The sequence below is a fragment of the Xiphophorus couchianus genome, chromosome 12 (assembly GCF_001444195.1).
Source record: "Xiphophorus couchianus chromosome 12, X_couchianus-1.0, whole genome shotgun sequence".
Classification (NCBI taxonomy): Eukaryota; Metazoa; Chordata; class Actinopteri; order Cyprinodontiformes; family Poeciliidae; genus Xiphophorus; species Xiphophorus couchianus.
Genome location: NC_040239.1, coordinates 6,066,385 through 6,210,563, shown reverse-complemented (window position 1 = coordinate 6,210,563; position 144,179 = coordinate 6,066,385). Strand labels below are relative to the sequence as shown.

The following is a 144,179-nucleotide window of genomic DNA, read 5'->3' as shown; positions in this document are numbered from 1 at the left end:
GTTAAATTAACCATGGTGGCCCTCTTTTAGCATGCAGGCACTTCAAAATAAAGATTTATTTGTACTACCACGACAAGTTAGCTCTATAACAAAGCTATAATTGTCTGTTTTGCATAACTTAGTGAAGCAATGGCAATTGTGTGTCATGACCTTTAAGGTAACTGGTTTTGGATGTGCTGACTGGAGCACAGCAGATTGAGATATATTATACTTTCTAGCCAATTGCCCTGAGGCTTCAGACAGGTAAATACACACAGACGAAAGTCAGCAAATACCTGAAAGCATATTTGTGTCGATTTCCTCCATGTATTTGAGCTCACTAATAAAACCCAAGAGTAATACATGGGAAGTCAATGCAAGATACATATTTTTCACGTCTCACATCGTAGGAAAACAACTACACCACCGAATGCCCTGCTGGCTCTAGTAGACAGCATCCGGTGATTTGGAGAAACAGGAAGTGTGTGTCTCTTTATAACAAGCTCTCAAAAGTAAGCAGGAACTGAGCGAGGTGTTTCGGCGTTTGATCTTTTTTCCAGCTGCAAGTGTTGCAATTTACCCAAAAGTGCTGCTGGAAAAAGTTGCTCAGTCTAAACTTTGTAAACGTTTTCATCATCTGCGTTTCAGCCCCATAACTGCCTGGTTATAAATGGCTACAGTTTCCCTTTGTCAGCACATTAATAACAACAAACCCTTCCTGGCAGGCACCATGTGATGTAAGCTAAAACATGCTGATTGTGAACACATATGGGACACAGCCACATGTATAGACCTGGCCTCAGCAAAATCACCCCACCCCCACAGTTCATTGTATGTTCTCCCCTCTCATGTGCTGAGCTGCTCTTTTTTTTACATCAACTATTTAAGTTCTCCAAGGTTAAGATCCATTGTGAGAAAAGATTCAGACACAATAATGCAGATGTAAAACAGGAACAGTACAAGCCTACAGAGTTATGACAAATGCCAAAGGGAGGAAACCTTGTTAGAAAGGGGGACAGTTTTATTGCCTTTGGACATGTAATTCCTAAGAGTTGAATGCAGGGTGCAGAACTCTAAACTGCACAGTTCTCCGTCTGGAAAAGATGGAGATAACAAGATGGTTTTGCTTCAGGATTCCAGGCACGAATGTTTATTTTTGTTGGAAACATAACTGTCTGTGGCTAGAAATTGGAAGAACATTTTTACCCGCCAGACTGCCAGTAAGCTCACAGACAGCTGTTACCACCCTCTTGTGGTGACCTAATGAATTCGATTTCTCGCAACATGAAGTGACTGAATAAACTTGGTGAGGAGAAGCTTTTTTTCCCCCATTCAGGGTGTACATACACTGCAAATACGCAGCACTGTCACAAGGCCTGACTTCATGCAGAGAGCACAATGGAGTCAAATATTGGTTATCATGCAACTTCAGCAGTGTGGCAATGACAGTAAAGAAGAAAAAGTCAGGAGAAAGGTGCAACAGAACCAGTGTTTGGATGAGCAAAATATAGAGACATAAGATAACACTGACAGTGTATTGATATGAACCCTACATGTTACACAAAGGGGTATATTAGCCACTCTCAGTACTAAAGCTACTGTTGTGAATCAGATTATTTCCTTTAAGAACAATAGTATCTCTCTATCAATAAATATATATATACACAAAACTTCCTCCTCACACTATTCACCTGTGTGGTTCCATTTCAGGCCTAGGTTCTGTATCAGTGGCTTGGTAGATTTGAGTTTGTTTTTGTGTGTGTGTGTGTGTGTGTGTGTCTCAAAACTTAGCTGTTCAAAGGACTGCACTCTTTTCAATTGAGGCCTTAAAAGTCAATGCTGAAATATTTTTATTTCAGGCTTCCTTGTGCACCTACAACCACTGGCACCACCAAGGCCTTGACTCTCCTCAACTTTTCTATTTGTGGAGAGTCAAGCAACATAAGTGCTTGCTTGCTTCTAATGTTTCTTTTTCTTGCTATTCCATGGCATTCCAACATATAGCAATATGTCTCACTGCTTTGTCTACACCCTCAGGTCCACTTGGATAACCATCACCTGTGCCTGGATCTAAAAGTCCCTCAGGATCTTGTACTTATAGTTCTCAGCCGATCTTGGCTATGTCTTACAGTTTTTATGTGCTACATCAGGTCTATCCTCAGCACAGACAGTCTATACATTGCTCCAGCTACTTAATTATAGAGTCACATGTACCCTTTGCCTGCCAGAACCTTTTGGCCATCTATTTTGTGTTGAGTCCTGTTTCTTATGGCAGACCCCAGTGTCTTTTGCTGAAAGCCTGTTTCTCTGCAGCCATGATTTGTGGTGCTGTTCTGTCTTTGAATCCAGCCCTTTCTGTAGGCAAGCGAAGAAAGTTAATCCAGCACGAATGATTCCCGGCTGAACTCACCTTCCCAAGCTACATGCCATTCTAAAACAGACCTAACTAATATAGTACCAAAGAGTGGATACAAACTCCGGCAGCTGAACTATGACAACGCTCCCATTCTAAACTTAGAAAGGTTTTAAATAGATATTGTGAGTCACTCCTACTGCATTCAGTAGACCTAAAGAGACGACTCTTCAAAAACACTGGCACCATTTTACGTTTTTTGACCACTTAAGACCTAGCTATATATTAAACTTCTGGTACTTACCTCTGTCCACAGATTAACTAAAGTAAGATTTAACCATCTTGAGCTGCATGACTGAGAGGTAGTTTGAAAGAAAGTGAAGCAAGTCTGTTTTTTCTCTGCAATTGGCCAAGAACAATTGGATGCATTTCAATAACCCTAACATTTTGAACAAAATGTGAAAATTCAAAGATAAGTAACAGCTACAAACAAGCTCTAAGTTGCTATAAAAATTCCTACTTTCAGTTTAGAATTGATAAATCTAATAAACTTCCACTTTAATTTTAATCATTTTAAGAGGCCCCTTCAAAGAAAAACACATGGTGAGTGTTTCATCACAAGTAGACCCTGTGAAGGCCTCCAGGGTCTAAGTTAGTAAATATGCAAACAGTGTGGGATAAAATGTTGGCAAAAAATCTCTGTGAAATTGTGAATTTCCATGAGAAATAATCTAACTTGTCAATTTAAATATTTACTAAATTTTCTTCAGTTATTTGAATGCAAGTAAAGCCAAACATATGGATAACTTTTTAAGGAAAAAATATGCAAAATGTAAAGCTCACAAAGTTTAAATTAGATTTTGATGTTTCAAATCAAACATATGTTTTACTTTTAAATGAACAAATTGCATTATTTTTCTGTTGGAATCGGATCAATTACCAAATTTGAACTTTAGCTGTCAGTGAACATGAGCATCTGGCTGGCTCCCAGGGGCCACATCTTCTGGAGCATGTACTGTATGGGAAAAAGTGATAACAGTAAAGATGTTCTGTGGATTTTCTGGAATTCTGCTGATGTGGAGGAGGCTATTCCTTAGAACTAGGGAAACTACATAAATCAAAACAGACTGAAAACCAAGACTTTGGCAGTATGACTACATCTATGTGAACCAGGTGGCTACATTTGTTATTGTGTTCTCTGTTTATGTGTAAATTTATATCAGTAAAACTGGAAGAACAGCAATAGTTCAACTCAGGTGAGCTGAACTACCCCATATGAGTTTCTGATGGACTCATCCATCCTGAAAACCTGGCCAGCAGAATTCAAAAGTTACACGTTGCTGGTTATAACCTTAGCAGAAGGATTTAGAGACACACGCTGATCTTTTAGCATGTGGGCCTTGTTGGTGCTCACTTTTGGACTTGCTGCTGGAGCATTAGAAAGCAGCAACAAGACGGCAGCTGAAGAACGGCTTGCTATAGCCAGAGCTAAACTGATGGTGAGTGGGACTAAAAAAATTGAACGTACACAGATAACTTTGAAAAATCACCTAGATTTATTTTTCAACAAAAAGTTTCAACAAAAGATTTAGCAAAATTTCTTGCTGAGAATGTGTTAAATTAAAACAATGATCTCTGCAATTACAAATAACATTAGGAATGTAAACAAAACAAAAAAAGAAGGATAAGTACAACAAAGAATGAGCTGCAGGTTCATTGAGTTGTTTTCTGTTTAGATTTAAGAGCAATGTTCACACAATGAAATACACACATGCGCACACGCACACACCAGTTTGAACAACTGTCTGTTGTCAATTTTGCAGGCACCCAGTGTGGTTGGATGAGCCATAAAGAAAATGCCTGAGCTCCATCACTTCCTCATGGAGCGATCGGCTTTATAGTATCCTTCTGCTTCTGTCACATTCCTACATTTTCTTGCTGAGACATGGCTCCAAGCTGTTGACTAAATCCTGTCTCAGATATGTGAGCTTTCCAAAAGTATTGCGCTCCCAGTCTTATCAGCTTGAGTCAACTGAAACAGATAGATGTGTTGCCTACCTGTTGTTTTCCCTGATCTATTTTTTGCCATACAGCCATAACTTAGAGTATGACTCATCAGAGGAGAAGAAGCCCCGTCTGATATTTTACAATGAAAAGGATGAAGTTGTGAAGGTAAGATTTGCGTTTCAGAGGCACATCTCAGAGGTCCCTGACTAAATCCTGGGTTTTTTCTGCCTGGAGTTTGCATATTCTACCTGTGCATGTGTGGGTTCTGTCTGGGTACTCCAGTTTCCTTTTGAAGGTGATGGACTGGCGATCTGTGCAGGCTGCACCCTGGCTCTCACCTAATGACTGCTAGTAAAGATCCTCCATTTTGATTTATGAACATACAAACCTTTTACTTTTTTTTACCTACTAATTTCTGTCAAAACATGAATGTGTTTCAATATGATTTCCAGTATTTAACCAATAAGAGTTCCAACTAAACCCTTAGCTGTGTGATGTTGATGTGTCCTTGCTTTTGTTTCTTCTCTCTGTTTCCTGAAACATCAGACTGTCCCTGTGAAGAACATGAAGGCAGATGAGATCAGCAGCCTGTTAGAGTCTCTGGGTTTCTATAAGAGGTCCCAGAAAGGGGAAAAAGTGCCAGAGGAGTTCCAGAACTTCCCACTGCACGCACCAAGGGACGAGCTGTGATGACCCCATGTGGCCAAACTTTGCATCTGCAACCCAGCCGCATTAATGATGAGTGGGGCTAAAAGGCAAGACTGTTACAGCCAGGCCCCATTCTGAGGACTCGCTGGTTGGATGCAGTGTGGAGAGTGTTAGGCATACTAAAGGCTTACTGTTTATTTGCACACTTAAATAAAAATTACAAAAACTAGATTCCATTTTTATCTGTTTCATTGTACCAAATTGCTAGGAACAAAACAGTGTAAATTGCCAGTGTTATCGCTGCTGTCCCTATGTGAACTCAGTGGAACTCAAATACCAATTTATTCCCAAAGCATATAAACAGATTTACTCATGAAAAATACCCACTAACAGACAATGCATAATGTCAATGTTTCAGACTAATCCTCAGCCCGCCTCCCTCTTGATAATCTCATTAGCAGTAGCATTGGACTGTCTGTCTCTGTGTAGCCATTACAATCTCTACTGTGCATTTATAGTATAGAGGACAACAGGAATTAGCTGCAGACCCAGACACAGACGCCACAATTAGAGTGTTTGGACTGTTAGTTCTGCCATGACCAAAGGTTTGAGCCACCATGCCTGTGTTTTACTCGCCTGTACCGGACAACCTGCAGATGGGCCTTGCCTACATGGGAGGCTCCGTGTTCACAAACAACAGGACAGCGGACAGTGACTTCAGCAGGGAGCAGGAGGATGCATGTGGTTCGTTCAACACGCTGCACCTGTGCTTTTAACGTCAGCCTAGCAAATAAATACTGTTTATAACTCCTGTTTATAACATTACAAACACCACTCTACAACTACCAAGTTTAGGAGTTCCTATTTGATAAATTGCAGGATGACTAGAGCAGTTCATATCTTGAATGTGCACAAAAACATCGTGGAACAGCTTGATGCTATACGATATAGGACTAAGCTAAACAAGTTCAGGTATTTCTATCCAATATTTAAACTGTAGAAGAACCAAACGTTCTTTAAAATAATTTATGGTCTGACAAAATATGTTACTGAAGAGATTTATTATATCCGGGATATCATTATATCTAGCTAAAGAATGACTTTAAAAGTAAACAAATATACTGTTTCTTTATTTGAATCACCATATGCATATGAGCATGCAGCAGTCACTTGTGTTGTTTCGTCTCATGAATTTGAGGTTACACTTTATGCATTCATGAATAGCATAGCCAATAAAAGTTACCAGCATCTTTCTTGGTAAAACATAAACTATATGGATGTACAGTTTAATGTTTTTGTGAGAGATTAAAGTATATTTAATAAAACTCATTGTGACAAATGCCATGTGTAGCAACAACATATTCTTGTATTTTCTTGTATTTTCATATTCGCTCAAAATAAAAAACATATAAAAATTCACCTTCTTTATATGTTTTAAAATTTCTTGTAGTTACATGAGATTTCAATATTTTTATGTTGCAAAACTTACATATTACTCCTCTTTGAGTTAGGATTGCAAACAGATTATTCCACATGCTTTTCCCTACAAATCTCATTTATGTAAAAACATCTCAAATTCTCTGAAATTTTTTTTTTTTTTTCCAGTGGTCAACGAGTTGGTTTCTCACCTTCCCCTTCAAATGCTTTTGTACTTCAACTTGTTTTACTTTCCTTGTTGGTGGTTTTCTGCTGTATTCATGTTGGAAGTGAAAGTAAGTATTTGGAAAATCACTATAAATCTTAAATATTTCTCAAAACAACTGCATTAAATGGTAACAAGTTTTGAAATTATTTTTACCAACCATACTTGTATGTAATGTTTCACTCTGTAAAAATAGAATTGCACTCTAAGACCTATTAGACCTATTAGGTGACATCATCAAAAACCCTAGAAACTGTGAACCTCCAGTCACATAGTCAATCAAACATATCTTACAAACAAGTGACACAACGTGCTTTGCACAGGTTACAAATGGATAGAAAAGATATAGTAGCATTTGTCAAACTAAGTAAATAATAGACAAACAAAATTTAAAAATGTAAAATCATAAACTTCCAAATATGAAAAATGTCATATTATTCTGATTTCAAATAAAAGGCTTTAATTGTGGCACCACCTAGTGGTTTCCCCTAAAAAAGTATTTTCATATGGTGACTCTAGTCCTCTCTTTAACTCAATAAAATTGTCCTTAAACCGCAATAATCTTTTAAATTTTAATCACGTTTTCTAGAGTCTTCATAATACTGTTTGTTTATTTGGTAGTTAAATAGCCTTTATACAAACCATTGTTGTAAAGATTTATTTAAAAAGTAATGTTAAAAAAGAATGTACTGTAAATAAGAGGAATGATTAGGGAAGCAGTGTGCAGAAATTGATGGAAAACACACTGAAGAAAAGCTATTATATTAAATCACGAAATGCAAAGTTATTAAGAGAGAGGATGAGGGAATGAAAGAGCCACATTTATTGTACCAGAGCAATAGGTTACAAACCACTCTACCAAAAAAATATTAAAGTATGTAGTTAAAACAATAAAAAATCGGCTTAATTGCTATTTGTAAATTCTTTGCTCTTAAGTTTTGTACATAATATAATAAGAAGCCAAAGTTTAAGACTTTGGTCCAGTGAAAATAATACTTATTTTGCATGCTTATTAAACAAAACAAAGGGACCAATCAGACGATACAGAGACAGGTTTGAATGTATTGGGTTCTTGTAATCTAAAATATTCTCATAACATTTCTTCTCTGTTTACAGTATTACTATCTTCCTGGATACTACCAGGCTCTGCTCATAACTGGGTTGGTCCTTGTCACAGTGATTGAAGTGATCCGACTCTACCTGGGCTACATTGGAAACCTTAAAGAAAAGGTAACTCAGAAACACATCCATACTGAACCACAAGAAAAATTCTTATGCGACAGTATGTCTCAACATTTATTGTTCCCTGCAAAACTGTTCATTCCCTTTTAAAAAGTAAAATAATCCAAATCTTAATCTCTAAATTTGAGTTGAAGACTTTCTACATGTTTTTCTGTTCTCTACATGGCTTGTAAGAAATTGCAAACTGGACTTCTTAAGATATTGATTCATCAATGACTTTTCTCAGGGATGTAATGGAGGCACTTCATATTTCACTGCTCAGTCTTTCCCTCTTATGCACCAGACTCTGTTTCTTTCCTCCGTGTCATCAGGTGCCAGCCCTGGCAGCCTTCTGGCTCCTGTCTTTCACGTTCCAGCTGCCCGTGCTGCTGTTCTTCATCACAGATGAAGGCGTTATCATTCTGCCTCTGGAGAGAGCCGTCCACTTCATCTATCTTATTTTCCTGCTCGCCCAAATCCTGGCTTCCTTCTTGGCGCTGAGGACAATGACCCGAAAGCTCACCCTTCTCTTCCACCTGCGGCAATTTGGCAAGGTGGAGAGCTTGCGGCATGCAGAGATGAGTCCCATCTACGGGCTTCCCTATAACCGCAGCGTGCTTCCAGTTTCACCCACTCATTAAAGACAGACAACAGTCTTTCTTACATGACTGTGGTTTTAGTAAAACATCCACTGGGTTTTTTTGTTTTTATTACAATGGTAGCGTACTTGCCCACAAAATTAGTTTGATAACTAATGACAATTTCAGAGTTAGTAGTATGTATGTAGTTAAAACAATAAAAATAGGCTTAGTTGCTATTTGTAAAAGCTTTGCTCTTAAGTTTTGTATGCAATGTAATCATTCAACTTAGAAATTGAATGATTGACTTGTTTTTAGTGTATCCCACAGATTGTTAGGATTATTATGAATGGATTGTTCTGCAGTATTTTAAGCCACTGTAATATACAATATGATCCATAAGATGTAAAATAACAGGTGTGCTTAAATAGATGGAAAACATAGTTTCAGCACCAGTGAAAATGACAAAGCCTGATACAATGTCAAACTGTCAAAACCTGACTTGGCTTTTAAGGTGAAATGGAAAACACGATCAAACAAAAAGGTTTTCATCAGACAAAGGTTATTTTCTTTAATCTTGATGAATGACACAGGATGAAAATTTGCCAGAAACTGATCTTTTTGCCAAGGCAGATCTAATTTTTGTCTTGCTCCTTAGACAAGAGTTCAAAGCAACCTGCCCTGGCTTTTCTAAACAAAAGTGCTTTCTTTACAGTTGTGCCATATTTATTGGCAGATCTTTCATTTGAGTAACAGGAGCATTTTTTTTATTTTATACTTTAACTTTTGAAGTTTGAACTGAAGTTGATCAAAGCATCTTGAAAATTGTATTCATTAATTGAGGACATTCTGTTTCCTCCTGAGTTCTTGTGATTTTTTTCTCATTTGAAATCTACTGAAATTAAAGGTAAATTTTTCAAAACATGACAAATGAACCTAACCTTGTTTTGTAACTGAATAAATGTAGTCCCGTTCAAACTTAATAATTAAACTTTTTTTTTTCTTCTTTTTCTAAATTAAAACATTTTGACACTTTTCACACATATTCAGCAGGAGTGCAATAAATGTGACCTTAACTGTTTTAGAAATTAATCTTTTGTCCTACAGTGGGGAAATTTCTGTTACACCTACATCTTAACCTTAAATTTTGATACATGAGATGTAGGCATCAAATTTATTGTAGCTAGTGTGGGAAACGACGGAAGCGGTGTTAAATATTTACGACCACAGAGTGGCAGTCAGAGATCAAAAGAGGTGACATCTCTGACGGTGCTGCAAAGTCCAGTGAGGACAGATTATCATGCAGCACATGTTCGGATCAGGAAAGCCTCTGGCAGAGCAAGAAAGGTTAGCCCTGTCTACAGCTGAACATAATGTATTATTAGATGATTAATAACTCCAGGTTGAGCATACATGGAAATCAATTGAATATCTTGTCATCATGGCCAATTTTATCTTCTCATTTGAAGACAGAAGGTTTTATGTGTTTCACTGGTTGCTGACCAGCAGCAACTGGTGCCTCAGTATTTTAATTCAGGGCAGAAATAAAGTAGAGAGTGGTGCACTAATATTCAACATGTCGGTTATTTGAGATGCACAGTTTTTGTGAAAACACATGCTTTTTTTCTGTGCTACTTCACATTCAGGGAACAACAAGCGGCAGTGGTTGTTGGACCGTTCACAGGTTGAAATTGAGAGGAAAAACAGTGAACGCAAAGCTGAAACCGAATACTTTATTCATAAGTGCTTTACTCAAAAGGTTTAATCACATAAAGAAGTGAGCTGGAAAATCTTGCTTTCTTTATGTTCCAATTTCATAAGCCGTGGAATCTGAAAAGGTTCAAACGTGTTTATTTCCCGTTTAACAAGAAACCAATTCAAATACCCAAAAACTATATCCTGATGTCAGTATCTAATCTGAATTTCATTTGTGTGACCTTTACAAAGTAAGAAACCAATTCTGGTAATGGACCATTTGGCTGTATTTTGTGCAGGGAGATAAAGAAACCAAGCAACTATGTGAATAATGGAAACATAATATAACTGATTGTTTCTTTTTGTGGTTGTTGATTTTGTGATACACAGGATAATGTTGTGCTTGAGGACAATACAGTGATGGCAATTCTGGTTACTTGCAAAAATACAGAAATATTTTATGTTAGTATTAACTTCTGTAGATTCATAGACATGCAAATGTTAGTTTAAAATGTCCATAAATGTTGTTCAAACAGGGAAGTTTTAAAACATTTTTAGGAACAACAGATCTCCAAGAAAGGTCTTAGGATAGAATAGAATAGAATAGAATAGAATACCCTTTATTGATCCCCAAGGTGAAATTGCTTATTTCGTTCTCATTTTCATTCTTATTTTCTTCATTCTCCTCTTATCAGTATATTTTTCCAGAAAATGTAGAATTATTTTGTTTTATAAATAATTTTTGGATGTCTGGAAATGTTTTCATATTTTTGGCCATATGTAGTTGTCATTAAAACAGTGTGTGAAAATCAGATTTTCTGTGTGCCCCAAAAATAGAATGTTTGCTTGTACAGTAGATTCAACTTCATGAAGTTTTAAACCATGGATGTCGTATTTGTCCTTGCAAAGTTGTAGGCAGCCTAGTGCCTATGTCTAGTGATCATTGGTGGAGAGGACAGGGTGACAAATAACTATGTACACAAATACACATTCACACACAGATTAATTTTAGAGTTACCAATTGACCAAACAGCCATGTTTTCAAAGCTAGAATACCAAGAGAGCGCCCACATATGTATAGTGAGAACATAAGACATCAGGGAGGGATTTAATCCCAGTACCCTTTTGCTGCAAGGCAACAAATACCAACTGCATTTTCTCTGGTTCTTTTTTATTGTTTTGTTTTACTCATACACCTACAGGGAAATGTGTACATCCTTCAGTACTTTTGTCAATTTTGCTGCTGTCTGTTCTGAGCACACAGATGCATCCACAGTTGGCATCATTCTATAATAAAGTGCATTTAAAATGAGATGTTAAGATGTTTATTTATATGTGGTGGTTTTGGTGTGTTTCAGTTGAAAATAAAAAGGCACATTTAAATGTGCTGCAACTTAAAGTTCTGCCCTGAATTTTAATTCAGGCAGAAATAAAGTAGAGTGGTGTAGTAATATTCAACAAGTCTTTATTCCTATCCTAGCAGGCTAGGAATAAAGAAGCTTCCTATGCTAATTACAAGCACCTTATTTGGATACATAAGGAAACCTCTGATCCCTTCAGCAATTACATTTGAGTGGAATGAGTTTGTTGGAAGCTGAATTTGATTTTATTTTCCAAAATATTTTTCTTTCCAGCTTCTTTGGCGCAGGTGTGGAGCTGCAGCTTTCTTACAAACTTGAAGTTAATTTAGAAATAAACCAGTGACAGGTTTAACCCGAAGCAGTTTGAAATGCTTTCTTGAGAAGGCAGGAGACATTAGTGATTTAATAATCAACCCCACAGCAAGAGGAAAGAGTCTGATTAAATGATAGAAAAGGTAGGAGGGGAAGTGAAACTGGCAGCAGCTCAGAGAAATTTCGTTAGAAATATGTCAGCAAGCCAGGGGGAAGGATACAGCTGGGAAACAGCTGCAGATCTGGTAATGAGATGAGGTCAAACAGGACTCAGAAAGTATTTCAGGTGAGATTTTTTTTTATGCAATCAGAAAAGCAAAGTTGATTGGAAATAATTTTGAATTTTTTATTTTTTATTTTTGAATAGAGCCAGCTATCAATAAAAAAAGAAACTATTTTATAGTCTAATGTTGGATTTGTAATTGTGTGATGGGTAACTATAAGGGATTTGATTTAACAAAATTATTAGCTCTCCCAGTGCACAAGCACCTAAAACTATGCCCACTGGTAAGAGACAGAAGGATGGAAGGACCTAACAGATTTTAAGAAGCAAAGGTTGCTGATCTGGCAAGATTTCACAACTGACATTGCAAAAATGTAACCAGGAGTCAAAACTGGAAAGACAGATTCAAAGAGTACTGATATAAATACACATTAACTAGCAGGTATAACAGGGAAATGAGGGAGGAGCACAAAAGGCAAACCAACTGAAACAAATTGACAGATTACGGAGTTTCATTACAAAACAATGTGGAAATTCAGTAATGAAAACAAAACAAAAAGTAATATCAGTATATCACATAGACCAAACAACTTGACAAAACTGACAAAGTCTACACTTTATTTTAAATGTAGCATACGATTTATATTGATTTATCAATTCAATGCAAGGCATCTACACTTAGCACTGAGAGATGGTACGCTATGTGAAGCGCTAAAGTCTTTCACAACCCAATGAAGTGTTTAACCTAAATTGTGTACTGACGAGGTGAAAGAGGCTGAGCTTTGCAGGAAACATGTATTAACTTCTTTAGCCTGGAAGTGGAGAGAAGCTTAGAGAAAAATTCACTTCCATTATCCACAGGGATTTAAAGAGTTGGGGTGGAAATGAGAAAAAAGAAATCTGAGGAAACATGGTGGAGATATGACAGTGGTTGGTCCAGGGAATGGATGGAAACCCCTCTGGTGGGAAAAAAAATGAGACTACAGCATCTGGAGTAGCCAGATTTTTATGGTAAAAATACTTTGAAAACAGAGAGACAAGGGAGAAATCAGGATGTAACTGGGAAAAATGAAACTTGTTTACCTCATAATTTACTTATTTTAAAAAATTCAGCATTTCAATCTAGTTCTCAGTTGAAGCCAATATTATATGAGGACAAAATAAGCGATGATGGAAAGAAACTGTACATTCCTATTGTGATTTTTATTCAGAAAGCGATGTGCTCTGTGTTCTCTTTCATCCAGCTTTCATCCTACACCCCAGAGAGGACTTTGTGTTCACCCATTCAGCTTTCTCTACATCCAATATCATTTCTTTTTGAAGCAGGAGAAGAGGATTATCTTCTGATGGAAGAGGAAAATGAATAGAAACCAGAGACACTCCAGTCAGATCTTTAGCATCAGCTCACTTCATCTGCCTTAATCAAATTGTTTCTCTTTGAAGAATTATGAATCTCCTTCATGAATAGAAACAACTTACTTCAAACTTTTTAAAAAATATTCATTGTTGGTGCTTTTTGAGCATCTGCAAGTTTTTGCTGAAGCCTTGTTAACACTTTATGTCTGTTTCTCAATATATGAGCAGAGCTCAAAATCAGCTGGGCTTTACTGAGCCTCTCATCAGGTTAATTATGTCTGGATACAGCTCAGAGGTAATCACAAAATGTGACCGTAAAGGCTGCGCTAAGCACCGGTGAGGAGCAATATCCGAGACATCACAGGGACATCTTCATGGCTTGTTTCAGTAATCCTTCATGGTGGCTCGCCACAGCTGCCAAGACGGCTGGAAATGCTCCTGTCTTCTTAATCCCAGATGGTTACACAAGAAGGGCTAACCCTATTGTCGCTTGCATCCATTCATAAAGTGTGACAGCAAGTTACAAACACACACCGTAATTGTTAAAGGATTAAAACACGGAAATTAAGTCATGGTTTTCATAATTACAATGAAATAAATCCAGCTTCATATAAAAGTATTGGAAGGATCCCTTCAAGAAGACTTAACCCTGATAGTCTGACTCATTCATTCATGAACATTAAGACAAATTCATATTTAACATTCAGCTTTTATGTTTAATAAAAATATAGAAAAGATTTAAGCTGTATCCCATATCCTCTAAAGAGCACTTTTGAGGGGAGAAAAAAGTATAAAGTGAACACAAATCAACACCTTAGAAATTTGCCCTTACCCATGCAGTAAGAGGAAAAACAAAACTGAGAAACCAAACTAACATATGCATATATTACAATAACATCTACACATTACTAGACCAATCTCTGCATTCTTAGCAAAACTGTACTCCCTGTTTCCATAAGCAGCGGACGTAAAATAACCTCCAGGATATTATTATTATTCAATCGTTCTTACTTCTTCTCATTGTTATAGTTTCTTTTATTACTTGATGCCATTTCTACTGGCTGCTCATACCATTCAACTCAGTGTAACCAAAAATACCTTTGAAAGACAGAATATTTACCGAGTTACAAATTCAGGTTAATATTGGGGCATGACATTCAAATCTCATTCTTGAGCCACTTGTGCTGTCTCTACCTTCACAGAAAGTAGAGAATGTAAGATCACACTGGGAATCAGGGAATATTGAAGCTCAGAACTGATATCGGCAGCAGGATGTTTTCAATTTGCATCTGATTATGTTAGTGAAGAAGGAATGGAAGGGCAATTCACTTCTGCTGGTAGTTTAAATGTGCATTAACGCTACAGTGCAGATGAATATTTCACCACTGCTAAATATGCTATACTTAATAGAACAGAGGAATCTTCTGCCTAGAGGGGAAAAAATCCAAATTATTTCATATTATAGAGTCCATTGATTTATCTGCTGTGGTTTTGTAGGGTTAGAGTTACAGAATTTTTATAGGAAATGAAATGATTATGATCCTTTGGTGTTTTGGTTTTCATTTGTGCTTATTTATCTTAGAAATATCAGACTATATCTTGTTCATTATAGTAGAAAGGTGTTGTCATAGTATTTCTTTCCAGGTTGAGTTCTTACTTATTTCTTGTATTCTGTTCTCTCTGTATCTTGATTTATCCTCTTAAATTGGTGTCAGTGAATCCCACTCTTAGTTGTTAGTTTCATTTGCCTAGTTTAGTTTTCCCTTTATGCTCTTTTGCTCAGTCTCCCCGTTTTACTTACATTCCCAGCTGTTCCACATTCTACTAATTAGCTCACCTGTTCGCAATGTCATTTTCCTCCCTTTCCTCTGTATTTAAGCTCACTGGCTGTCTTAGTTCATTGCTGCTTCCTCTTATTATTCCTCCATGATCCATGTCCAGCTTTTCCTTTGAGATTCCCTGTAAGTCTCCTTGTTATTTATTATTAAACTCTGCTCCTGTCACATTCTGACTCTGCACTTGGGTCCTTTACTAGCTCCCAAATACACCAAAAGCTCCTTTTTATGTATGAAGAAGGTTTTGTTTCTTTGCGGGTTTTTTCCCAGATTGAACTAAAAATACATGTACAATGCCATGAAAAAAGTATTTCTCCAGACAGATGCTTTCTCTTTATTTTTTGGTTGAGTTTCAGATGATAAAACATGTTTTTAATGAGAAGAAGATGATCTCACTAAAACTATCCCAACAAACCTGAATCTGTCTTTTTAAATAAAAACTCTGTGAGTCAGGGAAGGGTTTCATGTGTAACCACAGTGAGACCCGTTATCCAAAAACTGCATTTGCTGTTTGAGCATCGGCTCATGTTGGTGAGCATTGTGTGTTGTTTAGCTCCCCTCCCCTTCTACCCAGTTAAAGTCTAAAGAACAAAGCTCTATAGTTGCAATAATGTTTGATATTAAATATTGGAAAATCTTTTAACTTCAAGTTTATTAAATGTTATGTCTTTGTATTGTATTTTTTAATTTTACTGGTTTAATAATTTTGTTGAGCTCCTATTGAAGTGTTGAATGTTATGCTATTGATTTTTAAGAGACAAGAATATTTCTTAATGAAGCATCCTGGATTTCTTAAAAATATGCCTTCTAATAAATGTGTCATATCTACATTACAATAATCTTAAATATCACAATACAATTTTCTTTCTAAAGTTAAACTTTATGTTTTATGGAACACAGTGTTACAACAAAGAACATTTAGTTTTATGTATTGTATTCTTCTTTCCTTTTTAATTTTCTTAAATTATCTTTCTATGGACCCATTTGTGTCTTTAATAAAGCTGGTGATGATTGTAGTTCATGTTATTAAAAGTTCTGCCTTTGGGTAAGAAGGTTTGAAGTTTCTTATTTTCACTGACACTCCTGTTTGATTCAGAAGAAATAGCACCCTGTTTGCAGGTGCCATTTCTGAAAAGCACCTGCAAACACCTGCTCCACCACATTTTTAAAATCTACCATCTTCTAATGTTGTATTTCAGAAAGGTTTTCACTACAAATTTTGCAACTTGTAGCAAAAGATATTGCCCTCAAAGTTGTAAACAATGTGCTTTGCACATATGTTTTGAAGGGCAAATAATTATTTTATGTCCTTTAGCCAAATTTGTTGCAAACACCATGTTTTGTGCTACAGCATCTTTTAGTGGGAAGATTAAAACTTTGAAAGACATGGAAAAAATCTAACTACCCTAGGTGAAATTCTCAGACACAGAAACTTGTATTATACAGAAATTGTGTTCAAGACACGTTAGCACTGAATTCTTTGAAAGGTCAAATATATGCCTATCAATCCAGGTAGTTTTTTGCGATATGTCAAATGTATTCAGGTTTTACATTTGTTATGTTAAACAAATGTAAACATAACATTTAAATACAAATATATGTAAATGTATTTGTATTACATTTAATTACAAATAAATGTATGTATTTATATGTAGCACATAAAAACACTAAAAAAAGTGTATTTTAAATGTTTTCTAAGTGATTTTTTTTCAATCACTATGAAACATATTTTCTTGATCTGTTTTCATTCCATATTGGGTGAAAGTCTTGAGTAAAAGATTCTGGTTCTTTGTGGTGTTACTTGACTTACTCTTTCTTTGCTACCAAGAGATATTTTGATAATGTGACTATGAACATGAATATAAAGACCTTTCTTTTTCAACAGTGTAACAGAGATCCACTTATGAGCTGGGATGAAGCTGTTGCTGTGCAGCCAGTATTTGATTGAGGCGTGACTCACATTCCTTTGAGGTGTGCTCTGACAAAAAAAAAATTAGTCTTTGGTCTCTGAAACTTCAGAAGGATAAGAAGTTAAGCTAATTGGCTGATGGAATATAAGTCTGCTTTGGACGTGGCGGGGTGTATATATATTTATATATGTATAAATATATTTTTAATATTCTGAACATGTCAGAACCTCAAAGGGACCAACGAGTACCATCCGATAATATTCTAAACTTAAACAACAAAAATTGTTTTATTATATGATTTAAAGTTTAGCACAGGGAAGTATTGTAATCTTAATTAATAGACAAGTTTCCAAGGCAGCCTTAAAAAGTTTCAAATTAATCAGTTTCTAGGTGTGGGTAAATATTGAAAAAGCTTGTTTTTCCTGTTTTTTCCTTCTGCCATTTTCTAAAAAAAAAATAAAAAAACAGGTGTGTACCTTTCCAAATCAAGTCCAGTCAACTGAATTCATCACAAGTGGACTCCATTTAAGTTATGAAAACATGATCTGTGGAAACAGCTCAGTTTTAGGCTTCACTGGTATAGACTTATGTGAATGTGATTTCTTGGTTCTCTATTTTTAATATATTTGCAAAACACTGACAAAGAAATTCCACTTTGCTACAGTATAATGCACTATTTGTGTGCAGAGGTTTGAGGAAAGGAATTAATTTTCACAACTGGGAATACAGATGTGTCACAATGTCACAAAATGTTGAAAAAGTGATGCACTGTTACTACATTTTAAATTTGAATAATTTTACATTGGCAGCTATCTGTGCTACAAAGAACAGGCAAAAAGATGAATTTATCATCAACATTTATTTCCATGATGCAGTGACCTCATGTCAGTACAGGGCTTTTGAAGGTTAGGCTTTGGTTTCCTGCAGACTTTCCTTAAACTACTTATCCATGTTAACCCAATGACGAGACATTAAAAAACACAACCAGAGTGTGATAATATTAAATGTGTTTAATATTATCACACTGTGTGTGCTTTATTTTCTCTCACTGACAGTTCAGCTCTACTCCTTGTAACCTTGTCAGTTTCATTCTACAAACAGAAATCCATCAGCAGAGAAACATCTCTGTCTCTGAGAAGCAACAGCAAAGACAAAGGCAGCAATTTTCAAACCTTCTTTTTGTCTGATCCTTCCTTTGTCAGCTACCATTGTAGATGCTTATTTTCAATTAAAAGTTCTAATATGTTACGTGTAACAAAAAGCACCGATTTGGAGAGTTGAAAAGAAAGGACTATAGACCTATTTAAATCCTATAAAATAAAGTACTAATTATTATCCTGTGTATTTAAGCCAAAGTCATTGGATGTATGTAGTTAAGACATCTAGTTTTTACGAATATCTTTTCCTGGGTGAGAAAGGTAATTCCTCTGCAACATGAAGTAAAAAGAAATTCTGATGAAACTGAGAATCAGCAAAGTAGAGTCGTAAATATTTTGGATAATGTCAAACAAATTTGCTTTGCATCATGGACAACAGCTCAAGGTCTTGGAGGCAAACAGCAAATGGAAAGAAATCCTGTTGCAATATCCTGTTTTTAATTTGTGCTTCTTGTTATGCAACTTGATCTGTACAGTGTTTGAATGCTTTGAAAGGTGAACTTGTAAATTAGTTGTTGTCAGTACCCTCCTCCTTACAAATTAAAGTTTTTATATCAAAACACTTTGTAAATAGTTGAATAAAAAGGATCATACCTACAAAACATAACATGATTTGGCATCAGAGGCGGTCCCAGTCTGTTTGCAGGCAGATCTATTTACAGATTATCTGTCTCATATTATACTGCCATGACATGTTGACAGTTTAAACAAATATATAAAAACATATTTTTGAAAAGCTACATACTGCAGCTTTACTGTCTCCTATTACTAGACTCTTAGTGTGGTGCTCATAGTTTTATATCTGATCACAATTCTTCCTATAATTTAGGTTACATTTTCCGTTTAGTAAATCTACCATCCAAAACTAGAAAATCTAATGAAATTTTATAGATTTTTTTTCATGTTTTGTGCGTAGAAAGCAGCCATATTAAATAAAGAACATCACTTTACATATTTCTAGCTTTGAATTGGTAATATTCACCAATACATTAATTTCATCCATGTGATCAGCCAGGCTCCGTTCTGCTGCTTTAATCTCGTTGGAAATGCGTATGCATGCCTGTGCATGTGGAAAATTAATTAATTTTTGACTACTAATAATTTATTCATAAAACATGATTCATTATCCCAGCAGCCCTAAAAGCACTTGTTTGTGAACTCTGTGTTCTGCAGTTTGTGGCCGTACGCTTTCAGTCGCGGGGCAGCAACAGCTGAGGCGGGAGACTGCTGAGCTTCTGAGAACTCTCCACATGAGCTTTGGGGAAAACACGCTTTAACTGTGATACTTAGCCAGATGATCATGCTGCCTCCAAGCTGACAAACAGTTATGAGAAACAACAGCAAAGAGTGATGAATAAACTAATAACTCCTCTCCAACATGAGAGTTTTTCCAAGGGAAACGAAGCAAATCAAAGAGATGAAAACGTTTGAGAGAACACAGATATGAAAATGTATGAGCCGAATAGGGTATAGCTGATATCTCATATGACCCCATTTTTCATCCCCCAGTTCATAAACTTTTTAAGCAGGCACATCATGTAGTGAGAAATGTTTATTTATTTATTTATTCATTTATTTTTGCAGTCTGAATTCAAACCACATGCATTCTGATCACAGTGTCAAAGAAGAAAAGTTACAGTTTGATATTCACAAGCTATTAACCTCCTTAATACCTCTAGTTAATGTGCCCTTACCCATCTCATGCATATTCTTAATGCCCTGCTTAGTATTTTCTACACCACGGGCCACTGGTAGACTCCTGGGGAGACAGAGGATTCAATTCAATTAAAACTCCAAGTTCTGTGGCTTCTGATCCAATGAAGGTCTTGGCTCGAGTCCATAACCATGACAAGAATGATAATGCCACAGAAAACAACTGCAGACACAGGCAAAAACATGACACCATGAACTCTGTCAGGTGAAAAGGCAAGGGGAATTTGCAACAATGAGAAATAAAATTATTATATTAAATTTATAACATAATGTTGGATTTAAAATTTCAGCAAGAAAAAAAAAGGCTTCAAACTACAAAGTGGGGTTCTTGGCAATTAAGTCTTAGTTGTCACTTTACAAGTTTAGTGATATGCTTTAGCTCATTTTTCATTTGTAAGACCAATTTGTGCCCAAACTGACTTCTTTCCTTACTTCCATGTCTTAAGATGTTGCTTTACTATTTTCACTTTATGTTCTTCTTTCATGATAGCACTTATTTTGTAAAGTGCACTAGTCCCTGCTGAAGCTTTTTGTTATAGCTCTTGCTATTCGAACTGCTTTAATGGATATGATTCGCCTGCCACAATGTGTCAAACAACATTCCCCACAATTAGTTTTATTAAAATGTTTTTTAATTAAAGGTACATGCTTGGATTGTATACGTTTGTTTTCACCTTTAGTAAAAGTCAACACAACAGTCTTTAATGCTTTGATGGCATAATTTCCACCCTGCTGCTCTGCTCCGTCATGGGTGATGTCAAAATAAGCCAATAAATGTAGATCTAATGTTTACAACTTGAATGACGGAGAAAGAGAGAGAGAAAATGCCATGAGACAAGATACCAAAATTGCTGAAGATGAATATTAAAATATTCATTTTAAGTAATTGGAGAAAAGTAACAAGTAGAAATGATAAAAAGACACATTGTCTTTAAAAGTATACAGTTGTATTTTACTGATCTAAATTCTGAAATTTTAAAAACTTTACACACAAGCTTCATTTAGAAGTGATGTTGGTGATTTGAGTGTTGACAGTGATGAAATAGAGATTAGTGTCAGTAGTTTAATACCCAACCAGATGGGAAATATGATCACAGTCTTCACTTCTGTTTCTGAGTTATGGCATCAAGTAATGACCAGATAAATTTGGTCCATGAAACATTCTGTCATGGTGAAGAAAACTTGGCCATTAGCCTTCTGTCTCAGCTAGGAGGGTTTAAAATTTGCTCTTAAATAACCTTCTATGTTTTTAGTTTAGATTAAGAGGGCAATGGGTCAGTTATTGATGTTTAGATTCAAAATTGCAGATTTTAGAAGAAGCAGAGCTGGATACAAACGTTTCTATGCCTTTTTATCCAGCCTGGATAGCTGAACAGCTTTCAAAAAGACCCAAACAGTTTGCATATATAATATATTATACACACAGCTTACGTATCATATTGCCTTAAAGTGTTTGCCATCGAACGCTGTTGAAAAAACAGACACAAGGAGGAAATTTATTCACTGTACTTACATTTTTAGAGACCTAACGGGATTACATGGTACATTTCCTGCTGCTTCTCTGCAGTGCAAATCTTCTGAACTTTTGGCACAGCTTGGTTATTATCCATTTGTTAGTCCCTGCAGGGCCATCTGACCAAAGCTGAGGGCCACAGGCCACAGAGGGCCATGTCCTTACATTTAACATTATGGTTTTCAACGCTTTGAGGCATTAAACTCTGCCATGAAAAAGACTTGTAGTGGTCTTTTACTTGCTGTGACCTTAAACTCTCAGTCAACAGCTTTGTAAAAGTGAAATGATCAAATGTATTCTAATCAGCAGAAAATAACTTTCCAGCCTTTCCTTAGAACAGAAGCTCAGAGTCCTTAGGTTTGTCAGATATCAAAATGAATCTCAAGAAATATTTGCAGTTTGAAGTGTCTTTCTACAAAGGCAAGAAAACATTTTGGTTGGTGGTAGAAAAATTGGGATTTCAAGTAATATTGGTAACATGATGCTTTAAAAATATATGGTTGAGGATCACATCAAAATGCTAAATATTAGCTTTTTTTAGTAATTATAACTGTTCTTACAACAGTTCTAGTACTGTAGATTGTAAAACAGCCCCCGCCCAATAGGGCTCCAACTTTCCCTTTTGGCTTAGTGTTTTAGTTGTAGTGTGTAAAGCCATTCTACCTCCAAACCTGGTGAGTGAAATGCCATCAAAGATTTCAGCGTTGTCTTCATCGAACCAGAATATATTAGTTCAGCACCACTCTCACTTCTCCAGCAAACTTTAACAAGCTTCAACATGCTTTTTCTTCAGCAATATGCAACAATTATTCACAGAGACCATTGAGTTTGAGAGTATTGCTTAATGCATAAAAGCTGAGCCTGGTACTTCTAGGTATTCCTTAAGATGTGGGTGCTCTCAGGCTTATAAAAACCTCTTTTACCTTTATTTTGACTTCTCTATCTAGAAATGTTGAGCACAAGTGGTTTATATTGAAGTGATGTTTTTCCACTTCCAGATTTTGACTCAGAAGTTTAGAAGTGAAGCTAGGACCAATTTCCATTAATATGTTTCGCAATAGGAAGACATTTTTGTGAAAGTTTATTTGCTTCTACCACTAATAATACTGTGTGCAGTACTTCAGCAATAAAACCCTTTTAATAGATTAGTTAATATAAAACCGAGGGATATTTATTTGGAGTTCCAGTACAAATACTTTTTAAATTCTGGGAGATTTTAAATGGTTTCTCATCTATATGCTTTTTCGGAGATCTTTTTTATGCTTTTTATGCGTTCTAACACACAGCTCAATTCTCTTTGTTCATTTTTTAATGTATGAATTGCTTGAGTTATTTTTAACATCTGACAAGAATATCTATATATTTCTCATTAGAAATCTTCACATTAACTGTGCCCTCCATATGAATGTCAGCATTTACACTAAAAAGACAATAAACAGAAGTAAATTGGCATTATTTTAAATAAATGAGAAGTGATGCTCATTTGTTTCTAAGGTGAGCACGAACTAATTAATAACAGATTTATTTAATCAGATTATGAAGCCATTTGTGACCAATATTTACTCATCTTAAAACAGTCTTATCAACTTTGTCCTTTTAAACTTCTCAACAACAGGTTTCTATTGATTACACAAAGGCTTGACAAATTGATCCAAGTCACTAAACCTTGAGAGGAATAAAGAAAAACATTTAACATTTAAAAGCTCTGATTCCTGCTTTCATCAACAGAGGCTATACCAGCAGTAATAAATGAGAAGTGCTTAATTTTTCTCCACTGCTGCTTCTTTGAGAGGCACCTTTTTTAATCACTTGCTCATCGTGGGAAAATACCGCAGCTTGATTTGAATGCTAATGTGCCTGCTGAAAAAAAGTGATCAGATGCAGCAAAACGTGCAGATATAAATTACCGTGCTGCATTTTGGAGAGAGCTTGCTATTTGTATCACAAAATCATAATCTGTATGCAGCTTGTGCAGTCCAAATTTATGATGATTGGCAAACACTGGAGATGGTCTCCTGACGGTTTACTTTGTTGGGCTGTGCAAATGGGCATAGTTTTATTTTCGGGATAGATAATGATCTGATGTTCTCAGGAACTGTAATGGTAAATTTAAAACTTGTTGAATTAAACTTAAGTCTGATGCCTTTATTTCTTAATTTGGGCCTAAGATTTAGTGGAAAGAATTGAGATAAATTGCAAATGCTATTGCATAGACATACAAAATCAAGTTAGGCCTCATAGTTAAACAGGTATTTTTGTTAAATTAACCTTTTCCTAAGAACTGAAGCAAAATGTTCCCTGTAAAGCATGCACTTTATAAATAGCTTCCAGATAAATTAAAGAATTAATTACTTAAATTACTGACTAATTAATGTAATTATTGATCCTGCACAACGTTAGATTAATTGTCCATTTTTGATTGAAATAAAATGTAATTTCAAAGATCTGAAATAGGACTGTGGCTAACAGGTTTGGAGAGACAATGGAGTAACAGCAGAGGGTTAAATTCAACCCTCTTACCACATTTTGCTTTAACAAAGCACATAGCAATGATGATCAAAAGCCTCCTTAAAGTGTTTTAATATTAAAGCAGCAATGAAAGAGAAAATTCATCAAGATATTTTGTGTTAAAATCTGCTAATTTGGCATGCAAAGGTGGGTTTGTGTGACTTTATATTTTGCAATAAGATAAATAGTTGATGTAAAACAGCTGAAAATGTGCATTGCTGCATTGCTTTATGAATTCTGCCTGTGTAGCTTTTTTTTCCATGCAATGTTTGTGTCACATGAAACGTTACTTGTGGCCCTCTGGTGTCAATGTGCAGTCAACCACACCAGGTGACTGTAAATCAGAAGCTGCTGAGAATTCTGTTACCTCTGACTTCCCACTGAGCTCAACCAGAGGCATTCAACTACTGAGACAAAAATAAAGATTATAGTGTCTCTGGAACATAGTCGTTTGAATTAGGTTTTTTCTTTTTGGTTACAATGATTTTTTTATTTTTTATTGTGTACGTGTATTCATGTTTTCAGCATTGTATTTATGCAAAGGCATGAGATGTTATTGTTTAAGAGCAATGTTCTGAATCAATAGTTTGAGATGAAATTTTAAAATATCAATGTGGTTCAAAAGAGATACTAAGGTGACAGACACATTGTGAAATTTAATTTTCATTAGCTGTGAAATGAACAGAAAACCTGTTAAAACAGGTCATTATTTTATCTGATGAGAAATAAACCACTGATTTTCAACAACAGAACATGTTTTATTTTAACACTTGACACATAGTTCACATTTTATAATCATTTCCCATTATGCTGTACATAGATCTCCAGAAATTTGAGTTTTTCTGGATTACTCAAATCCAGAAATACTCAATACTTCTAGCAGACGTATTGAGTACTTATGCACCGCCATATTGGGATATGGTAGCTTGGTAGCTTGAATCTTTTAATAAAACTCTTTTCACATAAAGATCCATGTTTATATGTTTGTGCTACAATTCTTTAAGTGAAAAATAGGTATTACCAAATTTAATTCTTAATTCTTTTGTTGTTCATTTTACCTAAAAATAAGTTAAATTTACATTCAAATTTCAAATTTCTTTAAATACTGTTGCACTTTTCTTGTACTGTATTTTAAGCCTTTAAAGCACAGTGAGCTGACTGTTCGCAGTGAAAAAAAGAGATGTAAGAGGCAATTTATTTGGGATAAATATAACAGATGAGACCAATAGCCCTCCTAAGATTTCTCAAAAAAAAAGGGAAAAAAGCAATCCATAAATTCAGTGAACCCTAAAAAATCCATTACTTTTTATAGATTTCAATTTGATATGTCAGGGGTGTCAGTCAATACAGTAAAACTGATCCAGGGTGTCTCATAGAATCATCTTAAGGTCTGCAACTGAGCATTTGGCAAATTGAAATTTATTTCACACATGCCTCACATAGACACAGATGTTGTATGGGCTTATTCATACAAAATACCACCCAACAGACAAAACATCTGAGTCAATGAACAGATATTATGCGCTCAATAAACATTTTTGCAATAGTCAAGGACACGTATCAAAAGTACAGTACAGTGGAGAGAAAGTGTAGCAGGCTAGCAACAAGTTTGGATAGTTTTTTTATTGTTACTCTTTGTTAATGTAAAATAAATAGTTTTCTATAATTAGCTCTGCTGATAAGTAATACATAGAACAGATTTCTATGTGTATGTACAATGCCAGTGTTAACAAAAATAAGGCAACAGATCAAATGTTTAAAACTCCAAGAAAATTACCCCTTCCTAAAAAAGGTGACTTATTATTTGCCCTCAGTTAATACCTGTTTTATCACATTCTTATCAAAAATAAATACATCCATGATAACGTTTGTTAATGATAACACTCTTCCAAGAAATGGATGAACAATCATGACTGTGAGTTGTGTGTTGAAACACACTTTAAAGTGCTGAATGAGAACAAAGGTACATGTTGTAAGTGATCTAGATTTTTTTTTCTGAGCATGTTCCTTATAAAGTTGCTTTTTCTTGTTTTGTTTGCATCACCAGTATGTCATACAGCTCTGTAGAGACCCGTCAATGAAGCATTCATTGGATTCAGGCGTGTTGGAGGAGGGATTTATCTAAAGTCACAGGATGGCAGCTGTGGAGGACTGGACTGGCCACTCCTGCTCCAACTGCGTCAGTACAGGCAAGGAAATAGTCTAATTTTGTCACTGTCCATGGAGTGGCCACTCAGCAATCCTAATTATCATCCAGTGATTATTAATTATAATCACTGGGTGCAAATAATTCAGAATTTTGCATTGTGGAGTCAAAAATGGAGGAGAGAGTGGAAATATTTCATTTCATTTTCTGTCTCTTTTAAGCCTTTTTGTGATTTGTTATCTAAATTATGGTAAAACAAAATCTTTCCTTTCTAAAGAAAAAATGCAGAACATCTTGATTTAAACATTGAATCTATATGCTATGTGGCCTCCGAGCAATTTAAAATGCAATAAGTCCATCCTTAGCTTGTGCAATTGATAATACGGACTAACAGACATCATTAAATGCATGCACATTAATCCAAATCTACACTTCTAATGCATGTGGTGCTATTTTTTAAATGTTATTGCATTATTTTACATCTTGTTTTGCTTATTTCAAACCCATTCTCATTAAAATGTAGAGATTAATAATTTATTCTTTTGCCAAACCTCAGTTTTTCAACAGTTTTCTACTATAGGTAGATCCAGTAACAGCTGAAGAACTGCTTGTTCACAGCCGTACACAACATTTATTTTACGTAGTTATTGCTGCATACAGACAGAAAAAAAATAAGTACATTTGTTCATATTTGAATCCTAACCACACGCCAGATTGGCTTAAATGCATAACAGCTGATATATCTTTAAGACAATTGTTGCTTTGTGGTGGAGAAAGATGACTGAGAGCCAGGCAAGGCAAAAAAACATTAGTAGCTAAGCTATTCCAAAATATTTGTTTGCCTTTCGAAAAAGCAACCACTTGTTGTCTAGAAGTTGAATTTACTTTAATTTTATCTACCTAGATCTTTTACCACACATCTTGCTCACAGTTTTTACCTTAATAAAAACAACACAGTGATGATGATTCATACATTAATAAGAACTTTTACAAATGTATCAAGACAACTGTTTAAATCCATGCATTTCATGCATAGATGATAGTACTCCTTTGAGGTCTCCAAATCAGAGCGTGTGAAGAGTTTTCTGCGTGTCCCATCCCTCTTTGACCAGTCACTTTTCTGTCACATTCTGTCTTGTTGAGATCTTCACCTGCTGATATCAGCTCTGATGAGCTTAAATTGAACCCCAGCAGACTGTAAATGAATGAAACCATACACACAATCAACTAAAAGCAAACCCTTTGTGATCTTTGACTCTTGCCAAATGTTTCTCAATCCCTACTGTTTTTTAACAGTGCCGTACCTACCAGCAACTTGCACTTCCGACCTTGCACATCTTAATCTTGCTGAACCTCTGTAACACAATTCTGCAAACATTCCAATGGTTTCTCTTAGATAATGTTTTTTTTCCCCTTCATGCCAAGCGACATGGTACACTAGACAAATACAAAACAGGACAGGCCAAGACAGTTGTCTCAAAGGTGCACACAACTCTGAATGTAACTCTGCTCAATGCAAGCAGCTGATGAGTAGTCAAGGTTTTGTGAAGATTGATATGTATTGTCAATAGTACACACTGGTCTTTTTGAATATGTTATTCTTGTGTCTTTGAAAGGATATGTTCGTCTGTAACTAAGACAAATCCAAACATTGAGTGTCCTTATTTAATTTGTAATCATGTTAACATGTTTTGCAGTTCTGGGATGTCCATTTCATAGTCTTTAAACTGTCTCTTCAGTTGCTGTTTTTTTTTTTTCTTTTTTTATAGTAGCCATTAGGTGGAGATCAAGGCCACTAAAGTTCCACATGCTTTACTTCATGCCACTTCGCAGCACTTGATTGGCTGCAATGAGCATGACGCTGATAATGAAAGCAATGGCAAAGGCGCATATGAGGCTCTTGCGCACACAGGTTTGCTTGACTTGCTGTGTTGGGCTGGAGCCTATAAAAAGACAGAAGGAAAGATAGAAGGAAGACAAATAAAGATTTTGGAAGCCCAGTGAGTCCAGCGTCATTTAATGCCTGAAAGCTATCTGATTGTTATTTCCGTAAGAACAATCTCATTGAAAACGCAATGTTAGGGGATCAACACTGCCACAATGATTTGTTTTTACACCTGTATGCCGCATAATTTCACCTAGATTGAAATGCAAATCAGAGATTTGGGATAACAAACAAATGGAATAGGAGGCATTTGCTGAGTTGAGAGACTCTTGAAGAGAATTACAGTCATCTGTAAGGATCTGTAAGTGTAACATCAATCCTTTCTCCATGCTTTATCGACCAAAAAAATGCTTTTTTTCAGTAAAGAGTTGTGCAAAGACAGACGAAGTAGGAATTTCTGCAATAACTTCCCAAAGAAGTAAAAAACAGCTTCTCTGATGTTTTATATCCTCATTTATTATACTTAATTTGTGATGACAGGATGTCATTCATCTTGTTTTGTTAGATTTTTCTCCAACCTTTTCTCTTCCACCTGCCTCTGATTCTGCTCCTGGCAGGTTATGTCCGATGTTTCCACCGAACCCACCAGATGGGATTCACCCTGCAGATTGTATTTACTTGCTTATTTATTTGGAGATGTCATTTACTTGGCAGTTATTAAAGAGGACTTAAATAAAACTGTGACAAAAATTCTCAAACTGATATTACAAAACATATTGAACATTGACTGACTGAAGCTCTTTAGGACATCCTGAAGATGAAGAATGTGGAGTAATTTGTGAAAATGGAAGAATCAACAAAGTGAGCAGCACAATTACGCTCTAACACACAAAGCTGAAATCTCAGAGTAAAGTTAGAATTTTAGCTCTCTTTTATAATACCATCTATTACTTGCTATTAGAAATCCAATAGCATCAAAGTTATTATCATCAATCATTTGATAATGAAATGTTATAGATCTAAAAAGCAATTTATCCATGCCTGTATTCAAATCAGGCTCCTTTTGTAAAATATTTCCATGTCTTCTCAGCCAAGTCACTGTTTTTGCTGCATTTTAAAACAGCAACTTCACATTGAAAAGTATTTGTAAAACTTATACATCCAGTAATATTTATGAACAAAAAGATTATGCATTTAGAGAAGTAAAAGCACTAAAGAGACAGGATTTGCTAAGAGGTTTGCTACTTACTGTCTATGTCGACCTGGCAGTCCTCTGGGTTCTCTATGTGGTTCTCTTCAGTCATAATGATGTTCTCAATGTCTTTCATGGAAAGGTGATCACAGAAGGTGTCATACAAAAGCCTCTTCAGCTCCTCAACTGTCAACTTCTGCATGTCACACTGGAGATACACACACATACAAAATTACTATCACACACAGCAAACAAAAGGCCCACACTAACAAATGTATGCATTAGGCAAACAAACACAGACGGTCTTAATTATGCAGCTTTGTCTTTAATACAAAATAACAAACACACAGAGGTGATATTAGTTTTTAACACATTATTTTGTGAGTAAGCTTAATTCTTTTCATTTCCAATGTCATTTTCTGTTTATTTCAATTAAACGTTTTCTGCCAATTACAAAATATGGATAAGTAGAAAAGATGTACTGCTCATAAGCACCACAGACAGAGAGCGGAAGTTCTTCTCTCTCTGCTCTATACTGAGATTCACTCACCATGACAAATGAAATGTGTGAAAAGGTTGCAATAGGAGTGCAACCTATTTTATGATTAACACTGATGGTAATTTTTTATTACATGACACCTTTAAGTGTGTTGTATCTTTATACGTTGATCCTTCAAGCCCAGATGGTCAGGTGAGCATTACAAATGAACACCAAGATAACGGTTACCTGTTTTGCCTATTCTGCAGCACAATGATCATTTTACATTCTTCACCCAATAGACACATACTATACTAAATGGGGGAACATCGTAGGTGACACACTTCATTTACTGACATGAAGAGTTGATGTTTCGCAAATTGTGCTTCGATTGCATCTTATTTAAACCAAGATAAAGCACAGATGCAGTGGTAACATACGTAGATAGCAATAGGTAAGGACCAAATAGAGACACAGAGACAAACAACCATTGACACACAAACTCATTAGTGAGTGCACTTTTCAGTCCCCAATTAACCTGAAATCCACATAGGCTACATGCATGGGGAAAAATGTAAACTCCAGACAGAAAACCCCCAGCTGAAATGAGAGATAATGATCCTAATGAGTTTGCCACACGTAGCCAAATATATTCATGTCTCAAGAAAACAAGTATTCTTATCTGAAGATAAAATATTCAAATCCGAACTGTTAAAAAACAAGCTGTGTACTAGATATTAAAATAAGCACTTTTTTATCCTCGGTTATCATAAAAATAGTTTTTATGCTTAGCCTTAACTGACCGCCACATGAATGGTTTATTATTGAAATTCTCTTTTTCAAAATTCTAAAATAGGTTGTAATACAATTAAATAAAAACATATTGACACCACAGCTAAACTGTGAAATTTGCTGCAGTTTAGTGCTTTGTACATGCATCTGTGAATAAAAGCTTTCAACAACCACTGAAAGAAAATGAAAACAAATCCTGTTTCACCAATGATGATAAGCTCTTGCAGAGGAATCGTGAGTTTGAAACGTATCTATTTGCAGCTTACAATATCTAGGAAGAGCTCCCCTGCCTTCAAGTTAATTTGGTGTCACGCTGTTAGAAAATTGAAGCAACATTATTTTTTTAATTGAAAGAAAACTGTTTCCAACATACAAGTGCCTCTCAATGTAATGGAATCAGTCAGTAAATGAAACACATTATATGGATTAATTACACACAAACTGATGTTTTCATGCCTTTCTTTCTTGCTTACAGCTGATGGAAATATGGTATTTGAGTTCTTATAAGATTAGAATACATCATTTCAATGACAGAAATGTGGGCTTAATAAGAAATACCTGCTGAAAGGTTATTTCTCAAAAGAACTTGTAATCTGACAAACATGGCTCTTCTCAAGCCAGACTGATATGTACCTGTATGTAAGTACTAAAATACTCATCGTGGTTGGCAGGATTTGCAATGGGTCTGTGAGAACAGAAAGCTCAGCTAAAACTGTAGCTTTAATAAACAAATGTTACGATACTGCCAGTCCTACGTTCACCTCAAATGTGACGAACAGAAATTATTATTCCAAAATAAAATAATTCCCACTGAATAATACATAAATATGTTATTTTTTTAACTTAACAAATAATGATCTGTTATTAAAACTAAAGTCAACATTTCTCCAATCAGGCATCTGCAGCTGTTTGGACAGGGTTTGTATTTTACTTATTTTCAGCTCAGCCTGAGCCAAGCTCGGCGGTGTGACTGGAGGCTATGTGAACAATCTAGCAGCATATGATGGAAACTACCACATGGCTTACGTAATGTTCTGTTAGGCTATATGGCCCTTTCTGTTCTTCCTTCTCTTCTCTCCAAGCAAAGTTTTATTATCATGCAGTGGATGTACCAAATGTTCAGAGACCTCCATTATTCGCTCTGTTTCAAACTCTTCGCTGCTCTTATCACACAAGTACAACAGGAGCAGTTATCACCATGCTAATTTCCATTCCACTGTCAACCTGAGAAGGTGATTACCTAATATGATGTCTTTAAATAATTTCATAATTACTTTGCTATGATGATCAAAGCAATAACACTGTTATGACAATGAAGTCATCCTATTAATGCCCCAGAGAACATGACAATTAGAGCCACTTTTTGTCTGACATTAAATGGCTGGGAAATGTGCAACACCTGAGACTCTTCTGTCAACCCCTCTGTCTCTTGAGGAGAAAATAATGTCTGAATAATAAGCACCTTCCAAAAAACGGAGTCAAAGTCAGTGCCGTTGAACTTGTCTGGCATCCCGGCCGCTGTCAGCTTTGGACCCAAAAGAGTAACAAACTCCTCAAAGTCCACCTGGCCGTCGCCTGGAAAGAAAAAAAAGACACAGGAAGCAGTGAATTATTCTACAGTTAGGCAATTTGTGGGGGAAAATAGGATTTTGAATAAGTTTTCTTGAAATGTATTTGAGTTTCTGAACCAGTAACTATCAAAATCTATAGAAAAGTCAATCAAAAAGATCAGGTCTTTTCCTGTCCATTAGGTTATCCTTAATACAAAAGAAAAGAAGCAACGAGATTGTAGGTATGATTGTGTATTTCTTGGGACTAAGTTTTTTTTTTTTTTAAATGAATACTAAAATAAATTCTCTAATTATGGATTGTAAGACCAAACAACAGGAACAGGAAATGCTAATCAATGGACAAAATACTAAAATGCTGGTTTTAATCTATTCAATGAATATATGAAAACGCAATTAAATGATTGAAGATTCTAACACTAAATGTATGCTTCAAACTACAATAAAAAGGGAGACGTTTGATGACTAAGACGCCAAAATAATTAAACTAAAATAAGAGTGAAGATTTATTTGTATCTTGTAAGTCTAGACAAATGACTTTTATGTATTGCTAAGTTCTAATAATATTTTGAGAGGGAAATTAAAAGGAAGCTGTCCAAATGCTGGTTCCAAGGCATTTGGAGCACTTATTTTGAGCAAAGTCTCTGCTATGGTCATAAATGTTGATTACAAAGGAAATTTTAGCTGGGCTCAATGGATCCAGCAGGGACAGTTTGAATGGACCTTGAGAGAAGCAATTTAAGTTGCTAAAAAAATTCAAATTGGAGGTTTTTGTTTGAAACAGAAAAAAGGAAGCAAGAATCTTACCATCCATGTCAAGTCTCTGGATGATGACTTCCAGCTCCACCTCATTTGGCATGTAGCCCAGAGAACGCATGGCCATTCCCAGCTCTTGCTTCGAGATAAACCCATTTCCATCACGATCAAAAACCTTGAAGGCCTCGCGGATTTCTGCAGAGAAGACAAGCACACATCCAAGCTGAGGTTTTGGTACAAATCAGGATATGAAAGGGGAAAAGCCTCCACAGACCCATTTGTTATGCTGCATCAATGCCTGAGTCATAGTCATTTGAGGGGATTGGCAGCTTAAGAGAACAGATTCTATTAGTTAACTGAAAAGAGCAAAAATAAAACGAATACCCCTGAACAAACTGAAATCAGAGCAACATTTTGGGTGCAGAGCTCTCTGCCTTGGGTCGTGGATTTTACAGGGATGAATCAAACCTCTCGCGTATGTTCTTGGTTGCCAAAATCCGAAGTGCAAGAACCAAAAATAGCTTAGAAGGAATAGGTTTTGCTTCTATAAATGAAAGGAAAAGTGCAGCCTCCCAGTAGATATATTTCCTAGTCTACAAGCAATGCATTTGTAAATATAGACTCAAAATGTTTTACAAATCAACTACTGATCGAACAAGTTGTGCGTATTTGCAAACTGTTCCATATCTTTGTGGTTTTGTGCATATACCAAACACAAATTTGACTCTATATTTTATTAGTACTGAACTGGTCATGTGACAAATTTCCCCACATGTCCAAAGATTTCATGGCAACTTTGTTCATGTGACAATGAATTTGTGTGTGCTGCAGCACTAAATAAATAGGGAAGTGATATCAGAGCATCTTTTATTTTCTTGCGGCATTGTGTTAGATTGAACTTTTTTACAACAAATCCTACAGGTGATTTTGGTATTAAAAAACATGTTGATATATGGAAAAGTCTGCCATACCAACTGTAGATTATAGCTGACAACCCATTGTGTATGAACCTGGTTTCTCTTCCTTGCAATCTTGTTAAAGAGGATGGCATTGCAAACTCTAAAAAAGCAAAGAGATGTGAAATAAAGATGTGGCTGCCTCTACCGGAAAACAAGCAGTGGTTGTAGGTATGTTAACGAGCCACATACCTAGAACCACTTAAATAGAAACAGCAGTGGTTTAGCAGCAAATGTTTTCCATGACCATCTCAGGTCACAGACAGAAAACCTGTGAGAGGAGCGAAAAACAAGAGATGATTTTAGAAGACCCCTGACTCTGGAGGATGTAGAGAGACTATGTAAACAGGACTGACCAAAGATTCGTCTCTGCAAGCTCCGTCCTTGTAAAATGTCACAGAAGAAGACTGCTGTATCGGCCAAAGGGGATGGAGAGGAACCATTAAAGGAAGGTACACCAAAGAAAATGCAATGCCAGTGGTTTTGTAAAAAAAAAAAAAAAAAAAAAAAAACTTAAAACTTTAAATTCTTCACTTACCAAATGAAAGTACTCTTCTAAAATGATCAGTGGCAAGATTTTAACATATGGACTGAAGATCATTTTTGGAAGAATTTTGAAATATCTTTGACATGAGTGTCGATACAAATTGAGGGTATTGTGTTATGCAATGAAAATTGTATTCTATATAGTCACTGTTGTAACATCCATATAGTTCAACATACATCTAGATTCAAGGCTTTTATAAGGTAACATTGGTGCAAAAAAAATTTTCCTGATGAAAACATGGTTGAGTGAGTTTTGAGAAAATAAGAAAGCCAAACATCAAATGGTTGCTAAATAATGTATAGCCTGTTGAAGGTATGCAGCTGATAAGAGCGGTCGTCTAGGTAAACTGAATTAAAATTCCACTTGAAATTATCTCTGCCTCTGAGTTTGCTAAGAAAACACTATTAAGTAAGTGAAAGGTAACTCTAAAGAAACTTTATCAATTCAATGCAAAGTTGTAAATGAAAACTGCAGCACTGGTGAATTTATCCGGTGTCAGAACTGCAACAAATGGATAAGCCTCAAGCCAAAAAAAAAAAAAAAAAAACACAACATGACAGTTTGACAAATATTTCAGCTGAAAGATGAAACATGGCATATCAATGATGGCAGGAAACAGTGTCTCATTCAATGCATGATGTTGCAGCAGAACTCCAGGAAATGGTTTTTTGTAATCAAGTACATGTCCATGGAGCAGACATTATGCCATTGGGACAAGCATCCCTGGCAATCATGTATTACAATGGATTACATCTGGGCATGCAATTTATAAAACAAATCGAAGTGACAGTCGGAGCAGCTGTTTTTCCCATTGCTTTTTGCTACAAGATGTCTTCCTGCAGGTACAGTTTAAATCATTGAATGCCTCCAGCAGTGTTTTTTTTTTTATCCAATTTTCTGGGTGGATCTTATTGTTTACAGAATAACAACACTGTAGTATCCACCTGAGGTCCTTCTGTTTACTTTAGAATGATGGGTTTTCTTGTAGTTGAGTAGGAGGCTACCAGACTCTTACTATCAAAAAGGTTCGTCCTTCTTTTCAAGCAAGCAGCATATTCTTAATAGTGAGTGTTACTCAGTAAATTGCATGTATAAAAAAAAGAAAAACAAATATGTTTAAGGTCTTAAGGAACAAGCTCAAATTGCTTAGGGAGGTGCTTCCTAGTGTAGCAATCGTTACAGAATAGAAATTCCCCTTCTGCATAGGCCAGAAATACAATAAACCTCCTATCAACTCCAGAAACATGAGCAAAACAAATAAATTACCTAAATCTCTTGCGTCTACTTAAAACTACATCACACACATTCCTGCTGAAAGAAAGTAAATATTCTCTGAGGTGAAGCAGACCATGTGAGAAGTCTCTGCAAAAGTAATTTGCCAATAAAAAAGAAATACAAATTCTTTCCACATCCTGCCAAATAAATTGTAAATATCCTCATGTTACCCCGCTCATAATTAATTATGAGCCCTAATTGAACTGGAATCATATGCAATCCCTAACAGTGACTCAATCTTAATTAAAAAACTGCTTCTGCCGGAACATTTATACTAGTGAATAGCTTCATTTGCACTTGAATTGTTCCATTTTAAAGACAATTAATTCTTACAGTTTTCTTTAAACCCTAGTTAAGACTCAAGTGTTCAGTGACTGACATAAGAATTTTGTTATCTAATGCAAACATTCTGCCATTAGACTGCCTATCACTCTAAGTTTCTGAAGGTCATAAATTCAAATACTGTATTGTTTGTCCCTAGGCCTGATAAAACACAAAAATGTAACAATTATCTTTTATTTCAACATTGATCAACAATCATATTTTAATGATTTAAGATTTTAATAAAATCTGCCAAAAACTGCTATGAGCTTATTTAAAATACTTAAAAAATGTATAATATTTACCCCGTTAATTTAAAAATATGCACTGAGGTTCATAGAAAAATAACGATAAAAAGATTAACACTCCTTAACATAGAATTTATGATGGAAGCAGACAACCAGCTTTTTATTTTGGCTTTTAAATGACATATTTAACATTTGCTTATCTGTTTGTTCTCTTCTATATACAACACAATATACCTAAGGTTTGGGAGGTTTTCTTCTCTTCACTCTCAGTTTGATGATTTGAAAGACTGTTCATGTTCTACATTGAAAAACAATGTGTTACATTTGTTTATTAGCTTTGCTCAATATATTACTCTGAATTATTATTTCAGAATAATTCTGAAATTGAAATTATAGCTTGAACAAAACTAATAAAAGTAGCTGTAACAAATTAGAGTATTTTTAAAGTTGGTTCAAAGAACATTTTTTAACGTTTAACGGTTCTTGTCAAGCCTAAATAGCAAACATATCCGAAGGTTCTTTTGGATTACAACATGATAAGCGAGCTTCAGTGTAGTGAGTAATGTTGTCTTCCCTTTATCCTGGAACAGTCCCGAATGAAGAACAAGCTTCTTTTAACCAAAATATCACCAGACACAGACACACACTTACAGTTTTTGTTAAAATTCCTTAAATTTTATATTGAAAGAAGCAAATTTGGGAAAAATATTTATTTTGCCTTATTTTGTTATGTTGCAATTGTGTTATTTATATGAATTAATTTCATTTTGATCTTTAAAATACTAATTGACTAATGTTGTGATCAATTATTCAGTGCTTGTGAAGTCTTTATACCAAATACGTTTTTCAAATCTTACTGGAGTAATTTCTTGAACGGCTAGTTTTTACATCTTGAGTGAAAATAAATTGAAGTAGTGCTACTCATACTTAAGTACAATTTTTAGGTACTTTACCGACCTCTGCTCCAAGGATTCCCTCAGTAATTCATTGAGGGTAAAGATCTTTTATCACTGCTTCATGGCCAAGATGAAAGCCACATCGCACCTCTTGAATGAGAAGTTCAACAACCAATCGAAGCCTCTGAGAGTAAGAAATGAGAGGCTGAGAAGTGGAGCACACTCTCTGGGACCACCTTCACTCCAACCTGGTTGTGCCAATCCTCAAAGTGACATTAAAGAGGTGTGTCAACCATGAGAGCCTCACAATGTCCACAGCTTTCAGCATCTCAGGCTAAATCTTATCTTATTGAGCTGGACAGGATAGTGCATAATACGTAAAGCACACAGCTTTCAATAAGTTTAAAAACCTTTTTTTTTATGATTTCAACTTAAACCTTTCTATCATTTGATATATGCTTTGCATTGTTGTGTATCCCTTTGAATTAGTCGCATTTCCATTACAAAATGTTGTCAATAATCCACGGATGTTGTAAAAATACAATTTTGCAATAATGTTTCCATAAAATAAGAAAACAATTTAAATTACATGTGAATAAGTTTGTTCTCGCTAAAAGTCATTAAAAATCATGCAATTCCAATTGTCTTCTTCTTTGTGGTTTCCACCGCTGGCTACATCTGCCACCGGTTGTTGATCATGTGACTTGTGTGATGCAAAAAAAAAAAAAATTTCAGTTGAGGTTTTGGCAAATAAACCACCTCATCCTAGCACCAAAACAAGAGTTTTTACAAAAATGCTAATTTATTTTAGAAATGTCTACCGTAATTGCACAATTTTATGGTCAATGGAAACACAGCTAATAGTATGTAGGACATATAAGACTGCTTCCACTAGTTGTCCTATACAGAGTCATTCACTCTGTGTAAGGCAGAGAGCAAAGACAGAAAATATATGTGTTGTGGTGTAAATCTTGCATGAGTGTAGCTAAACATTTGTGTCAAGCCACCAAAGCTAATACAGAATTTATCAAATCTGTTCCTTGTTGAAGGAATATATCAGCGGGGGGAATTTTGGCTATTTTTCAAATGAAAGCAAGAATAAAAATGTATTTTAATATCTCTTAACATGCTATTTTTTTTTACTTTTACTGAAAGAGTAATCTCATTCTCACCATCATTTGCTTCATTTTATGGTATAGTTAAAATTTCCGCATGTTTTTTTTTTGTTGTTGTTGTTTTTGATGACTGCTGCTGTTGCATCTTCTGAGACCGCAGCACCTCCTGGAAGGTGTGAATATGGCTGAACATGTGTGGTATTTGCTTTGATCTTTTGAAGAGCTTTTTGGCCTTCGGAGATGCTAAGCCGCCTGGTCCCCTGTGGTGTGATTCAATGAGGGATGATAAACCCAAGTTGAGATTGAGTTCTGAGAGCCAAGCATCTAAAGCTGAACTCCCACAGAGAATAGTGCAGTACACACCACATATGTGGCATATATATTACTGAGAAGCATGAGACATATCATCATTTTCCATACCATACACAGAAAAAGCAGCTAAAACTGAGGTGCAAACATAAAGGATCTTTACATAAAGGTGCTTCTCAATAATAAAATAGATTTTTCCAAGCTGTGGTCTATCTTCCTTTTGGACACTTTCAGCTTCTGTCTGCTGGGAAACTGTCGAGATAACACCAGTCACCCAACAACAGTGTCGATTATAAAAATCACTTTTTCTGTATTAAATGTCCTTTTATTGTTGTTTTCAGCCAATATTTTAATTCTCTGGGAATTATACCTTTGGTGTTCACTAGCTGTAATCCATAATCATTAGAAATAACAAACATAAATAACTGAAATCAATTACTCTGTGTAAGAAATACATATACAATTTATTTTTTAATTTGAATTACTGAATTCAATACATTTTTTGATGAAGCACGGAGATGCACAAATGAAAAACATTCTTGCACATAAGACATATTTACCTTTTTGAATTATCAATTGAGCAGAGCATCAATACGTTTTACCTTTAATGCTTTGCTGCTGCTAAAAATAACAGTAAAGAGAAAAAAAGCCAATTATATGTTGTGCACTGTGAGCATAACAACCTAATGCCAAGGTTTTTGTGAAAGTGAAGTATCCATGAACATAATCCAGAGCTTCTTTTTTTCCAGAGCCATAGATCCTCTTTGCTTCAGTCAGACCTACATCTGCTCAGGGCTGCTTTGGATCAGTAATTGCAGCACACCCACTCTTTATGTAAGACCTTATCAGGATGAGAAAAACACTGCGGTGCTGTTTGTGTGAACCTAGGGCGACTATTTTTAAACACCCATAGGAACCTCAGTTCATTTTTTTAGCGAGATACGGGCCTGCTCAAACATCCGGAAGACTTTCTATTACCATAATAGGCCTCTAACAAGTCCCTGGAGAATACAAAAGGAGTGTACGGCAAATTTTTAAGTTGACTGAATGTTGAGGGAAAATCCCATTTGAGTGTTTGGGTGGCATGAAGTTTTAGGGATATTAACTTTGCTACTGCAGCGCTGATATAAGCAAAGAAAGAAATAGGAAGGGTGGGGGTAGAGGTGGATGAGATGTTTTATCATAAAAAAAATGTATGAATTCTCTGAGTTAACTTTTTAAACCCCACTTGACCTTGGATGATGGAAAAAGGTAAACGGCTGTGAAATTTTCGCTGATTTTTGTTCTTTCTCTTTATTTCCCAGAAGGGAACAAGTATCATTGATCTGTCTCCAATTTATTTATTTTTTTATTCTTTTTAAAGTTGTAAGTTTTCATCATCACAGCACAGAACCAAGCTGAGCCAGGCCAATACCCACAAGGCAAAAAAGACAAAAAAAAAACAGTGAGAAGCACCTCAAGCCAAGGTTGGATGTGAGCTATCAAAAGCATTTGCTATGCTTTGCGAATTATTCATCAATGTCTTAGCAGGTTCGTCAACTTAATGGTGTCATCTCATTTATAGATGAGTTTTTTACGCTCCTGATATTGTCTAGTCTACTGCGGACTGGGCTATATTGTTTATCAAAGGAAGGAAATATTAGCTGCGGGGGAAAAAAAGCCCTTCACATTCCAGAACTCATCATAGTTGATTTCACAGGTAATAAAGTCTGCTGGAGTCACTCCTTCATGGCAATCGATCAAAATGGGAATAAATTACTTTGATTCAACCTACCCGACAGTTGCAATCATCACATTTCACAATATTCTACGCTAATCTGCACCTTGTGTTTTCTATCAAGACCTATTTTGTCGAGGTTAGATGTCAATGAAGTCAGAGAAAAAGATTAACTAAGAATTTGTGAGAAGACTGTGTTTGCTGATGTGATTGAAATGTCAACTGATTTACCTGTAAGAATTTAACAATGCCATATTTGCATTCTAATTTTGATAAAACATATATTATTAAGACACAATTCTTCCGCTTGTTGTATATAGTAAAGGGACACAGCTTACTTAGATTAAGTAAGAATGGATGTGCAAATCCAGTCAAACTGGTTTAAACTGTAGCAATTTTCTCAACTATGCTTTTCTCAAAAATGAAACTAAACAGGTTAATAGTCCACTTGTAACCTGCAGGACTAAAACATTGCAAAAAATATAAGGACATTTGTGTTTGATCAATCAGTTCTTTGTTGTAGCACAACTTCCAGGAGATAAAATTCATTATGTTGAAAGCTTGTTTATTTCTATGTAAATGTTGCCACATTTATTAAGCAGAGTTAAGTAATTTGGGTAAAAACGTGTCTATTCCTCTACTAGGAATTCCTACCTGCTTATTTTGCCAATGACTCTTATTTGATGTCAGTTGTTGAATAAGATACTTGAAGTTTGAAGAAACAAGACATATTGGAAATTTAGCTAATTATTTATCTGAACAGTGGCACCATTTAAAGAGACATAAACTGGTTTCTAATGATATAAGTTTCTTCTCCAGGGGGCCTTGTTAGAAGGAAATAACCAGCCAAATACAAATCCCCTTACTTTTTTTTGAACGCCTATAACAAACTTAGAAATTTAACTACTTGGGAAGTCAGTGCTTCCTCACCAATACCTGCTTCAAAATTCAGTATGACTTTGGTCCCACTAAAGGTAGTTGATCTGGGTGATGTGAATGACTAAAACAATCTGTAAAGGATGATAGACTGATGTAAAATTAACAACTGGATGCCATCAACCATCCAATGTTGCCACAGACTTGCTCAGGAGGAGGTACTGGTGCAAACAATGAGTGGAACAATTGGCTTCTGCATAATGTATGTCCAGGAAGCAGTAGTACGTATATAAACATGATTTTAATCATACATAAAAAATACATGGAATATACTGGATACATTTCATGTATGTATTATGCACTGGGAAGCCTTGTGCACCAAAACTGAGCTGCTGTTAAAATCACAATGAGAAGAAAGTCATAAAGTCTGGAGGAGACTCATGCAAAGCAGCAAAACAAAATGACTCCAATGTTTCTCTATGAAGTTTGGGGAAAGAGCAGCAGAGAGTGTGGAGAAAAGACTAGCTCGTTTTTAGAGTTAATGGGTGAAAACTATAATTTCCATGTTTTGTAACGTAAAACCAACGTGGAGCATAGAGGCCGATACAAATGAAAAAAAGAGGAGAATACAAGATGGAAAAATCTAATTTTCTTCACAAATTGTACTGAAATGCAAAAAATGTTCACATTATCCTTTAAACAGATTATACTGTACATACATAATACATTAAACAGTTTGAAAGACAGACTCTATCATTGATTGTTAAGATGGTTGAAAAGAGGTTCCCCTGAAGCAAATTATAAATCGAGCCAAATGATCACTCATCTAAAACAGTTTTATGCTTCACTGAAATTTTCAATATTGTGCAGCTAGTATTGATATTTGTGCTATTTGACAATGTTGTGTGTTAACAGGCATTTACTTAGACATAACAAATAGAAGATCTACTTTGGCTATGAATGCTTATACGCTTCCATGCAAAGCTCCAGAAAAAACATTTCAGAAATCTACAAAACAGAATCTTCAACAACAACTTGGATATAAGATTACATATTTGACTTAGAAGCTAAAGTCCCTTCAACGCTTACTTTGTAATTATCCATAGCATTTCAGATACCCTAAAGAGGGTTTTTTTCTGTAAATTTCTGTAAACTTTGGGGAAGTCAAGTCTATTACCATGGCACTTCCAGATGGGCACGAGAAATTATGTGATTCGCAAACCAATTTTTGAAGCTCCGATTCAGGAGGAGCAGCATGGTTTTCACTCTGAAGCAGTGGATCATATATTTATGCCTTGTAAAATTGCAGAAGGAAGCTGATAAAAGATCTCAAAAAGCATTAGAAACATAGGAGAAGCAAAACCACTGACATGTATCAATCTAAAACGGATTGCAAAGCCATTCTGGAGGCTTTGGGTTTCTGGCAAAAAGTAGATTGGTGTATTTTCTATTACACCTGACATAAAATTAAGACATTTCAGAGAAAGAAATATAATACCACTATGTTAGTGATACTTAGTAGTAGTAAGATGATCCCGGTCAAAAACAACCAATCAGAGTCAGGGGGAAGCTCTTAGAGGTGTCAATCAGGCTAGTGTACATGCTGTTCAATGTGTTAATGACAGAGGAACAACTTATTGTTATAGAAAAAGCATTTATCTGCCATCAGTGTAAAAAAACATAAATAAATGTTACATTGTGTAGCTTTAAAGATTTTTGTAGAAGCACCTGATATAAATAGAAATAAAGCATGAATGAAAACCTGTTTAAAAGTGTTCATGCCAGAATATTGATCAATGTTTAAGTTGTAAATTTCTACCTTATTCTTTGGCAGTTCAAATATGTTTAACAATTGCTTTGCACATGTTAGCTTTCTTAAATGATATAAAACTATTTCTATGCTTTTCACAAGAGGTTTTCACAACCTGTGACTCACCAGCTGAGGTGCTGGGTCACATCAACCTCTGAGAGACGGCTCATTTCTACTCACATCTTTATCACCATCTATGTCAAGTGGAACTTTTTCATATACCAAATCCAGGCAGGTGACACATTCAAGAAATCCATTTTGAAATTCATCCCCCCCCTGCCTGCGTGTTTGTTCGTCTGTCTGGCAGGTTGTGTGAGGCAGCCATGCATCATGGAGAATGGGAATAGTGTTGGACGGAGCCATATGAAGGAGGAGATGAGCAAAGTAAGATTTATTTTCCTTGTAACCATCAGTGCAACAAATTTGCAATGTCACAAATGTACTTTTTGTCACTATTTAGTTAAATTTATAAGGTTGACTTTGTTCACTTTTTATTTTTTTTAGCAATATTCAGGGACATAATATTCTGTAACCCACAAATAACTAAAAACCCCGGACAATTTGTAAGTGACTTAGTGTAGAGGAGCCCTAATCTTTTGTTTCTTTATAGATGTATGCATTATACATAATCTTAATTAGCTAACAACAAAAGCTGGTTAAATTGCAGAATATACAGGGCCTTGTAATCTATTCAAATCCCTGAAGTTTCTCAGATTTTCTCATGTTACAACCACCACCTTCAAACAGGTGGAATCTCTACCAGACATTGTCCATATGTCTGTGTGAACATGCATTTATCTGAGCCCTTCCACTGTAGCTGCCATATTTTGTTTATTCTCGATGGAATTTCCTCCAAGTCTCATTTTTCTTCACCATCTAATATATTCTCTTTTAAGATTTTCTGGAATTTAACTCCATTCTTTTTTCATCTTTTCTTCAAATCTAGATAAATGCCTTGTTGTATGAATTCCATTTACGATAATGCTGTGATGATCCTGTGTCAGTACTGGATATGGGGTGTTAAGTTTGATGCAAAGCATTAATTTTCTGTCAGAAGTAACCTTTATGAATGCCAGAGAAATTCAAATTTATTCTTAATTGAGGCAAGGCTGCAGGTTCTGCTACAGGTTTGATTTTTTCCTCTGCGTAATTTGTGGCAAACTGTAAATATGACTTCCATGACTTTCTTCAGCAAAGGATTTTCTTATGCTACTTTTCCACAAATACGGGTTTTGCATTACACAAAACTGATTCTTCTGCGACTTCTGAGGTTTCTGCGACTCTTGCAAAGGATTTCACTTTGCAAGGTGGTATTAGAGCCACTAACTTATAAAATATATGGATGTTTGTGTCAGTGATTGTGAAATATGAACAAGTTCGACAGGTGTGAATGCTTTAAGTGGGTGCTATATTTAAAGCATCAAAAATAGAAGACATAATTAATTTGAAAGTTAAAGTCTCATGTTGCTGGTAATTTAAAAGACATTCATTTCTAATCGTGTTCTTTTTTTGAAGGTTCAGTTTTCCTCTGAAATATTTGGAACCTCTTGTTGGAATGAGAGCTAGACTGAACACTAATAGAAGTCAATAGCTGAGCTGAACACTCAAGAAAAATAGGTGTTTGACTTTAGTAAACACATCTGCTTCATTTCCATGTGAAAACGAAAACAAGCCAGGATATTGTCTTCCATCCTGATTGGTCATTTTATCATGTGTGTTTGTGTGTCTCACTCTTTAGACACCATAGGCTTGAAATAGTCTCAACTGACCCCTCAGATGTGCACCCACACACACCACCCACTGATTCTACATACTATACGTTGTGTCCATAATTCCTGTCTCTCCTAGCAAACGCAGACATCTTTAAATATCTTCATTTGTATTCGTGTAAGTATTTCATGAGGAATGGAAGTCAACCCTGCAGCTCGGGGCAAAGAAATGAGTCAATGTTGTTGCTGCAGATACTGTAGGAGTCTAGCAGTAACATCAACAATGCCTCAGAGGCAGTTTATGCCATTAGAAACTCTGTGTTTTTTTTTCTAAAAGCTGTCAGTCAATGCTATTAGCATTTGTAAAACTGATGGCAAGGGAGCAACTAAAGCTCTGTTTAATGCTTCAGATGTTTACTACTGAAAACAAAACTGTTTCCTGGAATAAAAGTGACTTTGGACCTCTGAGCAGCTTGAGAAAACATTTTTGTAGGAGGTTTTATGAGTCAAAAAGACAAATAACCACAATCCAAAAGAGCTAATTTTGTTTTTTGTCTTTATAAATTTGCATGAGGTGATAAATGCTCTAATTATATAGTCAGTGCAATTACTCATAGTGCTCATCATTTAGTGCTATTTCTGGTATTTCATAGTGTTCTGAAATACATAAGCCTTGCAAAACCATTCCTATTCCTTCATCTATATTTTATCACAATACAGACATCATTGATTTTTACAATATTTTATCTGGATTTTGTTTGATATACTAAAATGAAGTAGTGCAGAGGGAAAATAAATGTTACCTTTTCCCCTTTATTTTTTAATTTTTTAAGAACAGCTTTCCAATAGAATTTCAGTATCTAAATAAATATGCATTGATCATAATTTTTTTAATGCAGTGTTTGGAATTCTTGTCCAGCTGTTCAACGTCCTGTAAGCTCAGACCAACTTCCATATTCCTGCTGTCTGGATGATGCTTTCAGGATGATGTGAGAAATTTGTTTTCTACCATTGAATTTGTTTTCTATGCATTGTAGTTTGCATGAAGGCCTTGTAAACTTTTTATGTCTTTCTTTCATCAATTGCTTTGTTCATGCCACCCTAACTCTAACTCTTGTCATTAGTGAATGATCAATAGGAAATGAATTTGCCTAGCTACACTGTGAGCACATTCTCCTATCTGAGATATGGAACTCTGGAGCTTCTCCAAAATTACCATGAACCTCTCATTATCTCTCTAATCAATGATATCCTTGCCCGGTCAGTCAGTTAGGTTCACAGCCAACTGAAAGTAGGTTTGTGGGAATACCTTCCTTTTCTTCCTTGCACTTTATTTCGAGGTAATTATTTTAGGCCATGCTATTTTGTTCCCTAGGTAAATAAATATAAAATTTTGACTTAGTATTTGCCAAAATTACCTAAATATTATCAATCAGAGCAGTGATTACAAAACTAAAAGCAGTTATGACTGTGACAAACAATGTTTTTCAAAGGCTTAAGTTGATCTTGGCATAAGGAACATTAAGCAGGGGTTGTAAAGAAGGCAAGACAAATCTCTGTTGGAAATAATCAATAATCCTCCCTAACAACTATTAGGTTTAGGAGGGATACCAAAGAGAAGAAATGTTGATCTACCATCGCATCATCACACAAGTGGAGTTTGCTAAGCACTTCTCAAACTTTAATTAGGACTGTGTGTTTTGGACAGAAGAAACAAAGTTTGAGCTTTTCAGAAACAAACACTCCAGATAGGTTAGGATGGAAATCAGGATATGTTGAAAAAACACCTCAAGACAGACAATTGTTAAATATGATAGAGATTCTGTGATGTTTAATAAAACATCACAATATGATGGCTACTGCCAATGAACTGTGAATGAGTCAAACTTGTCTTTTTCAGTAAGACGGCATTCTCAAACATATTGCCAAATCAAAAGAGAAAGGGTTACTTTCTCTTTTGAAAATTTACCTTTTTTCATAAGGTAGAATGACATAGAAAATCCATCGGATGAAATAAAGAGAAGAGAGCGCCAAGAGGACCCAGAATTCTGGATGAAAGAAATAAAGAGGAAACCCTCTTCTTGTAAGTTCCTGTGTTATTACATGTTATATAAAAAAGACTAAAACTGCCCTCTTCTTCTATTGTACAAAGATAAATGTTATCAAATTAAAGGGTGGATTTTTATATATTTTTCTGTGATAAATTATGCTTCTGCAAAGAAAAAATAATTTTGGCTTTTTACTCATCTTTTTTTCAGAAGTACTATTAATATTTAGAGGCCAGTGTTCTGGGGGATTTTATGCACTGACATATAAATCTAACTCTACATAGCTGGATTGCTTTTTTAAGCAGTTCACCTATGTATGTCAACTGAATTAAATTCCTCCAATGTAACAATTTATAATTTGCGCATTAATAAATTGATTTTTTTCACTCTCACCCCAAACTAGTGAAGGTGTTTTGAGGTTTTTGGGACATTTCCCTAGAGAGTCTGTCAGCGACAGAGGAAATCTGGCTATAATTAAGAAAATCATGGTATAAAAATAATGTAAAAAACAGAACTAAATGTTCCCCCATTAGCTTTGAGGAAAATGTTTTTAGATGAATTAGAGAACATTGACAAAAGACTGAAGTACATAAAAGTCATCAAGCAAGCCAAACAAACAAAAAAAGGATTTAGCCTAAATCAATGGCGTAATATAACAATGGATACTCCTGGGGCTGAGCCTAAAGCCAGCAGTTTTCTATTCACCTAAATATCAGATATTGACCATCTTTGTATCCTTAACTTTGTTGCAGGGATACAAAGATGGTCAATATCTCATATTTAGGTGAATAGAAAACTGCTGGCAACTGCTTACATGATTCCCATTTTGGGAAATAATGCAAAAGCTTTAGGCTCAGCCCCAGGAGTATTTTGAAGCTTCTTCCAATAGGGCTGTTGTTAGGCAGTGTGGAAATGGGCTACCCACTTAATTCCACCTGCAGTGATATTGACACCGAGCTTGTGTGTGTGTGAGAGTCCGTGTGTGTGGCTAGTGGAGGAGGTCTAAACTATATTGAGCTGCAGTAATATGATCAACTGTTTTTTTCCATCTTGTGTGGGAGGGGAAATTGAGAATATGGAGTCCAATTCAATTTATGCTCACAACATTGTACATTAAGATACTTGCCACCTCCCTCCACATTCTGCCCACCCATCCTCCAAAGACATTCACACACACGCAAACACGCCTGCATGTATGTACAGTGTTAAAAAGCCATGCAGAGATTCTAAAAAGCTTTGTGTAAATCAAAGCTTTTATAGTCTTCACAACCTCAAAGTACAGTGCCAGTGGTCTGTTCCCAAGGTGTCCATTGCAATAATTGAAAATCAAATCCTCGGTTTGAGCTTTTGGTCCCCGTGCATGCACTTGCACACACACACATATTCACTAATGCGCAATTTCTTTCTGTGACAAAGCCCCGAGTCCCTGACGTCCAAGCTGATGTATGTGACACCTCTGTCTCCCGGCCAATTCTCGTCCATCTCTCCGGAGACGAGAGCGATGACGAGACCCTATCGCTCAAGCAACACGTTTTCTCATCAATAAGTAATTTGTGAACCAAAACCACTGTCAAAATTCAATCAAAAGTTACTAAATGTTGCTCAGTGCACTTAAGAGTTCAAGACTTATCAATGTTTAAAGAGTGGGCAGTCAGGAAGCCTTGACCTAATTGATTTTGCCGGCTCTTTTAGCCTTTCTTCATTGGCTCCCAGTTAAATCTAACATAAATTGCAAAATTATTTATCTGACATAAAAAGTACTGAATGATAAAGCTCCTTTTTTATTTTATAGAAAATAGTCTTCCATTATGTTTCCAACAGATTGCTGGTTTAGGGGATGTTCCTTGGATTTCTAAAAGCAAATGCTTACATGATTCAAATATTCATGTAAGAAGCTCAAAAATGCTACTACCTTAAAAAGTTTCCAATAAAAAGCAATGACTACTCCATTTAAATGGACTGAACACTGATGGTGTGAAAGTACCCTTAGTCTGGATCGTTATGGCAGCTGTGAAAGTTCACATAAACTCGGGTCTAGACAAGCAGGCAAATTCTAGCCTGCCATAAGACATTGTTTAAAAGTGAAACAAATCAAAAGGTGTGAATTTTTTTCACATTCTCCCCAAATTGATGCGAGTACTACTTTTTTTTATGTGAAAGCATCCTAAATTCAGTTTTAATACGAAGTGTTGTGTTGCTAAATGTGTTTGTATCTTAAAAAAGCCATGCAGCATAAAAGACTCAATGAGACTTGTAAAAATCTCATTTAATGTCTCATCTGTAACTCTTTCATCCGTCTTTGAAGAGTTACAAAGATAATGGTGCTAAAAGCAGCATTTTGTCTTGATAAGCTAAATGCTAAATAGTTTTACAATGCAACTCTTTATCTATAAGCAGGAATCATCTGCTAAGCCAAATAACAAATCTGATGTTTTTACTCTACTTCTCCTATCCTACTCCACAAACCCTCAGTCACACTGTCCAGTTAAGTCAGTGACCATGTGGGGAAAGCCTTCCTCTTCCACAGCCTCTGAGACCTCTCTCCCATTGAATCACTAATGAACTCCAACAACTGAAACAGCCGCTTTTCACAGCAACAACCTCTGCTCCCATGTGCTGCCTGCAAAGCATCCCGGTGCTTCCCCTGTCACACCACCAATATGACTTGAGCTGCAAAGCCCAAATGGCTCTGTTTGTCTTGTGACAGCATGTGTGCAGCAGGCATAAGTAGATTTGATTAATTAGCGTTTAAATGAAGTGTTGCCTGTTTATTGCACTCCGAGCTTGATTGTAAATTAAATTGGAATGGTGGGAGGGAAAACAGAGATCCACTTTCGCAACAACCTTGGCTTCTCCTGGAGCAAATATCAATGACAACAACAGAGGATAGCCATGCTCATGGTCTGTACTGAGTCATTTATGATGCTGTTTAAATCAAGACTTTGTGAACAACTTACTGTAACTACAATGCCAATTTTAATTTTTACTTGTTATAGTATTTTGCTAAAAAAAAAAACAAAGAAAAAAACAATGACAAATGAAAATTGCTGATGTTCCACCTCTTTCATTTTGTTTTTCATTAATTTAACTTTTCCCTGTGAGGAGAAAATGTATGTTTGTTAGTATTATGTAGCTATGTTCATGTGGAAGAGCAACATTGCAATTTCATGGACTTCCTTGAAAAATCTGCACTACCATCCAATGAAAAGGTGTGCTTATTTCTGTCAATGCTTCAATGGAAATAAATCAGTTATCAAGTAGAAGCACACAGTGATGTCTCAATCTGCCAATTAAGGCATTCCGAAATGTCAAAATAGCTTCTGTGCTCTGCACTGCAGTTTCCAATAGGCACACAAAGTGATTTCTGAAAATGTAAACCAATGCATTCAAATCTCTAAATAATGCCTTTTGAGCATTTTGTCCACATGGAACAAAGTATGTGGATAAAAGTATGTGGTAAAAATAAGGATTGAATCATAAGCTGTTCTTTAATTAGGGATTAAAGTACTTCAGCATAACCAGTTATAACCAGTTTGTGTTTTATCTTTAATGATTTCATTTTGCTTGTCTTATTGTGAAAATCACTGCTATTTTTTTCTGCATTTAGCATCTCTACATGTGACAGCCATTTCAGTTAAGTTTATGCTGAGTTCTGACACATCATTGTTCCTAATGAGCTACTGACTGGATGATCATCAAACACAGCAACAATGTGAAAGATGGGAGTAGAGTAGGCCATCATGTATGAAAGCTGAGAATGAAAGTCAGGGTTATTCCACCATAAAAATATTGATTTCTTGTTAGTTTTAGACTTAAAAATAATAAATTATATCAGTAATTCATAGAACAGAACCAGTGTTTAGTGTACTTAAATAAATCCTATAAACAGTGAATCACAAGAAGTAAAAATTAATCCTTTTTTTCCCACACTGTATTTGTGTCACTGCACCTCCTGTTTTAAACTGATACTTTAAAAACAGATAAATGAGAGATGGTGATACTGATGTTCTAGCTTTAGTGCAAAAGCTTCACATCAAAAGATGAAGCTGCAAAAAAATAAATATATACAGAAAATCATGACCTTTAACAAATGCGTGCTTCCAGGTTTAATGAGCCAGGCGATTGCAGCTTCCATAAATCCATCTTCCAGCTATAAGCCCTCAATTTATTTATTTAGCAAATTATTCACTGGTCTCATCAGGAGCAGCTTGTTATTGCAAATTTATTTGAATGTGACTCAGAATGGGTTGCAAACTTAAGTGAGAAGCTTGAATTTGACATAAGTGGCATAGTTGGCAAAGTTTGATTATTTGGTTAATTTTCTTTCATTCAACCTAATTATATGACAACAAAAAACAAGATTAACAGTAAGTACAACTAGGAATGCCCAAATCGGTCTGAGAGCTGTCCAAGGTCCTGACCGTGCGCCTCCGTCATACAACTACCTGATGGAAGCTCACCAGCTCAAATGTGCATGACCCTGTCATGAATTCACACTCTCAATATTGACTCACAAACAGCCCTGTGATGGCCGCCCGGTCCGTGTGAGCAGGTGCATTCTCACCTTCAACCTCGTCTTCGGGCAGGTTCACCGGGGCGCTGTAGGAGAGGATGTCGGGGATGGTGCAGATGCCCCGGTACATCAACGTGGAGGTGACTGGGTGCATCGGCATGACTGCAATCTGTGTCTCCCACCTCCAACCTCGTCATAAAGAAATGTCTACAGATTTGATTCCAACTTCCCCCTGCGGTCACTGAGGGAACGGAGCGGCGTGCTCATGGATGGAGAGCATGGGTGGTGAACTGGGAGATGCGGTGAAATCCGCAGCGGGTTCGCTTCACGCTTCCTTTCGGTCCATGAATGAAGAGCAGAAGAAAAGCAGAGGGAGTCTCACCTCATTGCAGTTCAGTTGCACGCGTTCAAAACAACACAGCAGCCTTTTGAAAAGTGCACATTGCGCGCAAATCGCTTTTCACTACGATTGGTTAGGACGAGCTCCACGTTAAGTAGCGGAGGGTGTTGCTTCCTGATTTAAAACGTTTCACAACTGCAGGTCACATATCACCTGATTGCCTGGTTTTAAATCTGCTTCCAGCAAATCCACGCGTCCACTTGTTGGATTGCTGCTGCAGGCGCGCTCACTTAACGCGCTCCGAGCTCCAGAACCCTCCCTTCGTCAGAAAATACGCGATGAAAGCCCTTTAGACTGATAAATAAAATGGATTATTAACTTAACTGTCTCTCCAGCACACTAGGAATGCTGACGGCTTGGCACATGTTCAGATCTTCACAAGCATTAATTAATTTATTGTTCTCTAATTGGTCGCTGGCACAAAGGCACGTTGCGATCCAGATGTTCAGGGCTGAAAGAGGTCGATTAAGGCTCCGAGCAGGAATCAGAAATGCTGTCATTCTCCTTCATCTTTTCTGGTCTTTACACCGTCATCAGGCTTCTTCATGTGTACACACCCCTACACGCGCACGCACCCCAACGCATAGATCCACATACACAGACTTTATGGGAGTAGGTATTCCCCCTGGTGCAGCTCGCTCCCCCTCTCCTTTTGTATTCTACTGTGTCTGTGTCTATTATATACCCATGGCATATTTCAGATAAAACAACTAACCAAATGTTTAGTAATTCTTATACTTCACTGTAATAAAACAACGTCATGCTTTGTTAAAGAGATGTTGGTCAAAAACTTACTAAGACGCAGAACTGTTGCCATGGGGTGACTGTGGGAAAGGACGGAGAAAACGCCTGTTACTTTAAAACCGATCATCTTCAGTTGAATGTTTCCCTGAATTTCAATGCAAAGCAACATTTTCAAAATAAACGTCTTCGTTTTGCAACCCCCCACAAAATGTTACTTTTAAATTAGAGCAACTTGAATTTTTAATGGCTTTATCCAGTGCATGATATGCATTCCCTGAACAGCGTTTTGGCTTCTGGCGGAATGGATGACAGGTAAATGCCTTCGGTACAGAGACAATTATTTGGAGCTGAAATCTTCTCCTACACAGCAAAGTTCTAAATGGAGTTCTATGCAAACGTTTTAAGAAGTCTCTTATTTCACCATACTCTGATTTGATGAATCCAGTCTTAATTTGTAGCTCTATTCTGGTTCAAATTTTAAAAAATATATACTTCCAAAGTTATCCTTTGGACAGGGGTTGCAAATTATTGCTGTATTTTCCTAATGATAATTTCTCTGGAGTGTTTCAACATGTCAGAGATAACTAGACTACCTAAAACTGCTGCTATCCTATTTCTTAACTTACCAGGCCTGCTGTAAGTATATAATTTACACAAGTTTAATGTAAAGAAATTAATTTCTGTTTGGAAATGAGAGGCCTCTCTGGAAAAGAAGTATCAATTGTGATGCAACAGTTTTTATTTTCATTTGATCAAAACTGCAAACGTATTTTTACCCTTCAGTGGAGACAAAGCTTTCAAAAGCTCTGAATTATTATAATTATCTTTTAGTTGCTATCCACAATTTTACATGTTCTTCCAGGGTGATGATTTATACACATATTGTTTGTACAAATCAGTTAATGAATGAAAAGCTCACAATAATTGTTGAAATAACTTGAAACTGACAAAGGTAAAATGGTAATAAACCAAAATTTTCCGAGAAATTACTTTTGTTTTTGAATTGTAGCTCAACAGAATCATTTCACAAAATGTACCTAATGAAACGGGCCTGGAAAAAAACAATGGCATCTGTAACTTAATATAATATTTCACAACATAGAACAGCAACCAGACAATTTCTGTCATTTTCAATGAGACGTCTGCACCTGTCCACAGGTTTTTGGCCCACTTATGGGCAAACTGCTACAGATGACCCTGGTTTGAAGAGGGTCTTCTCTAGATGGATGTTTCTGTCCCATCCAAAGATGTTCGATAGGATTTAGATCAGGGCTCATAGAAGGTTAGGAATGATTTTTTTTTTCTAAAATTTTGATGACAGACATGATACAAATCCAAATAGTAAAAAGCTTACAGCAAAACAAACTCATTTTTATTTATACTTTAACCCTCCACATTAATGCTAAACAATTTTAATGTTGTGCCATGTGGATGCCAATAAATCTGAAACTGATCCAAGTGATTTATTTTATTTTAATTTCTTTCTTTTTGGTTTACACAGAAAAAAATAGACCTCAAAGTTATGTTGAACAAATAACAGTAACAGTGCTAGGTAAATGATTAATAAGAATCAATGGCATTTTGTAGTTATAGACCACATTTGTATAACTGCTTTATATATTATACTCAAGCATAATTCTTTAGAGTGACAAGTCAATTAGCATGAAGTTCCACAATCTATGTTTTATTGTAATCAAAGTTCATTTTAATTTGCCACTTGGCTTCATCATCATCTGTTTCCAGGTCAGTCTTTGGCTAAAACAAGTAACTGTTATTTTAAATTAACTACTGATGTACTAAATAGTCAGAATACTCAAAAAATAATAAAAATAAATAAATAAATAGAAAATAGATATTCATTATTATTAACAACAGCAGGCAAAGAGGGAGATAAATCAAACAAATAATGTCATTTTTAAAAACTTACATCAATTAACCATTCAAAAACTTTTCACCATCAGGTGGTTTTAAAACATATTTGAAAATACAAAATGCACTTCACATTGACAGAGCTGTATAGTGAGTTCCAACAAACCTTGTATCGGCACGTCTCTTTTCTCCTATCAACAGAAGAAAACTCTGAAGGTCAGACCAATTTCAAATTCAATAACCGCAGTTTTTAGACTCCCAGGCGTCATGGGAGGCTTTTGTCACTGGAAATGTGTAACGATTACCTCGAAAAGGCCGGTGTTTTTCAAATTCCAGAAATGGACTTTGGGCGTATATGACCTTCTGTAGAATGATACTTTGAGCAGAAGTACTGACACTCTTTTTAGGTTTTATACCTACTGCAGATGGGCGAAAATATAAACCAAATAGGGGGATTAGGGATACATTTAGTTGGCTCTGGATTCAACTAAGTAATGAAAACCATCAGTGAGCCATCTGATCTGTTCCAAATTTATTCTGTTTTTGTGACAATTACCCAAAACACAAAGCAGAATCACAAAAAATGATCTTGAGTTACAAGAACAAGCAGTCCAACAGATGGTGTGATTCCCCCTGAGCCTTGATCTCATAATAACGTCTGTCTGGGATTACATAAAGCAACAATGGAAATTCACAGAAGAATTACAACAAGTTTTCTGAGCTGCTAGGAACAATCTTCCTGCCAAGTCCATAAAGCAAAGCCAGCGGATCTGTCTTGAAGCTAAGATTGGTCATAGCTTTCCTTCAGTTCATGACCCAAGTTACCTTTCAGGGCGTTTCATATATAAAGTATTAGAGCTTCCTTATTTAGGTCTCAGAATTATATTTATGTTCCTCCAATGATGCCATTGAAGGAAATTAAATAATATCCAGTAAGGACTGATAGCTCAAATGTGGCATAAAGTGCAAATCTGAGTCAGTCAATATGGATATAAATATTAGGAAAGTGCATGAAATGACTGAGAAATGAACTGCACGGATCCATCCTTCCCATCCGAATGTGATGAATCCAAAATAATTAACTCTGTGCTCAAACGTCCAATATTTCCCTCATTAAGTCAGCAATGTAAAGTTTTTTTAACAAGCTCTCAACAATTTATTGGTAATTGAAGCACAAAATAAGTGAAAGTTTGGGGAAATATGCAAGTTTGCAGCCATCAATAATCATCCAGTAAAATGTCTTTTTTTTTCTCTTGATTTTAGGACAAACGCTTTGAGTTCTAATGGCCATAAAATAAAACCTCAATGTGGCTGAAAAAAGATGTGGGATGTCACCTAAATAAAACAATGTAACTAGAGACAAAAGGTCCAATATTGGTGAACAAAAACAAATAAAGAAAGAAATACAGCCTTGTATGTTTCTAGTAGAAATTATTAAGAAATGGTGGAAAAAATATAATAACACTCAAAATTGCCTGACTTTAGTCAAAGTCTGTTTGTAGCATGTAGCTAACAATAATATGTGCTAACTACTACAGCTCTAGCGTGATCTAAAGTCAATAAACCATCCCACAACTATATGCATTTACAAGTATTTACATTATTATACAGCATCATTTCACCATTTCAACATTATTTATTTTCTCAATTTGTAGTTCAAAATGGCAAACTGTAAAGAATAATTAGGCCCATTTTCACTTTATTTTTTGGATAAAAATACCCAATATACTTTAAAGGTGTACACCTAACCACAAGCTGGTTATTGAATAAACAAAAGAATAAAAAAGAGATAACGGGTATTTCACGAGGAAAGTTATTTGCATGCTTTATCACATAAAAAAAAAACTGCACACACTTATAAAACATAATTGTATAGATTTTTTTTTTATTCTTGATTTCTATTTCTTTAAATTTAAAGTAAGGTAATGTTTAAAGTAAAGGTTTGTTATGACGCTGCCCCCCTGTACTGAAATCAATCTGCGTTCTGACTGCATCCTTGGCTTTTGACCAACATAAAAAAATACTAGAGTGAATAATGGCCCATACTACAAGTCCATTGAGCTGTTCCAGGATTATAAAAATGGAGCCAGAGAGCTGGAAACCAGACTGGATAAATGAAGGTAAAAGCTATTCCTCTGTTTGGAGGAAACAGAGGAGACTGATGTAGTCATTCCAGATTTCTCCCCTTAGAGGATAATGTTATTAGGTGATGTGTTTTCAAATTCTGAAACTGCTGGAAGAGATTTAACATGGAGGACCTTCTCATTGCATATCCACACATCCCATTCATAAAACTTAAATCGCTGCTTATTTCTGATTGGGCCTCTACCAAATATGATGACTGGTGCCACTTGTAAATCATTCCGTAAAGACAGGACTTTTGCTTCTTGGAATTAGGCACATGTCAGTGGATGTCTGCTGTGAATCTTCTTCTGCATGATGCTGCAGGATCAACATAAGCTGCACTCAAGGCCCAAACATGTATTCCCCAGGTGTTTTGGCTTGCATTTATCTACATGATACGTCCTATTTTCCTTACTTTGGCGTATCTCGCCATAAGCAGGATCATATCAGTGGTTTTCAAACACTCTTGTGTCTGTTTGAAGAGCTGTTTTTTTCTTTCTATTTTAGGGGATTTCTGCCATGAGGAAGTGTAGGAGGAAAATATTGGCTTTGAAGGACAACCTCTTTATTTGTGGAAGACACAAAACAGCAACCCCTTGTGGCAATAGGAGCAGGCTGTGTCCTTTCTGTAGTAACTTGCTCTTGATCTACTGAATAAAAATCATCCAAGCCTTTTAAAGAGTGAGACTTTGAAGATATCCAAGTTGCTGTTTCAAAAGAAAGAAAGAGAGCACCATGACTCAGTGGGAGAAAAAAATTGGCAAATCATCTCTGCCTGACAAAGAGAACTTATATTAGAGTTTGGGTCAAATATTTAGATGCACTGTACAGAAAGACAGAAACATTTCTCTCCACTATCTGATATTAAATAAGACAATACCTTCCCTGATTTAGGTCAAGTATGATTACCAAAATTATTTGTTTGCCAAATACCAGAATTACGAGCAAGAGACTTTTTATAGAATTTTTAAAAACCTTTGTCAAAGTCAGCAGTTGCATCAGGATGCAGTTGTTTCAGTGAATCAAATCAAGTGAATTTCTAAAGATTTGTAAAGGCTTGAGTAATTAATTTGACCTCATAACTTATATTCAGGAGTCAATTTGAGCAGTCAGTTTATTGAACAGTTAGTTAAAATCAATCAGCTACTTATCTCAATTTTGTATTTATTTATTATTAATTATTTATCTCAAAATAATCAGTTTTAGATTTAAAGCTTGGTTGATGATGGGACACAAGTTTCCTAAAAGGTCTTTGGTCTTTGAATCCCATAGAAATGATAACTCATCCTTCATTTGATTTACCAAGAATAAAATCTTTGCATAAAGAGTTCTCTATAATGACAACAACTCGTACTGATGTTATGAAGAGCAAGATCCACATTGATACAGCTTAACAATCTCAACTTCATAAGGTTCAGATACCATATCAGGCTTTTGCATGTTGCCAAAATTCAAAACAAAATACCAAATTTTCCTCGTAATAATGCCACGCAAGCACATTTACATGCAAAGAAAGTGTTATGCTTTCTTTTAATCAGCCAGGCCTCCTCTCTTTAAAACAAGAATCCCTGTGATGCGAGTGAATGCAGAGCTCCTCCCCTGCCACTTTATGAAGCTTAATGTACCATTACAAACCAGTGTCAGTCACATTTTAAATCATGTGGAAGCTTGTTAAACCTTTCCAGCACTCCACTGAGACCACTCCTTGTGTAATAACGGTGAACAGTCACAGGAAACCTTGGTTTTTAAATGCTTTAATGTTAGGCTGACCATGCAAAAAAAAAAAAAAAAAACTAGAGAGATCGTAGCAGCAAGGGCAGAATGGGAGAAGTGCTTAGGTCTCAAAATTCTGTGTAGACTTCTCCACTTCCCGCTCCAAGGTTATGGAATATCTGAAAAACACATCACGAAGCTGATTCTCCCTCTAGAATGTTAATGTCATCTCCCAAACATCAAAGTTGAGAAAACTGGGGTACGAAAAGCCTCGTCATGTTTACCTCCTGCGTGAGCTTGCTGAGTGTTTACACACCTTTTTCTGCAGGAACTGTCTCCACACATCAAACATGCCCAAGTCTGTTTTCCCTCTCATGACCGAGAAATGAAAGACAGCACTGAAGGCAGCAGGAAAGCAAAACCACAGGGGAATTTAGCCTTTTGAAAAAAGTTAAGCAAACTCCAACTTCAGTTAGAGTATAATGAGATCTGATTAGATAACTATGACACCGGTGAAACTGCCTTCTTCCTTCTTAAATCTCTTTTTTTTTGCGTAAGTTTTTCCATGAGGCTAAAATGTCCCAAACAAAATCTTTAAAGTGAAATTTTCTTTATGTGCTTGTTTTTTTGAAATGAGGTCATGTCAAGTGTTTATCGACAGTCAGTATCTTACCTGCAGTAGTCAGCTGTCAGACATTTTGCTACCTGGAGAATTACAATTCTAAAGATGGAATGTTGCATCAGGCTTAGAACTAACATCTTCCTGTCTTGTTGATACAGAAGTGGGTCAGCAGCAAACTCTCCTGATGGTTCGTGTTTGATATACTGTATGTAAGACTCAAAACAACATAACTGAGAAATCATTTAAAACAAGATAAATTATAGTAATTTGAGAGTATCACAAATTAATTGTTCTTATCTTGAGTCATTTTGATTGTTTAAAGAAGTTTTCAGCATTTGAATGTAAAAATTGTCTAGGCTTACAGTTTATATAAGAAGTTTTAATCCGAATGTTTAATAATTATTACTTTTTTTTACTTTAGTTTTAGAATTTTCTATATTAATTGGTGATGATTTAACATGAATTAAAACATGTAAATCACCTGGTACCAGTTCAACTGATAATAAACTTTTTTTTAATAATTATTTTTCAAAAAGAAAAATCTATGTAGCTTTACATTTGGAATCAACCAGACTTACAAATCTAACATTTCTTCCAAAGTGTTGCAAGTGTCAGTCAGCCATTGAATCAATTCCTGAAGGCCCCTCTTTATATGGAAATGGGTAAAAATTCAAACTTCTCCCTGGGAAAAATTGGTTATTCACAGTCTCCTCTAGGGACATGCAGTTCCTAGCAGTTTTTTTAAGATGAGTGTCCATGTGTGTGTGCGCATGCAAAGCTCACGATAAACCCGTTAGCACGATGTAGGTAATACTCAAGAAGGAGAAATGTTAGAAGAAACACTTCCTCTGAAACTGCGATCCAACGAGAAAACAGTCACATCTGTGAGAGCTGATAAAAGGTTACAGTGACTCTGTTCTTACACTGTTGTAACATATGTGAATTAAAAAAACACAAATGCTACACATCCCTTCATGGTTTCACATTTTTTGTCCTCTTCTATCACTTTCCTTAAATTTACAATTCTCAGCTACTATGATGCAGGGGTAAAGAAGAGACTGCAATAATTATGGGAATTAAATTCTCACATTTATTAGTGAAAAAATAACAATTGGGATACTTAGTCTAGTGAGTAAGTTCTCATATATATAAATGCTACACTAATCTGATGTCTGCTTCATGTTTGTTATATCATATCATGGTAAACGTTCTGGAAATAAGCCTGGATTAGGTTGCAGTTGTTCTCATTGTTGCCTCATAGCTAGAAGGTCATGAGATTAAATCATAGTAGGATGGATTGATGCTGCATCTCAAACTCTCCGCTAAATCCAGAATTTCCAAGTTACCTTTACAGCAATCCTTCATACTATAACTGAGAGAACTCCCATTTCTCAGGAAGAATCATCCAGCAGGCTCCTGCTCAGTGTGAGAAACTATCTGCCTTGTCAAAATGACAAGTTAGAAATTTTATTGAAGTGAAATTTAAAGACAGAGCTTTTGCTTTTATATGTCTCTGTAAACGTATCATTCTTGCAGTCTAGCAGCATACAGCATTCATGCCTTTGTGTAAATTTTGTGGCAGGATCCAGGAAGAAAAGCAGCCTCACAACACTGCAGTACCACCAACATATTAGATTGTAAGATGATTTTTTTTTTCTTCTAAAGTTATGCTAGTTTCACTTTGTTGTCTCATTAGTCTACAGAAAATATTTTCACAAAAAACTAAAAATTATATTGGGTCTGCAAATACATCTATAAGCATGTTCTCTGATTAACTCTTTTTCGAGCTTAATAAAAAAAAATAAAAATAAAAAAAAAAAAAATATATATATATATATATATATATAGACCTATGTGTTGGTGCACAGATTTGATATTGAACACATTTTTCTTTTGAAGAAAATGTTTACTAGTTTTAGCTGTTTAATTAAATAGTCATTTTCAGCTACCTGCAGGTACATTAATATTTGGCAGAGCAAAATAATAATTAAACAAAAAAGTTAATGCTTTGATTGGCACAGTCCATTATCAAAGTTACTGGAAAGAACCAGAGAAATTATAGCTAGTGGTCAGGGTGTATATGATTTTTTGTGTTTTTTTCACAAAACCTGTTTGGATAGTGTACTGCAGGAAGTGCATGTTATAATTTGCAACAGTCAATTACATTATATCTTCTAATTAAATATAATGTCATGCTTTTCATTATTATAATTATTTTCAAAATACTGGCAATTTACCAGTTTAAAAATCAGTACCAGCAAGTCTGACAGGAAGAGTAACAGCAAAGTACCACAATTACTACTCAGTCTTCAGTGATTCTTTTAAGCATCCTGAAGCTGCCAAGGCCTCGTATAAAATAGTGATTCGAAGAAGCCTGTCTATGTGTCAAACAGTCTACCCCCCTCTCTCTAAACCAGGTTTTCCCTTAGAAGAGCATTTTGTCCTGGTAACAGCCTGTGGTCGATATGTCCCTATTGTGAAAGAATCCATTTCACTGTGACACTATGACTCAGTGTGTTCACAGCCAAGTATCGACACAGACGGACTCGGCGTTATTTCCGTGTCGACTGCCCGCTCTCCACTCAAGCTGTGTTGGATAGTAACACATTGAATAATGTGGCACATTTGGCCTTCCTGAATCTTCTGCAGTCATTCAGAACTTCATTGTGATGTTAATGCAATCTCAATGTGTACTTGGAGAATTGCATTTTCATTATCAATTTTAAATGGTCAATTCACATCCAAACGGTCAGTAAGGGACGTGTGTTGCATAGTTTAAGAAATTCAAAGTCCAAAAAAAGTTCAAACATTATGAAAACATGATCAATAAACAAGCAATTCAGTTCAGTTGTTCAATGTTTAAATAGGGCTCTGGTCATTTTGTTCAGCTCAGCATCAAACCTCTTCAGGCTTTTTGGATTCTTTTGACTGTTTCCAGTGTAAATTGGTAAATTATATGGTATAAGTAGTATAAGTATAAGTAGCCCTTGTTGAATTTTAGAAAACGGAACATGTCCCTTAATTGGAGTTGAAACATTATTTAAAGGAATTTTATTTATTTATTTTTCAATTTATATTTTTCTATCATTTTTTTCTAGGAATATATAAATTCTGACTGAGTTTTAAACATTTCCTCATTTCTTACCTTGATCATTTTGATTGTTCAAAATATAGCCTTTTGTTTACTGAACTGCAGGTGTTCACCACAACGATTTCTTTAATTATATTTGTCAAAGGGGCATTTTTTTTACCTGCTTTTACAACCATTTTAAAGTGATTTTACACAATTTAACCGCATTGTATTCTAAGTGCATCAAGTATATCTATAAATAAAGCACTATACTATTAACTTTTTAAACTACAATGATTTTGATAGGTGAGTGCAGAATTGTTTGTTGGAAATTGGAAGGGGAAAAGGTTGACAACGTGTGTAAGGAATATTTTTTATGAATCTGATCCATAGTTTATGGCGAGAAAAAAAAACTGAAGCATTGCCAGCAAGAAAAGCAACAAAACAAAAACATTCAATTCTGAAATACAAGCTGGACAAAAACAAACGGTAATAATTTTACAACCCATTTCTCATCACAAAATACGTGGTTTCATTAACAAGTAAACATTTTTGGGCTGTTAAAGGTAATTTTACACAGTAGTAGAGGTTTTGGAGGAACTTACAATTGCTGACTGTATTAGCAGTAAGCAAATAAATGAACACTCATGCCTTCATTCCTCTGCTGTTACCAAAACTTCTTAACAACTCAGCTTTGTTGTAACTAGCAGACCACAAAGTCCACGTAGCCTGCATGCAGAACATTGTGCTGACTGTTAAAATCTGATTGGCTACAAAAAGATGAATGATAAATCATCCAAAATCAAATACATTTATGACTGCTATACAACAGACAGGGTCAACTCTTGTATAATCTCATATTATGCTGTCTTTCTGCATTCCTAATGGTTTCTGCTCATCCCTGTTGTTATTTGCTTTACCGACAGTGATGACTCAGGCTGTCAGTGAGAGCTTTACAGGAAAATGACAAGAGGGAGTTTCCAAGGTGGTCTTGATCCATCTGTGCCTTCCCTTGCCTCTGTCTGCCTGCATTGATGCCACATGGCAGCTGGATAGACAGAGGCTAATGCAATTCTGCCTGTCAGGAAATATCAAACTGTGTGTCTTGTGGGAAGGTTGACGCGCCATCATTAGTGTCAAGAAGCAAATAGGAAATTCTCTACATTCCACAGCTGAGATTAGGGATTCTGTTTCTTTCTCCATTTAGGGAAGCTAACAGATAAGATGTAAGATATTCAGAAAGCACATCAGAAGCTTTAGGTTTCTATAAGAAAAACAGATTGTTAATGATAAGCAATGAAGTGGGTCATCTACATGAAGCCTGCATTACTGAACTGCTGGACACATCAAATCCTTTCTTCAGCTGTATGCTGAGAAGAAGAGATATATATTGCCATAAAATAATTTCTCAAGATATTTTAAAGAGAGACTCACTTCAGCACACAGGCCTGAGAGGTTGGTAGAAGCAGATGAGCCAAGATGAAAAGAGCAACGGGAGAAAATGACTCCTGAGAGACACTGGAGGTGAGATTCGTATACATTTAACATTCAGGTAGTGTTAATATTAAAGCCACAAACTTGTATGGATATCACAAGTAATGACATGACAAATGTGAAAGAATTTACTCTGTGTAGATGAATCTAAAGTTGAACGTTTTGGTTTTCATCCAAATTAGTAAAATCAAACATAGTGGCAGAAGCATTAAGTTTTGGAAACACTTTTTTTTTTTTTTTATCAGAACTGATGCATGAGTTGGTCAGAGCAGAAGGGAAGAAGGATGGAGCTTAATGCAGAACGTCTGTTTTACGCAGCAAAGGATTTGAGACTGGGGCTGTCACATTCCAAACCAAAATCCAAATGAGAACATGTGGCAAGACTTGAATCCAGACTAACTGAGCTACGTTTTCAAAGAGGAATGAGCAACGATTTAAATTTTTATGTTCAAAGCTGGTGGAGATGTTCTCCAAAAGACTTCCAGTCATAACTGTAGTGAAAGGTGAAACTATTCACTAGTATTTCTATTTATGAAAAATATTTGTATGTTCTTCATGTTTGTCTACCACCTAAAACTCCTGTAAAATACATTGAGGTTTGTGGCTGTAATGTGACAAAATGTTAAGGAGTTCAAAGGGATATAAAAAGTTTCAAAGAGCATTGTAATAGTTACGCAACTGTTGGAAATATGCATTCCAACAGCATTTACAGACCTTCGTCCTGCAGCCATGTTGCTTCTCCATCTGTTAATTCTTCTGACAGTTGATGTTACATAAAGATGAGCCAAACTGATCATGCTTAAGTGGTTTTGATTGTTGCGTTTTTGCTTTGCGCTCAGTGTTTGAGTTTAGGTGTCAGTTTCTGAATAGGGGCCACCCTGTCAGACACAGCCTGAGGAGAGGGCCCAGCTGAGACAGACACCGCAAATCTATACAACATCACTCACCGCTATCATCAAGTAAATGAAGCCTTTGCACGCAAGTGAATGACACAGCTGAAGAGCTTTGATGTGGTATGACTTCAGTGGTGACGAGAACGTTGTTGACACATTAGCAAAGACATGTTTATTTCTTGCAGAAGATGAGATACAGAAAGCCAAAGACAAAAATCTTATAAAAAGTTTAAATCTTGTCTAAGTGGAGGATTTTTACAGTGGCAGTCACATTTATTTTCTGTTCAATTTAAGGAGAGCAATTTCAGCAACAGTCAACAGTCCTTAATATGCAGCACAGACCAACCGTTGTAACTGTGATGAACAAAAGAGCATTTTCTCATTCTTCTTATTATGGATGCCTTCATAATGAAAGAACAATCAAATGTTTACTAATATGAATTTAATTAGAATCCAGAAAGCATATCTAGCGAACTGTCTGTTTTGTATATCTGCTATGAATATCCAGACATGCAAAATATGAAGTCATTTTTAAAGGCAGCCTCGTCCTCGTCTCATGAGTTATTTCATCAAGATTTTAATAATAATTTTAAAAAAACATCAAATGTTCTAAATCAATCTGATGCCTGCATTTTTACAGCATGTATCAGACTTAAACACAACACATTGACAAAATGAAGTAATTATAAACAACATGTATAAAATATCTAATATGAAACTTACTGTCAGATCTAAAGGCTTATCACATTAAAACATTGCTTCAGGCTTTAGACAACATTGGTGCAGAACCAACCTGATACAGCCACCATACTACCATTCTCCTGAGACCAGACATTGTGTCTTGCTTCATATTGTCTTCTCAGGTTTTCTCACCGTATGGTCAGCCTTAGAGATAAATCTTTATTATATTAACACAACTTATTTCCTTTCACCATGCAATTTACCATCTGGGTTGTATCCACATTCAGCCAAGCAAGTGAAACAGACACCTTTTCCAAACTCATTATGACTGCACAGCTGTTCCAGTGGGAACTTTCCAAAATCAACAGTCACTTTATGGACAGCATTTGACAGTCACTGCTGGCTCGGGTAGCACTGTTGAACTGACTCTTGTGCTGCCATTTTCAATTCTTAACTGATCTCAATTTGGCATGCCAAGGTGCTGATTGGCCGCTAGGAGAGCACATACAGAGCTGGCGCTTATTAATGTTTTATGACAGTAAAAGTGAAGAGGGAAAGTCTACAGCAAATTAAAATAAGGAGATCGGCACTTTCTATTGGAGATGCACTCTGAGTCCACTCGTGTGGAAATTAATGCACATGACCACTTACTCCCACTGAGAAACAGCAGCATAATGGTTATTCTCTCTCACTACTGCAACAAGCCATGAATCTTATAAAGAGCCTAAAGTGCCACAACTAAATATATAAATAACTTATCAAATATTTATGTGACGGTTTCAAAAGAAAGAAAATGAAAACTGTATTTATATAAATATGCCAACGATCTATTAAGCGGACTCACTAAAACATACTTTATTGAATAATTTCATATTTCTTGTGATTAATTTAACTTGTGTTTTATCTTAATATTTGATTAACATTGTTAATGGAAGAGGGTGACAGATAGACTCACAATGTGTTGCAATGCAGGACTATGAAGTAGGAAACTAAAAGCTGAAATAATTTAATGTTACTGAAATGGCGCTTTTAAAATATAATAAATCTGAACTTTAATTCAGGATTTTTACATTCAGCTCAGCTATTTATGATTTACAAATAATAAAAACATTTAAATGACATATTAAAGATGATATATATTAAAAATACAGTATATCAAAATGAAATTATATGATAAATAAAATATATTTGATGGACGTTATTTAGATGATCACATGCAGTAAATATTTAATGAGCAACTTAATTTTAGTATTTTTAACAATAAACGTTAACAGATTTATTTGTCTTAGAGTGGAAGTAAACAGAAGTTCAGTTTGCTGAGCTGGTGGGAGAAAAGGAGACTAGGGAGACTGGAAGCTGTTTGCTGACTGAAGCTCAACCAGTTCATTTTCGACCTATACTGCAGAGCCAACAACAGAATGGGAGATGCGGTGTGGTCAGTCCTCAGTGGACATAATGTATGTGTGCACAGATGTTCAGCTCCAGCTGAAAAGGACCAGCACCAGACTGACGTACAGCTTTACTTCTGCGTAGTCTGGACAGTCTGTATTAATGAGGTCTCCATACACATTTGTTTTTGCACATCTACTGCATAATTTGGCTTTTTCTTTAAACATGGACCATCTGTGGCAGGAGTACGAATTATTTAATGATTAAACAGCACCATCAGGTCAGTCCATGAATTTCAATGGAGTTTATCTCTCAGAGAAGCCCCTGGAGTTGTCACAAACATGGTTTTTCACTTGCATTGTATACACTCATAAATTATGAATTATATTCACCTCTCTCATGCTTGCATTATAGTTATTAGCAGCACTGAGAAGTAAAACCATAATACAATGAAAATGGCATGTGCCAGTGAGGTAGATTGTAAACATAATTTTGTTTTTCATTTACAAATATTATCTAATTACTGTGTGCTCTGGAGTCAAACTATTTGTTATGAAACACACCATCAAACATATCTAAAAATACTTAGTTTGACAGCTCATTCTTTTATGAACTGCTTCGATCGAATTGACTTGCACAGAACGAGTTCAGTGTTTATTTGCCTACCAATCAGTCTGTAATAAAACACATAAATTACATTCACTGACTTTGTGACAGGTGTACCTCTGCTCCCCAGCTCCATAACTTTTGTCTAATTGTTGTTTCCTTATTGTAAACAACATAATATGTCATTATGCAAATCTGCACTTATGAATGCTTTTGCAGTGCGATAGTGTCAGGGTCTCCTGAATTTGAGCACTTAAGAAATAAAATGCCAACAGATTCATCAGTATGCAGGAATGTCGCTCGATCTCAGAGGGAGAGAAGTTGTGCTTTCTTAATTTCTGGCTTATTTACAGAAACTAAAACCTTCCCTAGCTTTGGTTCTATTGAGGACATGGTGAGCCTCTTAGTGCAACCACTAACAGAAAATATTTCATGGAGGGATTTTTGAATGCCATAATCCAAACTAAATTTAAGTTAAGTTATTTTGTTACTTATAATAATATTAGAAAAATATTGTGCCTGTCTAAAAATCTAATAAATATTACTAATCAGATTAGTTGGAAATCTTGAAATGTGCGATAGCTAAACATCAATATTGCAAATACTAAAAATCACCTAAATATATTTTCTAATCAGGCAAGTTAATCAGCTTTTACTTTTCTAAGTGTAGGTATATGTATCAACTAATAATATCTGTTTATTATTCTTTCATACTAAACCCTTAGTATGAAAGAATAAATATTATTTAATCTGCGACGCAATAGCAGATTAAAATGTCAAGCTTTGCATATTGGTCCAAGTCATGAAAAATAAACATGTCATGATATCTTTAACAAGACTAGAATATATTCCTTGAGAAGCATTTGCTTTAATTGTAATGTTTGCATAATGTTGGTATATTTTTAAAAATATACCAAAAGTATATTGTACTTATAAAAGTTGCTAGTTGTATAAAAATTGTTTAGTTATAAAATATGTGGGATGAATTACTTGTTCAACAGCATGAACGGTAGATTTGGCGTTTCTTAAACAAAAACAGACGAATGGATGATGAACTGACTCAATCGTTTGCCAAATTAGATATAATGCCTAGTTGTGAACATTTAGGGTGAATTATTAACTTTTCTGTCAAGCAGTGGGAATATCTGTCAGTGTTTTCATAAACATTAAAAAAAACATTTTCCCCAAGGCAACATTTTAAATTGATTTTAAGATTGTGGTTGCTGACAATTCACACACCAACTCACCAACAAAAGCGCACATGTAATCAGATTAATTTAAAACCCATTTTCACCATCAGCTGATGAGCAAATTAACTGTAGCCTGTTGTGGCCAGACCTGCAGGCTTGTTCGAATATTGAGGACAGATAATTTAATATTGATTGATAAAACTGCAATCGCCACATTTTCCCTGACACTATTTTTGCACAAAAACACAAATTTGTGAAAGAATATCTACTATATCTGCACTGGTGCATTTTCCCTCCCCTGACTAAGTCCTTTGTGTGAAATTGGGTGTGGGCGTGTGTGTGTGTGTGTGTGTGTGTGTGTGTGTGTGTGTGTGCGTGTCCTTTCAGTGTGGAGGCTTGGATGGTGAAACCCTGTATCTGACAGTGGAGTCCATTAAGATTCAGCTCAGCACACTGAGGTTTCACTTGAGGGTGGAAGAGGTATTCTCAGGTTTTACCTACCCTCTGTTTCTCTCTTCTCTCCACCTTTCAGCTCCATTCTCTCCCTGCTCTCTTACATGAAACATGGCTCTGGTCACATCCACACACACATTTATGGACTCTCTGCTGAATCCGATAACATTCTTCTTGCCCAAATAATTCTTTTCTTTTTTTTGACATGTTCCTCAGCTGGAAACAGTTTCGTCTGTGGAGCTGCAATGTAACATCAACGCAGTCCAGTTAGAAATCCCTGTAGGAGAGTTCCTACACCCCCAAGAAGCCCCTCTGGCATAACAATGCTTATAAGATAAAGGAGGTGGCACTGTGGAACAAAAGAGAAGAAGAATAGATTAGGCAGTAGGGTGATAAACTCTCAACCCCTTTCCTTGAGCCAGCATTTCAGAAGAATCGTGCTTTTTATTTCCCTTTTTCTTTCTGTCAAACACAATCCATAGTCCTTCTGAAGCTCTGGTATGGATTGAGTTTTGAAAGCAGAACAAAAAGAATGATAGTTGTTTGTGATATTATTGAGAAAGACCTCAAGATGGGCAAAAGTCTTTCCTTCTGTCTGAATTTTTACTTCCAAAAATGTATAGTTTTAAATGACAGAGAAAAGGTTAGAAGTAACTTGAGAATCCTGCCCCTTTAATCCTTGATGCCCTAGTTGCACTTTTTTTAGGGTTTTTATATCTGGAGGCCTGCTTTTGCCCCTTTAACCCTCTCTCAAGACTCATATCCAATCTAGAGGCTCACTTCCCCTGCAATTTTTTGTTTTTGTTAATAAATCTTTTAACTTTAACTCTGATTCTGTTTTCAATTCTGCATGTGGGTCAAATAAACTCCTGTGTTCGTGAAAAAGAGATGCATCTAAAAGCTGAAAGATAATAACTCTCAAGGACTGGAGTTGGTTTTTCTTGACCTAGATGTTAAAGTTATTTATGTAGCAACTTGAAATTTGTTATTCTAATTCTAGCATCATAAAAGTTGAATTCCCTCCTCTTTCATGAAGTTACACAAACATTATTGCCTAACTCTTTCTATGGGAGACATTCACTGATATTATTTTTTTTATGTGGGGTCTATTCCTTCATTCCCAAAAGTCTTAGGAGGAATAACATTTAAGTTATTAAAAACATATAAAGAACCACAGGGTGCCTAATTGGAACTACTTGGTAATCCCTAGGGAGAATTTTGCAAGATTATTCTTGGTTCGGGGGGAGTAGGATTTTCACAAGGATATAAATAAACTCTAGTGACTTGGATATTATTGATGCCATAGTAAATTTATATGTGTGTATAACTATGAGAAATGTAATAAGCCATTTTCCTTATCCACTCTCAACAATAGCAGAATCTATTCTTGAAGCACAGTGTTCACACACACTGGTTTGAGACTAAATCAGACTAAGTTTTTCCTAAGAAGGGTTTATCAAAACTGTTTATATTTGCTAAATGTCAGAAAAGAGAAAGATATATTTTATCGCCTAAACGATAACAAAAGAAGTTTACATACACTTTGATCAGTAAACTTTTAAAAACATTGTGAAAGTTCAGGTTATAATGTCATGGCTTGTTAAGTTTATATTAAGTAATTAACAGATTTTTAGTTAAATGAAGGTACACCTGTGGATGTGTTTTTACTTCAATCTCAGAACAAAAGATAAACACATTGTGATATGCTAGGTGAAGCTAGTAAAATACTACCTTTATCCATAGAGAAATGAATCCTGTTGGCTGAAATGCCACTCTGACAGGAAGAAGTTATTACTTCAAAAGCAAAATAAAAAGCCACCCAAGGATGGAAACCTTGACTTTTGGAGACAAAGTTGAAGTCTTTGGCCATAAAGACCATTGGTTCATTTGAAGGAGAAAGGGGGAAGGTTGCTACCCTGAGAACACCAATCCATTTGTGAAGTATGGACAGGGATGGCAGCATCATGTTGAGTAGGTGTTTTGCTGCAGAATGGACCAGTACACATTACAAAATATGTGGCATCTTGAAGAAAGAACATCATGTGGGAGTACTGAAGCAACATCTAAAGACAGAAAGTTAAAGTCGGATGTCTGGGATGTGTGCATGCTAGACAAGCCTACAAACCTGCCTCAGTAACATCCATTTTGTCTGGAGGAATGGACAAAAATATCTACAAAGTTTTGTAAGAAACTTGATGAAGGATTCCCAGGATGTTTTACAAGTCAAACAGTTTGAAATGATATTTGGAAGAATTGTCTTCTAAACTGTAAGAATTGGTTAAAATATCACTTTTGTTCCTGATGTAAGTCAGTTTGGATTACTTCTAACTGCTATATGCTAGAAAACAATCAATATGATTTCATAACATACTGTAAGAAACACTATTTTGTGTCATTTTCTACAGTGAATGGAAATAGCCATGGGTATCATATCTTAGAAATGGATATCATATTAAAATATATCAATATTTAGGATTTCATTTCTTTCATTTAAATTAGGTCCCTTTGAAGCTATTGTTGAAAAAATAAACAATAAATAAACAATGTTTTATATTGTCCAAGCAACAACGTTCATTTGTCAAAAGTTATTGTTTTCCTTGAATTGAACCATCTGCTACATGTACAACAACAAAGAAAAGACGATGTGAGACGGTTATCATCTTTTCAAGGACACATGCTGTCCTCAGGGTGGACTTCAACATAAAACCAATCACACAATTAACCATCCACATTCACACCACAGAGAAATTTACAGTGAGTGAAGACTTAAACAAACAACATTTGTGAGTTGTTCTGCATGCTTTACAAGAAACAGATGCATTCCTATGCATCTCATTCTGTCTCATTTCAGCAGCCAATCAAAAACTAAATATGCCTGAGGGCTGCATTTCTCTTCTAATGTCTTCACTTCAATGGTTTAACATGGCAGCATTTTGCTTTCTCTGCACATCTTCTTTGTGTAAAAACATTGTCACCATGATTGTTTTTTAATGATCTTGAAGAATGTTAGGTAGTCTTCTGCACCATTATGCAGTGTCTTGCAAACCTGTTCTTACTCTTTATACGTTGCCACTTTTTCAAGACAAACGTCAGTTTGTTTTAGTGGAAACTCAAATGATAAACCAACACAAACTAAATAAGTGCAGAATTTTGAAGTTAAACGAATAAGAAACATAACTATGTTAAAATTCAAAAAAGACTAACTATAAATGAATAATGTTCAGTAATTAGTTTACAAAAATAAAATATTTTTATGAACTACAGGCAATTTAAATAAAAGAGCACTGAAACTAAGCACAACAGGAAGACAAATAAGGAGTAATAGCAGTTTTTATGTGAGAGATTGTCTTGCATGAAAACTACAATATTATGACTTCATTACACTTGTGCAGGATTAATTAGATTTGCTCCTGAACACAAATCAGCAGCTGAAGTGTGAAATAGACACAAACACATCTTAATTCCCATTTAACTTAATTTCTTCTTGCAGTTTATCCACATAATCCTTAAAAAAAAAGCAATCTCATGTTTTTGTAACCAGCCACAACTAATAGGAAAGATATGAAGGACAGAGAAGGACATGTTGGCATTTTCCCCTCAAAAAAGTTATGAGAAAGGAGAGACGGTGTGAGCAGGAAGATGCATGTTTTGTGGAAGTCGGAACAGTTGCTGAACAGATGAAAGTCCCCCAGATGGCAGCGACTACAATGATAGATGTGACTGGGATATTTTCTGGAAATGTCTGAAAGGGGTTTCATCATCCGTGTCAGCTGTTGTTTCAGTAAAAACAAAAGTTTGTGATGATTTGGAATACGGTTACTGACCACAGTTTGTTGATTTATGCAGTTGTTTTGCTTTGTGTGGATTGGTGAAGGTAAGAGAACAGAATTAGACCGCTGTATGTGTGAAAATGTTTATGCAATGTTTTGAGCTGATCCAAGGTCAAACATTACTTAATGTTTGCTGGAATGATCAAATTCCCTTTTCCATCTGCTTTTTGCACCAATTTTGTTTGAAAAACATTACATTTTTCATTTTGGTAAAGATGAGCACCTTAATCATCTGTTTCAACTGACCTCATCAGCTGCAAAATATGCAAATGTTGCATATTTTAGCCCAACTAAAATATGCAACATTTAAAAGTTTGTGGTGGGTGGGAAAATGCACATTTTGTCCATAACCACACACAAACAAATATATATTATTCACTTTTAGTGCATTCCTTTTCATCCTACATTCATGTCAACCTATACTCATGTGGAACGCCTTGGTGCTGAACTAAAGTGCATAACTGTTGGTTTGTTATGGTATAGTTTCAAATACCATAACAATTGGTTATGGTATTTGAAAAAAAAAAAGTTTTTTGTTTTTTTTAATAGAAACCAAACTTGTTTTTTTTCTTTTTCTTTAAATCAACAGACATTATAAACAGAGAGAAAACACTCAACAGGCTGATGACAGCATGCAGCCAAAACACATTTTCTTTTTTGCCCACATTAAACCTTTACATATTTTTGGAGTTCTGGTTATTTTCCAATTTAGGTAGTTCTTCAAAACTGGGCACTCATGTACTTTTTCCCCTTTTCTTTGTTGTTTTTGCATTGCCGTTGTGAGCACTACTTTCTTCCCCAGAGAGAAAACTTTCTCACACCTCAATAAACGTCAAAAACAAAAACACGATCCGTTACAATAATGTTCACCCAACCATGAAAATTGGACAGCAACTCCCTGTAACACCCCGTCTGCTTAGCTTTTCACATTCATTTCACCTTGTTTATTTGTGTACCACTTCTGAGGGTAATAGAAAGAGGCAGGAAAGCCGATTGTGGACAATCCCAATGAAATTACCCCTGCAGAACAAGGCATGCATCGGTTCCCAATCCGTGTGTCCTCCTTATTGATAGCCCCCAGATGAAACTGCCTTCCAATTAAAGTCACCGATGTGTTAAAAAAATGTGAACTAATACTATCTCTTGACAAACCACTGCAGACCACAGGGAGGCAAATAGAAGTAATACATTCGTCTACTTTTCTTTTCTCATCTTTTTTTCTCAGAGGCTCGAAGAATGAACTTATTTTCTATCAGTCAGCCAACAGTGAGACAAAGTGATTTACAGAGGACAAACAGACTTCTTAAACAAAAGTTGTAATTTCCACTGATGATGCAGTTTAATTTCATTGGGATAGAATGTCAAGTTATTGTTTAAAATGTAATTTATTTTAAAAAACTGACTTGAGTTTTGTGGATTTTATTATGTATTTACTGCCTGAATATACTATTTATTTTATCCTAGTGTACCTTTTTATCAAAACGATTGCCACAAATATTTTTTTCAGGGTCATGTTACTTTGAAGAAAGTAAGTGCTAAACAACAAAATGTCAAATTTCTGATAATTATTTTAAAAATGTGTTTTTATTCATTCTGATTAGAATTATTGTCCCTAGTGGGGCAATAACTGGAACAATGTGGGCTGCAAACAGAGATCCACAGACCTTAGTGGGTACAGGCAGTAGAGCAGACTAGGAAGGATAAATTAGGTTTCAGGCTTTTATTTTGTAAAGCTAAAAGCTATTTTGATTGAAGCCTCAGTAAGTGACATTCTGCCAATGAACAAATGAGAAAATGAAATTGGTTAAATGTTACATCTTGACGGGTCATATTTACTAAAGTTGTTCAGTCCTCAAACAAATTTGAGGAATGAACAAAGTTCACTAACTAATTAATACAATTATTGTTTTGCTTTTAATGTCAGTGCATCATAATCTAATTAATGGGTGTCAAAGAAATGATCAGTTTGGATAAGTCTTTTAATTAGCTCAATTCTAGCAAGACTGGTTTTGCAAAAAACACAAATTCATTAACAGGCTCTCAATAACTTCTTAGTTGACACAAATTTCTTTAGCACAAATCTATTTTTCCCTGTACAGCAATAACAGATTCAATTTGAAGCAAATTGCATTTTTTTTAGAGAAGATGAAATGAACAGTTTATCAGCTTAGATTTTTTCCTTCAGGGTGAATATTTATGTCCCTCCTGGAGGAGTGAAAGTGAGATCTCCAGAGGGATGTTAGACACTCACTTGGAGGCCAGGAGGTAAACAGAAACCTGCACAGGAGGATTATGGGATCAAAACTGCAAGTGGACTTGTGAGAACCTGCTTCACTGCTCAGTAGGCATGAAATTGAGGAAAACAGCAGTGGTGACATAGAAAAAAAGGCAGATGCATGGTGATGTCTATCTCAGATGCTTCCAAAATTTTTGCAACTGTGCATACATTGTGTGCCAGCCATAAGCAGGGCTTTTCTACAGTGTATTTTGGACTCAAGTTGCCTTGTCAATTGAGAAAACAGTGTTTGTAGCAGCGATTGTGCTACTTTGATCAGTGGCGCCCCCAAGAGGGGCCACAGGGAGGGCATGATCCCCCTCTCAAAGCCCCTCCCGAGAATCATGTTCAGGTCATAGGAAGGCATACAAAGTCATGAATATGAATCCCAATAAATAAATGTATAAAATAATAAAAATATTTACATATATCAAAGTACCCATAAAAAACAAACATCGATGGAAACACAGTTAATGATCCCAATTATAAATGAAGTATATAGTGGTGGAATGGTCCAGTCAATGAAAGCCTGCGAGAGCTTTCAATATTTGTTTAGAAGAATGGAAATCACATCTGAACAATAAACACAACTGGAAGATTACTTGTGGTGTTTCCAAACCTCATCAATTTTGTGTCAAAAGGCTCGAAATATATTTACAGAAAAAAATGTTGCGTTCAATACTATTTTTTGTCACTGTACATCTCATGAAATGAACACGATGTAGGATCAATAAGGTTTAAAGATCAGCACTTCTGCAGTCTCACACAGAATAATGTGTCCTTTGTGCTGATTTGCTGGTGGCTTCAAACAGACATCTATGCAAATCAATGATATCTGTGGGAAGCAAAGAAGTGACAAGCCAGAAAAATGTTACACTTTCTGAATAACAAGTAGGTCACCAAACCACAACCTGGAGAGAGAAAAAAAAGGAAGCAATGACGATTCACCACGCAGACAAAGACATGACGATGACAGAAAACCAGAAGTCGACTGACAGCAACTGCTGATTCGAGCGATGGCTGTGAAAAGCTTCTAATTATACCGCTCCAGACAGACTCAGGCAGTTTCACAACATGGTGATTTAATGTTGTGTATGTTTGGTAGTGTCAGAGTGAGTCACATAACAGTGTGTGAAGTTTTTTTTTTTTTTTTTTGATGTTTCGTCTAATTGTCTGTCACGGTGACTGGAGAGAGCAAAGGCAAAGAGAAGTGGTCCACCAAGAAGTGGGGAAAAAAGAAAATCACAGACAGACCGAGCTGACAAAAGCGAGGAGAAAGAGATGTTCTTCACACAAGTTGAGATTTTAGACTGGGTGGGGATTGGCATAAAGGAGAACTGAAATGCACTGGTTTACTGCCAGCCTAAAAATAGGGCGTAGGCACAAGCACTTCCAGACTTGACAGTGTTTTGAGTTATGTTTCTTGGGCTGTTAAAGAAACAGAGGAGCGTCAAAGAAAGAAGAAGCCTTTGCCAAGTGAGTGTGTGTGAATCCCTGATGCTCAACCAGAGATACTGGGAAGGCTGCCACCAGGATGTTAGATGAAAACAGCTTGGAGGGAAAGCGAGTGAGAGATTCAGTCATGGACATGAATGAACAATGCTGCTGACATCAGTCCACGGCAGCCCAGCCCCAATCCACACCAGCACACAAACACTATATGACATCCAAATTCCCCAAAGATCAAGACCTGGATTCAAAACGTCTTTGTTGTTTGGTTTTTTTTTTTTACTTCACACAGAAATGCTGCACAGCATTACAGATTTTTTTTCTTTCTCATCACACTTAAACCGCATTATTTCATCTATGGTAAGATTTTAAAAGTGTCTTGGTATTATAGCTTCTCTATCACATAGTTTCAAATATGCAAAAAGTTTATCTGCTCTCATTATTATGTTTCCTAAAACTCCAGGGAATTGCAGATTCGATTAAATCACACTAATGTAGGAGGAAACTGCATTTGTGTTCATTATTTTCTCATTTAAAACTTTTTGCATTTTTTAAAATCTATTTATGGTACAGAGCAAAACAAAGTATGTGACTCAAAAGCTTATTACTAAGTCTATATTCAAGACAGTTAAATAAAAGTACAATAAAAGTGCAACACTTAGCATAAAGAGGGATTGTGTCAGTGTTCGTTTTTTAGAAAGAAAAACAAAACCATTCCCTCAGCATCTCCAGGACCCAGGGAAGACTCCATTATTCTTTTCTACTTCTACCTTAAGCATCTGGTATATCCTCCTTAAATGATTATAAGAATAGCAGCTAATTATAAACTGTATTATTTTCTGGTTAAAAGCTTGAGTTAACTTTTTTATGTAGATTTTTTTGCCATTTTCTTGGTCCACAAAATGTGTTTATGCAACTCCAATAAATCATAAACATCAGAATGAGGTTATTTGTTATATCGGTTTGAGCAGAGGTCATGAACTCTAACATTTCAGAAATTAACTGTCCATAATAAACTCAGTTAATGGAAACAAAGTGAATTATCTTATTCCCTTGTGTGTGTACTCAGCCAACAAGAGAAATTAATTGAATGCAATGTTTAAGTGTAAGATGATTTGTTTACATGTGCAACATGAAAGGATAATTGGATGGAATGGTAAGAAACAAATGAGCATAGGTATGATATTGTCCAGCATGCGTTTTATTCTTTCCAGGTGTCTTTGTTCATGTGAATTATATTTCAATTCCCAAAACAGCTTATTCACATATTGTATTCCTCTCATTGTCAAAAATCAAACTGAAAGAGTCTGAAATGTTGACTGCACAACTCTTGATTTAGACTGCGTATGTAATTGTGATCAATTTAACCCTCTTATGACTTTCAAGATAGAGCAGATAATTTGGCTTGAGTTTCTTTTTTTTGCATGGTTCTCTAAATCTGTTTTGCACAGTGAATTACACAGTAACTCTGGATAATTGGCACACAGTAATTAAAATACAGACAAAACTTGACTGAATTCAAGCGGATTAATTGACTAAATTTTCAGTCGAATAAATAATAATTTGTGGTTTGTATCATTGCTGACCATCTTGTTGTTTGTTCACTAATGTTCTCTAACAAACTTTAGAGACCCACAGAGAGAAACTGTATATATACAGAGTTTAGGTTGGACAATGTTTACTAATTAGTTGAATTCTGAAGGCAGCTGGTTTTATTTTGGGGCTACAGGTCAAAGGGGGCCGAAAAGAAATCGCAAAATATTTTGAAAAGCATATTATGCTATCTTTCTTGACATCTCAAGTGCAAGTGAAATACACACAATGTGTAAATTCTATTTTGCCGCATGTTCAGTGCAAACAGAAAAAAATGAACAAAAGAAAAAGCACAAATAAATCATCCCGGTAACACATCTGCAACATTTCTTTGTGATTAACCTTGCGACTTTATGCTTTAAAACTATTCCTCTAGAATGAAACGGCTCATAGCTTTCTTTAGCTTTCTTTTACATACTAACAGTGGCTTTCCCAGAAGCATTCCTTAGCCTCACAAAACAACGTTACGCCACCAGCAACCTCAGTGCATGACATTTTCATGACAAAATGCCGAATTCTTCCTGAAAAAAACGAGAGGCAGTTTTACAGAATTACAAAAGAGGAATTAATCTGAAAATAACAGATACCTTTCAAACAAAAGGTTTATTAAACCACAGCTCAGGATATGTGAGTCGATATTTCATTAATTCTCGCGCAAGTCCTGCTCCCTTCAGGCGCAGCTTTTCACAAATAATGTCCCGGTCATTAATAATTCACAGCTCAGATATTGTTTAATCAGAGTCATTATTGGATTCATCGAACTGATAATCTCCGAGATGCTTCACAGCCAGCAAAACGACAGTGTGAGAAAGAAAACACGGAAAGAAAACATTGTCTCCTCAAGTTAAAGATAAAGGCAAATAACAGGAGACCACTGAGTCATTACTGACGATTGATTCACACCATGATGAGACTGGCCAGCACAGATATTCCTATTGTAATTTGTAATCTGCTTAGACAATTAAAATTGTCTTTGTTATGTCAGGGTCAAAAAGAAAACGCATTCTTGGTACCGAAACAAGAAGTCGACAGAGTGGCATCAAAACAGGCAGGCTGCAGCTCTTCTTGAGCCTAACAAGTGGATGCTTTAAAATGGCAAAATTTCATTTCAGTCTAAAATACCAAACTCATTTCCATGCAGTTTAACTCCAGGCAACATAATGAACCCAATCATGGCAATTTTTCGTAGGTATTTCACTCTGAGACATCTGCATCTCGGAATGGAGGAAGATGCCAATTGGCTGGAAGGACCAGAGAGGATTTTCTAAGTAATTTTATGTCTCTCAGACACACATAAAGCAGTAACCTGAAGATGCACAAGAAGGCGTTCAGCTTGTTTAACCACACAATGTGCTCTGGAAGAATTTAATAATACCAAACATGCAGTGCCAGAAACATTTATCAGTACTCCAGGTAAAGATGTGTGAAACCCTTTAAGATAAATTCATTTTTTTATTGCAGTAATCCCACTGAAAAATAAAGAGAAATCTAACTTTTAAGTTGCCCACATTCTTTCAGGGGCTCTCAATTTGATAATATCTCTAATGCTACATTTCCCTTAGCTCAGTATGATTTACCTCATGTCTGACGTAGGGACGTGCCGTCCGGTTAAACTGTAAATAAAGTAAGAAAAAACAAAATATCAATACTTAGTATTGCAGAATTCAATCAACACAAACTTAAACATAGATTTATTAGCTAGGCTTGACTAACCAGTTATAAGGCAGTTTATTCTTAGAACACTTCGTCATATATTAAACATCGGTATTCAACTATCACAGTGCAGCAAACACAGCTAGCATTGGGCTAATTAGCACTAGCAAATTCAGCAAGCTCACGCTTAGAACAGGTAACAAAAAAACCTCATCTCTCCACAGCTTACAGCATTAATAACTCACCACGTTGGGCAACACTCATGAACGCCAGTAGAATATGATTTTATTGTAGCTTCAGCTTGTTAGCTTCAGCTAACGGCAGTCTCGGTGCATTACTGGCCTGCCCTAAGTTTTTTTTCTTGTTTCACCTCCCCTCCACAACCTATGCAAAACAACTACAGCGCCCCCTAGCGGAATGGGAGGAGTGAATCCAACAGTACATATATGTATATAGACAGACTATGTGGAAGCGCGTCAGACGCGTCAGCTGTAGTCGTTGTTTTGCGTTGGATACTCTTGACGCGTCAAACGCTCGAAACGCGCCGCAACGGAACCTCGACGCGCCTCCACATAAACTTTGAATGTAAACCATAGGCGTCAGGCGCCTATGTACAGTAGCATGTATGGTCTTTGAATGTACAGCAGACGCGCGAAACGCTATTTGTCAAGCGTTTAGCGTCAAGCATCTGCATTCAAAGTGAACACGCTTCGAACTTGAAGCGTCGGACGCGTTTTTGACGCGTGTGTGAACGCACCATTAGATTCAAGCGCTTGACATTTTGCTCTACACCTAACGTTTCGCGAGACTGGTTTGTATTCAAAGTCTATATGGAGGCGCGTCGAGGGCGTGTCAGACATGTCAGCTCTACGGCTAGAGTGAAATTAGAAATAAGATCTCAGGAAGCATAATTTGGAAAAAGGGATGAAAATAAGGTGCAATTAAGAGGTTTCTAAAGACAGGACATTCTGAAACTCTGGCAAGAAAGAAACAAAATTACCCTTTTTCTTGCAGTTTTTGGCTTCAGAAGCTTTTTTGCACACTATAGAGATCAGTCATTTCTACCTATAGTTTGGTCGCAACAAGCAGTCAATCTGATAGAAGCTGCAGTGAAATTAAGGTTTGAAATGCAGCATGTTGTTGGAGTTCTGTGCGGACACTTTCTGAAAAAAATACACCCCAATTATTTTTGTCCAAAAATAGGCACCGCTCTCTACAGCATTGTTTCTATTCAGAAGCATGAATGCTTCTAATAAACTTTCCAAGATTGGAGTTCTGTAATATGTTGTGTCAGAGCACATCAGAACCCCAATGGGTGGCGCCAACCGATGCTGTAATTTGACAAGATGGGCCATTACCCATGTACCTTCTTGTCTTTGCTCAATGAAGAAGATGGACAACCAACCCACGAGTTAGCACTAGATAACTTAGGTTGCCTGTGTAATTCAATCTTTTAGCAGTTTTCAAAATTCCTACCTGTGTTAATTTTGGTGAACTATTATAGTGAACAGAAATAGATATTGGTGAACTTTCTTTTAAAGACTGTTTTTGGCATTGCCGTCTTTTACTGAACAGTAATTTGACAGGGGGGAGAAGGGGAAGACATGCAGCAAATGGCCGAGATCTGAACCCAGAACAATCATGACAAGGATCATAACCAATAATCAGTTCCCACTTCCTCGCATTTAATAACAGTAGAAAATGGTGTGTGCCATCTTCACTGCAATCTTCAAGCTGTGCAAGAAATGATTCCATATGTGAACACAACAGAAAATGTGGCTCAGTACAAAAGATCCCTCCCCCCCAGATTGAAATGCTAGCAATGTTTCTCAATTTCTATTGAGGCTTCTACAACAGAGTATTTACAGTATGTTCCACTTTTATCTATTAAATCTGGGTTTAAGCAGGTCAACATGAGAGAGTTTACCTTTTTTTTATTCATAAAGTGCTCCAACCTTTCTGGTAGCAGTGATTTTTTTCTAAAGAAAATAACTCAAATTTAGGAGCTATTTTTTAAGTAATTCAAGAGTCATTTAAAGGGTAAGCAGCAAGCAAGAGGAGATAGGTAGGTAGGTACGCGATAAAAGAGGAAAAGGTCACAGAAAGAGTAGCTTTCAGGTAGCACACTCCCTCTGGGAAAACCCGACAGGAAATACATGAGCAGCGTAAAAAAGCAAGTCGCTCCTCAGACAGACCAGTCTTTGGATCGACTGTGAATGCGAAGACAGTCTGGATATCTGCTGAAAGAAGATTTGTGATATGAAACAAACCAAGAAATCCTAACTTAAGCCTCCTTCCCTAATAACTTAAGCAGCCTGTAGGTAAGTGAGACCTCACCCCGTCCTCATAACCCAAAAGTAAATAAAATAAAAAAATTCTGAACTAACACAAGGTGTGAATATATGGATCCATTTATCGAGAATGTCATACATAAAAATAAAAAAAAACATTTTCTGAACTAGCTTACTTTAGAGAAGGTACTGGTGGGAAGAGATTAACACATGGGAGTAGATTTAAGAAAGCGGCCGATAAGCCCTCCAGGATATAGCAAGCTCCACCGTAGCTGGTGAAGATAAAACACATAATGAATGGTTCAGTATATGAAGCTCAAAATGTCTTGGGAGGAGACAGTGGATAGAAAAGAGATGCTTTAGATGGAAAGTTGAAGTCTGATAAGCTGGGCAGCTCACAGTTTGGGGAAAACTTGATGTTGGGGCACAACATAAATATTAATGCAACACCTACTACTATTCATGATAAATTACCTGTAAAGCAATAATCAGCTCAATCTAATCTCCACATGGAAAAATGATTTATTACAAAAAGATGGTTTTCATAAAACCAAAACACAATACAACTTAACCCAATTAAACAAAAGTGAAGGACCAACAAATTCAGAAATCACTGAGTGAAAATTAAATAAGATGTTCAAACACGTCAGTCTAAAGTAACTCAAAACAACCCAAAAGAAAGGACAAAAGGGAACACCAAAACCTCCCAAACACAAGCCTCTAGCTTGTTCGAGGTTTATCTAAAGCCGATTCAAACCACTTGGCAAAATAAGCAAGAACAAAATTGTTCAAACTGTCCAAAAACAGTTACCAAACACAGAAGGTGGGGGTCAGCTTTATACAACCTCTTCCTGCTAGCTGCCCCACTGGAGGAATGATTACAGGTGTCTTTTATATGGTGCAGGTGGGTCTCATCAACGTCTGATTGGCATTGCTGATCCAATGGGGAGGCTGCTCTCCTGCAGCCTCCAGGCAGCCAAACAGAAAGATGTGTCCGTACAGCTGATGCTGCATACCCAAAAGAACCTGCACAGCCTCAAGAGGCCAGGGGCCATAACACTCCTGTAACACTAAGATACTGAAACTAAACTTTTCTTATTTATTGAGATGTACCTGTAGTTTTAAATTAAAAGCTAACATCAAACCTAATCTTCCTTTATTCTGGATCAGCTGACACACTGCAGATCAGCAGGATTGTAGATGATTTTGTTCTGCAGTTACCTGCATGATCACACAGGTATGGAGGAGGGGATCACAATAGCTCATCCTTGATCTTCAGGGGTCCCTACAGCGGAGGAACATGAGTTGCTGGGTAGTGCGTGGGCTTATTTTTCTAAATGATCTTATTCGGCTACACCTCTGACAGTGTTCATAATAGACTTACCTTGTGAGACATGCAGCAGGGTTCTGTCAGTATTAGAGCTTAGCACAGTTATTTTTTCTCCCAATCAATTAGCCTATTTATAGTTTTTTAAAACTGTTTCTCTTTGCTCTATTTAGGTGCATCAGTGTGTGGCAGGGATTATCATACCTGGCATAACATTCTCTGGTTGTTATCTTATTAGTGTCAATTTTTTAGAAATAAAAGGAATAATGGTGAAGAAAAAGATACATAAACCTATTAAAAGCTTTTTGCTGCCTGTGTGGAACATTTTATTGGGAGAGGTAAACGTGTGTTGTTAAAGAGATGGATTCACTGAAGTCCAAAAAGGAGAACAGTAAGTCTATTGATTTCTCTTTGGTAGACTCCCTAGGAACCCAGATCTTTACTTCTGTATAGTTTCTCTGTGCATAGCTTTGTCTTTCTTGAACGCATTAAACCTTCATCACTTATAGATAATTTGAATGAACATACCTTAGATGTAACAGACCGACTTAATTTATAGAGTAAAGGTTTGGGTTTATGGTTTTGGAAACCATTTTTATGAATTGTAATAAAAACTTAAAGGTCTAGTGTTGGAAAAACCAAATTACACAAAACTTAAATATCACGTCATCACTGTGTAACTTAACTGTGTTATGTAAAATTGACTTTTTTGAGCTTTGCATCATGTTATAATTTTATTCCCTCAACAAAACCATACTCAGTGTTGCTTTGATTCTTTCATGTATGTTTGAGAAATTCATACCTAAACGTTTGGTCACACAGAGCACCACATACTGTATGTGCAATCTCCAGCCAAGATTTCACCCTCCAGAGCTCCTCCAGATTGGGGGCAGCAGCAACTAGCAAACACCTGGTAGAGTGTGCTGACCTCATTGAGGTCAATACACATTGAGGTTCCGAAGGACAGCTGTAAACGACAAATTGGAAAGGCACTGTTGTCGTGTCATACTGGATGCAAAGTGTTGGAAAGAGCTGGAGCTTCTTAAAGACATAGAGGGCAATTTAAAGGTGTCAAATTGCGGTCTGAATAATAAATAACACTGCCCCGTTAAGGAAGAAAAAAAAAGAAAAAGGAAACTATTCATTTTGAGGCAACCAGGAAATGTTACTGAAACAAATCACATTCTGCACAGCTAAACATAAAACAGTTTTGCATGCGCTTGTTATTTTAAAAAAAAACCTTTTGCAAGTTGCAGTGCATTAACTAAATTTCAGGTTTGTTGCACAGTGCTGTGTACACCCCAGCATGTAAAGATGTGATGCCAACTATGATCCCTGGACAGTGGATGGATGACAAAGATGTGGATTTTTTTTTCTTTTTACCCCAATCCTATTCCCCCTTCCATCTCGCTTAGAGAAAAGTGGTGAGGGGCAATGAAGAAGAATCTGTCAGTTCTACCTGAAGGCCCTTGCACACTATTCACTCTCCTCTGTGCAGAGCTCATCCCACTCTGTCAGAAATGTGACACACCAGTGGAGAGCAGACTTTCTCCAGCTCAAGCCGAAGGTGACAGAGGAGCAGAGGAGCCTCTTAAACCTACTGTCACTCGTCAGTCTGAGGGCACCTAAAGCCACAAGTTGAATTTCACATTTTGTGGTGAAACATCGCAGATGCCAGGACAATGCACAGGGCGTGACACACTCCATACACCCACGCATCTGCAAGCACACGCACAAAAACCTTGTCACTCAGGCAAACACGGTACGTGATTCGACACAAGATAGAGGCTGCTGATGTAAAACCTGATTCATTTCATAGGTGTAATTGGGTGTCTCGTTGGACTTGGAGGAAGAGACTCTTGGCAGTAGTAATTTCATAGCATTCATCAGAAGCTGCCAAAGCAACACAAAGATCTGTTTTGAAAGTAAAAAAAAAAAAAGTTGACACAAAAGTAATTAAGCTGTAATTATGTTTATTTTACATGCAAAACATACAATGTCTCGTTAGGTTTTCAGTAAAAATGTATATGCAGTGAAAAAGGTATACAAAGTTTAACTTTAAATACTGTTTATTATCCCTTTTAATATCAGATAAAAAAAATGTTTTCTTCACATTATATTTTCTCCAAGTTAATTGCTTTCTGGGGGAGAGCAGAAATTAATTCCAACGTTCACATTAATTCAAAATATATGCAAATCAAAGTGGTTTTCTTTGCACAAACAAACTTTGCACAAAAACATCTTAGAAGTTTAGTTTAAATTCAGAGAACCTTCCAGTACTTAGTGTCTCCTATTCAGTTTTGTGTAAAGACTCCCCGATCTGAGATATGAAATATGTATTCACGATGTAAACATGGTTAATAAGGCCTCATAGGTAACAGTTCATCCACATTCGCAACAGAAAGGGAGGCAGGGACCTTCTTGTAAATTCAATGGGGATTTCAGTGTTCAGTACACGCTTAATATTCTCCACAGATCATAAACTCCACAGATTTAACAAATGGCTCTTTCCATTCAAGATGGCAGAGAAATGACCTGAACTTTCAGCTGAAATGTTCAGTTTAAATGAAGATAAATTGTAACAAAACATAATATACCAAGTGTGTAGTGTTTCAGCAGAGGCAAGGTAAAAAGAATACTCAACATGGAACAGCATATCCAGATATCAAGCGTTTGGTTCGGGTAATGTTAGTGGTTTATTTCCCTGCAGAACTGCTAAATAGTTCATCACTCATATTATGTAGGTCACTTCAACTGGAAATTATACATTAACTATTCCAAACTCCCAAAACACAATCTCATTAGACTCACAGTGGAATAGGAGCAGTACAGCTTCTCCTGTAGCATAGACAGAGTATGTTATTTCACTTTGATAAATTCAACAAGCAAATTCTTTCAAAATATCTCTAAAAAAAAGTCTTACACTCAGTCTTATTGTAAACACACACACATGCACACACACAGCTTTTTTTTATATGCATTTTTCTTAGAGGTGATGAATTCAAAGCAGTAGATATTTTTCTGGCCGTTGGCAGGTTTTGTTTCCAGCAGTAAGGAGTTTGTAGTGCAGTCGGGAATGTAGCATTGAGAAGTTTCTCACGGTTCCAGAATGTTTAAAGTTCTTCAAAAAAGGCCACCCTTGACTTGGTGCTTTGTAGTGTAAGCTGTGAAGGACAAAAAAAAGTCAGAAAACGGTTTAGTTAAGTGAGAGAAAAAGCAAGTGTCAAATGTAGAGCCAGGTAGCAATCAATACAGATGCAAAATACATTAAAAAAAAAAGAACAAGTGCCTGGAGACAATAACCACAGCTTGTCTTCTCGAGTAGCCTTTCTTTCAAATCTACACAACCATGCAAAAATATTCATGCCCTTAACACATTTAGTAAAGCTACTAAATGTGTAAGGGGGTTATAGCCACAAACCTCAACCTTAATTTGATTTTGCTATAAGTTATCAACCAGCAAAAAACAGTCTGCATTTTTAAAGTGAAAGGGAAATTATACATGGTTTTCAAAGCTTTTACAAATAATCTGAAAAGTGTGGCATGCATTTGTATTAATCCAATACAGTCATAAATATTCATGAAGACTTACTCATGTTCATGACAGATGTTATGTCATGTTTATGACGGTGTCATTACAGTCTTATACACAACCCGTCAAACAAAGTGTTACCAACGAAGTGAAGCTTATGGTGGTAATGTAACAAAATGTGAAAAGGTTGAAAGGATTTAAATACTTTTGCAAGGCACTACAATCCCAATGAATGCACCATGAAGCAGTTTACAGAAATTCAATGGTAAAAAAGAAAATCTTGTTTAGGAAAAAAAAATTACAACCGATACTTAAACATGGGTTTTGCTATTTTCCTGCTGTCAACAGCCCCTTTAGAGTGTGCATATATGAGCGTGCAATGCAGGAAGCTGTGCACCCTGGCTGAGTTTCTTTTCATGGGAGTTGGCTACGTCAGAGGAGTCTGCTGCGGTGTCAGGGTTTGGAAATGTTCCACAATTCAAATTTCTCAAACTGTGACAATCCATGGATCAAACAATGCCATTTTCCTTTGTTCGTGCTCTGGATGCGGTGCTCACGTCAAATGTTCTTCTAAAATCAGTGATAAAGAAAGTATGAAGGTTCTTCCCTTCAGGAAAAAGTAGAAGTACTAAACTTTGAGAATTTTTAAGGTCGTCCCATTAAAAATGTAATTACAGACAGCAGAGCCCATGGCTGCACTGCTGTCAGGGGAAGGCCACACTCGAGAGGTTTTGTCATGGACCATTAGAAGTCATCCATCCCGGACTACTCTCAGATACAGATAAAAAACGAATATCAAGCTGTACATTATGTGTAAAACATAACCTGTACATGTCTTGTGAAAACTATGATGTTTATCTTACTGGCCCTTGCTGTCACTATTACCAAATCGGTACTTTTCTATGTTAAATCACTACAAAGGAGGTTTGAACCATGTATTTTTTTAAGTTAAAAGTTCTGCTTTAAGACAGACCACAAAATCTGGAGCATTGCAATAAATGCATCTCCTAAGCTTAGCTTAAACTTTTAAGTTAGAAGGCAGATTTAGAAATGCCATCATATGTGTTTTTTTTTGTCCTTCCAGATATTGTGCACTTCCGAATTACCATAATTCGGAAGTGCACAAGTTTTATGGTCCACAATAAAACAAGATCAACAAACAGGTTATTTTTTTACAGCTCAAGATCAAAAGTGTGTACAATAATTATAAAAATGTAAAAGTGGTTCAGTTTAATCCTCATGTTTCCCTTTAAATTTGTCACTAAAAACAAAAAAATGTACCAACAGTATATTTAACTGGGACTTGCAAACCAATCACATCATATGTCAACAACAATCACCAAGGAGACAGATTGAAGACAGGTCCACATGGCTGGAAATGAAACAAAATCCATAATCCAACCTGTTCAGTTCTAGTCCCTTGTTGCACTAAGGTGTTACTATTTAATGTATAGCAGTGGGTTTGTGTGTCAGCTGTATGAATTATGTGACATGTCACTTAATTGAGGGAAAACAGCAGAATAAGATTCATGAACGGTGATAATGCACAGAAAATCAATAAAATGAAAAACATGAAAATGTAAATTTGCATTAGTTTATTATGATCCCTGTCGCTGTTTGTTTCAGGCTTTATTTAGAATCCACCATAGTTAATGGATAATCTGAGTCATATTCTGGGTCAAACATGTAAAATAGAACTGCTTCCAGCAGAAATATTTCCTGTATCGAAGCTTCCAAAACAAAAAGCCTGTCTGACTGAATGAAAATGCTGCAGAATCCATGTAAGGAACAGCTAACTCACTTTTTGAGCAACAAAGCCTCTCTCAAACTCTTAATTTTTGTCAGCTCTTCTATATTCTAATTAGTGGATCCATCTAGTCTTTCCTTTTGATTCTTTAATATCAAAAGGAATTGTGAATTGTCAAATCAAATAGTGAAATGTATGACTCACTAGACTAATCGCACAATGTTATTTGGCTTTGTTTTTTTAAGTGTGGTTTTTAAAAACTTTGGATTATGGTGAAATTCTTTATTGAAAACATTTTATTTTTGGTTACAGTTTGTTTTACAAAAAATTCAAACTCTTTGATTGGCTTTCAGTTTCTACTTTTTGTCTCTTCTCTTTTGATTCCTAAAGTTAAGACAACAAAACTAAATTTTATTCTGCGAGACGTGGATTTAAATCAATTTAATTTAGCCTTTCCCGGCAAACTGAAATACTGACTCATCTTATTCAACAGAAGGAAGAGAGAGAGTAAGTTTCCTTCTTATACAAGCTGCAGGATAACAGGAATTAAAGTGACTGCCAAGGTGAATATTGGACTGCTGCGGATGAAGAAGGACAGTTGGGGAAATCCAGGTTATTTCAGGGAAATGTGGATGAAGGACTTAAGCAAATCCTAGATAAGGTGTGAGAGAGGGATGGATTTGCTGAGCAATATTTACTGATTTATGTGCATTGTCCCTGCAGACAGGCAGCCTGAATATTGCTTATGAGCACAAAACCTTGACTGTACATTGGTTTGACTACCCAATATTGCTGTCCACAGAGAAATTCCTCAATTTAGTTTCTACAAATATAATCTATGAATGGCATCGGATAAATAAAGATAATAAAGATGTTCTTCTGTTTCTGTGTGGCACTGTGTGATTAGAAAGAGAAAAAGACGATTTCTTTCTTAAACAGAATCCCCAAAGCTTTAATTTTGTGGTGAAGTTGTTGTAAATGAGCTTTCCTGAAAGGGCCCAGCACAAGCAGAGCAGAAACCGTGACCTGGGAGAAGGGTAAAAGTGCACTGATCCGTATCAAGGGAACGTTCATTAATCATCGTGAGGGAAGAAAAGGTCTGAACACAGAAAAACTTTGACTACGGTTGCAGCCTGTTCTGATTCTCTTCCCTAGCAGACAATGTGCTTTGTTCCACATTCCTTTATCGTTCACTTACTTCATCCCCTTCTGTTTATCTCAGTCACTAAGCATTCTCAGCATTTCTCCAATGTTTAACCTCCAGAAGACTCATCAATAAGGGAATATATTAGTTCAACTTAACCTACCTAAAATATCTCTTCCCATTTTGCAGACCTGCCACAAAACCAAGTCGTTTTCAAGTTTGCCTCTCCCATTATCCCAAAAGCATTGTTTTCCCTCCAAGGTCGTGTGTCTGCATGAAATATTTCATGCAAGAAGGAATACAGAGTGAAATGAGAGCTGTCAAAGAAGTTTCTACGGGAACATACTGTCAATAACACAAAAGTATGCTTACCTGAGCCTACATTACAACAAGCCTTAAATCTATACTTTATGTAAGACCAATAAACTGCAGCAAAATTTAAAGTGGCACTGCTAAAGCACAACGTATTGCCAAGTATTTTTGTCTAGTTTCTAGTGCAAACATCTTAGTGCATTTGAAATAAGACAAAACTAGTTTACAAGTAACTTTTCAGCAAGATATAGGAGTTTGTTTTAAGATAATATTCCTTAATATTGATTAAAAAAATACTATTACCATTGGCAGATTATTTCATTAAGACATTTTTCACATTATAATAAACTGCATTTTAGGTTTCTTGGCAAAACATACAAAGTGGCAACTGTTTAAAACAAAAATAATTTCTATAACAATGAAACTCAAAGTGACACTTTGTGCATGCTTCTTTCTTCCCCCTCCAGGCATACTGCTGATTGGCCCAGAAAGTTCCAGTTTGGATTTACTGCACCACAGAGCAAAATCCCCCAATCTCTTTGGCTTATTTATTTAGTTGTGAGTAAATTAAGACTGACTTTTCTTCTCCTTTAGGGTCAGTGGTCTTGGGGATTCAGGCATGGAGGACTTCACTGTTTGGCCAACCGGAAAAAACGAAACCTCAGTAACTGCTGCTACAAAGTCTTGCTGAATGTCTTTTGCAGTAAATTGAAGATTTTTCACCACCTGCCTCCTCAGAAGTCTTATGGCAGATGTCAATGGCATAGTCACTTTAACTTTCAAACTAGGCATCCAGTGACATCTCTTTCAAGGAAAACAAAATATGTTTAAGTGCAACTTTAACAATGTAACCAACTAATCTGTTTTGGTTGAAAGGGTGTAGATTATTAAGTGTCCAAAGTGTGAAAAGTAGGAAACGAGACTGCATGCCTCATTCACTGAAGAGGTTTAATTTTTCATTCAATATTTTTCAGTTCTTAACATGGATTGGATATTTCTACTTGTAGGCCATTTTTGGGAAAATCAGAGTTGAAAGATCCATCTACCAGAGTAGCGTAGCAGGTGTTTAACACGCCAAATCTGTGTTTAATGGTTAGATAGTCTTCACTTCTTCTTTCAAACATTTACCTTTGTAAAAACGTGTACCGTGATGCCCTTAGAGGAGAGTCCTCAATCATTGGGATGTACTGCATGTGGATAGATAAGTCTTGCCTGAAGAGTTAGATCCTGTGACTTGCTATATGTGTTTTGGTTAACAAGAAATTTTAGGATTGATTCATAGGTTTTTTTTTATATCTTTCTCTTCACTTTTCACCACTGTGCATTGTGCCCTTCCTGCCTCAAACAAGATGAATGTTGACCGCCACTGGTTCAATTAAACTAACACTTTTAACTTTGCTCTTTCTTGTCCTTCATGTCAGAGGTTCCCTTATCAATTCAGATGACTAATGACCAAGGAGGAATCAATAAGCATGCTCTTAGCAAGTATATTTTACACCCAGGAACAAAAAGGATAATGCACTCTACTACGCAAGATCTTCAGGACATAAGTCTATAACTCAAATATTCTGTGTGACTTTTTTTGTTTCAATTAGACTTGTACTACAGTTCAAGAGAACAGTAGCAACAGATTTTAAATAAAATGTCTATAATGAAAACATAAACATGAAAACATAAAATCAATTATAAGGTTAAGATTTGTAAATTGCTATTCACTCAGACATTAGATGAGATGAAGAGTTGACATGCAAAGCAAAGAAAACATAACTTCACCTCTTGGTTCTCTAAGGGCTTTCATTTTAATTCAGTTAATGCTCACCGAGCACGTTCAGAGGTCACAGTAGAAAATGAATAACGACTAGCCATCTCTGAACAGGCTTCATGAACCTGCAGACTGAAGAATGAAGATGGAACCAAGCGGAGAAAGTTGCTATTAAGTGATGGCTGGAGAATCAATACCTTTCTTTGATATAACAGACAGTGAAGCCTGACTGCTGTACGAGAGAAGACTATGAATTGATGATGGTCGTCTTTGAAAAGATGGTGCTAAACCAATGTTTCACTCATCAACTCAAGTCAATTAGCTCGTTAGACAGTGATGAATGGAGTATCATAGCATCAACAAAATGAATGTGCTGTAGATGTTCAATATTCATAAAGTTTTATACAATTATTTAAGTTCAAAACTTGTTTGTGAAAAATGTTTTGAACATAAGCGTATCCAATGTGTGATTTAGATCTCCATACATAAATAACTTAAGTACATTTCCTCCTTTAACTTCACAGAATAAGGAAAAAATAAAATATAAGTCTTTTTAAAGACACTTGTTAATTTTTAAGATTTCACAATAGGTTTTAACTTTTTACTAGCAGAACATTTGAAGAGTTGTTTTAAATTACTCCAATACCGGGATGTGCAATTCAGTTTACCAAGGGCCTATGTGAGTAACTATGATTGTTAATGGCTGGATCTTTGGCTGAACTCAATTATTGCAAAAATATATTTGAGAAAAAAAAAATAAATTTCTGCTAAGATTCAGCCAAGATCTTCTTTTACTAACATTATCAAATTTTGAAACATGAAAATTGTGCTTCAGTGCATGTTTAGGGTGATCATTTCAAAGTCTTTGGTCTGTTCTATTTAAACGGAACCAATTTATCTCTGACTTCAGTCAATAAATACACAAGGGTTACACAGTATTCTGCTTTTAGACATTTCTCTTAAATTTCTCACACATTGGCACTAATTTTCTGTATATATAGAAATACATATACATATATACCTTTTTAAAGTTGCTGTGCTTACTGGTCCCCTGTTCTGTATTCTGGTTGTGAATGATGTCCAGAGGAGTCTCCCTCTCCTTAAGCTTCAGACTTTCAATTTCCGTCTTCAACTCATTCAGCTGCTCTTGCAGGTGTTTGCTCTTCTCCATATATTCGACTCTTAAAAACAACGCACAAAATAGGGTTAAAAATAAACCGTAAGATAATATAATAAATAAAAACAATTGGAAAGATACACAATTTAAAATATAGCCATTTGTTTGTCACTGTAGTCCTGCCGCACACAGTACAGAAAAGTAAGGCTACAAAATTAATGAAAATGAGCAATATCAATATTGGTAAGACGTGCTTGTTCAGTAATATTCATTAGATGCACATCAATATTGCATTTGTTGATGCTTATGTGTAAAGCATCAGAAAGTTGTTTACAAGGCAACAAAAATATTTTAAGTCATTAAGAAATTTTATTTAAATTTATTTGAGGAGTTTACTAGAAAAATATGCCTATCTTTCATCTAACTAAATCAATAAATCATGGACACTAGCTGCTCAAGAACCAACATTTCCAACCAAATATTTAAACTTCACCCAACTAACTTACTCATTCTTGTCCAAGTTTTATTTCTGCTCACTTTAAATGTCTCCAAAATTAGCTCAGGTAAATGACCTGAATGCAGGCGGCATAATTATGTACAAATAATGCCGAGGGCCATGTGTTCAACAAAACTCTGGAATCAAAAGTTGCATTTTTAAAACTAACAGTCTTTATGGTGCAACTGCAACATTTATGTCTTCTAAAAATATTGATATATTAACTCCCTTTTCTTGATTAAAGATTTAATCTTCAAAGTCCTTATTCATACGGAACCACAGTACTAGAAATTCTAAAAAGTGAAAACTAAACTTCCGAAATGGACAGGTAACTCACTTCTCCTTCTCAATCTCCATGGACAGGCGTTTCATGTCGGTGTCTTTGAAGTCAAAACTGAGATTCTCCCTGCTAAAGTTAAGTTCTTGAGGGACGCTGTCAGATGGAAGTCCAGGTGACTACAATAGAAAAAGAAATCAAAGATGGGTTTTCAATCAATAAAAAGTATGAGAAGAGAGTAGAGAAAGATAGACATTAGCACATGGATCAAAATGACACAAAAGTACGAAAATAATGACTGAAGCGTGTAGAAAAAAACCCCATCAAAACAACACAGCGGAAAATATACATTTACATGGCCTGAGATACATCTGCAATGCATTGTGGCATGCAAACCTCAGACTGATTAAAGCTACTGTCTTGCTGTTTCCTATCTTAATGATATCACATTACAAAATGTGTCAAACTAAACCAAATCTGAGGAAATGAAGCAAATTGTGCAGCACATTAAGTGTTGTCACGTCTTTTAAGTAAGTGTGTCATTTTTTTATGCGTTTCCTTTCTAAATAGTACATGTGTAATGGGATCAAGGGTGTGGAGTTCGCTGTGTCCTGCTGCATCAGGATGGGGTACATTACTCTACCATAATTATGGATCAACTGACCATCTAGGAATGAAATTTCAATGTTCTGAGTGCCTTCAACCGATTAGATAATTATTAATTGAATTAATTAGTAAGTGGGTCAGGCTATCAGTTTAAAGCATACTGAATGAAGTGAATCCTCATTTTTGCGATCTACATATTTTTGGTGTATATATGGTGTGTGTGAGTGTATGCTGTGGCAATGATGCCATGAAATATTTCAACATGTTCAAAAACTCTCTGTCAGCCTAACTTGGCTTGGAATCAAATTATCCATATACTTTAGCATGAAATGAAAAGTAAAGCAACACCAGAGCATTATTCACCTAAGGCAGCAGATCTTTATAAGTGACTGGAAGGCAAGACAGATATGCAGCAGTGTGACAGAGGTATAGGAAATGAACTTAGAGCAAATAGTAACATATACAGTATATAGTATGAGTAGAAAGCTTTCATTTAAAAACATGAAAATACTCATCGGAAAATGAGTAACAACACATCTATTATAAGCATGTAGAAGTACATAAAATCTGTATTCATACGCTGAAGAGACTCTGCATCTATTCTGTGTGTGAACATGTTTACAGGCAGATGACTGTAGACTGTGTGGGTTTTAACATGTTTGGAGCTCTTGCGTAGGCTGACTTATGTGCAGCCTGGTCTTATGCAAGTATCATCAGTTTAACATGGCTTTGCAAGGCTACCTCAATCCTTGTCAGTGTGTGTGTATGCGAGTGTCTGTTCATCTTGTAATATGTATGCTTTCGTGTTGCCAAATAGAGAACAAAGAAATGGCATCAATATCGATGTTTACACACGAAAATAGTAAGTCTGCATTTGCTTTGGACATTTATTTGTTTTCCAAACCCAGTTAGTTCTGCTCAGGGCTGCATGGTTGCTGGAGCGTATCCAAGCTGTCATTAGGTGAAAGGTCCGCAATGATCACCAGTTCATTACAAAAGCAAACAACAAAGGAAAAACTCAGAGCACCAATTGACCCAACATGCAGGTTGAATAAAAAAAAAGGCTTTCACAGCCAGAAACTAGAAATAATGTTATTCCATTGTTTCCACAGAACTATATAAACAATTTTCCGCCATTACAGTAGTGTGGTCAAAACCAAGAATAGAAATTTTAGACACCACTGCTATAATCATAATAATTTACTTGTTGACTTGAAAAGTGTTCTTTATTTCTGCTAGTTTTGTAGACAGACATACAGTAGATCCATATATTGGCCCTGGAAAATGTTTCTCTCTCTTGTTTTCTCAGCCCTCTCATCCTGTAAAGTGGAGATGTTGATATTTTCAAAGTAAAACACTTTATTGGTTGCATTTCAGTCCAGTCATGAGTTTTTTGGTCTTGAGAACAAAACTGGACCTGAGTACCAAAACACTACTTTACAGATGAATCACCATGTGCAAGACAACAACACTTTCAAAAGAAAAAAAAATTAACATAATAAGAGTAAGTTGTTTTTTTTTCTTTTGAAAATGCTCTGATGAGGCCAATTATTTCTCCATATGTGATAATGTTTGCCTGGTTTTGCACATTTGCTTTCAGTCTAATTTGGTTACCGATCTCTGGAGCTGAAGACAGATTTGTTTCACAGAGATGAAAATAGCAGCTCTTTTCTTACAAACAACAATATCAGGTTTGTTTTAGCTTAAGCTCTCTCACCCAGACCAAATCATTTATTTAATATTCACTTGTTAAATATTCTGTCAATTTTTCTAAGCAATATGCATTTCAAATGGTTGAATATTAAAAAGAGACAGAAGTCTGAAAACAGCGTCTTCTTTCAACAAAGGGCAAATCTTCCATTATAAATATACCATTGGTTGTCAACTGCTTTAGTAGGCCCCGATTAAATTTTTACTCCACTATTGACTCTTGTTTTTCTATCACTTTCTACTTCCCTTTTGTACCTATAAACCAACCACTTTGTATCGGTCTATTTAACCTAACACACATCAGCGGTTTTTCTTTGTATTCTAGTTTTTCCATAATGTTTGGAGATAGAGTCATAAAAATTGTAAAATCTCATCCATTCATTTTCATTTATTTAAGTTTTGATCTATATTTGATTAGACTCATATGTCATATTATACAACAGATATATGCTGAAACCCAAACAACTCTTAATCTCCTGATTGTAGGCATTATGTATTAGAGTCGTACAACCATATTTTCTTATAATAAACTAGCAGTAGAACATAGGAAATCATCTTAAATTGAAAAAATTCCCAGACAAGTACAAACTGAGATATTGTGGGTATGTCCCGTGGCAGAAGACGTCATTTAGTGTCCAGAAATGTTGAGTACAAAATACACCTTTACACCTTTTTTGCTTTACAAAGAGGCAAAATGTCCTACACCTGCTTCAATCTTCTTGGTTGACAGTAACGTATCAGTTAGATTGCACATACACATGTAGTGCACCTGAACACCACTCTCTGTATTGGACAGTTTGACATGTGCTGGTCAGTTACCGTATAGATGGCCTTGCTGGTCATCTCCAGCAGCTTGTTTTTTGCTCTGCGCTCTGAATTCCTGGCTTCCTGCAAGTCCTGCTTCAGCAGATCAGCCTCTTTAGCCCTGATGAACAAACAGATAGCAAATGACACGTTAATTTACCCCCCAGAACGAAGAGACCAAATAGTATAAGCGAATCTAAATGATATTTGATAATTAACACACAGTGATTCAGAAACATCACACCCAGGTAATCAGTGTGAAACACTACAAGGCCATTATTTCAAACTACCTTTTTTCATCAATTAGTGTGCAAACAGAGAAGTAAGAGTGTTTTTACCCACTGGTTATGTTTTTTTCCCTCCCTTTTGCTCATTTTCCTGAATGCTCTGAAGTTCCTTGCCAATGTGGGTGAGCTATGTGCCTCCAGCGTTTGAGTGGATGTAGTCATTTACATGTTGAGTGGTGCAGGTTGAAATTTTTCCTGCTGCAGAAAAGTGCTCATCCAGAAATTGGAGTTACACCCAAGTGGTTAATGGTGCCTATTTGAAGCGATTGCCTAATAAACCGTGGAGTAGAAACTGTGAAGTGATATTGGTGATGGCATGTATACTATTTTGCTATAAATATGAAATGATTGTCATTTATTGAGCTTTTTGGAGAAGTGACAAAAAAAATCTTGCCATCTCAAGTCAAAATGGGATGTTCTACTTTATTCCTAATCCCATCTTCTGCAGAAAGAAATTCTTTATACAACTACAGATAACACAAAAATCTCAAGTATTATAGATCAACTATTAAAATCTCCTAGCATCAATCAATTGGCAAACTAACAACTTAACTAACCTACTTTTTGACCAGGTTTGTTATTTTATGCTTTAAGAACAGTGAGTATTCACAGAGCTACCAAGCAAACTTGGTATGAAGCACAAGCTTCATATTAACTCAAAAATATCAGGGTAGTGTGTGAGCTCTATGAGTTATTTAGGAACTACCTTTTCAAGCTTCTTTCTTTGAAGGGTTTGCCTTTTAAAACATAGGAAAAACTCTTGGAAAGTTAATACAAAGAGGGAAAAAGTTATTTAAAGATGCAAGAATATTGCATGTTTTGAGCACATATATGCAAGGTAGAAATAATAACAGGACCTGGTTATAAATGGTGGCTCTAGCATTGAGAAAGACATAAAATTCACAAAGCCAACCAGATATACTTTGCAGTCACTTCAGCATGCATGGCACACATTATATTCTACCAGCCAGTCGTCTTTGTTCTCCTCCCCACCTCCTTTCTGACTCTTCAGCCATCTTGAGAGCTCGCATCTCAGCCTCCAGCATCTTCTGTTCCATAACGCGTCGCTCCTCCTGGCCACGCATGGCGGTCACTTTGATGCGCTGCATCTCCGTCTCAGCCTCGACAGCTTTCTGGGCCAACAGCTTGGCCTCCTCCTCTGCAATCTGGGCCTTTTCAGCCAGCAGGTCTGCCGTCTGTTCTGAGCGCAGCTGGAGTGGGGAAAATAAAATCTCACATTAGGAGGGAGATGGAAAGAAGAAAAGTCAAACCCTTGCAGGAAATATAGACATCTAAAGCAAAGCACACAGATAAAACAACATTGTAGAAGACAGGACAAAAGTAGATATAGAGAAAATAGAGAATATTGTCAAGGAAATGATTAAGTCATTTTAAAAAAAAAAAGGGAAACACACTTGGAGAAGGTAAGCAATGTGCTAATGCTACGTGGAATCCAGTTTGTCAACTTTTCTTACTTTGAACCTTTCCTTTATGTGTAATTGTCCAAAAAAGATAAGTCTTGGACGGAGAAAACCATTTGAAACTTACTAATGCCTCATTGGCCATGTGAGCCTCATCCTGCAGCTGAATGAGCCTCCTCTCCAGCTCGTCCCTGGCTCGCTCTGCTTCCTCTCGCAGCTGCTTTTCCCTCTGCAGACGTTGCCGCTCTACCTGGATGGCATAAACAGGGAAGAGCAGTAAAAAAAGCTCTATTGAAAGATTTAAAATAAACATATAAACCACATAAACAAAGACAAGCAAATAAAAAGACTGACACAGACTTTATTTTATCTTTAGACTGATAGGGGTTTTCACTGTTTTTTCTTGTGGCTGCAGAATGCATTTTGAGAATCAGCCATTGCATTGGTTTAAATGCAAAATGTAAGAATATTAGGACTGCATCTAATAATTGTTTTAGTAATCGGTCATTCAATTAATGAATGATTGATTCATTGCATAAAAAACTGCCACATTCTGAAGCCTTTTCATTTAATAAACCTTTTTATACAACAGAAGAAATCCATTTGAAGATGCAAATAAACAAATAAATTCTCTTTTAAATTAAACATTGTATTGCCGAAATGCAATAACGAAACATTCCTTCAGTGTTTTGATGATTTCAGCATGTGAAAAGCTCGGCCCATTCTGCTTGTCTTAACATCAATTCAGTGTATGGCTGATCTGTTGAGAAAAACCAAAACATGGCAGTCTAATTTAAACGTGTGCGTCGGATCATCTTATTCTGTAACATAAAAGAAAAAGTAAAATTGAGAAAGCTCTGCTTTTAAGTCCTAGTTAGTCCAATGTATAGCTGTTATTCAGATTTTTAGATAGATGAACTTTATCAGGCAGCAGCAGCATATAGTCTAAACTAGTTAAACCCTATAAATACAATAAAAAAACAAAAATATGCCTTGTATGCAACTGTATGATATAACAACATTCAAACACACAAATATTTTAGAAAATACAATATTTAAATTAAACTAGACAAATTACAGTGAATTAAAATCTCTATTACAAATGGTGATAAAAATAAAAGAATCCTCAAAGTAAGTAGAATTCACTCTGAGAGTGGAAGATTTTAGATTGCCCTAATCTTCTTCTGCTGTGCTTGGTTAAATCTGACTTGTGTGCGCTTTCACACCATGATAGTCCAGGGACTTTGATTGAGTGAAATGTGGAATCAAGCCGCCAGAACAACGTCACACAGTTACGACTGGTGGGTTGGGGCGCCATCAACAGAAGCTGTGATCTGCTGCGGCGGTAGCACAGAAGATGAGTGACGAATTAAATGTTTTCAGATCAAATATAAGTCCATCAATCAGCTTTCTTTGGTTTACTTGACAGTGCGTTTGCTTTCCCACTGTAAGTGAACCACACTTAACCTTCTGATGTCTCTACCTGCTTTCTGGCCCTCTCTTCTCTGGCTTGAGACTTCATCTGCTGGACCTCAAGAGAGTCCACTCGACGTCGGCGTATGAACAGGTCATGGTTCCCTATGCACAGCTGCAAAATCTAAAAAGTGAAATCGAAACCAAACGCAGGTTCAAATCACATTGGGGACATCATTATCAAAACCAATTTACTTCTGCTGAGCTCACCAGCTTGTTGACTCTTAGTCGTGAAGAGTTGAACTTGAAGACATTGGTTTTCTTGTCCAAAGGTTTGATGGTAAACTAAACATCGAGACAAAAGGAAATACCAGGATTGTTTTCTTAAGCAGACAGGAAATGCATATTAAACTGTTCAGCAGGGCTGCATGTTTGCAATGAAAATTAAAACTGTTTTTAATTCTGATTTCATTAAAGTGAATAAAACATGAACGTCAACTACAGATTCTCCCACCTCCTTGTCGCTGTAGGATATGTTGCGGATCTCGTTCCATGGGAAGGAGCATTTGGGTGTCAGTTTGTTTTCCGGCTCGTAGATATGCAGACCAAGGGCATCCACTCCCAACAGAAGATCTGTTCCCTTTTTATTCTACACCACATCAGAAGAAATAAATATTTTCCACTGCCTGACACAGGCAAACAGCTGTGAGACCACCCTCTCAGCCACCCTTCATTTGTTTCCTGCATTTGATAGAGGTGGCTATTCTGTAGCTCTGCTTGCTAGAACAGTTTGTTAGAATCTAGCTGAATAATTCAGCTACCACAGAGTTTATATTGTCTCTGCTTGTTTGTTTGAAAACAGCAAATTTCCTGAGTTGAGTTATAAACTGCACTGGTCTTTCTACAAATGCATTATCCAAAGTCAGATCCAACTCAAGTAAATTTCTGTTTATTTAGAGTTAAACAATTGTTTTTGCTCATCTAGAAAACATTTGAGGTAAAAGTGCCTTTTAATATGCCCTCCACGCATACCTAAAAACATTCAAAATTTACTGCCCATATTTTTAAGCAATGAGAACAGGTGAGTCATTTAATAACAGCACGGTTCAGCTAACCTGTCTCATAATCGTTCATATTGGCTTCAGGGTTTCTACACCCTTTTTCAGACTGAATTTTCCCACAGCTCTTAAATACAGCACGCTTTAAACACACCGATTAGGCATAACATTATGACCACTGTCCGTTATCCTGCAATAGCTAGCCCCGCCCACTTCATCACAACCCTCCGGGGCTGACTACTGACCAGTTCTCTGTCTAACAGGTCCGGAAAATCTCTAAGACCTGGGTATTACCCTAAAAGAGATCTATAAGAGATAATCTATTTAAACTGGTGTCGAAAGCGATTCGTCTAGCTCTAACTACCTCCAATCCAGAAGTTACGACCCTTTTCAGTTAAGAAACAGTCAGCTGAGTAGCCCTCACAGCTGCGTAATTCCAATAACCACTCCTGTTAACGGTAGCTCGCTTTCTAAAATATAACTTGCTCTTGGAACCGGCTAGATTAAATTTAGTGACTTGGATGTAAGTCCCTGGGTCATTATTTTACTCTCACCAAAGGAAATTATGAAGCCTCCTCTTTACTAGAACCATGTACATTAGTTTTACCTTTATTAAAAGAACTGAAAAATGAGTAAATGACTCAATTAATTCCAATGTCCACCAACCTCATTAGAATTTTAGAGTATGAATTTATTAAGCCAGCTTAAGCAGGGATATGTGACATACAAATCAATAATCAATTGTATATAATTCAAGAGCAGTGTAATAAGATCAACATGTACAATCATACCCTACTGTCTCTTTTCCCTAACCTATGTCGCAGATTCTGAGATAGCTTTTTAGGAAGCAAGTTCGACTCATACCCAGTTGGTGGTGGATCTTTAGCAACAGGAACGTCCGAAAACCTTGGTCTGAATCTTTGTCCTTTGTGTGGAAAATCCTCTTTAGAATAGAAGCAAAGTAGAGAGGGTTCAATTGTTTTGAAAACCCAACTCCTTATCCCTCCGGAACCTTTGTCTTTTCTCCAAGTCTGTTGCAATGTTTGGGTTGAGGCAAAACCGACGATCGAATCAGGAACCCGGGTTGGACGATTGGAACTTGTCTCCTTTGGCGGCAAGAAGCTTCAGCTTTTCCCGTGGCTCCAGGGTGTGGTCTGCTGTTGTTTCCTCGATCTGCTTCTTCTGTTAGCTCTACTTCGGTGCCGCAGACAAAGAACAAGAACTTCTCCTTTTCCGTCTGCTTATATACAGTTCTCTGCCATGTATGTGTATGGGGAGTACGGCCCCTCCTGTCTGCTGGCTGGGATGGAAAGTACCGTCCTTTCCTCAGCGTGTTGTTCTTAGCCAACCATACCGCCCCACCCATCCTGTGCGTCTGGCCATCTGTTCAGAACTGCTTGCGACAGCAGGAACTCACAAGTTCCCCTTCTCCTTTTTCCCCTTTTCCTCCTAACATTAAAACTATGTGCTTTTCTCTGATTAACTTTTAAACACAGTCAAATATTTAAAAACAATGTGCTGATTTCCATTAAGCATTAATCATAAGCATTAATCACCACTTTCACTTATTATAAATCATCAAACCGTAATCATTTCATTGTTGTCATGTTATTACAGATCATGATTCGTACACTTCAGAATCATTCAGTGATTACTTACATACAGTCATTTTACCTATTGTGTTCATCCATGTTCAACTTAATCATTATCAAAACACTCAATCATTATAGATCAAAACACAAGATTGCTTTATTTCCTTCAGGCCTTCATGCACCTTTTTCTGTGTGTACCTGGATAGATCTCAAACCTCATACCAGTTTTCTTGACACCCCCTCCTTGAGATCGGACGGTGCATCGCAGAAAACACAAAGTCCTAAGTCAAAAGAGGTCAAGTCCATCACCGCAATCCGCAGTCAAGATGTCCTGTTCGTAGCAGGCAACCGGAGATGATGATGGAGTCCAGGTATCCACAACCTCATACTCCGTCAGATTGGACGGCGGAGAAATCCAGCACTCGGCGTCCAACTGTGGACGAAGTGGAGATCCTGCTGATCCGGGAGGGCTAATGTCCTCCAGGGAAGATTGCAGAAGCGAAGACAGATCCATCTCAGAGTCTGGCAGTGTCGGTGGGTTGTCACAGAATCCCTCTAACTCAGTCAGCAGATCCTGAAAATCCATATCGGTTGAAGGTGGATCCGGTGAAGGAGATGACACGAAGAGGGTGTCTTCTGTCTGGCACGCTTGGTGAGATGAACTGAGAATCTCAGTTTGGGTACCTTTTCTGTTAGTCGCACTGCTGGTTTGGCATCCGACATCGATAAACATATCCGGCGACATGGGACACGCTGGTGGAAGGTACTCGCCCACTGCCACAACTCGTCCATCGAGAAGGTGTAGAGTTGGCAGGCATTGTCGAGTAAGCTGGTGCTCCCATAATTTCTGGATCACGGGCAGCAGGAGTCCCGTGTGCATTGGAGATGTGGTAAGGTCGTCGTCTTCTTGGCCAAAGGCAGAGGTCCACACTATCTTGTGCACCCGTTCCAGGGATCGAGATGTGGAGGCCGCTATGTAAGGCAAATCTCCTTGCCCTGTGGCGCAGAGAATTGCCGTTACATCGGTGATACGGCTGCTCACGCAACGGTGACACCAGCGGGAGGACGATGCAACCCATATGAATCCATAGGACTCTGCGGCGATCCCACATCCCACACAGCAGGTTGGTGCCTGAGAAGAAACAGCAACCTAGGTAACTTCACGATTAGGGGTTTCGGATTAACAATAACACAACGAATATGCAAAAGCGAAAGCGGAGAGTGTAACTGGTTTAAGCTCGTGTGCCTGCTTGGGCTGCCAGCCAGGGAGAATTAATCACAGGAACCGGAATGTCGTGATCTGGAGCTGGTTCGCCCCAATCATAGACATGAGCGGAATCATGGAATATTGCAGCATAGGTCATCATCCATACAACGATGGCTAGGTCTGAGGTTTCCTGAAGCCAGTAGAGGACCACCAAGATCCCCCAAACCGTTGCCCAAAGAGCCAGAACTATCCACTTTTGTAGCCATATGCGCCTGCTCTGACCTTTGATGGACAAGGCTTGGCGCGCTAAGTAGACGAGGATAGATACTGCGAAGAGCCCTTCTAGAATAGCTGTGAGGATCTTAAGTGGGGCGGTTCGAGTGGCTTGACGACCCCCAAAGACCAACTCCAGTATCAGGGCTGTGGTGTCGGTGACGAGCCATAGGCAGACCACAACGCCCCTGCGCCAGTTGATGCGGGTACGGCCCATCAGGTAACAAGCGAAGAGGGATGAAGCTAACCCCCATTTCTGGAGGATGATGGGTCGTAGGATAAGCTTGACATATCCTTGTAGCGCAACGAAGATCCTCATAGGATGTCCCCTGGGCCAGGAACCAGTGTGGCAGTAGAGTACCCAGGCCAGGGTAACCCCTAAGTGCTCAAGGGTACTCACTTGAATTGGAGCAAAAAGTGAGTTGGGATTCGATGTGTTGGTTGAAGAGTTAGATGTCATGATGTCCGATGGTGGTTCTTTTGGTTCCGATGTTGTCGGCAGCTGCAGCGAGGATTGAATGGCTCGCAGGCACACGGTAGCTGTCTTTTATGCAGAAGCAGGCTCCTCCTTCGGGGGGAGGGGCTGGTACTCCCTCTTTTTGCAACGACAAAGTGCTTTCAGCCACACCTCCAGGACGACTTTGCCGACGATTAAAGCCACGGCCACACCCAGTAGGCCCAGGATGTATGGCCACAGCATACTCAGCGCACTCAGCAGCCATTGCTCAACAATGTGGAGGCCCCCTTCCACCACACTAGCAGCCTCTTCGACAACCTCGGTGATTGCGGTCACGATGGTTGCTCCCATAGTTTCATACCAGAAACAGTCGTGTTGGTCCGCTCCTTCGCCACATTTCTGCCAAATCTCCTTAGAGATTGTGCAGGTGAGGTTGGAATACAAAAGATTAGGTCCAATCCAGTCAAACCCGGGGTCTACTTTCCCATCACATATACTCTTTCGGAAAGCATGTCCTTCGGCGATGGCTATAAGGGGGTTTGGGATGAAGGGAACTGGCAGACCCAGAATACTCTTGCGCTTCTGGAGGTGGTAACCTAGGATTGCGTCGGTACAGGTCTTTCCGCTCACAATAGCCCTCCGCCATGTACCATTGATTTTGCGCCAAGTAACTTCTGAAGAGTGAGTGTCATACTCATCGGCATAATGTTGTTTGCAGTAGCTCTCCCAACCTCGAACCTCATGGCAGGGTCTTCTGGCTAAACTTATGACACACTCAAGGACTTGTCGCGTGTTATTTTTACAAGTCATGCGCCAGGGTCTGGGGTTGACGTAGTTTTCAGGTCTCCAAAAAACCCCAGGCCAAATCATGCGGTTCTTAGAATAAACTGTGGCGAGGTATTGGTACTTGATCCAATAATTGGTAGACTCACGGAGACAGGGTATAACCCAGGCTTGAAGTTCTTTTTGCTGAAGTCCCCACCATTCCCAGTCCCAATTCCGAGAATAATCCTCATACCAGGCCCGTAAAGCCCATTTAGCGGTCGGAAGGACGTCAGGACTAGGGCAGTGATACCTCCAGGTGGAATAGAAGGTCTTGCTAGTTTGTACGAGGTCACATCGTGGTGACGAGTGGGTTTTCACCCAGCAAGTGTTATTAAGGCTATCAAAAATACTGCGCGCAACACATTTGTCAATCTTTGCAAAGTCGCCTTTAGGAGCGCTCAGAAGGTCATCAGGAGTTGGAAGGGGTTGAGTACGTAAGTTGGCAATGTGAAAGTCATCTAACCCAGCAAGAGAGCGAACTGCTCCCTCGGGGAAGTCTCCCTCAAAGAACGTTTGGTCTTTGGCTATATATGTCCATGGGAATGTGTTATTTAGCCAGGTTTCAATTTCTGTCCGTATTGATCGTACAGAGTGCCAGAAATCCGACCGGTATTCCTCTACAGCTGTGACAATATAATTTTGGCCCCTGCATTTGACAAACTTATTCCAGAGGCAGGCATTTAACCACCTAAAGTGGTTCCTATAACAATGCTGCTGGTCAGATTGGTACATAAACCGTGTTGGACCTTGTCGAATCAGGAAGGCCGTAATGTTAGTCAAACTGTCGTTGGGGGGCGGCCTCGTTGCCCAATCGAGAAAGTCGTTTCGGGAGGTGCTGTTAACCCGCGATCGCTCTGTGATGTTGACATCCTCTCTGCAATTTAGGTGATAGTCGCCCCAAAACTCCCCTCGTGGGAGCCAGGCCCGACAGCCTGAGGACCTGTGCGGGGCCGGGTATACTACTTCGGTATCCCAGTACCCCTGGTTCGGCAACAGTAGTAGTGATCGACAAGCCATGTTGCAATGCCATTCTGGAAATCCTTGATCCGGATGAATCCAGTTACACCTGATGGTCCGTCGTTCCTTGCGCTGTAGAACCCGTATCCAGCAGAGCGCTCCGGTGTTGAGGAAGTCATAGGCGTAGATCTCCCAGGTCCGATTCAGGAGGTCGTCTAGAGAGGAGTCGTTCAATTTGTAGGCTCGGCTTTCCACATACTTTTTGCCGTTTTCTTTGGCGAATAATCCGGTTCGATTCTGGGCAGAAGTTTCGTTGTCCCATGGCACAAAAATAGCCGTGGTGCTTGTATTCCAGCAGTTGAAGGTGGCATACTTGGAATGTCCATAAGTGACCTTTGTATGCGTAAGGTACCACGGTCCAACTCCGATGAAGTAGAAGATCGTAGCGAGAACAGCAGCAGCAAATAGCAAAGCAAGAAGCATCAGCAGCCCTTTCAGGCAAAGGGATTTTCCTGTTATCGTAGTCGTTTTCCGTAGCAAAGGTTCGTTAGAGGTGTCCGAGTCGTCGTCAGTGTCAGTAGAGCTGTCCGAATCCGATGTTGAATCCAGCCAACCCTGGTCTGTAGGCTTGCGCCTCATGCCGATGGCATCCATCCTGGCCAGATTAGTGATTCTCTGGGATCCGGTGCATCAGGCGTTGTACAAATTTTTCTTAAAGCCTTGATGCAGCCTTGTTGAGCAGGGTTCTTCGCAACCCGTCTGGTGGCTCTTCTCTGTTGCAAGGCTGTAATTATAGGAGAGGGGTAGGGTAAGTCGGGCTCCAACCCCCTCCACACCCACTTCCAGTGGAACACCCTCCAATAGTGCGGCCGAGGAAACGGGCCTTGGGCGGTGCCGTTTTTCAACGCCTGGTCATACCAAGATTCGTGATTGTACCCTATTGGGGCGGGTACTGAGATGTAGGTGTACAAAGGTTGCCCATGCAAAGTTAGTCTGGTGCGGTACCCCCAGGTTGACGGGGTAAAAGTCCTCTGGTGTGGTGGATTGGGGTAGACCCTGTCTATTTCCAATTTCAATGGAAGCCTGGTGTTATTAAATATATAACATTCTGGATTCATTTCCCTCTTTACTATGGTTTTTGCCATACTTGGTGATGTGGTCCAAATAATCATGTCATTAAGTGAAATCTCACAATACAGTCCTTGCAGTGGTTCAAGGTAATGGGGACCCCACCGTATCCGTAGTTCGATCCCCTGTACCCTGTGATACACTGTATTAAAAGTCCATGGCAGAGATCTTGGGCTCATAGGTGAAATTGATGCATAATGGACCGTGTTACTGGACCCTCGTCCTTGCCAAGCAGGCGGTGCGGTAGGGATGAATAAATGTGGCTTCGTTGGAGGGGGTGACGTGTACTCTTCACTTTCCCCCACCTTTTTTGTATGCTGGAAATCAGTGGGTCGAAGATATATGAGGTACTTGAGAAAATATGCTTCGGTGAGCGGATTGGAAAGAGTGAAGTCCTCTCTCGGCATATCAAGTAGTATAGAAGTAGTAGGGAGTCTTAGAAACGGACCTTTATCTGATAGTCCCGACGAGACTCCAGCTCCTACTTTGAACATTTTAGTTACAAAAACCTTTGTACCTTTCCGTCTTGTGAGTTTCGACTGACGTTGGGACTTGGCGACTCGTTTTCCCCCTTCCGGTTTATCCGTTAGTCTTGGTTCTTCTTCCTCCATGGAAATGCTGAAGCGAGCTTCTGCCAGGCGTGGGTCTTGGGTTTCTTCTTAGGAGGCTCCGGTTCGGTGTAGGACACGGTGGCGTAATTCTGCTCGTCTGGCACCGCTTTGATGGCTGCTCCGACGGAGTAGATTCCTTTAAAGGGGACGGTGATCATGCGCACTGACAGCTGAATCTGGCAGGAGGTGCTAGGATCGGAGGGCGTACCCGCTCTGTGGGCCACGCCTCCCGGGTGTTGCAAAACTCCATCCCGAAACTGGGACTCCGCTGTTATCCAGTACAGGCAAGACTTTTCCTTAGGTCTTACCGCATTGCTGCCCCACCCGTCCACCTCAGTGGTGTAGTAATACATATCTGAGCAGCGTACCCCATCTTCCCTTGGCACGTCCGGTAAATCCACCACAGGAATTGTGCAGTCATTGATGACTTCCAAAATCAGATGTGCCCATGTGGTCAGCTCCCAGGGGCCTGTCCAACCCCCATTAACGGCTCGGTCTCTGGTGTCATCTGGGAGTGCACTTAGCCCCTCAGCTGATGGTTGGTACGCGTGAGGCCGATGGACACGGAAGATCACAGGGGAGTGGCTGGTGTTCAATGGTGGAAATGACAGGGATGCTCCGGCAGCTTCATATGGCCAGGCAGCATGAACAGAATCCCACAGGACATCATGGGGCCCTTCTTCCCTCCTCCACACCCATGGATCCGCTTCTTCCGGGGTGTTTGGGGGAGCTGAAGGTCCCGGTAATATTATCGGTATGGGGCTCCCGTGATTTGGTTGTACTTGTCCATATGTTCTGTAATATCGCAGCGAGCTGTAAAACCTCGTCACCTGCCATCCCTCAGCCTGACCTGTCAAAGTCAGTTCTCCTCTCCCCAGCTGGTCTTCGCAAGTAGAACAGTGATGGAGATCGTCCCCATCCCAGACGCAATAACAGCTTTTTGGTTCGTCATTCTGCCAGCTCCATTGGGTCTCCAACTGAAGTCGGGGCAGGTAACCTACCCGGCAGTTCCCACAGATGGTGTTGTTCAAAACCGTAACCGGAGAGACGCGGAGATGTTGTAGTATCTCTGCGGTGGCTCCTTGTTGCCTGGGTTTCTCACGGCCCGGTCCCTCCCAGGTGATGGGGAGTGGGTTGTTTACTAAACAAACCGGACAGCGACTTTTAGCTCTTGCCCATATCAGCATCTGTCGCTCCTCCGACAGGACTCCCTTTTTAGCCCAATCCAATTTCTTCAGGGCTCGTCCTGCCCAAATCCCTGAAGGTGTTCTTCTAATTATAACCACCCCTTTCACGGTGGCCAGTCCGATATAGGGTGGAATGGTACATGATTCACTGGCCATTTCACCGGCTTCTGTTTCACTTTAGTCAGGAACCGGCTTGAGCTGCTCAACTCCTTGAATCCCTTTTCTTTTCAGCAATACTGTGTTCCTATCCAGTACTTGCTTGACGATGTCAGTGGTCTCAAACTTGGGTTTTACTGCTGCATTTACAGGTTGCTCTCTTGCTTTGACCCACACGCGCTGTCCCTCTCGGAATGGCACTCTGGGTGTCAGCTTCTCCTTTTTGTCGCTGGAGCTCCGCCCCACTTCCTTCGTGGTGAACGGCCGTTGGTTGAGCTCCATTGCAGGGGCGGGCCTCTCGGCTCTGCTTCTGTCGTTCAGGGCCTGCCCTATTTCCACCGCCTGTGTGCTCCAACTGTTGGTGTTAGCATTTTTAGCTATCCAGCTTTTCACTAACCCTATGGCTCGTTCCACCACTCCGTTAGCTTGTGGGGTATAGGGTGGAGAGTAAACTCGCATTACTCCAAACTTTTGGCACCATTGGTCAACCTGTGAATTACGGAAATGAGTCCCATTATCCGTGCGCAGCTCTTTCGGGATTCCCAGGGCACTGCATACTTGTTCCAGCATGCCGACAACACTGTTGCCGTTTGCTTTCCTGGCTGCTTTTGTAGTTACAAACCCCGACATAGAATCCACCAGCACTAAGAGGTACTTCTCACCTCTTCTTCCTGTTATCCCCATGGGGCCTGCAACATCCATGCAGACTGAACCCCAGGGGACCGTGCTTTTGATGGATAACCCCTCCATCCGCTGCCCTCGGCGACCTGCGTTGTATTGTCCACATACTTCACAGTCCCTTAGCACGCGTTGGACTTGTTTCACTGGGATCCAAAGATCTTGCTCCTCCAGCTCCTTACGGGTAGGTCGTACGCCTGCATGTCCAAGGGCCTCATGCATGCTCCGCACGACCTCAACCACGTACTCTTCTGGGACCTCCCGTCCTCTGGGAGTGTTGTCCCACTTCTCGGTACCGACAAAGACGATCTTTCTTTGCTGGACATAACAGTCCACTTCATCATTCCCACGCCAATGAGCTCCCTCATGCGTGTGTGCTTTTTGATGCTCAACATCTATTTCCAGTTGTAGTTTTAGCTCAGCAATCTTTTTCCACAAGTCTCTGTGTGCCACTGGCTTGCCCTTCGCTGTCTCGAAACCATTTTCTTCCCAAATGGCCAAGTCTTCTCTAAGGGCTTGAGCGCAGTAGTAACTGTCGGTTACTAACCTGGCATTCCTGATTTTCCTTTTCACCAGCTCCAGCAATCCTTCCAGTACGGCCGTCACTTCTCCGGCTTGAGCACTACCGGGAGCTTTTCCTTTCTGACGGCATTTTTCCTTGCCGTCTTGCTTCAGAATAAATCCCCAGTATGCCGACTGGTCGGACCCCTTTCTGGATCCATCGGTGTAGATTGTCCATTCCGGTTGTTTTGGCTTCTCAGATGTCTCTGGCGGTTTCTTCTTACTGGTGGGTTGTGCTGGCCCAATCTCAAGCTCCGGGTCCAGCAGGATGTCTTCCCATCTTCCCCACCGTGTGTTAGTTGCTTTAGTACTTTCCACGGTACCTTTTCTTAGATACTTATGAACTTGGCTCTGTGTGATGACTTTAACTGGTTGTCCTTGTGCTAGATCCTTCAGCACACCCCAGTAACGAGCTAACACCGCTAGCTCTTTCTCCTCCTGCGGATATTTCCTCTCAACAGAAGTCAGGGTGTAACTCCACAGGGTAACCAAGCCTCCATTTTCATTACTCACTTTGATCATGGCATCGTCATTCTCACAGCTGATTTCTGCCACCAGTCTTTTTGACAAACTTCTTGGCTCCAGTCTCACAGCTGCTTGAATGGCTTTTCTCAATTCTTCCAGGTTCTGTTGATTCGCTGCTGTCCAAACCCAGGGTCTTTTTCCATCCTTCTCGTCCTCCTCACTCTTTCTCAGGCATTTGTATAAAGGTTTGGCATACTTCTGATAATTGGGTACGTGGTCCCGGACGTAGTTGCATAGTCCTAATATCTTCTGTAAGTCATTCTCTGACTGAGGTGGTTGAATGTTCGTCAGCTTTTCTCTGTACCCATCTGAGAGTCCCAAGTCCGACGTGACTTGGAAACCCAGATAATTCACTTGGAACTGTCCAAATTGACATTTCTTGAGGTTTAGCTTCAAGCCTGCCTTGGTGAGGTTTTCTACCACTTTTTGTAGTCTTTGTAGGTGTTCTTCTTCTGTGTCATCAGCAATAAAGACATCATCAATGTACACAGTTGCACCTACGTCCCCTAGTACTTCCATCACTGCTGACTGGAACACGTTTGGGGAGTTCTTGTATCCCTGGGGTAACCTTTGCCACACATAGCTCTTGACTTTGTGGGTGAATGCAGTTTTACCTTGCGATTGTCTGGCGATGCGTAGAGAGAAAAATCCATTGGCTAGGTCGATGCATGACTTGAACTTCTTGACTCGAAGAGTTTTCAGCGCTCCTTGGGGATTGATTAGACTGGCTCGGTTTGCTATTGTTCTCCGATTCAGGGCCTTGAAGTTGATAACTGGTCTCCAACCCCCTCCAGCCGATTCAGGTTTCTTCACCGCCTGGATGGGGCTGTTGGTGATCGGGTTGAGCTCCTCTCTGATGATTTCCAGGGCGCTCAGCTCCTTCACTATCTTGTCCATCTCCTCGACTGCTCCCGGATTCAGCGGGTACTGCCGAACAGGTGGATGAACCCCACCTTCGATGTGATGAACAAACTTTGGACCCAAATCCCCACAATCGTTCTTGAACCGTGCCACTTGCGCTGTAACGATGATCTCACGCAGCTTCTCTTTCCCAGCCGGGGAGAAGTCACTCTCTGCGAGCTTCTGTTCTGTCACCGTTGGTATGTCAATCGGTTTGTACCAGTCCTGCTGCCCGGATCCGGTTTGGGTCGGGCCGACTTTCACCAACCTTGCTTTCAAGCTCGTCAGCCTTCGCTCTAGTCGGCGATGTGTGCCTTTCTTTTTACTGAGTTCATCTAAGTCTTTTACTGTGAGTAGATTGTAAGGACCTTTCACCCACACTACTCCTTTCCATGTCCCGTATGGCATTTCTTCTATTTTTCCATTAGCAAACTGAACCTTCAGGTGTCCTGCTGTTTCTAGGTCTTTGCGGGTCATAGACACGTCCGCTCCGGTGTCCACCAGGTAGGGTACTCCCTCCACTTTGGCGTAGATTTCGTCCCCTTCCCAGTAGGCATTTTCTAAAATGACCCGCGACCTGGACGCCATTACTTTGGTGACCCTCCGGCCCCGGCTTTACGGGACTCACGGAGGGCCGTCCTTTGTTCTGGGCTCAATTTCTTATATTCCTCATCCGTCAGGAACTGACCTTTCCCTGGCTGATTTTGTGAAGCCGGCGGGTTGGTCGGTCTTCCTTTTGGTCCTGGTGGTTTCTGCTGGAACGGCCGGTTTTGGAAATTGGATGGTGGTGCTCCCTGTTGAAACGGCCGGCCCTGGAAGTTGGATGGCTGTGTGCCCTGCGGGAACGGCCTGTTCTGGAAGTTGGATGGCTGTCTGATGTTGACCCTTCCAGGTGGCTTGGCTGGTTGGCTAGCCTCCTTCTTCCTTTTGTCCTCGTAGTACTGCTGCTCCAGGTCGAATCCCTGCACTGCCACATCCATCTGGGCCACGGTTGTGCTTCTCACTGGTAGTTTCACAAACACAATCTCTCCTCTTCGTCCCTTTGTCACCTCACGCAGTACCTTCACATACCTCGCGGGAGAAACGGTTTGCTTTAGTGTGTGCCAAAGCGGTTCCAACCGGCTTCCTTTGTCCAGCCGTCCTCTAGCCCTCTTCACCTGGGACTCTTCGTCGTCCATGTCCTCCAACACTAATCTCTCATAGTTGCTCTGTGCTGACTCTGTTCCAACCATCGGGTCCGCAGTCACGCTGGTCAGCCACAACTTTTTGGCCCCTTCGTGGTTGGTGGTAGATAGCACAGTTGGCCAGACATCTTTCAAATACTCCTCATTATTTTCGTCTGCGTTTTTACTCCGAATCACCAGCCTTAGATTCTTTAGTTCTGCGTATGCATCTTGTCCGGTAGTAGTGGCCGGTGGCTGGGCTGACACTCCTTGTGGTCCCCGCGGGATCTGTGGTCCTGGCTCTGAAGACGTCGCCTGCGGCTCCTCTTCATCAGCCGACACCTCGTCCAGCTTCTGTCGAGTCTCCCTGGAGTACTTGTAGGCCGCTTTCTTCAGTCGTCGCAGCATCACATCATACATAATTCCCATGTATGCGTTCCTGAAGTTGGTGGTCAGGGAATAGTGTGCTGTCAGGGTAGAGCAGGATGGTGTCATCAGGATGTTAGCCCACTCCCCGACTGTCGCTTCTACCTCGAGCAGCACCTTGTCTCCCAGCCTGCTGGCCCATCCTGCTGGAATCTGGTACTCTGTCTGACCGACCTCTGGTACATACGTACGCCGTCCGTCTTTAGCCTGTACGGGGCCCCAGGTCACGTCTCTCGCCAGTCTCTCAGAAGAACCCTCGATGTCAAAGGTTTCTATTTCTTTCTTCTTTCCTCGGTGCTGTCCTGTTCGGAGTGTCTTATGCCCTGTCGGTGGTTGCTTTGGGTCGGAGAAGATGCTGCCGTGATCACTCTCTTCTTCTTCTTCAGAATGTTCGATCTCCTGTTGCTCTTCTCCTTCCTCCGAGTCGCTGATGTCCTCATACTGTTGTTGTCGAAGAGGTTCCCTCCTGGGGGAGTTTAGCGGTTGAATCTTGGCTGGTTTCATCGGTTCTACTTCTCTCTGGACCGTCAGCTGCTCATCCTTGACTCTGTCCGCGTTGGGTTGCCTCAGTTCACTGCTGCTTCCCTCGAATGAGAATTCTTTGACGTATCTTGCTGCGTGGGACTCTGGCCCGACTGGTGCTTCCCTTAACTTTATCCTGAGTGGCTCCATAACCTTGGCCTTGCCGGTCTGGGTGGTGTTTGAAACTCCACTCTGGGGTATTTTTAAGGGATATTTCTTGATCTCCTTTGCTGGGTGGCTGATGCGGCATTGTTCCTCCATCTCGGTTGCCATTCGTACACCTTGTTCCGTACGGAGTCGATGCATACGGGGGTCAACCACCACCACCACCTCTTTGAACACAAAGAAATGACTGTTGGTCTTGGCTATGTTCACCACTCCGTTCTCTGTGACCGCCCTGGCGGTGTCTCCTGGCAAATCTGTCGATCTTAGTCCCTGCACGCTCACCATCACCCTTCTCATGCTTTCATTGCTGGCAGTCACCAGGCCCCTTTCGAGTCCGTGCCACATCTTTTTCCGATACTCCTCCAGACTCTCTCCTTTCTTGCAAACATCAATTGGGACCAGGATTACGGCACCGTAAGGGAGACTGTATCCCTTCATTATCACCACGTCTCCTTTAGTTTTTACACTACAGGAAGCTTCCAACACCTTTGAATCCTTTTTGTAATATTTCCCAGCCTGGTTTTTAAGGCTGCGTCGGAACTTTCGATTGTGGATCTTGTATTTGTCATTGGTGAACACAATCAGTCCGTCACCTTCAAGGTCCCATATTCCTCCAATAAACTGATAAATTATGAGCCCGGATTGCAGCCTTATGCTGATGGTTTCTGATGGTATTTTGGCCAACTCTCGGGCCATCCTCCATACATCCGATTTCTGGGTCTTTTTCTTGGGGCGGCCGGGGTCCCACAGCTCCTCATCCGATTCCTCCTCGTCCTCGTCGGAACTGCTGCCCGCTGGAGTCTCCGTAGGTGGCGGTGGCTGCCTTCTCTCCGTGCTGTGGACTCGGGGATGAAACCCGACCCCCAGATCCCGTTGAGGGGACCAGTCCCTGGCCGCTTGCTCCAACTGCTCCTCGGTGAAGCCGTCGATGAGCGATCCCTCATGATTTTCCTCTCCTGACTGTTCAGAGGGGATTTCGTCGTTTCGCGATGATCCCGGTAGAGCTGGGATGTTGTCGTCGTCGTCCGTCAGGTCTATCAGGTCCTGCGGAGCTTGCTTCGGCTGGTTTGTCGGTGTTGTGGCTCTGCTGGGCAGTCGAGAGGGGGCCTCAGCCACCTCCGATTCTGCCTTCTCCGGGGCTCGCTCCTTTCCTTTGATGCTTTTGTAGGTCGACAGCCTCTGCAGGGCTTCTTTACACTCTTTGTATTGACTTACCCCTCTAGCTAGCGGGTTTGTCAGGATCCCGTCGATGCCCGCTGCCAATGTAGCGGTCTTCACTACTCCATCGTACTTTTCAGAGGGGCTGTAGACGATCCTCAACGCACCAGCGGTCCATCCTTCAAGGAGCTCGGCGAACCATTCTAGCCACTCTTTCATTTCCAACTTCTTAGCAACTTTCACTGGGCATTTGATGACCCCCAGTCGGTGACCATCGTTAAGTCGGGAGCAGTAGTATATTTGGGTCTGTATCATGTAGTTTATTATGTCCCGAACCTTGTTCTCATTGGTATTATAATGAGATTCGAAGAAAGCCCTTTTCAGTGTCCCAGTCCAGGAATCCAATCCATCACCGAGTAATATCAACATTACAGGAAGTTGTGATATAGTAGTTTGGGAAAGACAGGTTTGGTGATCTTCCCCGTCTTGGCTGATGTCGCTTGCCCTTTGTCCCTTTGCTGGCTTTTGCAGGGGATCCAGTTCCCCTCTTTCTTCTTCATTCATTGTTGTCTTTGTCTTCGAGTTGCCTATCCCCCAAAGCCTCTCTTTGCGCTCTCGAGTAGGGATGGGTCCAGGCTGTGTTGGCTACTGGCTTCACTGTCTGGATACTATCACTTATCCTCAGTAGAAGCTTTCCCTCACCTGCATGCTATACAGTTACTGCAAGGGTTGTGACTGACGGCCTTATCAGTCACCGTTAACTCTATTCCCTCAGAGTTAACCATCCAAGTGAGCTATTCAGAATCACACTTCTGTTTTTACTGACTTGGTTTATTAGGGCCCGCCTACTTGGCTCCGCCCCACGTTGGGCGCCATGTCCGTTATCCTGCAATAGCTAGCCCCGCCCACTTCATCACAACCCTCCGGGGCTGACTACTGACCAGTTCTCTGTCTAACAGGTCCGGAAAATCTCTAAGACCTGGGTATTACCCTAAAAGAGATCTATAAGAGATAATCTATTTAAACTGGTGTCGAAAGCGATTCGTCTAGCTCTAACTACCTCCAATCCAGAAGTTACGACCCTTTTCAGTTAAGAAACAGTCAGCTGAGTAGCCCTCACAGCTGCGTAATTCCAATAACCACTCCTGTTAACGGTAGCTCGCTTTCTAAAATATAACTTGCTCTTGGAACCGGCTAGATTAAATTTAGTGACTTGGATGTAAGTCCCTGGGTCATTATTTTACTCTCACCAAAGGAAATTATGAAGCCTCCTCTTTACTAGAACCATGTACATTAGTTTTACCTTTATTAAAAGAACTGAAAAATGAGTAAATGACTCAATTAATTCCAATGTCCACCAACCTCATTAGAATTTTAGAGTATGAATTTATTAAGCCAGCTTAAGCAGGGATATGTGACATACAAATCAATAATCAATTGTATATAATTCAAGAGCAGTGTAATAAGATCAACATGTACAATCATACCCTACTGTCTCTTTTCCCTAACCTATGTCGCAGATTCTGAGATAGCTTTTTAGGAAGCAAGTTCGACTCATACCCAGTTGGTGGTGGATCTTTAGCAACAGGAACGTCCGAAAACCTTGGTCTGAATCTTTGTCCTTTGTGTGGAAAATCCTCTTTAGAATAGAAGCAAAGTAGAGAGGGTTCAATTGTTTTGAAAACCCAACTCCTTATCCCTCCGGAACCTTTGTCTTTTCTCCAAGTCTGTTGCAATGTTTGGGTTGAGGCAAAACCGACGATCGAATCAGGAACCCGGGTTGGACGATTGGAACTTGTCTCCTTTGGCGGCAAGAAGCTTCAGCTTTTCCCGTGGCTCCAGGGTGTGGTCTGCTGTTGTTTCCTCGATCTGCTTCTTCTGTTAGCTCTACTTCGGTGCCGCAGACAAAGAACAAGAACTTCTCCTTTTCCGTCTGCTTATATACAGTTCTCTGCCATGTATGTGTATGGGGAGTACGGCCCCTCCTGTCTGCTGGCTGGGATGGAAAGTACCGTCCTTTCCTCAGCGTGTTGTTCTTAGCCAACCATACCGCCCCACCCATCCTGTGCGTCTGGCCATCTGTTCAGAACTGCTTGCGACAGCAGGAACTCACAAGTTCCCCTTCTCCTTTTTCCCCTTTTCCTCCTAACATTAAAACTATGTGCTTTTCTCTGATTAACTTTTAAACACAGTCAAATATTTAAAAACAATGTGCTGATTTCCATTAAGCATTAATCATAAGCATTAATCACCACTTTCACTTATTATAAATCATCAAACCGTAATCATTTCATTGTTGTCATGTTATTACAGATCATGATTCGTACACTTCAGAATCATTCAGTGATTACTTACATACAGTCATTTTACCTATTGTGTTCATCCATGTTCAACTTAATCATTATCAAAACACTCAATCATTATAAATCAAAACACAAGATTGCTTTATTTCCTTCAGGCCTTCATGCACCTTTTTCTGTGTGTACCTGGATAGATCTCAAACCTCATACCAGTTTTCTTGACACCACTTGACTAAGAGTGTGTTGTTTCCCCCTTTGTTGACAAACCCTCCCTGACCAACTGAAATATAGATTCTTCTAGACTCCTAAAAGGTATGCAGTAGCATCTGATCTAATAACAGGAGATCCTTTAAGTCCTGGAAGTAAGAAATGGGGCCAATCTAGACTGAACTGGCTTCTCAAACACATCTCAAAAATCCTTGATTGGATTTAGATCTTTAGATTTTGGAAGCCAAGGCAAAGTCTCAGAACTGATTCTGGTTCTCCTCAGGATTTCCCCCAGATTTATAAGCTCGGTGAGAAGCCAGGCTTTACTTGCACCGCTGACAGGCTAAAGCTAGGTTTATACTTGATGCACTGAACACAATCTTGCCCCTGAGTTGGCCTTGAACGCTGTTGCAGCGTCTGGTCATGGATCTCAAACTTTTTGTAACTTGGTGTGGATCGCACACACCACCTTTCACTCTAATTGATGATTTGGAAAGTCCTCTTACAGAGTAGTTTCACCTATACTTTAATTCACATGATCCCTCTTGAGTGAAAGGTAGTGTGGCCTTAAACAAAATGGATGGATTTAGGGAAAGACAAGAAAACCTAATATAATGAATACTTGCACAAGTAAGTAAGCTCACAAATATTCTAACTTATTGTTACCCATTTTATTATAAATGTGAGCAGCATTACATAGCTTGTTTTAAGATCCATAAGTAGAATTACCTAAAGTTAAAAATATATATATTTTAATGGTATTCTTTGTGTTTGCCTCCTTTAAGACACTATAATTAGTGTTTAGGTATTAGCAAGTTTCTGAGGGAAACCCTGGGTTTTTTTGGGGGGGGGGTTTACCCCTCCAGGGGGTCTTTTGTGGGCTCTATGGCCCATGACCAAAAAATAATTTGTGCTATTCACTTCAACTGTTATCGGTCATGTTGTATGCCTGGTTGGAGAAGTGAACCTGTAAAAACCACCAACCAACTCGACGAACAAAGAAATGGTTAGCTCATGGACAAAGAGATGGGGAAGAATGGAAAAATAAATGCTGGGAGTTTAAAATTGGAATTGGATAAGTATCACTGTATGTATATGATATGAAATAAATAAAGAAGACTGCATAGGAATCCTGCTACTTACTTGATAAAAAATAAATGCAGCATTGACTCACCTTGATTAAAAAGTAATTGACGCCATACATGTCCAGGTCCTGAGCTATTTTCAAATACTCCATCTCAGCTTCGTCCCTGGTTCAATGATGAATGGAGGTAGAAAATGATTGAGGAGAATCCAAAGGTTTGGAGAAAAGAGGGAGGGAAGGGGATAAAAGGAGAAACAGAAGTGGAGAGGGAAAACAAAGATCAAACCTTGCTTCATTTATTTTCTGTGCAGCATATGTCAGGTTATGAGATATGTAAAAACTTTGTCACAAAGCCCTTGCTAGGGCAAAAAAAACACATAAGCACAGAAACAACACAAACACAGCTCTGTATCAGATTTCAGAGGTCATGTTTGATGGAACAAGACTTTTTCTTATGCCTTCAAGAAAGTAAATATTGCTGGAGAGGAAACGCAGGCATTAGTTATCTTTTCTCCCAGCAAGTTGGCCAATTTCTGAAATGTTTGGTTCAAATTAGCAAAAAAGAAAAAGACTTTTCTGAGAGTCTGTTTGGTCTGGGTGATTAGAAAATGTTATACTTTTCAAAGATTAACTGAGAAAGAGGGGATAATGCCAAGTAAAAAAAGATTAGACACTCCAATTAAAGACTGTATCAAAATAAATTCACACAGAAATGTTGGATTTATGCAATGATGTCTAGAGCTGAAAAGTGTGTGGTTTCTCCCTACAAATAACATGTAAATAGAAGGTCAGTCAGTCACTTTGATGTGGTGCTTGGAAGTCAATCAGGTTCAAAATGCAGGTAGACCAGTATACTGATGAGGGTTTCCCATCAAAACAAGGTGATTGACTTCCTCCCACTGCCAGGAGCATCAGTGAGATGCTTACATTGTTTGCTTCAAAGGACAAGCTTACGAAAAAAAACTGTGCAAAGTGAACGGGACTACCCCACAGGCTGTGGTAAAACATGTTATACTGTGCTTTGTATTCACATTCCATGGCATCTATTTCACATTTTGTTGTTTTACAGCCACAAATCTAAATGTATTCTACTGGAATTTCATAACAACGTAAAAGCAATTTTGTCCATTGTTTCTTGTTTTTTTTTAATTGGTCCCAGTCAAATTTCCCTGGATTTGCCTCCATCTTCAAAATTAATTATGGCCAGTTTCCCTGTCTCTGCTGAAGAAGGGCATTCTCACTGCATTTGTCATGAATAGAACCTCCTGTACCTTTTTCCAACAAGTTACTCTTCCATAAAGTTTGAGGTAGAGTAATACTTATCAGCAGATTCTCTCATCTTAGCTGTGAATCTCTGCACCTCCTGCAAAGATACCATGTGGCTCTATTTTTCACTACTTCTAATTTACTAGACCAATGACCTCTATTTTTGTAGGTTTGTTTTCAATTGCATCTACAGCTGATACACTGCACTAAGTTAAAGATCCTAACTGTGAATATCAAGAAGTTTATAATGTAAAATCACCAATTATTCAGCTTCCCATCAGAATTACTCTTGTAAAATACTTTGTCTTTGCACGTGAGTGGACGTTATTTCTGCACAAAACCAGGTAAGTACCAAACCTTCAGCACATCCGGCCTGAACTCAAAACTTAAAACTGTGCTAGCAGTAAAACTTCAGAGCAGTCTATTCATAAACAGCAGTTTTACTTTGTTCTGCCTCTGTGCTCGGCATAGCATGCTGTGATCCTCTCCTCCCACATTTCTGCAGTCATCTGGTACAAGTTAATAACCTGAAATGGAAAAAGACAGACATAAATATGCATAAATGCTCACAGACAAATACAGTATATTTTAAAATGCCACATACTGTTCTATCTAGGCGGTTGGCAAGATAGAATGACAAATATGTCAGCATCCTATCTTATGAGTGACAGTAAGTAAACCAGCAATCACTCACCCTTTTTGGAAGCAGTTCCTCCTCAGCCAGGAAGCCTGGTTTGTGAACTTCAGGGTCATACTCTCCGTACTGTAAAAGAACACAGACAGGCCAACTGATCACTACGTTGTCTACAAAAACAAACCCAACACTCTTCTCTCCCTTTATTCTCCAAGTGTTTATTGGTTGATGTTTTATGAGGTAAATTTATGTCCGCTGTGGCATAAATTACATAGTAAACATTGTTTACTACGCACTGTGAGTGATGCAGTTAAATATGGAGGTCTATGGGAAAACAAAAGTAGTCTACAACTAAAGTTACTTGGGTATATACTGGAGTTATCTTCAGCTGTACGGGACTATTGTTTACAAGAGGTTTTAAGTGTTACCTCAAACTACCACACGTCCAGGTGGCTTACATATGCTACTTATGACTGTTCATGTGTATTCAACCTGTAAAAATATACACACATGCCATTTCATTAAGTTGAGCCATAATCACAGCCCTACCAAGCTTAAAAATGCTAAGACCACAATCATTTTTGTTATATATATACTGTATATATACACGTATATATATATATATATATATATATATATATATATATATATATATATATTTATTTTTTTATTTTTATTTTTTTTATTTATTTTTTAAGTTCTCAAAGAGAAATCATAATCAGTCAAAAGCAGTACTGCCAGTTCAAAGCTTTACAAAACCTGAAAATCAAAAACTGGCCAAACAACTCTGATCAGCTCTTCTCTATTAAAAGCACATTTTTTCAAATGGATTTTTCTATTTAAAACATTTAAGTTGGTTGCATTAGTGGGGGAAAAAATTAACAATAACAAATTTATCCAACAAAGAGACCGTCTTGGAAACTATTATTTATGGATGATCGTACAGTACATTGTGTTAAAAACGACAAAAGAGACAATAGATTACGGATTTAAGTCACAGCATTATGTTTTACAAAATATATTTTGAGTTTATATTTTATTGTATTTTTATGTAATCATTTGAATGTTTTGGCGCTTTGGAACCCACTTGAGGGTTATGGGGTCTTGAGATGATCTCAAGAAAAATAAAAGATGGCCATAGGTTTGTCAGAAATTATCAAGTTTGTGTCTGGTAATTCTGTTTATAGCTTGTTCAAGTTCTTTGTGTTGCCATTATTTCCTTGCTAAATTGGCTCATTAAAAATATTTACTTCACCCAGTGATAATCTGGGTCTCAATCTCTGTTACTGTTATCTTGTAGGTCAATAGCTAGAATGTTAGCGAACCACTGGTTTTGAGTTAATTAACAAGTGAAACAGCATAAAAACAGACTTAGGAGACCCCATTTTAATAAAAACCAATTTACACAGAGTGTATAAAACACCAGGGTGGTGACCATGTCAGCTTAGTTTCAGAGGCTTATATAATCGGATAAATCTTTTTAGTTTTCCATCATCATCTTATTTACTCACAGGGTTGTAACCCATTTATTTCTAATTGCTAAATAATTGTTCATACAGTAATTTACTGAGGTAATATAGCATTACTAAATTCTTTTGGGAGAAATAGGGTGGTACTTTTCACCCTCTGGCATCTGATTACTCTTGTAATTTGAAAGTGAAATGTGCCAGAAAATTTCTGAGAGCATCGTCACCAAAGGACAGCCTATCAGTGACACCCAGTTAAAATACTGACAACTGTATATCCACTAGATAAAACAATATTCACAGCCCTGTAAAATAAACAGCACAACCATAAGAAAGAAAGATTCACAAGCACAGAATATATTCAGACCAAAAGATAACAATGCATTGGGCATATTTGCTAACCACATGGCTTTTGTGCTCCGGATTCTGGCACACAGAATCTACAGCAAAACAGTAAGAGTTTATGTGGGATTTATGTATTCTTTTGGTATGAGCTCTAAATAACTCTGAACACTAAAAATTATGTTAAAGGATTTTCTATGTACACAAAAAGATAATCATATTGTGTACAAAAGAAAAAAAAAAACTACTTCAAAGTAAACTGGGCTTCAGATTCTCACAAGCTAAAAACATTATACTAATATAAGGTTCTGTCTTGTTTAGATGACTTAATAAGGACACCAATTCCAACAGTTCTATTGAAATCTATTATTCTGTCATATTTGTTGCCACTTGGCCAATCTTGGTCTGTATTGCTAAACCTTACTGCAAAAGAAGTTACCTCTTGTGTTTTTAAACAGCAGATGACTCATCTCTGATGACCCAGAAGAGATCAAATCTGAGCTCACAAAATAAACTTACTGGTAAAATAATGGCTAAATAAGAAACACTTAAAAACATGATTGTTCTTTAATAGCAGTGTCAGTAGATAATAGCAATACACCTACCTACATGCTCAGAGAAAACCAGTTTGTCCGAGCATTTACCAGAAATGTCAATAGACAAATATCCTGTGCAGTTAATAATAACATGAGGTACTTTAAACTGTAAAAACAACCTCCTGAGCAACATTTGCATAAATAGCAATTTGAAACACTGGTTATAATAAGTTCTCTGTTTTTTGTTGACTCAATTTGTAAGGTTTATGTTGAAATGCATCTGGTTCAGTTTTGTTCTTTGGACAGTACTACTGCATATTACAGTGTGAAGCAGACTTAAATACATGAAACAAGCTACTCAGTTGCCCAGGCAGTAAAGAAATCACAAACCAAAACACTGTGACCAAGGATCAAGTTTTCTTTTCATCAAACTTAAAAAGCTAATTTTCAGGCTGTTTGTTGGCCTGAAACATACAGGTATGGCTTAACATTTTGCCAAAAAGACTAAACCTGACCAATGACGTGGTGGTCCGTCATGATAAGTGGACAACATTTCAGTCAGCTAAAAAATTTTTTGAGGAAATCCAAGGTTCCTAGGTTCAGAAACAGAAATGCTCATTGGAACTGCAAAAGAACTAAGTGCTACGTAACTCTACAGACAGTCACTTGGTATTTCAAATGTTGAAATGCAGAGCACGCTTGTTTAGAGGGCAAAGCTTCGTCTTTCAAAGAAACATGGCAGCAGAATATTAGTCTACAAAGTTACATTTTGATGAACGAAGAGTCTTGTAGAACCAAGTTCTTTGGAAAGACAACAAAGTAAATGTGCATTACCCCATTTGGAAAACCAGGAACAGGAATCAGCACAAACGCCTCAGAGTAACTGTAAAGCATGGTGGTGTAGAGATGATGATTTGTGCTTATTTTTTGGCCACAGGACTTTAGCAGCTTGTCGTCATTGACAGTAAGCTTCTCTGTACTGCAAAGCAGTCCATCAGTTACAGTCCAGATTTCAACCTGACAGAACTGTGGCAGCTAAACTGAGCGAATTTAAGAAAAATTCTACAGAAGAGAAGTCCAAAGGTCTTCCACAATAATGTGAGAGACTGGTAAAGACATATAAAACAAACTACTGCTTGTTACTGATGCAAAATGTAGCTGCCTTAATTTTGCAGTAGTTCTAGAAGTGAACTAAAATGGCAGTTTTTTGTGCTTCCATAAACCATTATTTGAGGTAAATCAACTTGACTTTGTAAGAGAGATTCAAACTTTTGGTAATGATTGGACAGTACCGCAGATGTTGTTGGAACATAGTCTGACCACCAAGCTTAATGGTTTTATTGCTCACTTCAAGTCAGAACTTGTGCCCCACATAAAGAAATGCCTCAATGACTGCCTCAATTTTTGGATTTACAAGAATCAAACAAATGAATTAGCAGAAACAATAAAGTCACACCATTCACAGCTGTTCCAAAGGCAACAGTAATTCTATTAATACTTTTGTTTACAGAATTACTGAACCGTTAACTAAAAATATTTATTGCCGTTTTGATGTTCTAATTTAATGTCTTTATAAGAATAGAAGGTAAAGCAGGCAACAACATAAGAAATAAAAAAAGATATCTTAAAGTCTTGAAATATGATTCTCTCTAGTGCCAACTTCAGGTTGGCATCATTAAACAGAAGTCACAGCACTAAAGTAGATTTCACTGTGTAATATATTCTACTTCTCTGGTGGCACAGTGATTCTGTTCAAAAACAGATCATGAGGAGAAAAGAAGAGGCTGCCAAACACCTCTCAACAGCTGCAGTGCTTAACAAGAACCTGCTTCCCCTTTACACAGCCGCTTTAGTCATACTGACTCTAATCAAAGCTGACTGTTGATTAAATGAAAACAGACTGGGGCCTTATATTTGTGCTGTTTACCAGTCACAGGGTGCAGACACCAAGAGGCACATGGCACAAACTGATGTGCGGGTTTTTCTCCATCCACATGCTTGTTTTCACCTGGGCCTGTTAAATTGGTACAAAAAAGGCAAGTCTCTGGGGGATCCAGGCCAAATCTTTTGAGACAGAGCTCTGGTGTGACTAAACCATGCCTGCCTGTCAAGAAGCTGCATCCCAGTCCTCCTATGGTTTTCTAGTGGATTTCAAGAAGGTAGAACCTTTCAAGCAAAATGTCTGAAATTGCTGGAGGTTTATTATCGGAGTTTTGGTGGTGGTCTTCCCAAACTATAGCTAACTTGTTTTATCCCAAAGAAAGACAGTTTTTTTTTCTTTCTTCCACCAACAACATGGAACAACCTACCCCAATGTGTTGGGTATGGATAACCACTTTGTTTCTAAACCAAAACTAAAAATAAAATAAAACTAGTAATTTTGTGCATTGATTTTATCGTTTCATGTGTGTTTTTATCCAATGTACATCTTTTAAATTTTTCCCTGTGTAAAGGACTTCGATTGAAAGTCCTTTATAAATAAATGTGTTGTTGTCAGTATCAGTATTCTTATTAATTATCTAGATGCTGAAAGCATCTGACTTCATCTAGAGCAGGAGTGTCCAACTTCAGTTCTCAGAGGTCGATGTCCTCCAGGTTGTAGATGTGTCCTTGAAATTTCGACAATCATTATCAGAACTAGGAAATTAAAAGGTATAGTATGCTCCATAGATCCTCATCAAGACTTCGACAGCAGCGATCTGGATCAGCCGAGCTGATTTATGACTTTTCAAAAGAAAATCCACATATAAGAAGCATATGATAAAAGGAGGCAGTCTTTTTGGATAGCTACAAAAAAACTTATAAGAGCTGTTGCACCTAAAATCCTCCCGGTGCAGAAAATGCATAACAAAAGGACAATATTAGAAAACCAGATTAATACAAATACGTGAGTTATGCATGACATGCAGGTGAAGTTTTGAATGGCCGGCACAGAAAAATAAAGATAGACTAAATGAATGCACAGCTCTTGTTTAATTTGTTGACAGTAGAGTTTTCTTATAAGTGGAGTACTGGTAAGAGGAAATGACCTGAAGTGTATGACTGTTAAAGGGTTGTAATAAAACAGTGTTAAGGAGTGCCAGGGTAATCTAGCATGGCAACAATGCTCCTCTGAATATCTCTATTAAAAACTCTAGATAATGTGATGATGGAGGTACATGTCAAATGTGTGAGTAGAGTAACTCTTGAAAACTTTCTTCTTCTGCTGCTATTTCTATTGTGTGGCTTTAAGATTTTGCTTAAATTTTAGCTGTAATGCAGTTTCAATGAAAAGAAAAAACTGTTGTGTGTTGGTTAAATGTGTTAGGTCCTAGAACATGGCTAAAGAAAATACAGCATCATAACCATATATGGAAGATTTACTTTTTGAGGAAGACATTTTTACAATGCAATTTTCATTTTGGTAGTGTCTTCAGTCAACAGCCAAAAGGTTAATCTGTGGCATCAATATAAGTTATGTAACACATCTGTTCCAGGTGTGTCAAATTTCTCAAGAATCTGTGCTTTGAGAGGAAACTTTACTCTCCTTACAGGTTGCAAAGAAGAACACTGACCTTGGCATGGACTGCATAGGATGCCAGCAACACAGAGGCCTCTGGAGGACAGTGGATTTCTTCTTCAAGGATCTTCTTCCTTACCTAAACAGAAATTTCAACAGTTTTCAGGTTTGAATGCTTTTGAATAAAAGCATTCAAACTATTATTACTTGAATGCTGAAGCAGTTGATTTGTATCCCATCTTTTCATACAGACATTACATTTAGCTATAACAATTAATTTTTTAGATCAGAGAAAAAAAGAGATTGTCGTGAATTTATTTTTCAGGAAATAATTTTGACTTTAAATCAGGATGGCTGCTCTTTCCTATTTCCTGAAGATTGGTTCTTTTGTCGCTTCAATAAAAACAGCAAAAGACATGAGGGCCGTACAACCGAGATGATTTAATCTCACTCATGCAATAAAAAGAACGTACTGCCCCAGAGATAAGCAATGGGAAAAACAACACTTTGACTGCTGAGTTTGTGACAGCCCCAACATTGTTCCCCAAACTCTAAACTGACAGATAAGGAAATTACATTTAGTGACAAAAAAAGTTGTGATGCATTTTGAGCTTCATTTTAATCTCTGTTCCTTTGTTTTTACAACCACTTTGAGTTACTGTGTATCAATGGTGCAATAATATTAAACTTCCCCTGCCTTCCCTTTCATTAAACTTCAGCCGAAGTAACAAGTTTTGTCTTGATAAAAACTGTCACCTGTTAGGTAAGTCATTTTTTGAAAACTGCTGTGTGCAAAATAACTTTATTTTTAAAATATGAATTAGTTGCAATATGAGAACATTTGAAATGGTTGTTAAATATGAGTTTATTATTCCATAACCTTTGATTTCCCCCTGCCTTTTATGACTATGACACTTGGTATTATGCTTTGACCTACAAAATGTTACAAAGTATTCATCACATTGAAGCACTTTCTGACTGAACCTTTAGTTTATGGCTGAATCTTATATTAAAACTCCATCAAAACATAAGATTGCCCATGACATACTGAATAAAGATGTTTCTCCTAAAAACAATAACTGGTTTGTGGGAAAAAAATGATTTGTCTATCCAGAAAGGAGATCAAATATGTGCTTAAGTGTTGTAGTTTTGCTTCAGTGTCATATATAAACAGTAAGGTTTTTTCCCCTGGTCCTTTCACATGTTGATCAAAGTTGTGATAGCTTAGTGCTTAAACAAGTGAAAAAGTTACATCAAGCTGGATCTACAGAGATTAAATTCAGAGATTCTATGGAGACCATAAAACATCTGCTCCTAATCTATATCTGGGTTGGATATACTTCAGCATATCCAACCCAGATATAGATTAGGAGAGATTTGGAGAAAAGATGGATGATAATAGATTTTAGTGTAAATTTTTGATGCTCCAAGGCTTAGATAAATACTCCATGTTAAAAAAAAATCCAATATGAATAAGTAATGAATAAATAGGAACATAAAGAAAATCAGCTTTAATCAAAATTATGCAGTTAAGGGAGTAAAAACGTATAAAGTCATTTTTAAAAACATTGGTGAAAATTGATATGCAGTATGATACACAGTAATCCGATGGGACTCTATGAAAGCTTTTTTGTCTCTAAAGAACATGGATAGAGCCCTAAATGAAGGATTAAGCAAAGTCCAAAATGTTTTTGTCCTTACTTAAATGAATAAAACAATTCAAACTGATGTCTTTTTTCCACTTGTTTACAATACTAACGGCAAAATCAGCTTGATTCAGGGAGATCAGCTTTCTAATCAGTAGAGCTGTGTGTTCTTTCTACATCTGTACAGCAGCTGATGCTGAGTTCTTTCTTTTATTCTAAAATACAAAAAAGTTAAATTAAATCTTCACTTCATATAACAAGAAAAGACTCATCCAAGTTTAAAGTGCTGATTAAACTCTCAGGGCTCACAGTAATAACATTGTTTTTAACAGGCTTGAATTCACTCCGACCAAGATGAAAGCAGAGCTTCCCACCAGGCGTTTCATTCTTAAACTCCATCATCACTCAAACTAATTGATTTACAAACCTAAGTTGCATAACCACATATACATCACAAAAGCAGATTTTCAGGTTAGATGGGGCAAACATGCTGTAGCAGCGGTTATATAAGTGGGCAATTTCATGCTTCAGACCTCGTCATTTACAGAGTCAGTCAAGCTGTCTTTTCTTGTTTTGAAGTAACAAAGGTGCGGAGCAAAAGGTGACAGCCTTAATCATAACCAGCACTAAGAGCTGAGGATGCCATTCCCTTTACAAATGAGAGCACGTTATCATCCCAGCCTGTTGTGACGGAGATGTGCATGTGTCTGTTGGTGTTGTAAGTGCTTGAATTTGCGGGGTGTGAGCTTGAGTGTGTACGTATCTGGATCAGTGATCATTTCTGATAAGTACTAATCCAGCTGTCACGCCTGTGACATTATCTGAACGGGGGCCGCCTCCTGACATTATTGGAATTAATGAGAGCAAAGAAATAAGCAGGCAGGCAGTGTGATGCACTACGCATTTATATTCTTCTTACTCGTGGCTGTGTGTTGCCTTAACTGAGTAATCGGGCTGTTAGGCTTTTCTCGATAAATTAACTCAAGCGGATATAAATAAAGTAAGAGTATAGATAAACATTTAAAGTATATGCCAAAGAATAGAAGTGCAACATAGTTTGCTACATAAATAAACAACTGACAATTTCTAAGGTTACATTAGGATTATGTCAATAACAGAGTCCAAAGAATTTTTGGGCAATATGGATTCAAATAAAATGTCAGATTTTTTTTCATACCAGATCCAATTCTGCAAATTTTTTTTCTCAGTTTCTTTTCTAAAAAGAAAAGTGATTTTTATTTCAATCATCCCTTCTGTGAGATGTACGACATATTGTTGGGGCCATGCTATAAGAGGTTTTGTTTAATTATGTGGATATAGTCACAAAGTTAGCAGAATAAAAACGTAATTTTGCCAGAATAACATTTTAAAATTACAAGAAAACATGTCATCTTAATCGGGCTTGGATTACAAATTTTTGGTAATTTACGTGTTGGGAATTCTCAAAAAATTTCTACTTCATTCTCCTAATATTACAACTTTATTCTTGTATCATTTTCAACTTTATTGCCATATTACTTCCTTTTCATATTGTGACTATTTTTGTAACATTATGGCTTCATTTTCTTACAAAAAAATTATCTTCGTCTGACCTATTTCATTGTAGATTTGACCTATATTCAAAGTCAAAAATAAAAAGAAGCTGTAAAACATACATGTAAAACAAACATAAAACATACCCTGGTCAAACAACAGGGTGGGCCTCTGAATTATGAAAACCAAAGGAGTCCATTGATGAAAAAATTCTGATTTTCCAAAAACAAAAATAATAAAAAACAAACAATTAATCAATTAGTTGATAAATCAATTAATCGATGATAAATCAATTAATCGATTTATGACTTAGCTTTACTTTAAAGCCTAATTGGTAAATGACTAACAGGTAGCACTGGATGATTATAGCAAAACACCAAATCTCATCTCTGGCTAAAAGAGTGATAGGGCAAGCTCTGTAGGAATGCCCCAGGGAAGTATTACTGAATGTAAAGTGCTGCCCCCTGATTTCACATGGCTGCACATGATCAGAGTAGGACGATGGAAAAGGTGCATTACAGAGGGTCCTGATTAACATCTTTCAGAAAAAACTGTAGGCGTGTGCCCCCTGAAGGCATTGGGACACAATAGATGGAAGCTACAGATGCACAAAAAGAACTTCAGTTAAAAATGAACTAAATCATCTTAAAGACATAGAGTTTATTTCACCTCAAGAGACTGCGAGTTCTCTTCCTTAAGTGTCACACTTGTTTAAAAGGATAGATTTTATTTTCCTTGCTGGTTGTGCCTGCTTCCATGAATGCTTCACCTTAAAGCACCTTTTTAGAAGAAAAAATATATATTTCTCCAGGTTTTTACGTTTTGCAGACTCATTTTCTAGATCCTTCTGACATTTTTATGATATTTTGGGCATTTAAGTACATAACCTTCATCTAGTTGGGTTTATTAACTGTCACGTTCTATAAAACCTTAACAGACATAGAGTTTGCCTACTCATTTTTACAGACTTGAAAAATGATCAGATTCTGTTTCCTATTTTCCAGACTTTGTGGGAGCACCAAAAACAATTTAAAAATGTGTCCACTGTCCAAACGGCGATTAAACAATCTTGAGTTAGATTAGCTGGTAACATCTGTTGCTTCAAATCCCTACTTAGCTGTATACCAACTCCTGCTTTTATGTCTAACTGTAAGAATTCCTAAAACTAACTAAAATTAAAAAACTCACTAAGTTGTTATTTTAGTTAAAATTGTATAAGCAGAATAGAATAGGATACGAAAAACTACAATTGACAATTGGCTTACCTGTAGAAAGAAGAGACGTTGAGTGATATCTTGCACTAGCTCCTCCTCAGCATTTTCTGGGTAAAACTTGGCCAGGAAGTGGAAGGTGATTGGTTCATCTTTTGAGACCTCTTGGTCTAAAACCTGTAAGCATAAACCAAAGACAACAACAATACTACATAATTGATCAAATAATTCCAGTAGAAAATGAACAAGTATTTTAGGAAAACAAAAAAAGTCGCACAACAACCTTCCTATCCATCTTCAGCCAAGCCACTGTGTCCTTTATGTTGTACTGGAGCCCAAAGAACCAGGTTTCTCTCAGTCCCAAAGTCCGGCACACCAAGTCAAAAAGGTCTTTTCCTTTCCACTTCATCTAAAAGTTAAAGATATATATTTTTTTGTTCTATTTTTCAGACAAGAAACAATATTTCTTGTCTGACAAAGAAGTAAATATCATAAAATTAAATATATTTAAAATCTCTTCAACATGCTGCATTTAATATACAACTTCCAATTCAAATTATTTTAAGATGGAGATGAGTAAAATGCCATAAAATCAAGTTTTTCAAGGCTTTGTAGCCAAAAAGATGCAAGTAGTAAAATCCCACCCAGTGAAACACACAAGGACTTTCCCACGCTCTTAATAAGTGAAATGAAAATGTTTTCCTAATTTTTGTCATTTTAGATTAAACAATACAATGGTCAAACAATACCAAATATAGCTGAAGTTGATATAAACAAACCATGCAGAAACATGAAAACAAATATAAATATTGAGGATGTCACGCAGCAAGAATGAAACTAGGATAGTAAAAAAATAAATCTAGAATAAGGGATTTTGTTTATTACAGATACATAATACTTACTTAACCAATAAGTGAGATAATAGTTAGTTTCAAGCAAGAAAATAGAAACTTGTAACTAACATTATGCTGGTGTGTATAATTACCAAAAAAGCAGCTGCTACCCATAAACGGTTCCTCCCTTTTAAATATAGTGCTTGCAAGTAATTTTGTTGTCTTTCATTAAAAAAAGAAAACACACACACACACAAACCCGGCAAACTGGGAGAAACAGTCCACTATCAAAGGGGAAAACATATAAATCACGGAATCAGGGTCAGCACTGATTTCAACTAAGGACTAAAAAGTGCTTAACTGGGATGCGGTAAACACAGCAATCCCTTAAAACTTATGTTTAAGAAACCGCGTGGGCGTCACATCATTTTCCTTTATTGACATCTGCTGCCTTCTAGCGGTCAGTAAGTGAAATACGTTGGTTTCATGGGAATTTCTGAACAACGTAATTTTTACTCGCTTATGAGCCAACAATTTCGACTTCCTTCACATTTTGTCTGTATAAAGTCAAGATTTTTTTTGTAGTTGCTTTACAATTTGAAATTAGTGAGCAGAAGAACAACAATGTCGTACTTGAATGTTTACAGCAATACTCCTAATAACAAAATGAAAGATTGTTCAAACTCACCTCGCACTTGAACTCCATGTCTGACTCCATGGTGCATATCTTTACTTTAAAGTATTTGGCTTGTTTTCTAATCAAAGAGTTGAATCCTATTTTTGCTGCTAAAGCACTTGCCATGGCGACTCGTAAATAAACGCTCCTATTCTATTCAATACACCAATGATACTTTAGACATTCCTTATAAACTAAAAAAAAAAAGCCCTATTAAGACATTCCTCTCTAAATTAGTTCATCTTATGGTTCGGAAACACGATAATGTAGTTAGCGGTTAGTTATCCACAGGTAAACACAACATGCATGTGAGTTTTCAGCTGATACTAACAATATTTGTAAACAATACTAATCAAGAATTATTTGTCTTTCAGCGACATGTTACTGATTTATCAGACTCTTCTGTATGTAATATTCATATCTCCTGTTAATACAAGAAGGTCCACAGATAAAGTTTAACAAAACCAGATAACGACGGCATAGTAATGCTGGCTGCTAACGATAGCTGGTTAAAAGATAGCTATATGAAAGAAGTTAGCTAACTAAAGTTAACGTCGTTTTTAAATCGACACGTCCAAATACAGCTTCCCGTATAAAATTTTCTCTAAAACCATGTAAATTCATGAAATTATTTTATCCAATACTTTCCTGTAAAAAAAAACTTGGAACCGAAACAACAGCTAACTGCGGCTAACAACCTGTTAGCGATGTCTTTAAAATGCAGTGGTGCGTTCGCGTACCGTCTATAAAGTAGTACTTACTGGAAAAAACATTAGAAGTAATTTTGGGATGCTGGGCACTGAATTATGATATTATTCTGCGACTGAAATACCATAGCTAGAATTATTTTTTTTTCTGTTATGTATTTGAGTAAAGTAAATCTGGTAGTCATAGTTGTGTAGCTAAAATAAGGTAACAGGAAGATTTCCTCTTTCATTTTGTCATGTTCTGTAAAAAACGTTAAAAACAGTTGATTTTCTTGAAATAAAGTTACACGTACACATATTATTTCAAAATAAGTTAATTGTGCAATATGTCCACTCTTCAGTTTGAAATTATGCCCACAAATCCATAGAAATATGTATATATTTCAAGAGGACTTTGAAGGCAGCATATTTTCCCTCGCCCTTTCCTTTCGGACCGATCTGCCAATCACAATGCAGTACACGCAACATGCCCCACCCTTAGCCAGGCCCCCTGCGCCATAGGGAGGCGGGGCTACAGCAATGAGGTAATCGGGGTAAACAGTAAAAATGGCGACGTCTGTACCCAGAGCGGAGAGGCTGAGTTTGAACAGGATCGTTTACGAGTCCCAATCCAAAAAACTGACCGACCTGCCGACCGAGTTGCTTGAGCATATTCTGTGTTTCCCTGTCCTCAAACATGTCGACGTTTGTAACGTGTCATGCTGCTGCAAACGGCTGCACGATGTCTGCCATGGAAGGGGAAAGGTCTGGGAACACCAATACAAAATCAGGTGCTGCAAATATTTTTAGCTTCTCTTTATGCAGATTCTTGTAACATTTCGTCTTTCTCTTCAGAAAACAATCCTAATATTATCCAGAACTTTAGGGTCATGAAACCCTCCTTTTCGCTTTGAAGGTTGGCTCGTTTACTGCGAACTCACAGGAAGCTGTCATTCTGCTGATGCACCAAATTTGTCCTTATCTCACCGGTGCTAAGCAATATGACCGTGGACATCTATGAACTTCGTAAGAAAAATAGGTTTTAAAATTTATCATTGGTAAAACGTACATCCTGCTTTTTGCAGAATCCCTTAAAATGAATTTGTTTGACCTTGAATCCTATATGTAGTCCTTCAGCTAGTCTGACAGTATCAGTTCTTTCTGAACTGCATCTACTGCAGCAGGATGATTGAAGGTTTTAGAGCCTGATTTAACCTTCTCCAAAAGAAAATAAAAAAAAACCTAAGTCATTGTGAAATTACAAATTTACTCCTTACACCGACAGATGGCCAAGACTGCAGAGGTTTTATCGTCAAAATGAGAGCTGTGACTGGCTTAGGGAATACATAACCCGGCATAGAGTTGGAATACAGATACGAAGGACAGTGGAATCCATTTCAAAGCGATTCTTCACAGAAGTTGTAAGTAATCACCTTCTTATTAAGTAATATCATTATGCAAGAAAAGATTTGACATAATATAGAATCAGTGATGCTGCTTTAACCTGGATAGAGGCATGAACTGGTTACTCATATGCCAAGGTCTTAAAAATTTTCGATACTACTAAAAAGAAGTCTGTTCCTAGGGCTTAAAATCAACTACTGAAATTTCTCCATCTGCATAGAATTGCACAGTGTGTCACCTCCCCTACCTGCTGCTGAACATACCCATCTTTTTTTTTTTACAACCTTGTAGGTATTTTAACGTCCTAATTTATTTCTCCCCAATGACAAAAAAAAATCCATTAAAAGTCCAAAACGTTAAAATGTCATATACCGACATTTTTTGTACGATAAAAATGTAAATCTTTTAAATCACGATGAACCTGAATGTTTCTATCAAGTATTAATTATATCTTCAGTGGGGTTAGCCATTTAAAGGCCTATATGTTTACTTAACTCCTGAAATAGATTTTTATTGAAAATGATCAGAAAGGCTATATTTTTTCCTATGAGGACATTTAAGTTACTTTCTATTATTTACAAAAAGTTATGTTGTGCAATAAGCACATGAAAACTACATCTACACATAGCTGGTGTTTATTTTATTAATTGTATTCATGAAAATAAATAATACAGAAACACGGTTATGGTTAATTGTCAGTGTTATGAGATAAATTTTCCTGCAGTAGGAATCATTTTCACTTTTCTATTTAAAAAAAGGAGATAAGCTAAGCTGTAAATTGTAGTTAAGTTTATAGTAATTACCATGCTACAGTGAACCTGTGAAATTTTCCTAAATATCATCATACCTTGAGAATTGCATACTGGCTCATGCCTAATTGGAAGGGATAAGTGTGTGTGGGCGCATGCTTGTGCAATAATGTGAATCCGCTGGGTTGCAAACTAATCCAGAGTTCTTGTAACTCAGCCATGCGTTGGCCAGGTGCTTGGAGACAGCTTTGCAGAGATCGAGTCACTCGGGATGCCAGAGCACTTCTGTGAAGACGAGCTCCTCTTCATACTCAACTCAGACAAGAGGTGACAGTAACACTGTGCTCAAAGTCAAAACAAAACCAAAACACTCCACAAACAGAAGATTTTGACCCGTCAGCTGGGGCTTGGATGTTGATTCAGATAATTCTTTGTGATTAGAAAAACTTTGTTGCATCACTCATTTGTGATGCAAATGTTCATGTCTCTCCACCCTCTTCCAGGAAAAGCTTGACCCTAAAATACTATGCAAAGAAAATTCTTTACTTCCTGAGACAGCAGAACATCCTGAGGAATCTGAAGACCTTCTTAGCCCAGCCCGCAGAGCAGCAGTCGGCTCTGGAAGGTAACCATCAGTGCTGGCCATTACCTTATTAATATCATTCATTGTGAAGGTTGCAACATATCAGCAAGTCAGTTTTTGTTTTGTAGCAATTTCTAAATTGAAAGTGAAATTATTATAACTACTTCATAAAGCACCAGAGATTGATTACAAATGCATCTTTTTCATAACCTCAAGGTTTTGTTATTGTGTGAGAGAGTTGGCCTCTTTCACAAAAGGAGTGGAGGTTTATGACGCTTAGAGCAACTTAAACAGGAACAACCTACATTGGACAGCTGAGACAAGGATTAGCTTAAGATATAAAATCTCCAAGTTGATCTAGTCTAAGACAAGGGATTAATATGTAGAAATGTACCTCATGCCTGCTGTTGGGTACAGTGGAGAACCTATGATGCTGTGGGTCAGTCCCTGAATGAACAAAAAGTGGAAGATGCATAAAATATCTTTTCAGTAATAGTTATACAGTTACACAATTTCTTCATTCTGGATTTATTTAGAGCTTAGAAAGTATTGTTTTCAGTTTTAATCACATTTTGAAAAGCAAGTCAAAACAAGATGCGAAAAAAGGGTATTCTCCTGCCTCGCCTTAACTTAAAATTGCTTGTTTTCCTCATGCATGTCTTTTTTGGGTTGTATTTGCTTTGCTAGGCGCTGTGCTGGTGGATCAGTATTGTAACCCATTGGCTGATGTCACACTGGAGTCCATTTCACAACAAATAGATGATGTGGCAGAAAAAGCAAAGAAGATGCTGAGAATCAAGAACCCTTCTCATCCCAGCCTTCGGGTCACTAACAGTAGGTGTTTTAGAAAAATTTTTTAAAAATAGTAAAAAAAAAAAAAAAAAATAAATCAAACGCTCTTCTTTTTTGGGGCCTTTTGCATGTATTTTGCATTTTTGTTCTTCACCCACTATTGTTTGTTTTAAAATATATTGCGAGTAGAAATAAAAAGCCTGAATAGCTGAGCTCTGTTTGAAACATCTAACTTGTGTGAAGGTGACTGTATGACGGAGGACTTTGAGCTCCAGAGGCAGGTGTTGTGGGCCCTGAACGCAGTTTTGTATGAACAGCTTCAGTATAAAGGCAACGAGTGCGACTACTACAACCCGCTCAACTCCTACATCCATCAGGTAGGCACCAGCTCACAACTTTTTCTAATATGTTGTTCTGAAATATTTTCACCGTACTTCTTATTCACCCAGGTGCTACTTCGGCGGACAGGTATACCCATAAGCCTCTCTATCCTTTACATGACGCTCACCCGGAAGCTGGGCGTTCAGCTGGAGCCCGTCAACTTTCCCAACCACTTCCTGTTGCGCTGGTGCCAGGGACCAAGAGGGTATGGCTTGAAATTAGAATATTTACATCTTTCTTATTTACACACTGATTTCAACCTTTCAGTTACACAGATTACCACATTAGCCTAAAATTATTGAGCAATCACTGATCATGTTTTGTCTCTCAATTTCCACTTTTTTTTTTAATATACAATCATGCAATCTGTAGATATAGTAGTGTAATTTCTGTTATGTGGCAGTTTAATTAATCTGTACCTTATTAATGGACAACTATGTTTTATCTAAATGACTGCACATTTCTGAATTCTACTTTTGCCCGTTCTTTGGCTGTGTGATTATAAGTCAAAGTTAATTAGACTGAAACAAGGGTTTTGCAACCACAGGACATGACAGAGTTGAGTTAAAAATCAGTCCTGCCTTGACTATTTTTTAATTCATTAATATTTGAATTTCCTACTTTTTGTAGGGGTGGGAATACTAAAAAAGAACCTTTTAAGACCGCATTTTTTGGCGTTGTTGCTCAGTTTTACATTTATTACAAAGATGTTTCTGCTAATTTGTTGCTGATCCCCTGACTATTGGAAACAGATACATTTAAAATATATCAAAATCTTTTACATTTGCATCATAAAGCATTTCTTAATATTTATTGAAATCAGAACTTTTCTTGTTGTTCTCACTCTAAAATATTACAAGAAATTTAAATTGTCTTATCAAGTGATTTTTTTTTAATAATAAATGCTTAAATATAAGTGTACAACTCAGTACATTTTCTGAGCCTATTAAATAAATGTTAACAGAACATTCCATATGCAGGAGTGAGGATATCTATGACTTTGTCTACATTGATGCCTTTGGGAAAGGCAAGCAGCTGACGGCGAAGGAATGCGAGTACCTCATTGGCCACCAGGTGACGGCAGACTACTACAGTGCCATTAGCACCACAGAGGTGCTGCTCAGGATGGTGGGGAACCTGCTCAACATCGGCAAAAGAGGGTAAGAAGAACCATTCACGTTATTAGATGAAGGATGTCTGATGCAAGATTATTTTGCAGGTACAGACATCTTAATCTTTCAATTCCATGCTAATCAATTGATTGATTACGTATGACCTTCTCAGCTCCTGTTACTATCTTCTGCCGGGGTCTATTGTTGTAAGTCAGTGATAGTATAAGTATAGTCTTGGAGCGCTTAAAACTGAATAAAATGTTACACCCCATCCTGTGCCTGCTTTTTACAAAATACATTTTCAGATCAAGCTACATCATCTGCGGTGTGTGTTTTCCATCAGGGAAGGAAATGAGAAATCTTACCAGCTGCTGAGGGATTCGCTGGATCTCTACCTCACCATCAATCCAGATAATGTTCAGTATTTGCTGCTGCAGGCGCGCCTCTACTTCCACCTTGGAATCTGGCCAGAAAAGGTCAGACTTGAGCAAAAATGTTTTCAAATACAAACCAGATTTTTCATTATTATTTTGGATCTAATTTTGAATAACTGTTTTATATCTTAAGCTGGAGTAAAATGACAAGAACACCAATCTATATAACACTTTCCTATATTGCTATTGTGTGGTATTTTAATATTTAGCATTGTGCTGCTCTTCACGTATTTTCCTTCGCCTTGCTCCCAGGTGTTGGACATCCTGCAGCATATCCAGGCTTTGGATCCTTCTCAGCATGGAGCTGTGGGCTACCTGGTGCAGCACACACTGGAGCACATCCAGCACAAGAAGCATCCTGTCACTCCTGAGGTGAAGCGGCGCAGCGCTCCCGAACACCTGGAGGTCCAGTATTCAGTCGGACTTATTATGAAACACAAGCGGTAAGTTCCTATAAAACACAACGCAGACAAAAAGACAAATTACCTCAGATTGTAAAACACTGTTTACTGAAATTCTTCCAGGTCGGGGTATAACTGTGTGATTTACGGCTGGGATCCTAAATGCACCATGAGCCAGGAGTGGATCAACACCATGAGGGTCCACCAATTGTCCAGTGGAGCTAACCAACCATTTTACAACGTGCTGGTACAAGATGGGACGTGCCGTTACGCAGCTCAGGGTACGCCTCATATCCACCAGCAGGGGGCTTCTCCTGATGAACCACAGACTGTAGGTTTAAATGTTAAAGGCGTGCAGCATATCAAATTTTTTTTTTTTTTAAATGAAGTATTCCTCAAGAAGTACTTGAAATCTAGATAAGGTCAGAGATTATTGTGTTCTGTAATATTCCACAAGGTTAAAGCATACAGAGAGAAAATTATCTCTGACCATTCCCCTTAGGGAGCCCCTCAAGGTGGGAGCTTGTACCCCACAAACTCATCCTCCACTATACCTCACAGGAGGCATGAGGCAATTTGCAAAAATAAAATCTAATTATTTTTAAATAAAGAACAAAAACACATAATAAATCTTAAAATCAAGATACAAGGATCAAAATCATGACTTCCAAACCATATCACGTAGGTGAAAACACTTTAACATGAAAACAATACTATATATTATACTATATCTAGGCTGCAAAACTTTACTAACACCTCTGATAGCCCTCACACTGCCAAATTACCCAGTAGCTCTTTTCCCAGCATGTGTGCTGTGATCATGATGAGTAGAATCAGCTGTGCTCACATAACCTGCAGGAGCCACACCCAAACCTGACCTGCTGCTCTGCATTTAAAAATAGAACAGAAGATACTGTTTTTCCTATTGGGGCGTATTGGCTTGTTTTTACTTTCTGCAATATCAATTGGACTTTGTGCACATCTTTAGAAAGTTGAGTTGGATGTGCAAAAAGTAAGAGGAGATTGTTTTTATCCTATGAATAAATTGCTCAACTTAAGGACAGGAGTATTTTAAAAGTGTGTTACTGTGCTTCTGCAATTGATGGCGGCAAATTTATTTAAATGCTGATATCACAACTGTACTAGAGGGCATCAACAATATTATCTGCACCTCTATATACAGAACTATAAATGTTATTCCAAAGCTTATATTTGATTGTGCCAGAGTTGAACTTACTTCCCCATGTGTGAAATCTCCCAGCTTGTGTCTGCATGACTTTCATTGTTTGAACTTATCTGTTCAATCTTCAACACTTCAGCATTTCCTACAGGCTATGTTTCTCAAAGCCACAACATTCTTTTGATTTCGTAAAACTCTGTTGCTTGTTCCTCTTTTTATAGAAACAATATTGTCTAAAAACACCCTTAAGTTGTGTATTTAACCAATGTAGCATTGCAGTGACACGTGTTCATTGGCATTCGAAACAATATTGTCTAAAAACACCTTTAAGTTGTGTATTTAACCAATGTAGCATTGCAGTGACACGTGTTCATTGGCATTCCTCAGAGAACCTGGAGCCCCACTCTGCCCCTCTTGAGATTGGGCACCCGGAGGTGGGCCGCTACTTCTCAGAGTTTGCCGAAACCCACTACGTTGCCAATGAAGAACTGCAGACACGATACCCTGAGGACATGAGGGAAACCCTGGGCACAGTGCAAGAGCTCTACCACAGAATGACTCCTGGATCTGTCAGCCGAAATGAGGCTTCTGCCTCTGAACAAATGAGCCACCAGTTCAAGTCGATGTAGCAAGTGGTCCTGCTGACCAGGGTTGACAAATACCTGTTCCCCTCTTACTCAATTTACAATCATCCTAGCTGTTCCGTTATTGCACTCAGACTGGGACTTTCTTTTTTTGTTTTTTAAAGAAGGAAAGATGGTTATTGTTGTTACTTTCAGACATGTTCAAATACAACCATTTATCTGCTGTAAAAACAAAGTTCAGATCACTGGATACAAATACTATTTCTACATGATGTAACACATATTCATTTATTTTTAATCCAGTCAAAAAAAGCTCAGTTTGATTTTAAAAAATAAAATAAAATACAACCCAAAAATAAAAGGAAAAAAAAATAACTTCAAGTAAGCAGCTAAGTGGACTAGAAAAGTCAGGATGTTTATCCAGGTGCTGTAAATCCCTCCTGCCCAAATTCAGACAATGCTTGTGTTCCCACATTTTCCTGCATCCAGCACCAGTCTGCAGAATATAAACCCAGTGCCACACCAGAGAACTGAAAAAAAAAATAATTACGATAGATTTAACTCATGATTTAACAGAGTATCACGCACTTATGAAAGTTTGACTTTCACATTCCTACATTTACCTTTTATTCTGTATATTTACATGTGAAATATGTACGATGCCAAGACTCAGGATGTCTGTCATGGAATGCCAAGATGGCCACGACTTGAAATAGCAATGAGTCTAAGCTTGGTGAAAACTACAAAAAATAAAGTGTTTCAAGTTTCTCTGTTGTTTCTTTCTCTAAAGTAAATAATGCATTTATTACTTTATTGTGGGAACATATGCAAAGCCAGCCCAAGGTAAAGGCAAGAAAAAGGTCAGAAGGTGCCCCCCGAAAGCTAATGTCTCACAGAGTCTATAGTGGAAAATAGATTTTCAACTGTAGTGTATTAAAAACACAAATCTAACATTAAATGAGAGTAAAGGGTGTTTTAGGTCTGGACTGCCAAGATTATTCCTGTTAAATTCCATAATAAATGTCTTTTAACAATTTATGAATGCCCAGCTTTACAAGCTTGTCGTTTTCACAATGTCTGAATTTAATGAAGGCACATCAGCAGATGCCAGAAATACCTAAAACAGAGGTGATCAAGTCCAGTCCTGCATCATTAGGGATCAGCTCTGAACAGGCCTGGTAACGAGCCATTCATTTGATTCAGGTGTGTTGGAGCAGAGATGCATCTGAAAGCTGCAGGATGGTAGCTCTCAAAGACTGGACTTGAGCACTTGTGCTGCTTTCTTATGTGACATCAAGAAAAAAATCACCATGAATACCAGCTGGGACAGATTAAATGCTTGGTTCCCTCCATGTAACTTTGGCTAATAAAGAACAAATGTTTCCAAATCCACAGGATTTACTGTTTATGATAGGAGGAATAAACACAGTTAAGGAGTTTTTGAAAGAATAATTAGTTCTCATGTTATGGAAGGAGAATCGATTAATTCAGACTACCGAAATAATTTGGTATAACCCGCCCCTATAACTTTAGCAAATAAAGATCAAATATTTTCTAATTCTCAAGGTTAGTTGTGTGTGTGATGGTATGATTGAGCAACCTAAATCTCAACGTGATTGGTTAATTCTTGTCCCATGGGAAAACATTACATTACAATGTGTGAGCTTCAGGCTGAAATATTGTGTTCCTCTTTGATGTTTCTAAAAGCATTTGTTTTCCCATTTGAAAGGAGAAGAACCAAGTTCTCAAACATCTCAGAATCATAGAGGGATATTTTAAAAAGACTGATTCTCTTGGCGATTAGAAAACAACACAAAACTGTGTAAGAAGTACTTCATACAAGACCATGTTTATTTGTTTATTGATTTTGAAGTTTTGTTGTTTTAACCGCAGCTGTCGATTAAACTGAAAGCTACAACATTTCCGCGATTATGAGTTGTTTTACCAAGAAATGGTCGGAACCTCTCTTGTGCGAAATTCGCCTGTTCAGCTGCGAAAGCTATCGATTTCTCGGTAAAAAAAAAAACCAAACAACTCAGTTAATCATGTCAAGCTTGTAAAATTTAGTTTAATCTGCAGATATTGTTTACAAAATTGTAAACATAATTAAATAAACGAGGTTTTTTACGCTGTTTTGTGTTATTTTAAACGCCAAGAGAATCGGTCTTTTTCCAACTTTTGTCACTTACGCCTGACAGAAATAAAAGTCAGTCACCAAAACACAGTTTTCCAACACGTAGCGTGTATTTATAAATTTTCATTGCTGATATAAGAGGATGGCTGAAAGCATGGCACAAAAATTAAGACTTCCTGAAAAGACGAGAGTGTAGACTTTCTGGTAAATCCCATTATAATGTAAAATATGACAGATTACTGTATTAAGGAAATTTCTAGTATACTACAGGCTATCACACATAACAATATTTGAGAATTTGGCAACAGTTGCTCTTTATTCCCAAACGTTATGGGGGGAGGAGAGTAGAGAATGGATATTTCAGCTGCCTGAAATAATCTGTTCCCCCTCCATAACATGGGAACAAATTAATTCAGCAACAAGTCTTTAACTCTGTTTATTCCTTTCATCATCAATAATAAATCATGTAAGTTTGGTAGCATTTCCTCTTTATTTGACAAAGTTATGAGGGGAGAAACATATATTTTAGAGACCTAAAATAAACCGTTCCCCCTCTATAACATGGGGGAAAAAATAAGCAAATCCTGTGAATTTTGAAACTGTTGGTCATCATTTGTCTATATATCGTTTGAAGCAATTAATTATTTGATATTTTGAAATCTAAGATGGTTATAATAAATATTACTGTTGATTTAATTATCTTTATGTAATGTATGTTCTGTTTAAATGTTTATCTTCCAAGTTACTAATATTTTGCAGATATTCCATCTAACAATGCACCTCACAATATAAACACATACGGTGTTTTCTGGAAAGTCAAAAATCACGTGATGCTGTTCCTCCAATCAATTATGCAAGTGTGCAGGTGTTGGGCAGATTGTTCGCCACGTTTTGCTTTAAGTTAAGCCAACTATTTCAGTAGGTCGACACTTTTCTTAAATATGGACAGTGTGGAATATGAAACGCTCTTTAACTATAAAGTTAGAGGCGAATATCCACCGCAGTCAACGAAGCAAAGAAAATATATCATTCGAAGGAAAGCCTCGTCGTACAAGATTGAAGGTAATTATCTTTATCTTCCAGAGTGATGCATTGACGGTAACCTCTACTTTAATATGTAGTAAATAGTGGAATGCATGAGTTATCTAAAAACAGTTAGATAACATTCAATGTTTTTTTCTTTTATTGATTTACTGCTGCATTTAATTTCGATTAATATGTGTGCACACACGAACGTTACTCCACGTTATAATGCAGGAATAACGCACAATGTTCCTGACTGCAGTTGTTATTCATGTGAATTACACTTGTACTCCAGTTCTACTCCTAAGTTGTGTTGTAAAAAGATTCCCGTACTGCTACATTCATCAATAAAAGAAAATCTAGCAAAGTGGACAATTGTGAATAAAAACCATTACATAAACAAATTCACAGACATTACTCCTTCAAATGAGCACTGTTTATTTTTTTTCTCCAAAAGTAAAATTTTAAAATA

General features: G+C 37.6%; 5 protein-coding genes across 5 annotated transcripts; 3 read left to right on the top strand and 2 right to left on the bottom strand.

Annotated features, from left to right (window-relative positions):
* The first annotated feature begins 3,657 nt into the window (after positions 1-3,657).
* Positions 3,658-5,216, top strand: selenoe (selenoprotein e). Its single transcript, XM_028032828.1, has 4 exons — positions 3,658-3,831; positions 4,156-4,232; positions 4,426-4,504; positions 4,886-5,216. Exons 1-4 carry the CDS (start codon positions 3,724-3,726, stop codon positions 5,027-5,029), a joined length of 408 nt encoding a protein of 135 aa, XP_027888629.1. The 5' UTR covers positions 3,658-3,723; the 3' UTR covers positions 5,030-5,216.
* A 98-nt stretch (positions 5,217-5,314) lies between these two features.
* On the top strand, positions 5,315-11,408 carry LOC114154068 (transmembrane protein 17A). The gene is made up of 4 exons (XM_028032829.1): positions 5,315-5,731; positions 6,593-6,699; positions 7,746-7,859; positions 8,183-11,408. The coding sequence occupies exons 1-4, from the start codon at positions 5,605-5,607 to the stop codon at positions 8,489-8,491; spliced, it is 657 nt and encodes a 218-aa protein (XP_027888630.1). The 5' UTR covers positions 5,315-5,604; the 3' UTR covers positions 8,492-11,408.
* Positions 11,409-25,412: 14,004 nt separating this feature from the next.
* On the bottom strand, positions 25,413-52,182 carry cabp7a (calcium binding protein 7a). The gene is made up of 5 exons (XM_028035027.1): positions 51,220-52,182; positions 32,880-33,023; positions 31,967-32,079; positions 29,292-29,442; positions 25,413-28,100 (listed from the first exon to the last, which is right to left on the bottom strand). Exons 1-5 carry the CDS (start codon positions 51,326-51,328, stop codon positions 27,970-27,972), a joined length of 648 nt encoding a protein of 215 aa, XP_027890828.1. The 5' UTR covers positions 51,329-52,182; the 3' UTR covers positions 25,413-27,969.
* Positions 52,183-85,700: 33,518 nt separating this feature from the next.
* On the bottom strand, positions 85,701-132,973 carry nf2a (NF2, moesin-ezrin-radixin like (MERLIN) tumor suppressor a). The gene is made up of 16 exons (XM_028033584.1): positions 132,257-132,973; positions 131,019-131,144; positions 130,790-130,912; positions 126,401-126,484; positions 120,563-120,631; positions 120,313-120,395; positions 118,693-118,768; positions 99,977-100,111; positions 99,733-99,807; positions 99,533-99,646; positions 98,177-98,299; positions 97,622-97,839; positions 96,357-96,462; positions 93,282-93,400; positions 92,353-92,512; positions 85,701-85,998 (listed from the first exon to the last, which is right to left on the bottom strand). Exons 1-16 carry the CDS (start codon positions 132,368-132,370, stop codon positions 85,948-85,950), a joined length of 1,776 nt encoding a protein of 591 aa, XP_027889385.1. The 5' UTR covers positions 132,371-132,973; the 3' UTR covers positions 85,701-85,947.
* Positions 132,974-133,459: 486 nt separating this feature from the next.
* On the top strand, positions 133,460-141,318 carry fbxo21 (F-box protein 21). The gene is made up of 12 exons (XM_028033583.1): positions 133,460-133,721; positions 134,216-134,351; positions 135,301-135,410; positions 135,587-135,708; positions 136,354-136,500; positions 136,702-136,835; positions 136,908-137,044; positions 137,820-137,999; positions 138,295-138,427; positions 138,638-138,828; positions 138,910-139,067; positions 140,354-141,318. Exons 1-12 carry the CDS (start codon positions 133,498-133,500, stop codon positions 140,593-140,595), a joined length of 1,914 nt encoding a protein of 637 aa, XP_027889384.1. The 5' UTR covers positions 133,460-133,497; the 3' UTR covers positions 140,596-141,318.
* Positions 141,319-144,179: the final 2,861 nt, after the last annotated feature.

Coding starts and splice junctions, on each gene's coding strand:
- LOC114154068 (XM_028032829.1), top strand. CDS start 5,605: ATGCCTGTGTTTTACTCGCCTGTACCGGACAACCTGCAGATGGGCCTT. Junction 5,732..6,592: donor GGAGCAGGAGGATGCATGTG/GTTCGTTCAACA, acceptor TTTTTTTTCCAG/TGGTCAACGAGTTGGTTTCT. Junction 7,860..8,182: donor TTGGAAACCTTAAAGAAAAG/GTAACTCAGAAA, acceptor CCGTGTCATCAG/GTGCCAGCCCTGGCAGCCTT.
- cabp7a (XM_028035027.1), bottom strand. CDS start 51,328: ATGCCGATGCACCCAGTCACCTCCACGTTGATGTACCGGGGCATCTGC. Junction 29,443..31,966: donor TTGACTCCGTTTTTTGGAAG/GTGCTTATTATT, acceptor GTGTATCTCCAG/TGTGACATGCAGAAGTTGAC. Junction 28,101..29,291: donor CTGCCAGGTCGACATAGACA/GTAAGTAGCAAA, acceptor GTCTTTTTATAG/GCTCCAGCCCAACACAGCAA.
- nf2a (XM_028033584.1), bottom strand. CDS start 132,370: ATGGCAAGTGCTTTAGCAGCAAAAATAGGATTCAACTCTTTGATTAGA. Junction 130,913..131,018: donor GGCTGAAGATGGATAGGAAG/GTTGTTGTGCGA, acceptor TTATGCTTACAG/GTTTTAGACCAAGAGGTCTC. Junction 118,769..120,312: donor GAGCACAGAGGCAGAACAAA/GTAAAACTGCTG, acceptor TCATTGAACCAG/GGACGAAGCTGAGATGGAGT.
- fbxo21 (XM_028033583.1), top strand. CDS start 133,498: ATGGCGACGTCTGTACCCAGAGCGGAGAGGCTGAGTTTGAACAGGATC. Junction 134,352..135,300: donor AGCGATTCTTCACAGAAGTT/GTAAGTAATCAC, acceptor CTTGTAACTCAG/CCATGCGTTGGCCAGGTGCT. Junction 135,411..135,586: donor ATACTCAACTCAGACAAGAG/GTGACAGTAACA, acceptor ACCCTCTTCCAG/GAAAAGCTTGACCCTAAAAT.